This window comes from Cebidichthys violaceus, unplaced genomic scaffold (genome assembly GCF_023349555.1).
Source record: "Cebidichthys violaceus isolate CVI_PGR_0920_01 unplaced genomic scaffold, fCebVio1.0.p SCAF_24, whole genome shotgun sequence".
In the NCBI taxonomy this organism is placed as follows: Eukaryota; Metazoa; Chordata; class Actinopteri; order Perciformes; family Stichaeidae; genus Cebidichthys; species Cebidichthys violaceus.
Window position 1 is genome coordinate 3,282,800 of NW_027176417.1, and position 117,497 is coordinate 3,400,296.

Sequence of the window (117,497 nt, forward strand, 5' to 3'; positions counted from 1 at the left end):
TGTTATCTTCATTTCAAACAGAAGATAGCAGTCAGTAACATGCAGGAGCTGGGTCCCTATACGAATAATCCACTTTACTGAAGTGTCCCAGAGCAAGACAAGCCCTTCCTGGCTGCTGCTCTGTAGCTAACCCTCATGGTCTAGTAGAGATGAACGCCTCATTCCCCAGTAAATGGATTTTTTGTCCTGATGTGATTCAGTTCTGTTTGAGTTCAGTTCATTTGAGTTCATTTTAACTCAGTTTACTTTTCCTTTCCTCCGCAGCTCAACGCAATAAGGTAGAAAACTCTCAGTGTCGTTTATCAAACAGCGCAGCAGCGTCTGGAGCAGCAGCTGGCCCAAACCCCAACTGATCTCCTCTGTATAGAGGTCAAAAGTTGACAAGGAGCTCTGACTCCCCTTTCATCCCGCAAACCGAGAGCTTCTCGCTCCATTTTCCAGAGGCATGTCACCACTTCAAAGGTGTTAGCAAAATGATTTGCAGACGAAAGCGTCGCCGCTCCTCTCTCTTGGCTGGTTCACAGTTGTCGCTGTCGCACTTTGTTTTGCTTAAATGAAATGATTGAGTCCTGGCTCCGCGACGGCGTTTCAAGGGATGAAAAAAAAAAAAAAAACAGCCTCACATCATTACCGGTGACATTAGCAGGTGACAGCCGCAGCCGCAGAGCCACCGACGAGCTGAGGTTCAAAGCGCCTTTGCTACGTAAACAGACGAGACGAAACAGAAAGTCGGAGAGAGATGGAAAGCAAGCAAAGAGTAAAGTAGTAGTCGGCTCAATACAAGTCCGGATTTTTGCTCTGAAATGAAATATTAACCAATAAATGTGACAATTTCTCTCCCACAATAGTAGTGTTTTAGACCAGTTCATTGTTGTGCTTTCAATCAAAGCTCTTTAGCCTTTACGTTAGAACTTACAAAAGAGCATCATACATTTACCCGTTTTGTACACCAGTTTAAAGCCCTGGATGCTGAGATCAATACTGTATAAAAACCATGTAGGGTTGCATTTCCTCTGTACTTCTCCAATCCCCCAAGTGCAGAGGCCATGTAGTCAGATACTGTAAATTCCCTTAAGACTATCGATTCGGGTTGCAAGTCGCAGAGTCCAGAGCCTCGACAACAGAGCGAGCTGACCTCGGGTCAGGGAGTAAAGTAAAGCCGATGCTGCCAAGTTGGACCGCGACGTGCCTTTAAATAGTCTCATTCATCGATGAAATGTGTCGTGGTAATTTGATTTGCTGCAGAACAACAACATGAAGGGCTGTGGGTGAGGGTGAAGCCATGTGACGGTCATATGATAGCGAGGTTGCGTTCAAATTGTAACCCTTTTGGCTGTTTGCAGCGGTGGACACTGGGTCTTTTGTGTGATGTCGCAAAGAGAGGGTGAATGGCACATTTGGGTGTTTACCGCAATCTAAGTCTTTGCAGAGGAGCGAAGAAAAGGGAAGACTCACACACACAAAAAGCGGCACGTTTATTTTAGGAAATGTGTGCAGGTCAAAAGCCCATTCCTCCAGACGCCATTTCATTAAAAGCGACTTTCGTCCCACGAGAGGACTGTTGTGATGTCTCACTGGATGATGAGGAAGGCATGACTCTTACACAGACGCAATGGATTCGTCACGAGGTTTTCGGGTTGATCCAGCATCGGCGCACAAACAGTAAACAAACTCCTTGTTCAAAGAGCGGGGCGTCTATTTGTTTAGCAGAAAAGCGCTCTCCATTAGCGTTTCAATTGCTGTCGGAAATAGAGGCAGTCCACATTAACGACCTCGTCCTCTGTGCATAATGCTCCCGGCGTCAGCGTGCCTTGTCATTACAACCATTACTGCTCCATTATTTCAACACCAAACCGCCAAATCCCCCTCCTCGACTCCCCCCCCCTCCCGTTTGCCTCGGTACGCTGGGGCTTGCACTTCAAACTGCTCTAAAATGAGCTTGCTTTGCCAGGCCGGCAGCTAGCCAGACCAATCATCCATCTGCAATAATAGAAATCTTCTGGCTGATGATAGACTGAGGCAATCATTGGGCAGGCTGAGTGGGCTCTTCAGTCTGGCCTCTCCACCCCTGCTGCTGGTTGATAGCAAGGGAGGGCCGGGGGGAGGCTGGCACGGGTTGTCTGGTCGCACCCGGGCTGGATGGCAGACTGGAGAGATACACATGGAGGTCAAAGGGTACGGAGAGAGAAAGAAAACAATAATTAAAAGCAAGAAAAATCTAGTCAAGGCTGGGGGGATGGAGCACGATACGTTTATCATTTAAAGGGACAGAAGCTTTTATTGTTCCCCACACCTAGGGTAGATAGGCAACTGGAATGCAATCAATGCAATAATAACTGTGTTCAAAGACTTCAGGAAGAAGACTTCTTCACAATGGATGAAGCCTATCAGAACACACCTCGTCTTTTCCATGCTCACACAACCAGGGCAGCTTTACCCGCAGGTTAGAACAGTAATCTAAGCCCTGGTGCGATCGAGCATTTCACTTTCATTAAATTGGAGGACTCATAAGAAAACTCTTTTAGCCTCTAGTATGTTCCAAAAACACTGCGTCCTACAATCCCTACATCGCAGCTCAATAGCATCTTTTGCTGTTCCCATGAGAAAAAAGGTTCTGTGCAGGTTTAAAGAAACGTTTCATCATTGCTACTCTGCCCCTGCGAGTGTTTTTTTTCATGACTGCTTGACTGGATGGCCGTACGGCTGGATGGTCATCCAACACCCATGGCTTCTTTAGATTCCACCACCCTTCTCCTCCTTCATCCCCTCATTATTTCTCCCTCAACCATCCCGCCTCCCACCACATCTCGGCTCTCTCCACGCCCCCGAGCACCCTCCAGCCCTCAATCATCCGGCGCGCCCCCGGCTCTCCACACCTCCACTTCGACCTCGCTCCGAATCCCTCCATCAATCCTTCCACCTCTCCGTCGCGTTCATCTGCATGGAGAGTCTCTTTCTGCCAGGGCTAATTGGCTCTAATTAGAGTCGTTCAGGAGGGGTTAATCAAGGATGACTTACGCAGATTATGACTGGTGGGGGGAGGGATCGGAGGCAACAGACAGCCTATGTGCCATGCCGGCAGGCACGTATCTCTCCTCCCAACGCGGCCTGGGGACTTGTCGTAGATAAATGTGTTTCAAACCTTCGCCGCAAAATCATGTTTTAGGACATGTGCTCCAGAAGAACATCCACCCACTACTGCGGTTTGAAGATTAGTCTGAATTTGACCTATCGTCTCTCCCTTCCTGAATGACACCTTAAAGTTAAAGTTAGAAAAATACTTATACTGCGTCTATAAGAGCTGATTGCTCAGCATCGATTAAACAGTGAGACTGAACCTCAATTCTATGCAGCACTGTAGTGCATTGTTGGATGTGCACACCCACACATGCTTCTAGTTATTCTGGCGTATTAGTACTCTGCAAAGGTTGAAGTTGGGCAGAGCTAGAGAGATGAGACATTTTGACAAAAAAAAGCAATTTAGTTTAATTCCATTTAGCTGCTAATCCACACAAATACCGATCTCTGCGCATGCGACCACCGTTTCAGGAATAATCTTCGTCCTTATTAACACGCCCCAAACAGGAAGCAGATCGGTTACTCTTTAACGCAGATCCTGTGGAGGAAGACGAGCAACAGCGGCTGTTGCAGTTACAAAAAAAAAAAGTGGTTTTATTTCCAGAAGCCACCAACAAAAGATATTCCAATCCTACAGGGTCAACACAAGTCTCACCCTCGGTTTCCTTGTTGTCTGATCTCACTCCCGTAGATGGAAGTCATACTGGAGATCAGCACTTGTGCCTTGTTCGTTTACACGATAGCTGTGCGGAGCAAAACAAGCAAAAGGAAGGTCCTCCGTGTTTATTTCCCCCATAACCGGCGCTCCAATACGGGGCAGACACCGACACTCGAATAACAGCGTGCCTCCTGCACATGTCGGAGCATTACAGCAGAATTTAACTGCGCAACAGCTGCTAGTATGGACGAGGTCAGCAACGCCTGTAAACTGTAAATTAACCACAAGGTTGATGTTGCATGTTGTCTTATCGTGATCGGGGCGTGACGGATCAGGAGAGGACGTGGGTGTCTGTGTCATCGCAACTAAAATGCAACCCCAACGCAGCAAAGGCTCGCCGTCACACTGGGACGCTGGAGAAGAACAGAGCCGTCGTTAATGTCATTAGTAACACCTGGGACTTTCCTTCTACGACAAAGTCAAAACGTCTGCTGTGAAAAAGGCCTATTATGTAAGGTCACCAAAGCCAATGTGCTCGAGCGAGCTGATTAATCAGCTGGTACGTGGACAGAAAATGAACCGGCAACGATTCAGCAAAATTGATTTTCTCCATTTCTTCATCATACATAGTGAGCTGATATATTTTTGGGCTGTGGGGAAACTTCAGCTGTAACACCTGGAGCAAAGAGCCTCACACATTCGCCCCCCCAAAAAGATAGACGGAGCATATGGTAATGCAGCAGCCGCTGCAAAAATGTTTTCACTGCAGATCTATGAAATTACCGCCTGACACATTTCCAAGCGGTCTTCCTCACACTGCTCATATCAGTGTAGTATGCACAATGCAATATCGCAGGTCTCTTTATTGCCTTCCCCTGTTCTTATATAAAGAGACCGGTGGTAATTATTTAGGGCGGGCCGTACTGTACTGAGACCCCTCTGGGACTGGAAACATTATGGCTCGGCCTCACACACACACACACACACACACACGCACACACACACACACACACAAACACACTCGCTGGCATACTGGACAGAGAGTAATGGCCCAACCCCTGGTGGTAATGGCTTCTCTTTCTGCGTGTGAGTGTGCGTGCGTGGTGGCATACATGAATTCATCTGAGCATGCTCCTACCGAGTCTATTTGATGTGACTAGTCCATTAGATTTTCAATGGGCTCCTACACCATAATCCTGAATACACTGAGTTTTTTTTTTTCCTTTCGATGGGCTCTTCATTGGAACTGCCCCACAGTACAGATTGCCCCTGTCACTGTTGAAGCAGACAAATTCCCCCTCATATCCTCTGCATATGGGATGGGATTGTCTCGTTATGGCCCTGTTACATCCCCCCACGGCAACATTAGCCAGCGGCTGTAAAAAGACTATTAGGATCCAAATCATTCTGAGGCCCGAAGACGGCGAGGCGAAGTTAGCGGGCGGGCGATGGGAGAGAGAAAAGAAGACGTAGTCGGAGATAAAGTATGAGAGCGGGGGATTTAGGAGGTGTGATTTTGAGAGGGCTCGTTGTCAGTTCAGGGACCTCCAGCGCGGCTCCACGTGCACACATGAACTCTCACATATATGCAGTGTATATAAATATACACTGCACACTCGCGCACTCTGCGGCAACGTAGCCGTCCTAATCCACCGCAGCCAATCAATAAGCACTTGACAGGTACTGAAATACAATATAGAGAACAGCACTAGCCTGCTGGTTCTTCTGCTCCATTTAAACTGCAGTTTGACAGCTGAGGAGGGAAGCAGGGGGAGCTGCATTTGGAGATGTCTGGACGGTCCCTGATACAGTGCTTCTATAGGGAGAGCAGAAGATTTGGTTGTTATTTTTGATGTTATTATTGATCCCTGAAAGTCTTATTTAATGAAAAAAAAAGGCTATTTCTAAACCATAGAAAGGAACTTGTTTGAAGGATTTTCTTGAATCAACTGTCATTTCGTTGCGTTGCAGTTGCTCCAAACGGGAGTTGTTAATGTTTATATAAAATGATAACTACTGTTTGAATCAAGAAAAATCTAATATTCAGTCTGAAAATGTATTGTATAAGCGCAACAGGCCGTGCCGTCCGACCTAAAGCGGTTTGAACGTGTCATATAGTAAGAAAAGCACAGGTGTTATGAATAATAATTAAAAGTTCAGCTCTGTTCTATTCAAGTGTCCCAGTAAGCCCTGGCAGTGTGATAACGAGTCAGCATGCACAGCACCAGGGCTCTGATGGAATTCAGTTTAATTAATTGCAGTATTTACACCTGTGTTTTTCCTACTGTGACAAAATGACATCCATGAAAAAAGGCCTATTTCATGCCCCGTTGCCCAATCAGTGAGCTCGCTCTCTTTGCTAACTAGCTGGCCATTCTGAACCAACAGGTCCGTTAGCTTGTCATGTAAGGGAGAGAGAGAGAGAGAGAGAGAGAGAGAGAGAGAATGGAACAACGTCAACATGTTTCACAGCAGACATTTTGACAGCACAGGTGAAACAAATGTTACTTAACGACGTAGGATATAGTCGTGACGAGCTATTACACAAAGTGTCAGGCTATTTGAATTCATGTCAACAAATTACATTTCAAATGAGTTTTTATGAAAACGTGACAGCACTATTTCACGATATTTACACATGTGTCGCTAGTTTGTTTGTAGTGGAATGGCTTTGGATTATTTTACTGCATCTTCATTGAACAAAAAGACATTAAGGAAAGAATAAGCGTTTTTGTTTTGTTCGTTTGTTTTACGCATAGCACGCACAGGCCGAAATATATCCACATATACCTGTGTGGACACACTTAGTTACCACCTATTTCGATTTTTTTTTTTCAAAGGAAAGAAAGAAAGACAGAAAGCTTCCTTAATTGTTTTTGCGCCCTTTCTTTCCCTCTGTCTTCTGTGGCAGATGAGGATCCGGTGCTAATGTCCCTCTTCCATCACGCTCTTCTCCAGCTGCAAAACACTGATTGCAGCTGGAACCGCCTCATGATTGCACTCTCTTATTGGGAGCAAAAAAAAAGAAGAGAAAAAAAACAGACAGACAGAAAGAAAAAAAAAAAAAATCCTCATTTAATTCTGCCTATCTCTTCCTCCCCATCTTCTAGTGTTTTGCGAAGTGGAAATTGGAAACGCCCCACAAATGCGTCCGGGAGGCATCCCAATCCGAATCGAGGTGCCATTACCCCGATGGGTGAAGCACAGTGGGGCTGACAAATCTCCGGCTTGCTCTCTCTCGCTCAATGATTGTCTCATCAGCGGGAGTAATTTGGGTTTCTGGTTATTGCGTCATTTCTGATGCCGACGAGGGGAGAAACGGGGAGAGACGTAATTACTTCTCTCGGCAGACGGAGAACAGATGAGGAATTGGGGAGTAATTAATAACTGGCTGGTACCCTTCTGGAGTAGATGCTTCCTCCAAGCGCCGCCGCCACCGCCGCCTCCTCCGAGACAGACTTTCCTCACTGTGAGAAACGAGTGGGAACATACTCCGCTAGCAGCCTGACGGATCAGCAACAGGCATTTCAAAGAGAGAGAAAGAAAAAGAAATGAGACGGCGAGTGAAGGAGGCGCGGCAGGGAGCAGAGGAAAGAAGATGATATGGGGGAGTGATAGGAGACGAGGAGAGAGGACGAGGGATGAAGTGGATGGATGGTGAGGGGACAGATTGGTCTCGGCTGTAGTACACCTGAGAGGCAGGAGAAAAGAAATGAGAGAGGATAGTGGCACACAGGTGAAGGGGGGAAAAGATGCTACGCTAGTCGAGTGCATGAACCAGAAGTGAAAAGTCTTCACTTCTGATAAGAGGCTGTCAAATGGGCCTTTTCTGAGTCACTTTCCAGCTCGTGTGGAATAAATCAAGAATATATTACAAAAGGATACACTTCCCCCTTTCTTACTGACCGTTTTCATTTCCTCACCTGTGTTTGAATAATGTTTGTCTCTTCCGCTCCCATCTCCGGCGTGCATAGATTGCTCCGTGAAGCTCCCTGGCAACCACATTTACACAATACCGCCATGGCTTCCTATCTTATCTTCTCCATCTGAGGCGAGCTGCTTCGGCCTTGACAACGCATTAGCCTACACTTTACTGTCGTGCACGTCTGTCTTCCTCCGTGTTCCTCTCTTCCTCGGCGAAAGTGCCTGTGAGCAACCCTGAGAAACCGACCTCCCTGCAAACAAGGGCAATACTTTTTAAGGACCTTTATTAAAATCCGCTCAACCCTGCCACCTCTCTCTCCCTTCGCCGCCCATGTGGGCGTTGGTTCGGCTTCCCATTTTGGTTCCGCGCCGCTTCCTCTTCTGCCTTCTCCCCTTCTGTTTAATAAAATCTTGGCGGAGGCGGCGACGTGTCTGCCGTCGGATGCCAGGAGCGGAGCGAGATGATCGGCGCTTGTCAAAATACAATCTGGAGGCTTTAAGTGAAGTCAACAAAATGAAAAACAGTATCTGAGTGTGGAGGGGGAAGAAGAAGAAGGCCCCGGCCATCATGTTTACCTGTCTGTCGCACAAAGACACACCCTTAAGTACACACATGGGGCGATGGTTATCTGCCGAACGGGAGCGCCGACACAAACAGATAGCTATCGCGCACAATCGCATGCAATAAAGTACAAACAGTGGACATGCATATCCATTAAGCACATATGTGAACACACACACACCGATGGTTATCTTCCAAACAGCAGCACAAGCAGAAGCTGATAGCAATCTCAGGTACACACACACACACACACACACTCATACCACGATTGACCATTTTCACAGTGTCTCTTCTTCATGAGATAGGGTGATGGATGTTGTGTATGGACTCCATAGCGGCACTCTAATATTCAAAGACAATACATAAAGGCTTATTAAGGATCGGCACAGATAAAGCCGCGGTCGGACAAAGGCAGAGCCGGGGAAAGGTAAATGAGTTGGAGTGCACCGAGAGGCTCACATTGTTGCAGGCCAGCACCAATCAATCCCACTCATCAGGCTTTATTAACAATTCAGGAAGCAGCCGGCCCCATTTTGACCATTAGCTGATTCCTCTATCGCTCCGAGTCTGTCTATTTTCCCTACTTCGCTCTTTCATTCTCTTGCACACGCTGCAGTCTTCAGCCTCCTTCTTTTCCGCCAATCAGACGGCTCTCTGTAGATGGCGGCTTTCCTAAATGGGAGTTGATGGAGCAAGTTTGATCCTCTACTTTCTTTCAGTCCCGCGCCGCGTTGCTGTCGGCCGTTTCTTTACCGCAATGTGTGTCGATCGCTCACATCTGATCTGCGAACACGAAACGATCTTTATTAGGTACGACTCTCTGTTCAGCCTGCTGGCTATATAGATATTCAGCCAGTGTTTGTGCTCAGCCAATTCTCCTATGGCTCACGGTGGTGACGCCAGGTGCGGTTGCTAGGCAATTTGTGACGCAGTCGACTGCAAAAAAGCCTGTAGAATTTTTTTTTAAATGAGCAGGTGGGTGTTCGGGAGCCTCGCAGAGAATACAATCCATCAGGTAAGAGGAGGTCGGCCCTGTTTTCTCTGCCTCCTCCTCCTCCTGTTCCCTCTATCTGTTCACGACACCTGTGGAAAGCAGCTGGCGGGGCGGCAGGGGGGCTTTGCTTACGAGCAAGGCAGTGGGGGCTGGTTAACCCCGCTGGGGTTACAGGGATGTTTCACACCATGACAACATACAGAGGCCCCCGTCGCTGATGCAACTGCCCACATGGGACACGGAAGGGAAAAAGGTGTTTGCATGTGTTAGTAGCTGTGTATTTGTTTGTTTTCTGTGTGTGTGTGTGTGTGTGTGTGTGTGTGTGTGTGTGTGCACTGGAGGAAGTGTATGTGCGAGATATTTGCATCTGTTTAAGGAGTCCTCGTGCAACATAACCATGTGGACGTACATATGTGTTGAAAAAAGGGCAAAAGGAGCATTCAAATAAAATAATTAACTACAATAGTCACAGTATGTGTTGGAGTAGAAAGTCTGTGTGCAAATTGTTTTCAACTGATCCGCTCCTTCAAAAATATATAGCTTTAACCTATGCTGTATAATTCCAATCACCCCGCTCGCTCTCGTGCATCAACGCGATAAGATTTCACCCTCCGCAACAAGCCTGCATTATCTGATGCAATACTGCTACCTCACCAACACCATTAGAGTGCAGACTTAGCAATTGATTTCGGTGGAGCCGGCTCTTACCGACAACATGAGCCCAAAGCCGGTCTCTCCGGCAGGTAAATCAAAGGCCCCGGCTTGTTATCAGGTTTCATATGCAGCTTGAGGATCAGCAGTACGTAATGTAATAAAACAGGTGCTCCGCGGGAGAGCTCTGATGGTATTACTGCTGGTGCGCTGGGTCAGGCATGAGACTCACGGGCTCAGACGCATAACTTACCCGCATGTATGCATGTAATGATATAGACGGTGAAACACACAGACCCGCGTTAATACACACACACTGCCAATCAATGCTACCGTGCACAAACACACACACGCGCCACAGATAGTAGTGAGAAATTGACACATGCTTGTGATTTTCCTGAATACAAATATTTAATTCATGAAGATTTTTTTTGGAAACAATCATGGCTACTCTTATCACATCTTGCTGAAGAATTGCTCAATCCCTCGCTCCCCCTGCCCGGCACGACAAATCCCCCCCGGCCGGAAATCCAATCCCGCCTCTGTGTGAACGGGGAGGCGCCGTGACGGATGGCTTGTAAGCATCCCACCATGTTTCATCAAGCCTTCTTCTCTCTTTGTCAGGGCCGGAGACTGAAGACTTCCATGCAGCGCTTCACCTCAGGGACGCCGCTGTGTTCAATAATTCAGTGGCTGTTGCTCCGGTCCTGTGGCGAGCGCTCATCAGTGACCGATGAACATCCCTCGTGGGCCGAAGCTCCATCCCGGAAAAGATTTTTTTTTTTTCTCCTATAGGCCACAGTGGATGGTTAATTCAACTGCTAATCACCATCATTTTACCATTTGTTTTAGTTTGTTCTACTTTATCACCTTAAAGCCTCATCACCGCCATGGTTCACTCACACAGGTGTTGACACTGTGTGTGGCTGATTGGACCTCTTTACAGGACTCTGTGGTCTCTTTCTGTCTCATTGGTTATGTTTCACCTGTTAGGATGGGACATAGACATTCATCACACTTCATACGTCTTCCTCTATTCACTGGCCAGGTTTCTGCTGAAGTAAAGAGGTCTTTCATCTTGTTTTTTTAATTGTTAAACTTTTATTTTATACTTTTATTTTCTTATTTTTGGCTTGTCAGTCAGTCCTCTGTGAAGCACTTTGAACTGCACTAACCTGTATGAAGGGTGGTGTGATTGGCTGATTGACGTTAAGCAGCCTTCTATTAAATCTCTGCATCGCTTTGACCAACCTCAGCTTAAGCGGAAGTCCAATCAGCCAACATGATGTGCAGATGTGCAGTCCTCAGCTTTCATATTGCTTAGTGAGCCTGTCACTTTAAGAGAATTCAGGCCTTTTTTTACTGTCACATTTTAACATAAAAGCACAACAGGTGTGCTTGAACAGAACAGCCGCCGTTATAACACCTGTGCTTTCCCTTCTATGACAAGTCAAACTGTCTGCCTTAATTACAAGTATGGCTTCAAATTGGTGGCACTGAAGAGACTTTATTTGTTTGCAAATGTGCAGTTTTGGTCCGGCAACAAAGAGGTAATGTCTCTCAGCCAGGGATCATTGATCCGCATGGCTGCCCTTGGAGGTTTCATGTTGAAGAGTTGCCGAGCCCGACCGTAAGCCAGAGCTCGTCCCCCATCTCTTCTTCTCTCCGAACCCCCTGGCGCCTGATTCTCAAAGCTGCAGGATTTGTTTTTTTTTGTGGGCATCAAAGCTGACGGACAGATGGAAGGAGACGAGTGGAGAAGCGGCTGGGCAGACGGGCAGAGGCAGCGCGACCGGGAGGTTGACCAATTAATCGTCACCGGTGAGGTTTGGGTCCTCTGGGCTTTTGGAGTGTTTCAAAGAGAGTTGGAGGTTAATGTGCAACTGTGGAGAACACAACAGATAACACCTCCTCCACTGGGTATATGCTGGAAATCGATGCTCTGCTTGGCTCAACTCAGTTTGATTCTTCTTCTTTTTTTCAAATTCCGCTTGGCTGGCAAGGTGGTCGACATTTTTTTTTAGTAAAGCTGCCAGAAAAAGTTGCTATACATAACACCTTACTCCCACAGCGGTGATATTGAACGTGCCTTACATTTGGGATGGGAATTGCCGGCCGCTTCGAGTTATATATATTTTATATATAAGTCTAGTGGGTCGTGTTTCGTTTCCCCAAGTCTTCAAAATGGCCACAGTGGGAATAATGTTAATTCTTAATGATCATGTATTTCTTTCTTTCTGCACATACGCTCATTTCATGGTCTTAGCAACAAGGATTCTTTCCCATTCCTCCGCGGTCCCGTAGGGAATTCACAGCAATAACTTCCTCCTCTGCCACATTTATGGGCCATCCCTTTAACAAGGCCACTGGCCAGGGAAACAGCCAGCGAGGGAAACCTTGCAGGAGTCCTGGGTGACATGTCGGCTGGTCGGTTTTCAGGCATCGTTACCAGAGTCCAGGTCGAGGAAGAAAGGAAGGGAGATGGAGAATAAGGAAGAAGGGAGGCCATAAGACATAAAGGAGCTATGGGAGAAAGTCGGAAACAAGGGAAGAAGTCTCTGGAATGACCGTAATTGCAAAGGTAGTAACAAACCGGGCGTGAGACCAGCATTAATCAGCCTAATGAACATCACATCATTAATATTTGGATTCAAATCATAGCTCAACGCAATAAATGTCCACCTTAACAAGAAAGAATAATTATAAGAAAGAACAAATTGTAATTTGAGATATTTCACTGCCCAGGCAGAATATTTAACCTGCTTCATAAAATAAGAAAATTGCAGACAATAATCACATTTTACACTTATATAATTTGCAGTTACGTAATTTATTTTGTTCCTATCCTGTAACTTAGAAAGTGAAAAAAGCTCCTTATTGCTATCCAATGAAAACCATGTATCTTCAAATGTTTCTTAAACCGTTTCCGTATGATAAGTATAGTAAATATATTATAATAAATCCAACAATCATACACCCTTTAGTATTTGGAGAAAATCATCCCACCTTTTTGGAATCATGTCAAAACACGTGTGATTATTTAAAGAAATGTTCGGAGAGACATTGAGGACCAGAGCCGAGTGATGTGGTCGCTGCAGCGCCTGAGCGGGCGCCCTCTTCCACCGGGAGTCAGAAACGGTCTTTGTTTTCACATTACTGGCCAGAAAAAAAGGGGGTTGCGACCCATGTCAGGCATTCGCGGCGAACAATGCGAGAACAACTGCACGCGCATGATAACCATTTTCACCGCTTTGTCCGTTCTCAGCTGCCAATCTCCCTCTGTAGATCTACAGGAGACACATAAATCACAGGAAGGGCACACATCCACACTCGCGCTGGGGCCCTTTTTCTCCCTAGTCCAGCCGTGTTTTCTCAGCAGAGAGCAGAGGAAACAGCATGATCTAAATAGCTCATTAACTTTTGATGACTGGGTCCTTTGGCTGTAGATCTTGAAAGCAAACGGGAGCCAGACTCCTTATGGCTATTGATTCGGCAACACCCCCCCCCCCCCCCCCCCCCATCTGCACGTCCCGAGGAGGGCTACTAGGGACTCCAAATTATTCATGCCAAGATCCGTGCATTTGTTAATGACAGTGTGTGTCCTGCTCTGTTTGAAAAGCACAAACCGCATAATTGTTACAGCACCTCTGACAACTCAAAACATATCATTGGTAAGATTACACTGACGGTGAAATGACCAACAGGAGCCCACTAAGAATATTGATCTTGTAGTAGCATTAAACACTGGCATTAGATTTGGTCCAGTGGTTCCCATGACCCCTTAAAATGAAGCAACATGTTATAATCGTGATTGTTACCTGAAATGGTAAAACTGTCAGGTAGATTAGGGCAAGCAGGAGACTGCAGTGTCAGTTAAGTCCCACGCTCGTTATTCACTGATTCACACCTGGGGGACGCTAGCTCAGTGGAGATGGTGTCGTGCGACCCAGAGCGGCTCCTGAAAGTCAGTTAGATTTGTTCTTTTGGACTGCGTAACAATTTGGAAACTTTGCCATCCACCCTTTTACCCAGACAAGAGCTGGCTGGCCTGAAGGCTACTATCACCAATCTCATACGAGGGCATCACGAGGGTCCAGTCATGCGGGTGCAGGTGAGTCAACAGAAGAACACTCGAGGCGGACAAAAACAAACTTCACATTTGTAATGTGCAGGGTCAGACTCTTAAGGTCTTTACACATATATACAACATGAAAATGCAAAATTGTCTCGTATATTTAAAGGGATTTTATTGTGAAAGGCATCTGGTCTAGTCTGCGTTGCCTTTGTCAAGGTTGAAAAGGAGTGATAAAGTTTGCCGTCGCCACATAATATTTGCGGCATTTTGGAGGAGTCCCAACCCCCATGTTGAGAACCAGTGAACCACTCTTGCAGCTGTAACTACGGTTTAATTTCCTGCGTCTACATTTGACTTTTTGCTGTTCCAGATCCTGGACCTTTAGTCCAAACTGGCTGGCAGGGAAAGCCCCAGCAGAGGCAGCCTGGACAATAAGCCCAATGTTGAGGTTATTTGCATCGGAGAGGGAGGGGGGGGGGCTAACGCTTTTGTTGGAATACCAAACGGAAGTGGTGTATGTAAATTTGGATTAAGCAGACAAGGCCCCTGTCAGCATCAATAAGTATTGTTGCCATTGTGTGTGTGTGTGTGTGTGTGTGTGTGTGTGTGTGTGTGTATCTGTTTGTCTGTGTCAGCCAACGGCAGTATGCTAAAGAAATGCATATAAATGAGCTCTTAACCTGCAACTACCACTTCAAACTGTGTGTTTTTCATACTGAAGTGTGTGTTTGTGCATGTGTGTGTGTGTGTGTGTGTGCGCCCGAGGGCAAGACCAATCCGCGCTTTCAAATTCGCACCTTGAACTGCTTGATGACTGCAAGCCGACGGGGCTCCGTGTCCGAGGACGATAGTGCCGCTCCATGACTCAACCTATATCTGGCGGTGCGTTCCCAGCATCACGTTCCGCGCCGCGCCGAGGGGAGAAAGGCCGAGGGACCGAGGAAGGCACTGATAAGGCGCGGAGCCAGTCGTGTAGAGGGTCAGTGCGGCGGAGAGATAGGGCCAGCTACATGGCAAAAGGAAGCCAAGCGTGACCACTTTCTTCACTCTTTCACTCATCCGCCTTCCCCCCCCCCCCTTTTCCCGCCTCTCCGCCCCTCCGGTCATCCTCAGTGTGGTCTTGTTATCTCTGCGCTGCGTCTGTGTGACTGCGCGTGTATCTCTGGCTGCATTCGCACTCCTATTTGTGTATGAATGCGCGCTACGCCGGCCTGCCATTTTGTCGTACCCGTGTTCAATTCCCCTCAACATAATTTCAGCCAGATTGAGGTCTGCAACAGTGAGCGCAGAGGCGTCTTTTCAGCAGGAACAAAAAGTATGGATGAGACGAGGTAAAGCCCCGGCATCGATTTTATACCCACTCCTTGGCTGCAGCTGTCCTTGAATATAAATGACGTGGTTTCAACCCACTCCTCTCTGCAGGGCTCCCAGAATTCTTCATGGCTATCATTGGGAGGATCTCCCTCATTTTCTGAGCTTACCCAAACCTGCTCCTCTCATATCCACACAGGAGGACAGGCCTCGACATCTGCCTCATCGCTGAAACTCAGTTCGACGCCCAAGAGGGAGGCAAACTAAGAGAGAATTTGATCTCTGTGAGTCTCCAGGAGCGAGTTCTCTAATCTTTCCCCCTGCCAATCCAGTGGGGCAGGGACACTTACAGTACGACTCACTCATCTCCAGTGGCGGCTTTGATTCTCCCTCTCCTCTCTGCCGATTTCGCATAATCACACGGTAATGAGGTTGGCTGCGGTGCGCTGGCGTGGCCCCGGTGCGCGGATAGCTTGCGTCTGCATGTCAAGGAGGGGGCGGGGGGGGGGGGGAGTTTAGTTAGGAGGAGGAGTCGGAAAGAGCGGAGGGAGAGAAAGGTCTGGATCCCCCTGCTTTGCGAGCGCATTTGTTAGAAACACAATTACACAGGCGCACAGAAGCATACCGGGCCCCGCAATGATTTCTCCATTCTCCAGCCGGTGGAGCGGCTAATTTCCTTAGCGGCTAAGTACTTATAGATTGCTCTGTAGCAGAAGCTTGCGACAGCGGAGCCGAGACCAACGGGCGAGGGCCGCGTATTGCATGATTGTTTCTGCCTCCTATCTGCCATATAGTGAAGCTTGTTCTCACACAGGAACCACATTACCGTGTCACACATTGAGTAGGTCAACATTCAGGCTGGGGGTCTGCTACCTGAACAGAAATAAAAACAGGAGACGGTACTGATTTCTTTTGTCTGTACATTTACTGAAAGTACAAGGGTGTGTTATTCAGTACCATTTCTCAATTTGTCTCCCACTTCCCTCTCCTGTCTACGGCTCTCACTTCCAAGCACATTCATTCCTACTACAGATGTAAATCTTCCAAAAAAAATACTCTTCACAAATATATAACTTTCTTACCAACCAAAATATGTCCTGCTCAGGCATTTCCTCAAACAGCTGGGCACTGCAGTTTTCAGCAAATGTGACTCAAACAGGAGGAAATTGTGGTTTTGTTCGGGGGACTATTTTCAGCTGGGGATTAATACACATTTTGTGCTCTTGTGAGTATTTACAGCAGCCTTCATTTAGAGGGCTTTATTCCAAAAAGCTGCGTATGCATTTTAGGAAACCACACTCATGTATTTAATGACTGATTGGAGTGACGCTCTACACATGATATTATACCCCTTATTGTATTATAGCAAGTCTCAAGGTAGCTTACGAAGAAATATTACCTTTATGTCAGCATCTATTTGGTTAGTGTCCTATTTTCCAGATGGAGTCTCTCTTATTTCATCAACTTTACTTCAGAAGCAGCCAGATCAGAGAGAGTAGGAGTCTGTGCAGGCCTGTGGGTTCTGTGTGCATATCCTATAACATCACAAGTGCCGGGGCGTCCCACTGAGAGTGGACACGAGGTGACGGAGCGCCGCGAGCCCCTGTCAAACTCCACGGGGGGGGGACTTCGTTTACCCATCATGCAGCGAGGCATCGCCAGTCGTGTCATTAACCCTTTACGTGTGGCTGCGTCTGAGCGAGCACACATCGAGCTGCGTATTATTTTGGCCTTTATAGAAGTCGCCGATGTAGCGGTACCAATTTATTGCAACGGTTTGCTGCATTTGTTTGATACTTATTTTGTGGAAACATGGATGAAACTATTCATTCAAAGTGCCAGAATTGGAGCTCAACCAATTTCAGAGCCAATTTTATGTTAGCAGCTGGTCTTTTAGAGTCTGCTCGATTCATCCAACGTGTGTTTTTTCCTTTTATTTAATTTGTCTTAGTTTGGGAAAGTTTGACACTCATAATAAAGGCCTATTAACACACACACACACACACACACACACACACACACACACACACACACACACACACACACACACACACACACACACATTTCATTTAATGTTTATCATGATTTCTCAAAGTTTTATAGGCTGCATTTTTAAGTATTATAGTCATATTTGTATCATTATTTCATCTGCCTCAAACATTTTGAATTCAGCATCAGTTAGGATCTGATCAGAATGACATCATAAATATGTCAATATAAAAGTATTTTAGGTAATTAGCTGAGATCAATTTTTGCTACTGATGTTTCCAGCCTTCATTATTGTCACAATCCACCAAATGTTTCTCAGCATCATTGCCTTCTCACAAATAAGCTGTAGCTGGCAGTTTTAATTGAAAACGCTAAACATCCATCTGGTTTATGCACTTCTCTGGCTCTATTGAGAAACATGCTGCGATGATTTCTGAATGAAATATGCTGTTTGCAATAAAACGGAAAAAAAGCTTGACTAACTTGACTGCCCTAAGAGGATTTATACACTCCTACCCAACTACACACACACACACACACACACACACACACACACACACACACACGCAGTTCAACCTACCCCACTGACCTGCTTTCTGAACACAGCAGATGTACACGATGTTCCCTCTTTCCACTTCCACACACACACACACACACACACACACACACACACACACACAGATGAGAGGATGAAGAGCAGAGAGGTCTTGTTGGTGCTCATCACACACACTCGACAGAAGCAGTGCTCTTGGCAAGGAGGAGCTTCATGATATATGAAGATGGCCACTTTGAGCACACACACACACACACACACACACACACACACACACACACACACACACACACACTGCTCATCAACCCCCTGCCCTCCAACCAGCTCTTGAGACACTGATGGTGACATATATGGAACACATGCAGACTGAAGCCTCTTAAATATTCATGTCTCGTCCATGTGGCTGTACATCGCGGTGTGCATCACAGACAGCGTGTTTGTGTGTGTGTGTGTGTGCAGTTATACATTTGCAGACAGATGTCAGTCTGGGCTTGCGTGTGTGTGTGTGTGTGTGTGTGTGTGTGTGTTTGCTGCACAGTGGCACATGATTGTATACTTAATGTGCAGCTGTGAATGAAAAAGCCGCACGTCCGGAGAGAAATTAAGCCTGATTTTGCAAAATCTGAATGTAATATTCCCACAGCGGCCATTTTGAACACACATCACATGTGCTGAAGATCCTCACAACAATCCTGACAGACTGTAACATCAATTGTGAAGTTTTCAGACTATGGCAAATATATAATACTGAGATATCTAGCGGTGAGGTTGAAAAACATAAAAAAGGAAAAGCATAAAGGCATTAAAACCACGCCATACATAAAAGAAATTGTACCTTTTCCGCCCTTAGAGTGCTCCTGACTACATATATTCACTCAATTTGCAGCGCTCTCATGGAAAACACGGGGTGTTGCCACAGTGACCCATCTCTGTTTTGAGAGCAGCCTACAGGCCTGTGGTGTTATCAACACATTGTTGTGTCTGTGGCTTTGGATTTGGACACCACCACCGCCAACTCTCAAAAAAACACCTCTGGGTCCATCCGGGTCTTGACAAGACGCCGTTTTAATGAAAGCCCTCGCCTGCAGGTCTATATCAACGCTGTAATGTATGGTCGAGTGTCTGGGCCTATTTGCCCGTTATAACACTTGAATCCAATCAAAGGATACGCCACTTTTAGAGTGTTTGGAGAAACCACTTGTGCCCACAGGCAATCAACACCTCATCAGAGGTCCCCCTCTCGTGTGGAGAGAAGGGGCCACGAGGCCCAGCGGTGAAGAGCACAATTTTACCTACTCGTCTTCCTCCCCCTTTCTTCTTTTTTGCTGCACCCTTTGTTGTGTTGCTCCTCTCTTCACCGTCGTCGGACTTATTTTTGCGAGATAGATGCAAGACAGAAACGCACGGAACAGGTGTGCGTACATCCGCGCGCACACCGACTGGACGTTTATTCATTTCCCTAATTGCATTTGTCATGAAGCCAAGATGAGATGTCTGCAGCCAACAGTGCTTATCAAGGAGCGAATGAAATGCTACTTTACTCCAAAAAAAAAAAAATCCTCGTTGTTGTTTGGTTTGCATTGAAATGGAATCACAGCACAAGAAATTGGGTTTGAAAAGAAAAATGATAATAACACAGCACTCGATAGCAGTCCAAAACAGGGTTACTTGTGTGAGTGTGCAGCCAGTAATTTGGGGCGTAAGGTGGCAATAAGAGGTCTGAAAGAAAGCGGCACACACCGTTGATGGAGGCGCAGCTTCACAGCTTGTGATATGAACACTTAGTGTGAGCTCTGCTGGGAGAAATACTGTACAACCCGGGCTCCAGACTCGGATTCACTTCACATCTGCGGAGGGAATTATCTACGCTTTCCCCATTGTCACCCAGCAGCAGTGCATATCTCCACCCGGGCGCATTGATCTGCCTCTGAGACACAACAGAGGAAACGTATGATGTCTGTTCCCTGCGAATACTCTTCCACCTGTTTCCCCCCACGATTCCCGTCAAGAGAGACAGACAGAGAGACAGCTGGGGGGGGGGAGAGGGTGAAAGAGGTAAGAGCGGGAAGAAAGGAGACGTAATACACACAGACAGAGACACACTAATGATGTTGTCAGACAGCCTTCTCGTCTTTGAACACACTCCCAGTTGTGTTTGCGGGCACGCCTCTGCATGCACACATGTGGACTAACACATCATTGTATTAGACAGGCACTCCATCACTGTCAAGTGGCAAATTTGGAGGGAGAGGCAGCTTCCTGCAGTTGCAACAAATCTCAAAAAGCCCTTTTGTGTCTGTCAGTCGAGGAGTCTTTCATTTTGACGGCAGAGAGAACCAACATCAGACTTAACAGCGCTCTTTTCATCTTGCCGGGTATAAAGGAAGACAAACAAACCGGTTATGTTCTCCTCCGTCACATGGTCCGACTTTTTTTTTTTACCGGAGCCACGTAGAAACGACAATATTAGACCTGCTTTTTGGATCAGGTTATGGGGCTGGTTTTAGCATCTAAAGTGATATTTAGTGGTCATGACACAAAATCACCCAGTGTCATATCACCATAGTTGCGCGTTTCAGTCACACACGCTATTCTAAGTGCGGGAGATTTTTCGCATTAGTATAATCAAAACACGTGCTGCATAAACCGCATTTTCTATGACACTGTGTCAGCAAGCAGCACAGCTAACTTTGCCCCTACACGCTCCCAGTAATGTTATTCATGGCCTCGCTGACTGACACATTAATCAAAAGCACAATCTACTGTGATCCCACATGATCAAGTGTATGGCTCTTTGTGTCAAAAGCCCCGGCCGCTTGATGTAGATTGTATAGTTTAATAGTTGCACTGAGGACGGGGACAAGTAAACACAATCCCTCATAATGATGACATGCAGCTCATGTGAGACGAGTACTACTGCAAACACTAATACTACTACTACTCCTGATATCACTTCTACTACTAGTAATACTGCTCTTACTAATACTACTACTACTCCTGATATGACTTCTACCACTAGCACTACTGCTATTACTATTACTACTGATGCTGCTACTCCTACTCCTCCTATTGCTGCTTACTACTGCTGATATTACTACTACTGCTAGCCCACTACTACTACGACTACTGCTATACTAACACTATGACAACTACTACTATTATTACTTCAGCTCCCATTGCTACTATACTATTACTACCGATGCTGCTATTATCACATCTATGGAAAATACTAACTTATCTGCAAGTAAAGATTTTACAGACTGTGCAAAACATAAGGTTTTATAACTTCATGAAAAAGTCTTTGTTTCTACAGAAAAACCTAAAAAATATATAAAGTAGATGCACGATATCATCCGGACCAGCTCCAACACTAAAACGCTGCTTAAACTTTGAGTCATGAACCAACTGGACACTAGATGTCATTCTTTATTAGTACTGTAGTTTAAGACTTTTAAGTAGATTCAGCCTCTAATACTGATGTATTCTGATAGTCTGACTATGAATATAGACCTATTATAATAGAGTATTTTCTTCTTTTACTTTAGTAGAGGATATAAATACTTTCTCCTTCACTGACGAATAATACTCCTGCTACTACTACATACTCATATAAGCAGCACCGCTGCTGCTGCTGCTGCCTCCACAGCTGTGATAATGATCACTGTGCGGTAAAAGGGGAATGAAACAGGCAGGAGGCAACACATTATGTAAAAACAGGCTTTGAGCCAACGATTGTGAAGACGAAGCCACGTTGTTAAATTAGCCTTCAGTAACGCAGCAGAGCCGTTAGCTAACCAAACGTGCCACCGACGTGTGTTAGTGCAACAGAACAAAGACAACAAAATGCCAAGATTGCGATAAGAATCTGTCGTGTTTGTGTCTTTGTGGATGAATTGTTTGACACCCCCCCCCTTCATCCTCCTCGTCCAACTTGAGAGACAATTCCTCTGTTCCTTAATGATGTCTGTGTGGGAGGGGCTTTTTCTTTTTTCTTTTTTTACAGCATCAAAGACAAAACACTCAAAGGCGAGTATTAGAAATGACTTAATCATTGCAGCACCACGCCGTCTCTCAGTCTCTCACCCTCTCTCTCTCTCTCCCTGTTACTGACACACACACACACACACACACACTTCCACACACTTCTCCCCTTCTGTGTAACTTTGCTAGAGGCAGCAGCTTCTTGCCACCTTCTCTCTTTCTTTAGAACATTCTCACACTAATAAGTGGAACCCTGTCCTCGTCCAACACACAAGCGGAGTGTGTGGGGCATGACTGTCAGCCATGTTCTCTTTTTCTATCTATCACACCCATCCCCACAAAAAAAATAAAACACGAAACCCCCCCCCCCCCCCCCCCCCCCCCCCCCCCCCCCCCCCCCCCCTTTTTTTTTTCTGGAGACAGCACCCTTTTTTGATGTTTGACAACTGAGGGAGAGGAGAGAGAGGAGGGGTTGGGGAGGTGGGGTGACTGCACCTTTCATCCAGAGGATGCCTTCCTAAAAGGGAAGAAGGGGAGTGAGGTTGCAACACGTTCTCACTCCTCAACTCGTCGAATAAGAACCAGCAAACGAGGCTCGGTCAGTGGCGCGACGATTGACGCTCTACGTTCCAAGTTTTGGTCGTGTCAGGGACGACGCCAGTAAAATAAACTTCCAACGTGGGTTTAGTTGCTCTGAGTGTAATAAAAACGAGGATGTTTGTACGTTGGAGTTGCAAAGGGGCCTCGGTATCAGTTGGGAGTGAAACCGTGTTGGCGTGTTTTGCTTTGTGCTTGCTCAGGACAATATTATCTAAAGAAATTACACAAATTTACACTTTGCGTCAATGAAAGATTTGGATTAATGCATGCAAACTACAAAAGAAACAAACTATCCAGCGGACACAGTAAGTAAGCAATTATCTTAAAGGTCGTTTCATCTAAATCACAAAATGAACTTTGGTGGCATCCATTCATGCAGAGGGGGCTTTGAGATTTCTAGCACCACAGAATGAAGGTGAGATATTTTGTAGATGAATCATGCAAACAATAGAGCGTTCTCGATCCTCGGATTTGATCCGGGCACACTGCAGCTTTTACCTCCATCTCACGGTTTTCAGTCAGCAAACGGAGCTGCCTCCGGCACCATCAGTGACCTTAAGGAGGCCTCTTTAGGTGGCCATTCACAGACCATCCTTGAACCAATATAAAGAGTAAAGCAAAGTACTTTCCACTATCCTCAAGCGTGCATTATGAGCACTCTTTATATTGCTGCTGACCTTTGTCCAAAGTAAACCTTTTTGATTACAGTATTCATTATCTCTTTAATAATAGAAATTGTTTCATTTCTGCTCTCAATAAGGTAGAACTTGATCTCAACGGCGTTGCCACGCGACAGTAACAATACTCCAACATAAATTTGACCGACATGACGCTTGAATACGTAGAAACCTGGAAAGTGATAAAAAAAAATCCTATAAAGTTTATTGAATTTGTCATAAATGAGCTAAACCTGGTCCTCTGAGACATCCTGCGCAGAGCTCATCTTATGAAACCAGGCCGATGTCTACATGTGTGTAGATGTGCATGTGCACCACACGCGCATGTGTCACGCTCCGAGATGAGGATGGACCTTTAAATCCGTGATTGCGGCCTGTTCTTTGCGCAGTAAGGGGTGAAGACGAAGCGGGGCCGCGTCCCCTCGCTGACACAAAGCGGGACGGAATTGAAGTCGCATGTGTCCTTGTCCCCCGCGTGGAGGCTCTTGTCATTGTGCAGCACCAGGCCTGTGATCTCCCTCGCTCGCGAACACAAAGCCCCCTCAGGCTCCTCGCTCGCCCACCTAAGGTTTCAAGGTTGCCGCTCCGCTGTCACATCCTGACAATTCGTTCCTCTTCTTTTTCTTTTCCCTTCCTGGGCTGTGAATGCAGTAATCACCTCCCCCTCACCGACTTCACTGTGCACTTATCATTATGCCAGATCACGCTTTGGTAGTGTCTTGAAGTCAGTTTATATATACAGTACCTCCTTTCTACTGTATATTTCCTGACAGTACATAGGCAGTCGACTATCCCCACAGCTGTAAGCAGCCTGTAACTCCAAAAGCATTTTGAAACACACGTTCAGATATCAATCCGTGCATAATCTTGAGTGAATTTATTCCTTTTCATAGCATTTGCAAACATTTGCATGAATGGGAATGCAATTTCGATTTTGCAACACTAGCACGGATCACGTGTCTTTTTCGTCATATAAAACGTTATTTTAACGTTAGTTTGTCCATTTTCAAGACTAATAAACAACCATTGTTTCTATAGCTATATAACATCTGTTGCTTCTACTGTTCATAGAATCAGTGATTTCAGTGGAAACATCTGTCCTAAAACGCTTCAATATTTGGCGTGTATTTGAACGACGTGGCATGATGGGTTATAAATGTAAAAAAAAAAAAAACGTGATGTCTGAAATATCATTTCAGTGAAAATGTCACGATTTTGTCATTGTCTTTTAAAGAGCAAGAGCTTCCTTGACACCGCTCATTTTACACCAACGCTCAACACTTACACAGCAAGAAATCCTTTGCAGAGGAATAAAATTGGGCGCATCAAAAGAATGAGGCTGTGACATTTAATCACAAAATAACTCCCGCGTGCCTCGAGATCGCAGATTCATGATTTATTGCTGTATGAGAGTGTCTGAGGGGCAGATCTGTCTTTTAAGACCCTCTTAAAATGCCCGTCTATTGCTCCTCACTTAATAAACCCAGTGGAAATGGCCAGTGTCATTGCATTGAATGAACTCAAACACTGTTTTTAGGAGTTTCACAAGGCCGGCGGTGGAGTTAGGACACTTGTAGTCTTTACACACACACACACACACACACACACACACACACACACACACACACACTCGCATCCATAAATCCAAGCACGTCGGCCTTGGTGCAGTAAAACCAGCAGTCTCTCTTTCTGTCTCTTTATCATTCCTTACAGAGTCGTCACACACCTCAACACATTCGTCCTCCATCTCTCTTGTTGCCCACTCCTTACCTTCAGCTTCATTCAGCCCATCCAGACCTTGGAGAAGTCGTAATTGAATGCAGTCAGAATACCTGGTGGGGGGGGGGGGGGGGGGGGGGGGGGGGGTCTCGAGTCTTCTTTTCATGAATCGTCCTGCATGCTTCCAAGTGTCGTGCCAGATAACCGAGTGCACTTTCTTAAACTTCAAATATGTCAGCCCACTTTTCGTGTGGTATGAAAACTTTTTTTTTTAGAGTGACTGCCGTGCATTTTTTGAAATATTAGAATACAATGAGCTTGGAGAGTGTTTTCAAAGCCTGGACGTCACATAAATTCGCTTGCTAAAAGCTACGCTGATGTCCTGATATTGCGATTTTAGCGAGTTTTTGCAGCAGGAGTATCTTTAGAAAGGATTCAAAGGATTCATTGGATGCAAATCGTGATTTACATCCAATGCCAAAGTGCATCATGCAGGAAGAAGTGTGCCCTTTTTTTTGGAAAGTAAAGGTGTGTGTAGCATGTCAGATGTTCATGCAGGACCTGCAATTAACATCTGCCTTTTTATTAACCATGACCATGACTTTTTTCCCTAACATTAACCTCAAGTGTTTCAGTTGCCTTACCCTAACAGTACCATAACCACAGTTTATTAGCCACAATCTTTCCTTAATGTTCCTTCAGTTTTTATGCAAAGATATGAAATATAATCCGGAGTTCTGCACGATTAAGACTCACCTCTTTTGTCGAGCTGGTGACGTTTAACCTGCCTTGAATAGGACTTCTGGTTCGTTAAAGAAAAAATGGTATCAATGTATCACAATGGAGTTACAACTATCAATGGGATTTTGAAGTATTCTCCTCTTTGGAAGAGACTCTGGAAGTTGTGGTTTCACTTCATCCCTCTCTTAAAACTACCAAATTAAAGTTATAAAAGATTTCCACCTGGGTCGTTTTCTCGCACAGTCCCTTCCCCCCAGTGTCCTCTTTATTTCCTGTCCTCATCATATATCTCACCCCATCCCTCTCGTCCACACTTCTGTGTACGGTTTTATTTTTACAAGGACATATACAGCCAGGATGACATACTGCCGGCCATTGCCCGTTGACTTGTATCACAGTATTCCCGCTGTTGTTGGCCAAAGTGGTAGTGCTCCAATATCTGTCCGATAAATATGGATTTAAGGCGCCGTTTGATCATGAAAACTGTGATTCTTTTTTGTTTCAATAACATTGAACGTGCAACCTTTCAGCTGGAAAATATCTCCTGCTCCTTCAACACCTGCCCTGTCAGTGAAAGTGAAAAAGATGTGGTGCAGCGGGAAAGAAAAGCCGAGCGTAGAAGGGCTTGAAGGAGGAGTTTATCTGTGTAGTACATGATATTTTCTTCACTTTAAGACTCTTGAGCTGTACGGCTGTCAGCATGATGGATAATGTTTTAAGGCTAGGTCTCCTGGGAGTGATCTGTTGTCTGTACCATCAACTGTGGAGAGCAGAGACAGAAAGAGAGAAGCTGACAGAGGGCAGCAGACAGAGAGAGAGGAAGCAGCCCTCATTACAGCCAAACCCTGCTGGGGGTTGACCAAACTGGGGCGATTTGAAGTTTAAAGTTGAAAGAATTTCCCTGTCTCTTTCTAGCGCTATCTCTTTGTACTTCTTTAACAAGGAAAGACAAGGAGACACACACACACACCTTCAGTCAACACACACACACACACACATTTCTCTGGCCTGTGGGAGCTCATTATCTTCCCAGACGAGCGGTGCCACGAGTTGCCGAGTCGGTCCCCCGCCACCGTGTCACTTTGTGACGTCGGGTTTCAGGGGCACGGTTGACACGCGGGACCCGGTTTTGGTCTTCGGGGCACCTGGCCTGTGGAGGTTTTGATGATTCATTTGTTTGGGGCACTTTTAAAATGAAACAACACAGAGTTTAACTTCTATCAGGTCTAATGTGGATCCAATCTATTCCCTGTGATCCTCTGGTGAGAAAACCCTCAGCAAAATGTGACACAAAGAGGACTAGCTCATCTTGTTCCAAACATCAACCTTCATGTCAGAAAGAGGCATTTTGAGCGCCCAGTGACGTCATCAGTTTTCCTTGCGTGAGGTGAAGCTGCTATCTCGGGAGCAGCAGCGAGCGTCAATGCGGCGACCCTGGATGGAGGTTAGCAGGTCATCCACTCACCGCCGCGCAGATGATCTACGTAGCGGCTCACAGAAATAGGTCGATGGCATAAACTAAATCCAATAGGAATATTGCTTTTCATTGATTTTTTTTTATCCACCTTGGGATAATGCACGTATTTCAAGGACTGAATGTGTGTGTGTGTGTGTGCGCATGCATAAACACATGATGGATAAAGCCGCCGATGATTGGTCGTTACAGTGTGTGTGTGTGGGTGTGTGTGTGTGTGTGTGGACTAATGCCTTCATCATGGGCGCGAATGGAAACGTAACTCTTCTCAGACGTACAGGAGACATAACACACTATAAGACTATAACTTAGAGCGAGTGTGTTATTATTAGTGTGCAGGGGCTCGCTCGCCCGGCCGCTGCTGCTGCTGAGAGAGACAGAGGGGAGTTATTTGTTAAATGCCACCGCGACTGTACCAGGGTCCTAATTGGATTTCCTCTCTCGCTCAAAATGTCCCCTCTACTTTTTATGGGAATGACCTCTGAGTCGGTCACACACACACACACACACACACACACACACACACACACACACACACACACACACACACACACACACACACACCTTCGCACAGGCACACACTCCAATTCAGGTACACATATTTGGCATATGTGCAATTACTTTGCTTACTTAGTCGTCACAAGGAGTGTGCAAATAATGCATTATCTTCAAAATTTCTAGGCTATAAACTTCATTATGCATAATCAAGGTTATTATTTTTTTAAATACTATGTGCATGTAGAAAAAAATGGATTTCTATCATGTGTTTAATGCTTATAAAGCAAGGAAAGGGAATTTCAATCAGGTTTAGCAGGAATACTTCAGCTTTTCTTATAATGTTCCTCCACTACATATTCTAGCATGACAGCGGAACGTCCTGAAAGTTAGTTAAAGTACTTTCTTTGGCTTTAATGGCAGCACTTGGACATAATGTTATGCAGCCAAATTGCTACTTAATTAGCCCAAACGCTTCTCTGGCCTGCTGAAGGCCCAGTCGTTGCAAAGCTTCGCAGCCAAACTTTGTTCAAACAGAGAGAGCTCCGCTTTAATTTATAGTGTTATAAATACAATGTGTATAAAGTGGAAATATTTCCATTTAATTGAATGATGCAGCCATAAAAATAAAAGAACAACAACAACATTTGTATATTTCAGTCTGGATAAAAACCACACCGCTTCAATGAAGAGCTGGGGGAAAAAAAAATGAAACAACATCTATATTAAACTGTCAGCTAGCATGGACTAAGATGAACAACCTTAAAGCTCTGCTTAGAGCTTTTATTGTGTGTGAAATGCTATTGTTAGGGCCTTATATTAAACACAACATGTGCTCGCGAGCCAGGAAGAAAACACGCTGTTTGTTCCCTTTGTTCTGATGCTTTTAATACCATACAGCGCTTGGAACCTGAACTGGCATAGCTGCATTATGCCGAGGTTTGTGTGCCAAGTTCACACAGGCCATACCTGCATAATGTATGTCTGCCGAAGCTCCGAGGTCAGAAACACGTAGAATGCAATCCTTCCCACTCTCCTTCACACACAAACGGGAAAGGTTTGAAATCGTTCCTCACATGCAAGCCCACAACAACAACACAAAAAAAAAATGTAGAAATACAATCATTATTCACATTTAAAGCATGCCTTCTGCTGACTTGAAGTGTTTATTTATGCTGTTTTACTGTCTCATCGTTCTGGAAGCAAACCTGTCCGCCTGTTTACAGATGGCAGAGCTCAGAATAATCCTCATCCACACCCACACACACACAAGGCTGCATGCATACCTTTTTTTTTTTTTTCTTCTTCTCTCATACATTTTCTACTCCTACTTTAATAACATGCGTCTGTATACAGGCGTCAATACACCCACACTTGTATATGAATGTATATGTTTGCTACATTTAATTATAGAGAGTGCATCATTTCATATAGATGGCATCGCGGCGCACCAGAACCTCAAGACGGTTGGGAAACTACAGGTGTGATAGATTGGTTCGTTTTCCAAATTAGAGCTAATTAATGCTAACGAGCCTATCAGCGAAGAATCATGTGTGTCGGCAGTGTTTAATTACACCATGAATAAATAAAGTGAAACGTTAACATGAAGTCAGCATATTGTTTACTGTTTGTATTTGGCCAACATGGATCCCGCAAATGTGTTCATCTACATACATGATAAGGGAATTGCCCTGCATGGCTATTAGCATGTAAATGACCTCATTCACCATCAAGCCTATTGAGGCAACCATCAAACCTCTCAGAGGGCGTAAGAAATAAGCCGTTTCCATGCAGTGAATGCAGGTCGGAAATGATTTGAATGCAGTTTCGTACTAAAAGTCAATAACAATTCAGGGAGGAGAAATTAAGAGAGATATCATAAACGGTGGCCTCAAATTATTATTCCCTCTATCTCTTTTCTTTTCTGTCTGTCAGGCAGAATGTCACATTTGATATTCACAACAAGCTTCTCGCCAATCCCCCAGAGTTCCCTGGCGCCAGATGACGAGCAGGCTGTCAGGGGTCACCCGGCAACCGGGTCGCTCTCTAAACACCCGTCGGTCCTCTGCGGAAGTGACCTAATAACTGTGCCAGGCCCCGCCATCTCGCATCCCCGCCCGCCCACTCATAAGCCACAGATCGTGGTCTCGCCCCCCCCCCCCCCCCCCCCGCTGCCATTGAGGCCTACGCACCCCGCCCACCCTACCACTCCCACCTCAAGGAATCCTCACTTCTTAGATCCGCTCAACAGTTTTACGAGTTGGAGTTTTATGAGCTTCATCTACTTATTTTTCCCCTCTTCTTCCTCTTGTGTTTTTTTTTTTTTTTTCCCTAACAGACATTTCTGCAGACAGCTTCCTCAGCTCATTTCCATCGGATGCCCTGCGGGGAATCGCCGAGCGTAAAGTCGTGTCTCTCCCTTGCCGCCGCTCAACGTCTGCGCCCATAAAGCAAAATAAAAATGTGCTTTAGTGATTTGTCAACTTCTGTCCTCGGGGAGATATAATGTGGAGATGGGCTATCCTTGAAATCTCTTGTTTGGGAGACGCCGCATGAGTCGTCTTTCAACAAGCATTGTGTTTGTGCGATTGCGCTGCGGCACATGTGCTTTCTGTTTGTTTGTCCCTCTAATATGATCTATTAAGTTGTTCCCATTCATGTGCGCACTGCAGCTCATTTATACGTTTTCAGCAGCCGCACCACTTTGTCCTTCTCCTCATTCTAAATCAACCCCCTCCGGCACACCACGTATCTTTTGTCATTCAAACATGACTCCACCTCTATCCTTTATTGTTCTTCTATTCCTCCTTAACTCGCTCTCGACACGCATCCGGATGAAAGGCAGCTTCTTGTGACCTCCTGTTATCTCCCATCCACTCCTGTTCCCCATGCCCCGCCCTCACATTCACACCCAGCCCATTACCGTACAGACGGACCGCCGCGTGCCGCTCCCCATCCCTCGCCACTCCGAGGGGGGGGGGGGCAACAATAGAGACAGGAGAGCCAAAATGGCAGCCGTCCGCCCCCGGTCTGGCCCCATCCCCGGGGGGCCAGTCGCATATCGGTCCAGCCAATCTTAATGCACGTCTTCCGCAACAAATTGGCCAGTTTACTTAAGAGTCTGCTGTGGCCCATGAATATTTGATGCGGTCAGGGCTGTGGAGCGGAGGGATACAATGACAGGGTCTTATCTTATTTAGCCAGACAGGGGGGGTCGGCTCCTGGCCCGACCCAGAACACTCCACCGCTCTCCTGAGATCTGGAAGAGCCCAATCCAGGAGAAGTCGACACGATGAAAACATTTTTTTCCTATTCGTCCACACCTTTGAAGTATAGAAAGCCCGGGTCTTGAAATGGTACCAATCATAGCTGTTGGATGAAAACCAAATTGAGAGCAGAATGCCTTTTTTCTTTCCTCTTGATTGGCATTTGGGAAATAACACAATGGGCTTTTAACAGGTTTAATAGACCCAAGAGTGATATAACACACCCCGGCAAGCTCACTCGACTCACTAAATAAAAATGTAAATTTCAATCCAAACAACAAAAAGAAAAGAAAACGATCACAATGCCGAGGGGACCGCAGCTCCGAGAGCAGCGCGGCGCTCATGTTACAGCTTCTGTGTCGTCCTAAAGATGTGGAGATTTGGGTCGCAAAGCGAGAAGGCATTGTTCGAGAGGAAATGTGAGTGGAAACGCGAAACACGTTATTTCTCCACACAGCGAGGTAAAGATGGCACGGAGAGGAAACAAAATAAGGATGGGTTTTCCAAATTATCCGTTCCCCCTCCACTCTCTGTCCCTCTGGGCTTCAGGGTGGCTGTGTGATTTAAAAAAAAAAGGCCTCTCATATTGCCTTGGCTGTGATGGCTAGTAATACTGTAGCCTCCAAATCAATGGAGCCTGTCCTAGATTTCGCTGCGGTCTCAACTCTCTCTCTATAAAGGGATCTGGAGGGCACTCTATATTTTTATTACCTGCAGAGAGAAATGGAGAGGCCGGGACCTGGATCTCATTTCACACACACACACACACACACACACACACACTCATGCAGGTACACGAACGCGCTCAAATGAGGACTTGCATGCATGCAAACATAAATACTGTCACGCATGCGTGAACACATGATCAAATGCGCACACATGCACACGCATAGGCATTCAAGCATGTACTAACACACACACACACACACACACACACACACACACCAACTGTCCACCTACTGCACCTGAGACCCCTGGTGGCTGGAAAAAAGGGGACCCCAGCAGAGACTGTCTCTCTTCATTAGGCGCTGAACACACACACACACACACACACACACACACACACACACACACACACACACACACAGAGAGGGGCACGATGCAAATGCCACAGTGGGTTACGCCGACTACTCTGCTGACTGCGCACATTGGGAGGTTGCAGCAGGAAAGGTTGCATCCAGTTACCAGGGTGAGGGGAGGATGAGAGGAGAGAAAAGCACAAATGAGATGGGTCGTGTGAACGCAACAAGAAGCGTCGCACAACTTCCAGTGATTCGTCTTCATTGGCAGCAATAATGTCTCAGCTTTAACTTGAAAAAGATTACGTTGCCAGCTAGTTAGCTGTTAGTTAGTTAGTCCTAATGAGGAGAGGCGAGCCTTTGTGCATGTAGTCTGAGGTGCATTTAGTTATGTTGCTATTCAGCGTCATCTTTCAAGCCTACAGCAGGCCATAAAAAAACATATTTACATGCCAATGTGTGCATTTCAATAAGAGTTATCGGTTCCTGTAATTGTTCCTCTTATCCATCCTGGTCATGAAGAGAGCCTAATGGGATTCCAATGGCCAGTATGGAGAGGATTGATGTGCCATTTTCTCTTATGAGCTGCGGGCAGAGTTGCCCTTTCACACATGCGGCACACGACAAAGGATTGTCGGTGTCTTACCGTTCCTTGAATTTATCAGATGGTTTTACCGTCCGACAGACGTTCCCGAATCTCTCTGTCCCTCCAGTAAGACCTTTTTTGTTGGCGTCTTCGTGTAAACGACCCTTCTTCTTCACCCTCGGAAACGCCGTGAACTCCCCCACTAGTATTAGTCTACATAAGTTCAGGGTTGCAGTGTGTGAAACGGGCTATGGTTTCTTTCCATGTACATATAGGCACGTGAGTTTTGAGGTGTACTTGAAAAAGGGTGAATCTATCCTTTAAAAGCTTATTTACTATAATCCTGCACACTTAACAGCCTGAACTTGTAAATTCCTTTTGACACACAGAAGCAGTGCATGCAAAACCCGAGCCAGCTCATCAGCTAACGCTCCTCACCCCCTCGACATCGGCGGGGTAAAGGCGAACGACGCTCATCTCCCCCGTGAGCCTCCGCGCCCCGTCCACGCACCCGACTGCCAGGCAGCCAGCCATCCAGCCAACCTTCGTCAGCGGCTAATTAAATCTGCTGCTATTCATTTGGCCCTAATGTGCTTTTAATTGGATTACAGGGCCGGTCATGGGGAGGGTTCAGGAAGGGGTGAGGAGGACGACAGAGAGCAGGGCGTGAGGTGAGGGGACGAGGGAGGAGAGGCTGTTTGACATGAGCGTGAGCGAGGTAACCTTATTATTCTGTCCGAGCTGGTGGGGGGGCAGAGCAGGGAAGGGAGAAGAGACGACGGATGAAGCTTTCATAATGATGCGATGAGTGTTTGTTTTTTTGCAGTCAGCAGGATTTGGGTTTTTAGAGAAACTCTGCACATCTGTAACCGGCAGGGGGGGGGGGGGGACAGGGAAGGGCAGAGACGGGGGGGGGGGTTTGGCGTAGAGACGAGGCTTTGATGTGGTGATAAGAAAGTTACAGTGTGTAACAGCACCCAGGAAGACAGCACCCAGTGATAGCCAGAGAGGGAAGAAAAGATCAGAAGAGCGGGAGGAGTGACGAGAATACGGATGGTGGAGAAAGGAGCGCCGGTTTCGGCGCGGCGGTGAGAAATGTATGAGTTGTTTATTGTCAGAAGTAGAAGTCCTAGGGGTTTGGGAGATACAGCAAAGCAGGAGCTGAAGTACGGAGCTTTTAATAGTCTTTGCTTTTTGAACTCTAAAGCGCGAGGAAGAAAGATGCTTTCTCCCCACGACTTGTTTAACTTTTTGGAATAAAGGGCCCCACATTTGACTGCTCGCTCGCTTGGTATTCCAGTCACTACGTCCAACAAGATTAAAAGAGGGGATGTTCAAAGAATCAGGTCAATGTTTAATTTTTAGTTGAATTGATAAATAAATTACAGTCGGATCGATGGAGTTTTAATCTGCGGCTGGTCTTGATAGGCAGCCCCCCCCCCCCCCCCCCTCGCCGCCCACTGTTTACAGCCAGAATGAAACCTGTGTCTGACCCTTCATCTCTGGTGCCCGCCCCACTTTTCTCATGACCTCGTCCACGTTACAGCTGGAGAGAGTGTTTTTGTTGATGCAAAAAAAATTTGAAGCTGCAATAATCTTTTTTTTTTATCTTCATTTTGCCAGAAAAAAAAGTGTTCGCATTGTGCGTGTCTGCAAGCGTGGTTTACAGCGTGGTCCCCCACTTGCTCAAATGCAAAAACGTCGTCATTCAACCTATCCGTGCTTTGCAGAACCGTACAGTGCCAACATTTTCTCCTGGCGACTGGGCTGCATTTTGTGCTGTAATCAGACTTTGACTCGGTGGCCCTCAATACAAATACTATGTAGAGGCTGGTAATTGGTCTTATTCGTCCACAGGAATTAAATGAATGTCTCAATTAATCAATGCAGCACTGATTTATAGATATTTAAAAGATAATACCAGTGTAATTTATTTTTCCCCGCCAGACAGCCCACCAAAGGTTTCGCTTGTCTGGAACTACTGTGTGTTCCTCTGCAGGTTTGTCTTACCTCCCAGAGCTCACAGCCCCCCATTGTTTTAAAAAATCCATTAATGGGCACCTTTTCATGCGTTCTATTACGGTGCACTGTTACATATTTCTTCTGGCTGCAATGAAGTGTCAAAACAAAAACTTAAGGCAGAGTGGCAGGCAAAAGTAGGTGGAGACGTGCATTGATTTCTTTCACTTTCAGTTCCAGTAGATTGGAGCTCCTTTCAATACATATGAAATGATTTTGACTTGGAGCTACAAGTTCCCGTTTGGTGAAATTAAGTCATCATCCATCAAGTGATGAATTACGTTTTCCGGTGCAGCAACAACTGCTTTAATGCACTTTTGAAAACAATGGGAGACTGTGACCTCTGGGGTGGAAGGAAAGCCTGCAGCAGGAAAAAAAACATTAGCAGGAGTGCACTTTACATAGGTATTACAGGGTGACAACAGTTTTGGTTTAGTCGCTTATCCCACTAGTTTGAAGTGGGCGGGGCTCAGTTTTGAAAAAGGTGATGTCACCTATGTCTTTGTCATCTCAAAACGCATCTCATTGTATTGAAACAGAAGTTGTCTTTTTTTCCGGGGAGTTACGTGCTGCATCTACAGACTCAGCACCTCTTCCAAAGAAATAGTCCCTACAAAACGTGTTCTGGGTGTGTCGTGTAGGTGGATTATGCAGAGCAGCAGGTATTGTGTTCGGGGTTAAATCAGAAATCACTTTGACAGCCTCAGCTTTCACAGTAATGTTCCGCTCATGGACGTCCAGTTGGGACCTTGGTGGCCCTGTAAGCCTGCTGACACAAACAAGGTGACACTTTGGTCGCCTCGGTTTAAGAGCCGGCCTCTAAAGCACACCCCAACCAGATGATGTCAAAATCAATATGGCAATGTCACCAGGCCCGCTTCCAGGAGTAATGATGGCCCCTCAACCTGCTCGGAAGTCATGCACATGCACGCACTTAAACACGGCCACATCACTCCCCCCACTTCTTCGTCATATCATCAAGCCCATCAGCAGGCTTAATGGGAGAGCGATCAATACGTTGCAGGGGTCGAGGTGAGGAGGCGAGTACACCGGCGCCCCGTGACACTCGTACTAATGGTGCCACAAGCCAACGCCGCTCCACCCGTCACTGTCAAACCAACTGTCCCACCCATTGTCCTTATCACCGCCGTCTTTTAAGCCACTTGCTATCGCTACGGGTGACCAACGCGTCAGCTGATAATGGGGCGAAGGTCAATCCCTCTTGATACTACCGTGTCTGTAGTTAAGTGTGACATCCAAATGAGATCTTGGTAGATTAGGCCCCGCAGTTTGTTGGATTGAGTGGCCGCGTCGGAACGAGCATGCCCAGTTCGCCTCTTGGCTCGAGTGCGGGTTTATGTTTAGTCTGTCCCCTCGTCCTAACCCCTCATTACGGTCCAGTTTATCATGCCAGGAAGAGAGTGGCAAAAACAAATTAGTCCACGGGAGGGGAAAATAGCCGGGGATATCGATTTCGCCTTTTCATGCCAGAGTGGAGCACAGAAAAATATTGGGCTATAAAAGGGAAACAAGGATATAAAGCCATTACAGTGCGCACTTAATTGATCCCACTTCCCATAACAAATTAATTGAGCGGAAAATGGCAGATGGCTTTGATGAATGTCATAAAAAAGGCTTGTCAGCAAGCCCGGTGTGTGCGACCCCCTCGCTCACACGCTGTATCGCATGAAGTAGCTGCTGAGGAAGGAGGCGCAGTGTGTGTTTCCTCCAGTATTTACATCCCAGTGATCCTGATGTTAATCATGTTGACTTATTGACACCATTGCTAATTGTCTACTGCTTCTCTGTGGATTTTTTTTTCTTTTTCTCTTTCCTCATTGTCTTGTTTCTTCCCTCGTCTGCGTTCCTTTACTGCAGTCGGTGTACAGGTGCATGTTTGTTTGCCCACGTGGGAGTGTGTGCGTGTGTGTGTGTGTGTGTGTGTGTGTTTCAGTGTGTGTTTATACTGACAGGCTGCTGCCCCAGTAGCAGAACAAATGCTAATTTAATCAATTGGCCATAAATCCTACTGGCCGCTGACTCATGCGTCTTCTGCCCTGGGGACTCCAACAAAAACCCTGCCAGTGCAGTTTGTTCAGCGCACACACACCCGCGTCCGCACACACACACTCCCCCCCCACACACACAGCATCCATTTTCCATTCTCATGCTTTCCCTCTTCCATCACTGCAACATTAGAATTACTTTCAAACAACTGGCAAGTATAAACACTCATGCAGATGTTGACACACTGAGATAATTGCTATTTTTATTCCCTTCAGCAATTCTTCAGCTGTGCAGACAGCTTATAGAAGATGCAATTGATCCATGTTAGCGCTCATGAACACACACACACACACACACACACACACACACACACACACACACACAGACACACACACACCGACAGGCATCCATCTCACAGTTAACTTTCCTGCTACCCATCTTAACCAGAGAATTATTTATTAAAAGCATGTTCCTCCTCACTTTTGTCCCTCTCCCACACACACACACACACATGATGCTGACACACCTGCAGTTTCATGACATCCAAATCTGCTAAAGCTGCTGAGACAGCGTCTTCTGGGGGGGGGGGGGGGGGGGGGGGGGACTAGTTGGGGGGCACAGTGGGGCGATAGAGTGACAGAGAGACAGAAAAACAGGGATGCAGAAAGCGGCAGAGTGACAGAGAGCGGAAAAAAATGCCAGAAAGAGCAACAGAGCGATAAAGAAAAGTCAGGAAAAAAGAAGATAGAAAAAAGGGTGACAAGAGAGAGAGAGAGAGAGAGAGAGCAGGAAGGAGAGAGGAGCTGCTGTCTGCAAGCAGCATGGCTGGTTGGAACCACAGGCTCTGTTCAGAATTCTGCGGGCCTCTGTGGCCCCTGTGTTCCCCATCAATCTCAGCCAGCTCTGGCAGCCGCCAGCGGCTGCATCTTAATCTGCTGGGGCTGGACGTGAGGACGGACAGGTCGCCTGGGCCGCGCAGTAAATAACCCTTCTCCTGACTGTCCCCCTCTATTCCCCAATGCATACACGGACATGGAAACACACGCACACACACACACTTTCTGGCCTCTCTTTCTCTGCACAAATATTTCTGCATCTTCTGCCTTCGAAGAGACAGCGAAGTGAGCTCCGTGTCAAGTTGTGAGCATTAAAAATGCACGCTGCATGATTAGAAAGTCAAATTTGCCGCAGTCAAGAGGGCAAAAAGTTTAAAGTAAAACATTTTATGTTATAAACACACTGCAGAAAAATGTAATGCTCTACAGAATCAAGTCTTGAGGTTATGGATTTATGTATATCTCTATATATTGAGAAATATAAAGCAGAAAAATACTTTTGGATTCTGTCAGATAAGAGGTGAAGCTGACCTGGAAACAGGTGACATGATGTGACTTGTTTGTAATTTTGCTGAAAAGTTCATATCAATGTGTAGGTCAAGCCAGCTCCAACCTTATAAGACTTGAATGAAAATGAGCTGAGTGGCATAAACTCATGTGTCCATGAGAAGAAGAAGAAAATCTTCTTATTGTCTATAGTCTTATTGTTTTGTAAATATTCTTAACACTAGGTTTACTCACTTAGCCGTCATACTCATCCCACAGTCATGATCAGTGGATCGAGTGTGCAGATTTGAAAAAAAATAATTAAAAAATGCGATGGAAAGCTCCAGAAAAAGCTGGTGAATGGACAAAAGAAATCCAGATTTGTATCAAAGGCCAGCTGCCAATCAAATGGATCCTTCTGTTAAATGAGCCATTTGTAGAATAACTGATATCATATCTTTGCTGGAGAATTTCAAATCTTTGTCTCGAATAAATATTTCAAATTGACATGATATTTGCAACATTCCCTGCCTATACCTTCCTCTCTTTCCTGGGGGGCGGGGGCGGTTTGTAAAGGCACCTCTCACATCTTTCATTGTTTTCTATGTACTTCGCTGCGCCTCTGTCTCACATTCTCACACACACACACACACACACACACACACAGACGCAAACTCACACAAAGCAAGGCATCATCCTTACAAGCGGCGGCGGTGACAGCTGCACAGATCTGACACAAAAGATGCGCTATCTGGGAAACACGGGGGAGGCAAGGTGAGAGAGACTCTGTGGATTAGAGGGCGGCTATCTCGCTCGCCCAGGGCCCTCTGAAATCCAGGAGGCAGCCGGGCACGAGTCGCCGGGCTCAGGAGCTATAAGGCCACCCCCGCCCCGCAACCCCATACGCCAATCCTCAGCGAGGATCAGTCGAATTTACAACCCCTGCACAGCCCTGTTTCTCTAACCCCCCCTCCACTTCACTTCTCCATTAGTAAGACCAGGTCAAAAGTCACCACATCCCCCCCTTTCCCCTCCTGCCAAGCACGCTTGCTCCGACGGCTCCGGGGCAGAGCACATTGCGTTCCCACTGGGACGCCGGTAGCCATGGAAACCTTTGAACTCAGCAAAGAGGAGGTGAGGGATGAGAGCTGGGTTTGGAAGGTAACCGTGTTCTGCTCTGTGTGAAGGACAGCTTCCCAGGATCTTCACATTCCGCGATGTCTCACAACCAGAAATATATTCAAGCTACATGTACAAACACACAGGAACACATGTGTTATCTCGGGATGGAGAAGATATACAGGCACACACACACGCACACACACACACACACACACACACACACACACACACACACTTGCCTTCTCTGTTTGACAGATGACCTTACGCTCTGTGTCAGTGAGCTGCAGTGTCTCTGTTGGGAGTAATAGTGTCCAGAATGACATGTTATGACGGGAAGGAGCAGTGCAGCAAGCCCACACACGCACACACACACACACACACACACACACACACACACACACACACACACACACACACACACACACACACACACACACACACACACACACTCTAGCATCTAGCACATCATGTGTGTGTTTTTGTCTTTACCACTGTCTTGCCCTCCTACTGCCTCACCGAGAGAGAGAAAAAAGGCAACAGGGGAGTGAATGTCGATTTTCGTTTAAGAAAAAAAGAAACTGGAACAAGTCATAGATCAAAAGCTAAAATATAAAAACTGCATTTTCTGTACTGAAGGTGTGAGGATGTTTTTTACCTCTTTGACATTGAATTTGTGTTGTTGATTCATGTTGAGGAGACCGAAAAAATACTTTTTGCTTTGCTAGATCATACAATATTTTGAAGAACTTCTTGCGGCGCTTGGACAACATGTTTTACCTCCGGCATGAATACCTGAAGGAGCAGATAGCTCTGTCCACAGAACCCTAATGCAAGGGGAGATTCTACTATCAGCCAGCACTTCTGGTTTCTTCACAGGACGAGGCGGCTTCAGTTGGAACTCACATTTCTTTGACAAACACGGCAGAGTGTGGGAAGAGCCCGTCTACCTGTGTGAAGCCAAACAAACGATAAAGAAGCACCTGAGACCGGCTTCAAACTCCTGGCAATCGAAGAAGGAAATTACAGTTGCTGCAGAAGCTGTAAAAAAAGTATTGAACAGAGAGTTACAAGATGGTGCTTAAAATGAACAACTGAAATTGGCAACCCTCGCTGCCATGTTTAAAGTGTCGGTTAGGGTTTTCTGAAAGAGCCGTTATTTGTGTTTGTGAGTTTTATCTGATTTTTTTGATGGAAACAAATCAGGGTACCTGCCAACACAACACATGAACCCCTTACCAGTCTCTTTTTTACATATTGATCTTGATGAAGTCGTTGCACCTCACTGTATGGAACTGAGAGGAAACATTTTTAAGTAAGGCAAGGTGTCGCTGCAGCTAAAAACTAGTGTTGGGCTTCAATGAATGTAAGAGACAGAGCCGGTATCAATCCGGTTGCTCTCTTGTAAAATAAAGTGTGCCTTCTTTTTTGTAGCTGCTTCATTGGTGGTGTTTTGTGTTGCCAACAAATCTATATTTGACCATCTGAACATTTCCCCCGGCTCAGCAAGGAAATTCAAACCAAAAAACAATGATTTTGTTGGAGGAGGATGGACTACCAACAACTCTTTCAACGTACATATGGGTATGGGAGTGTTGTATTAAGACAGACTTGAAAATCGAAAGCTAACCTTTAAGAAAGAAAGAAAGGATGGTCAGACGGAAGAAGCAGGGGGAGGGGAGTGGGCGAAAAATCCTTGCAGGAGGGAAAGATAGAGAGGGAGGGAGGAGCTGACACCTTGACGGATTGATTGAGATCGCCCTATACACGGTGTTGCCTACAGCCTGGATTAGCAAGAGGTCTGGGTCAGCACAATCTAGGTGTGTTAGATAACTCTCCTGCCTTGCAGCTGCAGCTTGATACCGCACCTCAGCGACACAATATTCTAACTGGATATCTCTGAAACTCACATCTTCAGATTTGAGAACCCCATGTGTGTGTGTGTGTGTGTGTGTGTGTGTGTGTGTGTGTGTGTGTGTGTGTGTGTGTGTGTGTGTGTGTGTGTGTGTGCGTGTGTGTGTGTGTGAGAGAGACAGACTGTGGGGCCCAGTATCCATGGCAACCTCTGCCAGGTGCACTGGTTCATATGCGATTCAGGTAATTCTACCCACAATGAAAAGCATGCATATAAGGTCAGTGGTATTCAAATGCACTGCATGTTTTCCCCTCCGTCTTCATATTCAGCCCCTCTCTGGCCACATGCCCCCCCACCCCCCACCCCCCTTGCAAAGCCCCAAAGAGCTGATATCTCCCATAATGCCCTGCTTGAGTGGCAGGTATGATATTTCCACTCGCTTTGATTGAGGACTGCATTTAAAATTCGACGGCAGTGTTGAAAGAATATATCAGGCATGTGATTAATGCACTCAATATTGCAGTGCAGGGGGCTGAGATCATGATTTGGAAAGGGTCGTGATTTTGAATGACACACACACACGGAAAGAGAACAGACACAGAAAAAATTGGGGGAAGAGGAAGTGTCATAGGGCTTGCTGTCGATGGGTTTTTGGAGGCTTGTGTTAAGCCAGGGGCTTTGACAGCTGGGTTTAAGGGGAAAGGAAAGGGCTATGGATTGGAGTCAGGTCTCTACTTCATATGCTGAAGATTAAACTCCTATCCTCCTCCTCCTACACCATTTTGGACGTCTGTGGCATCATTTCACTCGGCTGTTTTTGGGTGCTTTCGGCGGTGATTTACAGCCAGGGTCGTTGCAGCAGAGCGCTCTGGTAAACCTCGCGATCAGATATTCTGTGCCAGAACTCACCAGCATTAGCAGTCTGAATCAGAAATGTGCTTTAATCACCGGGCACGGCGACCATGTTGATGTGCACTCAGAAAAATGTGATGGCGGTGGTGATAAAGACGTGAATAATGCAAGCGCGGTCTGATTGTGTTTGTGCGTTCATGTGTTTTCAACAGCGGATGTGAAAGGCTTTGGGTTTCAGTGACAGGGAGAGGCCAAATTAGAATGTATTTATACAAGATTAAGAGCTGAGGAGATTAGTCGATCCACAGAAAATTAATTGGCAACATTTTAAATAATTGTATGGTAATAAAAAAGAAATCACAAAAACAAAAATCACTAGTTCTACCATCTGAATGGTGAATCTATGCTATTTTTCTCAGTCGTTTACATTAATAAACATAGTCAGTGTCACTTTATAAAATGGTGTAAAAAGCTGATCACACTGTTGTATTAATCAAAATCCTGGAAATAATTGTTATTGTTATTTCGTGCAAGCTTGGTGTAAATTTGTGAATGGGGATTTTATAACAACATGCTCACAGATTGTAGACTAATTTTCACAGAAACACTGCAAACAATCTGTATGTGCACAGCTTGCATAGCCAAGTCCACATTCAGTGATAACTAATGAAACCGCTCCCCTGCAGGCTAATTATGGTTTGCTGAGGCTATCCTCTGGCAGTCATTATTGAGGGAAATCAATGTCCAATCAGGTTATTGACTTAGACTTTGGAACAGATAAGACGGCTGGTTTGTGACATATATTTATGATATTTCAGATGAGTTTAAATGATGAATAGGTGGCTGCACGATTCATTACCAGCACTTCACTTTGAACAGAAAAGTACTCAATTTAAGAGTGTTGTTGCAAAATAGAGCCCGTTTTTATGGTAAAGGACACAAGATTGGTTAGGTCAGCAGTGAATATGTTGCACCACTAGTGTAGTCAATCACTCCATAGGTGAAGATGGGTATGTTTGACATATGTGTGTGTGTGTGTGTGTGTGTGTGTGTGTGTGTGTGTGTGTGTGTTTTAAGAGGCCTCCGAAATGACCTCGCACATGGAGATGATGGTCGTAAATTGGTCTGAAGTCTCATTTTCCCCGCAGGATTTTGACCAGCTGCCACAGCTTAGAACCCATTTCAGTCCTACAGCACCAGTCCTGACACACACCTAGTGACACAGTTAATGAGCAAGTTTTAAGGCTAAATTAGACGACCAAGGAGAAGTAAATGTAATGTGAATCACGAGGATAGTACATAATAAGTGATACAGGGCCTTAGCCCACTGGTTTCTTATTAAAATCACAATATGGTTTGGTGATACGAAGCCAGTATCACAGTTAAGACCAATCTAATTCACAGATAAGTGATCGTATCACGCTGGGAGAAAAGAAACATGTCATGGAGCAGTGCTCATAGTGGGGAAAATAAAGAAGGGTTTTGCTGCCACCATGTGGATCATAAGAGCAATGCAGTCTGTGCATTTCAAACCGTCTCAACAATGTGCCTGATGTTTGCTGAAAATTTAAATAAAAAAATCTAACATTTGATTTACAACACATTAAACCATCAGAGAACCATGACACGTTCTGCTGTAAGAACATGTTATCACAGTGATGATGGGAAACATTGCAAGAAAAATGTATAGAATAAAAATTCTAGGTTTGGTATTATTTTAGATGCACATAGCATGATTAGCAGCGTTTTTTTAAAGCATACGTGTGTTAGAATTGTAATTAATATTTTATATGAGGAAGTCAATTTGCACACAAAAAATAATTAAATTATTTTAAAATCATTGTCTATTTTAACATATTTAAAACTAACAGAACTTTTTATTAACTATATTATTCATTCATTCATTGTTATTCTTATCATTACTATTATTATTATTATTACTATTGTTATTATTATTACTATTGTAATTATTATTATTATTATTATTATTATTATTATTATTATTATTATTATTATTACTAAGTTACTATTTAGATAAATGGAGCTGTCCACTATTTGGATTTTAACAGATTTATGGTTTTACATTTTGGCGCATGCTCAGATGTGTTCGAGGATCTCGAGCCCTTTGTTCGGCTATCTCCGTGGTTTTCGACCGTTAACTCGGCAGCCTTCGTCATCTTCCGGCCTTCTCCGTGTCCACTCGGGTTCTGTCGATAGAGCTGATTTTTTCGCTGTCGTCGTCTCCCTCGTCCTCCTCTCCGTGTTGTTGTTCTCGGTGACGCGACGGAGGTGTAGCCTGACGCGGTCTCTTACGTGTCGGTCTGAATAAAAGTGGAGCTCCGTAGACCCGGGAGTGACGAAGCGAGTCTGTGTTGGTAAGAGGATACGCATCCGATGTTTGCTAAACAGATAGATGGCTGCCCAAGAGAAGTTATTCGAGCCTAATATCCGCACAAAGCCAACAAAGAGATCATGGCGGCGGTGTTGCAGAGGCTCTCAAAATGAGTCAGTCTCTGCAAGGCACTACTGAGACATAGGTATTAATATGGGAGTGGGCTTGAATGTTTGTTTTTCTTTTAATAAACTTGCCTAGAAATACGTCACAGAAGCAATTGCTTATGTAAAGTTAATTCATGTTAAATTAAGGTGAAATTGAGCCAACAAATCAGTGAAAGTGGGAGAACAATCCCTAGTTACAAACATAACTGGTATACAATGCATGCAGACATTTCCCTCCATGCAGGCTCACAGCTAACAACTTATACCGTTATTAGTTATGCAATGTTTTATTAGTTTGGACAGTTTTATTAGCGCCATGCTACTAGACGAGCTGTTTAAAAAGCAGAAAAAAAACGAGTTGAAATAGAGATTGAGAGATGTTAAATAAATGGCGGCTAAATGTGTTCAATGCATTCAATGCATTTCTCCCGAGCTAGCTTGTTAGCATGTTAACGGAATCAATGGAGCTCATACTGCTGAAGCTAGCTAGCTACGTGCTAACTGTAGCTCCTTGCTAGCCATGGAGTTAGCTTTAGCCTCCGGCGTTTATGAGCAGAGTTAAAATATTGCAGAACATTTTGAATCGGTACATTAACGTTATGTGTTTGACTTAAATATATCATGTGCTACAAATTAATTGTATGCTAGCATGTTAAGCTATGCCACACCCTCCTTCTGAACTGTGGATAATGCACAACCTCCAGAGAGTGTTTGCTGCACACCATACAAACCACTTGATCACAGTTCTATTTCAAGCATGATGGTGCATATCCAAATAAGGAGTCTCTTAACTTTTTGCAGATTTTTAAATGACAATGGAGGCTGGTGCAGACACACAGCAAAGTGGTGAAACAGTTGTCTCGGAGTCTGAGGCACAGCACATCACCCTGACCCAGGTAAAACCTTATCGTCACGAGTACTTGCTCCTGCTGAGAAACCGTTCACAACTTCATTAAGACATGTGTGTGATGGTTACAGGCCTCCATAGCAGCAGGCCAGCTGACCACCGGTGGTTCCACTGTCACACTAGTGCAGTTACCTAATGGTCAGACAGTCCAAGTGCATGGGGTGATCCAAGCTGCTCAGCCCTCTGTTATCCAGTCCCCACAAGTCCAGACAGTACAGGTGAGGGGACTATATCCTATACTATATCCCTTTTTTGGCTTTGTTGTCTAAATAATAATCAATAATAATATTATAATAATAACAATCTTCCAGAACGTTGTAATACTAGCTAAAACTTTTTCTATTTTCTCATTTTGGTAAATTATATCCTTCACTTATGGATCCACCTTCATTGCTACATATTATTGTCCATCATGTTAGTGTTTTATACACATGTCTTATTTCTGTCATGTCAAACATTTGGCCCGTCCCACATGGGATTAGAAGACACCACTTCATTTCATACGTCTTCTGTTCTTTCATATACAAAGCATGTGGGGTAAAGAAAACAGATCAGAGAACAACAACAAAATGGATTTTCTTTGTTGAGTCAGCTGTTGATATTTAGAGTATAATGACTTTTGTTCACTTGCAGATTTCAACTGTTGCTGAGAGTGAGGACTCTCAGGAGTCGGTAGACAGTGTGACAGATTGTCAGAAGAGGCGAGAGATCCTGTCCAGACGACCCTCTTATAGGTCTGTGTAACGTCTTATCACCGATTCATTTATTGCTTTGATGTGTTTTGACACTGTTGCATGTCGATGGCTCTTTAAGGAACTAAGCAGGTGCAGTGTAGCTTGCTAAACATCATGTGCTGCAGTCTAAACTTTTCTGAAATTTCTCCGCGATTTTGTTTTTTCATTTCCAGGAAGATCCTGAACGATTTATCGTCGGACGTTCCAGCGGTGCCTCGAATTGAGGAAGAAAAGTCAGAAGACGACGCCCCCGCCATCACCACAGTCACCATGCCCACTCCCATCTATCAGACCAGTAGTGGCCAGTACAGTGAGTACTTTTAAATACTGCGATACAGGAAGCTTGTGGTGTGTGTTGCAACACGCAGGATATCCTGAAGTCAAGCGATGCCCTTTTGCTCTTTGCAGTAGTGGTGTGTTGCTGCTTCATTTAGAGGCAGTTAAAAGCAAAGTCTCTGTATAATGCTAAGCCAATATTATTTCATTGGTTTATGTCACACCAAGGAATGAGTATCTGGTAACAATTGCAGTTAGTTCTGCTTGTCAGTGTGTGCATTGACCTGTTTGGATGAGATCATGTCTGCTAGGAAGCAGAGTTTGACTTGGACACATAGTAAAGGTACAGTGTGTGACTTATGCATTGGATTTAGAGAACACCACTTATGCTCATTCGAGACTAATTCAAACATACTGTCTCTCTGCAGTTGCCATTACCCAGGGTGGGGCCATCCAGCTCGCCAATAACGGCACAGATGGAGTGCAGGGCCTGCAGACGCTCACCATGGCCAACGCGGGCCAGGGTGGTGCCACCATCCTGCAGTACGCCCAGACCACCGACGGGCAGCAGATCCTCGTGCCAAGCAACCAAGTAGTTGTACAAGGTGGGGAAATAATTCAACATAATGTTCTGCTTAAGCATGCTGAATGTGAGGTTCTGTTTCTCTTTATTACAAACGCTGTGTGTTTGTCTGTCTTCGTCTGTCAGCCGCCTCTGGTGATGTCCAGGCCTATCAGATCCGTACAGCCCCCACCAGCGCCATCACTCCTGGGGTGGTCATGGCCACTTCGCCCGCACTGGGCTCCGGAGGAGGCACTGAGGAAGTCACACGCAAAAGGGAGGTCCGACTTATGAAAAACAGGTATGTGGCTGACCGTCTTCTTTTAGGGTTGTTAGCCATGTATGCACGTTTAGACCTTAACCACAGACTCACACGTGGTCTTAATGTCGCACAGGGAGGCAGCCCGCGAGTGTCGCAGGAAGAAGAAGGAGTACGTCAAGTGTCTGGAGAACCGCGTGGCCGTGCTGGAGAACCAGAACAAAACCCTCATCGAGGAACTCAAAGCCCTCAAAGACTTGTACTGCCACAAATCTGAGTAGAAAGGATACCAAACTCCTGCCGGGGGCTCCACAGGTGCCCGTCTGTCCCCATGTACAGAGACTCAGCACAGAGCCATACATCCGGATGCCACTCCCCCCTTTTTCTACTCTTTGGCTTTCTTTTTAAAAACTGTTGAAAAATCTGTAAAAGTGACTCACCAGGAATAGAAGAAAAAAAACTCCCACTTCAGCGGTTATGAAATGGTAATTCTGTTCCCCATGAAAGGGTGACGCAATGCTCAGAACGGATGTGGACGGCACCGCAACCATACAGGGTCCTTGTGGTGAAGTGAAAGAACAGACCGTGAGGCTGCTCTGTTTCCTTTTTCGACGCCACCAAAGGGAAGCGCTCTAGTCACTGGTGCCCGGACAAACTGGGCAACATCACCAGCAACGGGGAGCTGCTCGATCACCATCACCAATGAGGACGGACCTTTTTACAGTTTAATCTCCCCGAGACACTTGGATCATGTGGAGAGGTTTCCTTTGTGTGCATCGTTTGTAATTGTACTTCAGCTATTGCATTAACATCTGTTACTTACTAATGCTTTGAACTGTAGATGGGCTGTGTCATGGACATTTAATCTTTTAGCTGTGTTTTGTTTTATTACGTATTGGATTATCTGCTTGCATAATGCCATTGACCCTTTTTTTTTTTTTTTTTTTTTTTTTTTTTTTTTACACTTTATTTTACTTTGCCTTGATACGACCTGGACAAAAAAAAAAAAGCATACCGTGATGTTGAGTTGTAACTGTGTTTTCATGTTAATTGCAGCTTTAAAGATACATGACAACGACATAAGAAGTCATAATCTCTCAAGTGAAACATTTATGGTCTCAGAACTCCTCCAGTGTTCTGATGCATGTTCCAAGTAACGTTACTAAGGCTCATTGTTTTTGATTTCCACCAGTTTAAACACATTTAAACTGGGATTTTGTTTCCTGCTGATCACCTGAGCTGTTTACCGGTTTAACAGTAAACAGCAGGGCTGTACCGGATCCTTTGAATCTTCATTCAGAACGTCTGTTCATTCTGTTTGAACCTGGTCTGTCTGCACAGTTGCAGATAAAGATTGCTACACTACTAATATCAGTATTTTATTAAGTTCCAGTTTTGGACTGTTTCCAATCTGTGTGAATAGAAAGACAAAACATTCGGTCCCGCAAATCAAACATTTGATTAAAAGCAAACCAAATGTTGCTCAAGCATCAGACTATGGAATGGTTAAGCTACAGAGTTTGTTTAAAAAAAAAAAAGAAGAAAAAAAAAAGATTTTCACTCACATTTTTGTATTATGGATTTTTTTTATCCATTTTATAAATAAATCTGATTAATTCATTGATTCTTTTTGAATGAAGAACAAAAATAATGAGCCTTACTTGTTTTGCAATGAAAGAAATACTTTGTCTCCATATTTTTAGGGACATTTTGGAGACACACGGCCCGTCACTGGAATCATGGATTGCTTGGTATTTTGGTGAATGGAACGTTAAACAGTTTTGTTATTGGGCGGCGGGGGGGGGGGTTGGGTTGGAGTTTGTATTCTGAGATATCAGGATATGTAGTGGAGTCTCCAAATTCCGTTTATAGGATTACAAAGCACTTTCCTTGCACACACAATCCTACCACACCGCACATGGTTTAAAGATATCATGCACCACATACAGGCAACGCCTGCTGTTACAAGGTTACTAAGCAACGGTAATTATTCAGAAAATGTCTGTGGGTGTTTAGTTGCTTATTAATTCTCAAGGCATCATCATGCGTTTAATTAGACGGCGTGTTCAGCGTCAAATCTCACCAAGTACGACTCGAGTTGCACCATTCAAACCCTGCAACAGGATTGTAAAGTGCGACCAAATCTCAAAAGACTTCAGTGAACAAACATATTCGCATCATAGTGGAATGCCATGTTATTTTTAGGGATTCTATATATAGTCATGACAGTATGCTTTTTTTTTTTTTTTTAATGTTTTTCATTAATTTTGTATTCACACTTTCTAAATGTCAGCACCAACTTGTATGATACAGTGCATTGCGTTAGAGCTATTCAAATATTACATTTTTGGCAGCTGTTAATAAATGTGTTTCTGGTAATCTTTGATGTTTGTTAAAACATTTTTATTTGATTCGTATGCAAAAAAAACCCCCCAGTAAATTATTACAACTAAGAAGACAGTAAACTGAATGGTTGGGACACCCAGTCGTCACAAACCCTCTCTGGGGGGCAGTTTACAGGATTTATACACATGGATGTCCCTTTGTTTCTCATAGTAGACCTCTTCGACCCTGAACCGCTGCTTCAGCATGCTCAAGAAGTTTGTATCCCGCTTGTAGCGGATCTTGCAGGCCAGGAACACCACGGTGGTGTCCGAGCACAGGTGCTCCAGAGTCTGCAGCAGCGGCACAAAGGTGTCCTCCAGGTAAACGATGTCTGCCCCCAGCACCAGATCGAATCCCCCGGCCGGGTAACGTTCAAGGCCCTCACCCCAGCTCAGCTCAGACACGACCACGGACCCCTGGGAGTCCGCGGGCAGGTTGGCCTTCACGTTGGCAGAAAGGAAGTCCAGGGCAGGCTCTCTGTCAGTGATGGTCACTTTGGCACCTGGAAAGGTGAAGAATGAATTTGCATGTGGGTGCATGGGGTGACCGTGGCTAAGTGGAGAGCAGGGCCGCCTTTCAATCAGGGTCGGCGGTTCGATCCCCGGCTCCTGCTCTACTAGTCTCATGTCAATGTGTCCTTGAGCAAGACACTTAACCCCAAAATGTCTCCCGTAGCTGCGTCTACGGTGTGTAGATAGATACTGAATTGTAAGTCGCTTTGGATAAAAGCGTCTGCTAAATGACTGTAATGTAATGTAATGTAATGTTACGCGCATGTCTCACAATTGGACAGTGCACTCACCCATCAGCGCTGCAACAATGCCCACCAGTCCAGTGCCAGCTCCCAGTTCAATGACCCCTTTCCCCTTTAACTCCAACTTCCCCATCTCCAGGTACATGCACATGACAACTGCCTGCAAAACAGACACAACAACACACATCCAATCACGTGCGTAATAACGGCAGTCGTAAACGTCGCCACAGGTTTGTCTCGCTTACCTACCGCATCCCACACAACTGCTGCCACCCCGAGCTTCTTCCAGTCCTGGGCGAGGCGGAGGTCGTGGTCGGCGAACCGGAACTGTGCTGATGAATTGTGGAGTTTGGAAAGAGCGGGTAGCGGGTTCTCTACGTACGGAACTAGAGCCATGCTGCGTAATGAGTAGAGAAACTACACTCTGGCATAGCTATGCGCTTATTATTTGACCCGGGTGCTCATGCGCAGTGCGGTTCTTCTTCGTCGAGGATTTAAGGTATTTTACTTTTTTTTTTGTCCGACCCATTACTGCCATCTTCTGGCATGTTCCTCAATGTCCATTGGCAATTTCAGGTCGTTCCATGGTCTATTTTTGGTCTCCAAAATGTACGAATCTTGTTTGATTTTTCTTTACTTTGTACTTTGAGAATGAGTAATTATCTTGAATCAATAATAATATTATTATATTAAATATATATTATTTTTTATTATATAATATACATTTTTATTTTAATCCCAGTGCTAGAACCTTCAAGCAGGTTCTAGTCTGTAACATATACTCCAGTTATGATGCATTCAAGATCAATGGGAGTAACCCGAATACATAACACAATTAAAAAATAAACATTGAATGAATTCAATAATTAAATTTAAAAATAATACAGTTTACGACATCTTTTATACCTGAGCTCATCTTTATCACTGCCAAGTGCATATAAATGAATGCCACACTGATCGATCAACACTCAAAACATTTGAGTCCACACGTTACTTGAATGCAGCACAGGTGACGTCCAACGAAGATCTGCCTTTCGATTGGCCGGTCACTACAAGCCCCGCCTTCTACTTTTCGACTGGCCGGTCACTATAAGCCCCGCCTTCTTCAGAGGAGCTTTAATACCTCTCCGGGCTGTCACGTTAAACGAGAAAACGTCAACACTCCAGACTCCAAAAATGATCAACTGGAAGGTAAATAATCTCAACTGTATTTTTTTATAGATATATTATGTTTTGTTGTTCGCGTAATAGCTGTTGCGCAGTTGGGTCCTCAAGGTTGTCTCAACTAGCTTAATGCTAACATTGCGACAGCGTTATGTGTAACAAACTTCACATTTAGCTAACTACATAATACATAGAAGTTACGGCTAAACAATGTGTGTGACTGTCTTGTTGCCTCTGTTTCCTTCATCTGTGTCTGTTGTGTGAGTAACATGTTTTGAAACTTATCTTACGGTGTCTAAAATTGTCAATTATTTTGAATAAAGTTTTTGCAGCGAAAACTGTGTACATGACTTGTTCCAGGTTTACCCAGAATGCAACATGGTATGCAGCTGCTTCTCTCGTTCACACACCACCTCCTCTGTCACTTCCACCTCCCATTTTGACAGCTGATGAGAGAGAGAGAGAGACACACACACACACACACACACACACACACAGACAGACAGACAGACAGACAGACAGACAGACAGACAGACACAGAGAGAGGCATGCACACAGAGTGACAGAGATCTCCAGGATCCCTGAATGTTCCACAGCTCCCCCCCCCTCTTTTTTTCCATTTCCCATTGAGTTGTCACAAGAAAGTCAACTTCTCAAAAGTGACTCCTTTGCGCCCTGTAATTATTGGTAAAGTAGAAGAAAAACAACCAAGCAGCTGTTTCCTTGACAGAAATGTGCTTTGTGTTTGTGTTGTTTTCTGGAAGCAGAATAATGCAAAGCCCTCCTCAAACATGCAGTATTCTGTCCATCCTCAGGCTTTGGACAATGTCCCCCTCCTCCTGTACATCCTGGCCCTAAAGACGCTGCTGCTGTGTTTGGCATTCGCCGGAGTTAAGATCTACCAAAGTAGGAAAATAGAGGCGGCGCTGAAGAAGGAGCAAGCAGAGAAGAGGAGGCTAGCCCAGCAGACCCAGGAGCTCTTAGACAACAAGAAGGAGAACTGAGCAGAGGAGAGAAGCTGCTGTACAGAGGTACTGCACTGTACCGAGACATAACATATCTGTTCAATAGCAGGTATAGGTATATTAACGCTTAGCACTGCTAGCTGCATGAACACGGACATGTGATATGTAACGTGTATCAGTGGTATTGACAGGTTATTGATTTTCTCACTTACTCTTCTCCAGGGGAACATGTGACTGACCTGAAGAAGGGGCCACCTGCTCCACATATGAGCAAGATGTCGGGTTTACAACAAGAGGACCTTCCTGTGCTTCAGGAAATTGCTTGTAGTTCTGGTATCATTTTGCGGTCGCACTGAAAGCGAGACTGGGGTGAGGAATTTATTAGTCGATTTTAAACAGAAATGAACTCTGTAAATGCTCATACAGCATCCACTTGTCATTTCACAAACACCCACTCCTTTCTGGGGCTCATCTTCTGCCTTGTTTATACTCGTGTCTGTCTATCTCCACATTTGATTAAGCATCACTTTGTACACCGGAATAGTGGATGGTAGTCAGGACTGCTTATTTTTAAGAATACAGCATGGTATTTATTCTGTAATATTCCTTGTAAATTGTGAACCAACTTTGTGTCAAACTTTTGTAATAATATTAAATGATTTGTTCCACATGCTACAATGTTGTTCTGACTTAATTTCCCAGAATTCCTGGGGGTTTCTGTCCTAAATTGAAATGTTTTGTCCAGTAAATTGCTTCTTTGTTTTTAACAAACGCCGTGATAGCGGATTATACTGATACTTTATGTTAGTTACATCCCACCACTGATATCGACCTAAGTATTTAAAAAATTTAAATAAAAAAAATAGGAATGTGTACTTTACGAGCATTTCCATTTTATGCTACTGCATTGTATCTCCTACGGTATGGTAATACATCCATATAAAATACATTTAAGATGTATATTTATGCTGTTTTATTATCAACTTAATTTTTATTTTATTTTTTTTACATGCATGTCTATATTTATTCGTTCCTGGGGTTTTTATTATTTTGATTATTACTAGATTCAATTTATATGTTTATGTATTTATACTTAAGTCATTTTTCGTTCTACATAGTCAAGTTATTTTACAGATTAAGATTTTACACACAAAATAGAGCAATATATATAATACGATGCATTCTTACTTGTAAAACTGAATATTTATAGTTGTTTTGCTACTTTTACTTAAATATAAACCTGAATACGTTTCCTACTGCTCCTAAATGATAGATTTCTGATGATGGGAACCAAAATTCAGCAATGACACTTGACGGCGGAAGAAACTCAGTGACCCCCTTTCCGCCGAGAGCGAGCAGACCGGAAGACAACAAACACAACCCCATGGTCGCGTGCGTTGCTAGCTAGCTTACAGCTGAGTTACGTTAACGTCTGTACAGTTGGTAAGTTCTCTTTTTGGGACGAATAAATAAACGACACGTCGGTCAAATTTAGCCGAATAACTAGAGTCGAGTATTGTAGATTACTGTGAGAAGGAATATGGCGTGTTATATCCACTTTGTTCTAGTTTCTGCTAGTGTTATCGTCAGGTAATCAACGCCACCTGTGGATGAGCTCTTAGCTTACAGGCTCTCTAACGACAAGAGCAATTAATCAACACAATACTCACAATAAGTGTAACGTTTTAGAGTTAAAGAAATTTAAATTATCTTTTTTTTTTATAGTCTTGGATGCCACTATTTCTGTATTTTTTACTTGTTGCTCTACTTCTGTTTATCACAATTTTAATTCGAAGCTCAGATCTTTCATGTATTTAACTTATTCAGGTTCGTATAACATTAATAATACAAAATATAATTGATTTATTTACTTAAATTAAGTGAAAAACATACTTTTATTTTTCCTAAAGGGATCAAACAAACAGAAACGTGAGTTTTTTTTAAGTTTTTGTTTCATACACCAAGGTTGGTTTAAATTTGTGTAACATTGTTCAACTTTAAATTAATGCAACTAAACATTCTGATCGTGTGTTATCATTTTGTGTGTCCTCATGTAGGCGGTTGCAGGTGTTCTGGTGTTCAAACGATTCCTGAGAACTATGAAAGAGTCTTCAGGTTTGTCAAATCCTACGTATCTTTGTGAGTTTATCCGTGAACATTGAGCATGAAAACTGATAAACGGTGTGTTTTAACAATGGTGAAGCAGGCTCTGTTACTGGAGCAGAAAGCTGTGTACTGTTAGTAAATGTTGGTGTTTTCTCTTTGTTTTTGGTCCAGACTGCTGAATGAACAAAGAGACTTGAAGCTCCTGGAGGAGACGACAACTGCAGCGCTTGAAGCAAACATTTGGTAAATATCAAGTCAAATTTTACTAGTTGCTGCTGTTGTTGTAGTAGTGTTCATAGAAATGTCATAGTATAGTATTCCATAACAATAAAATAGCATATTATAATAAAAACATAAAAATGTCATAAAATAGTATGACTTCAAAAATGAATGCTATAGTATTATATTATAATATAAAACATAGTATTGTATGCCATAAAATGTCATAGTATAGAATTCCATAAAACAATAATAATTGAGTATGTTATTAAAATATTATTTTAAAAAACATAGTATAGTATGTATAAAATTCCATAATTTAGTTTTCATAGTATAGTATGACATAAAACAGAGATTATAATAATATCATACCTAAGTATGCAATAAAAAAACAATAATGTAGTTTCATTTTAAAAAAGTTAATAAAATGTCATAGAATAGTATGTCATAAAAAAACTAAATATAGTATCCCGTAAAAAACTCATAATAATATCATAGTATAGTTTGTCATAAAAAAGTCAAAACAATATCATAGTATAGTTTGACATAAAAATATAGTATTGTAAGCCATAAATGGTCATAGTATAGTATTTAAAAAAAGTCATAGTATGATGCAAAAATGTCATAAAAATATTATAGTATGCCATAAAATAAGTCATATTATAGTATAATGAAAAGTCATAGTATAGTATAATGAAAAGTCATAGTATAGTATGTCATGAAAAGTCAAAGAAAATTATCGTATAGTGTGTCATAACAAAGTCTAGTATATTATGTCATAAAATGTTATAATAATATCTAGATATGTAATGTGATTGTAAAAAATAATAATGTAGTTTTGTAATATATTTTTTTAAATCATAGTATATGTCAAAGGTTTTAGTTTAGTATTCTATAAAAGAGGCATAAAAATGTCACGTGTTACATTTCATAGTAATGTCATACAAATACCATAGTATAGTATGCAATACAAATATTAATATTAATATTAATTCAAAATATCCGAAAAAAGTATCTATAAAATGTCAGAGTTAATATATCATCAGAAATATTATTGTTTGTTATAAAAAATCATAGTATAGTATGTCATAAATAAGTCATAAAAATATCATAGTATAGTCTGTCATAAAAATCATAGTATAGTGTGTCATAAAATAAGTCATAGTATGTCATAAAATATCATAGTATAGTATGTCATAAAAAGTCATACAAATATCGTATCGTATGTCATAAAAAAGTCATAAAAAAATCATAGTATATTATGTCATAAAATAAGTCATACAAATGACTTATAGTATAGTATAGTATGTCGTAAAAAATCATAGTATAGTATGTTTTAATATATGATATGGTATGTAATGTAAGAGTAAAAAAATAATAATGTAGTTTTGCTAAACTTTTAGAAATATTTTCTGAAAAATATATATTTTTTTAATCATAGTATGTCAAAAGTTTTAGTTTAGTATTATTCTATAAAAGAGCCATACATATGTCACGTGTCAAATTTCATAGTAATGTCGTACAAATAGTATAGTACGCAATACAAATATTAATAAAATATCATTCAAAATATCCTAAAAAAGTATTTCATATCAAAGTATAATTTGTAAAAAAAATGTCATAGTTTAGTAAATCATTAAACATATTAGTGTTTGTTATAAAAATGTCATTTAGTAGTATAATACAGTTCAAAGTATTTTCAAAAGTCACAGTATAGTTTGTCATATAAATGTACTAATATAGTTTGCACTCAGTCATCAAAATGTTGATAACCTCTGTTGTATTTATTGTTATTGTTGCAGTAGTAGTAATAATTCCTGTATGTGATGCATGTTCTAACGTTGTCCTTCTCTTCTTCTCTCTCCAGATGAGTGCAGACTTTCCAGACCAGACCTGAGGACGACGGGGTTTCTTCTCTTCATCCACGTCTTCTTCTGCTGCTCTGCGGTTACTCTGAGATCTAACTTATGAGAGTGGGGGGTGGTTTGAAAGTTGAAAATTTGCTGTGCAGCTAATTTTTTTAATAAAAAAATTTCCATAACCATCTCCGTTCATTCTTCCAAAAACCCAGGAGGAGACGGACGTCTCGACCCCTGGGGCAGTGGACATTGATGTCCTCACATAGGTGAGGAGCGAACCCGGGTCGACGCCATCCTAACCGGGTACTACGTTTCCACGCCACCATGTCACTCACACTTTGACCTTTTCTCTTGGTATATTTGTCTTCGTCCTTTGGCTGTTGGACCTCAAAAGTTACTGCACCGCATAAGAATTGAACCCATAACCTCCTGTCTCCTAAGCAGTCATCTATCACCTCGAGCCATCTCATCTGATACTCATGTCTGTGTCATTGCATATTTGTGTCCTCTGTTTTGACTGGTTGACCTTAAAAGTCACTGCACCACACAGGGATCGAACCCATAACTTCTGGTCTCCGAACCAGTCGTCCATCATCCTGAGCTATCTGATTGGTCCTTCTGCTGAGACTTTTGGAACTTATTCACCTACTTTATGGTGTCACACTTCAAAATGTAAAGCATTACTGAAGGTACAAACTCATAACCTCCAGTCACTCATAACCCAGCCTCACTTATGTCAAGTCGTACATCTTCATAGAATGTTTGACTTCCTCATCTTGGGTGTTGGGCATTAAAATTAACCTCACCACAGGATTGAGCCCACAACCTCCAGACTCCTGATCAGGCCTCTATCACACTGAGCCATCAGATTTGACAGGCTGACCTGCTGCAGCGTCACACATTGTTCTGCAAAAATAAACTGTCACTCTTCTCTATAAAGCTTCTTCACTTTTGTTGTTAATGTTTCAAATGTGTGGAGGAAACAGACTGGACCTTCCTGAAACACAGTTAGGGTTTGATCCTTTCACCTCATGTTGTCACGCATCACTTTCACTCAAAAATCACTGCTCCTCACGAGGAGCGAGCTCATGAACTCAGGACTTCAGAGCAGTCTGCTAACTGACTGAGCTATTCAGTCACACTGTCTTCACTCAGCTCTTAAACACAGAAACCTCTGGAAAAAAAATAACATTTAAGCTACTTTACAAGAATGACAGATTGTTCTGCAGATTCACAAATAAAACATTAGATCACATTATGAATCACGTTCAGCTCTGGTGTCTCTAATCGGTCGTGGAAACAGACCGACTTTCCTGAACCAGAGTTTGGATTTGATCCCTTCTCGCCAGAATGTCACACGTCACTCAATGTCAGCTGCTTATCTCAGTGAGCTATCCCTGAAGCTCGGGGCCCGCTCATTTGTTCTGGGATTTGTTCTTCACACGGTGGGCCTTGACCAAATTCCATGCCGCAAGTCGAGAGCTTTTACTCATGAGAAAAACAGAAATTTCTACCGCTTGACCATCTATGACGTTTTAGTAACCCTAACCCTAACCCTAACTAAGTTTATATATAGTTTACTTAGTTAGGGTTAGGGTTAGGGTTAGGGTTACTAAAACGTCATAGATGGTCAAGCGGTAGAAATTTCTGGTTTTCTCATGAGTAAAAGCTCTCGACTCGCGGCATGGAATTTGCTCGAGGCCCACCGCGTGAAGAACAAATCCAATAAAAAAATTTACAGGCCTCAAGCTTCAGGGATAGCTCACTGAGATAAGCAGCTGACAGTGAGTGACACTTGGCATCCTGACGAGAAGGTATCAAATCCAAGCTGTGGTCTTTTTCCACGGTCAATTAGAGACACCAGAGCTGAACGTGATTCATAATGTGGTCTGGTGTTTTATTTGTGAATCTGCAGAACAATCTCTCATTCTTGTAAAGTAGCTTAAATGTTATTTTTTCCAGAGGTTTTCTTCATCTTGGGTGTTGGGCATTAAAAATAACCTCACCACAGAATGGAACCCACAACCTCCAGACTCCTGATCAGTCCTCTATCACACTGAGCTATCAGATCTGACAGGCTGACCTGCTGCAGCGTCACACATTGTTCTGTAAAAATAAACTGTCACCATTCTCTATAAAGCTCCTTCACTTTTGTTGTTAGTGTTTCAAATGTGTGGAGGAAACAGACTGGACCTTCCTGAAACACAGTTAGGGTTTGATCCTTTCACCTCATGTTGTCACGCATCACTTGTGTCAGCACTTTCACTCAAAAATCACTGCTCCTCACAAGGAGCGAGCTCATGAACTCAGGTCTTCAGAGCAGTCTGCTAACTGACTGAGCTATTCAGTCACACTGTCTTCACTCAGCTCTTAAACACAGAAAACCTCTGGAAAAAAAATAACATTTAAGCTACTTTACAAGAATGAGAGATTGTTCTGCACATTTCAGATTCACAAATAAAACACCAGATCACATTATGAATCACGTTTAGCTCTGGTGTCTCTAATCGGCCGTGGAAACAGACGGACCTTCCTGAACCAGAGTTTGGATTTGATCACTTCTCCTCTGGATGCCACGCGTCGCTCACTGTCAGCTGCTTATCTCAGTGAGCTATCCCTGAAGCTCGAGGCCCGATCATTTGTTCTGGGATTTGTTCTTCACACAGCGGGCCTCGAACAAATTCCATGCCGCGAGTCGAGAGCTTTTACTCATGAGAAAAACAGAAATTTCTACCGCTTGACCATCTATGACATTTATATAACCCTAACCCTAACCCTAACCCTAACCCTAACCCTAACTAAGTTTATATATAGTTTACTTAGTTAGGGTTAGGGTTAGGGTTACTAAAACGTCATAGATGGTCAAGCGGTAAGAATTTCAGTTTTTCTCATGAGTAAAAGCTCTCGACTCGCGGCATGGAATTTGCTCGAGGCCCGCCGTGTGAAGAACAAATCCCAGAACAAATGGACGGGCCCCGAGCTTCATGGATAGCTCACTGAGATAAGCAGCTGACAGTGAGCCATGCGCGTCATTCTAACGAGAAGGGATCAAATCCAAACTCTCGTTCAGGAAGGTCCGGTCCAATTAGAGATTCCAGAGCTGAACATGATTCATAATGTGATCTGGTGTTTTATTTGTGAATCTGAAATGTGCAGAACAATCTCTCATTCTTGTAAAGTAGCTTAAATGTTATTTTTTTCCAGAGGTTTTCTGTGTTTAAGAGCTGAGTGAAGACAGTGTGACTGAATAGCTCAGTCAGTTAGCAGACTGCTTTGAAGTCCTGAATTCGTGAGCTCGCTCCTCGTGAGGAGCAGTGATTTTTGAGTGAAAGTGATGCGTGACAACATGAGGTGAAAGGATCAAACCCTAACTGTGTTTCAGGAAGGTCCAGTCTGTTTCCTCCACACATTTGAAACACTAACAACAAAAGTGAAGGAGCTTTATAGAGAAGAGTGACAGTTTATTTTTGCAGAACAACGTGTGACGCTGCAGCCAGTTAGCCTGTCAGATCTGATGGCTCAGTGTGATAAAGGACTGATCAGGAGTCTGGAGGTTGAGGGTTCCATCCCGTGGTGAGATTAATTTTAATGCCCAACACCCAAGATGAAGAAAACCTCTGGAAAAAAATAACATTTAAGCTACTTTACAAGAATGAGAGATTGTTCTGCACATTTCAGATTGACAAAGAAAACACCAGAATCACATTATGAATCATGTTCAGCTCTGGTGTCTCTAATTGACTGTGGAAAAAGACCACAGCTTGGATTTGATACCTTCTCGTCAGGATGCCAAGTGTCACTCACTGTCAGCTGCTTATCTCAGTGAGCTATCCCTGAAGCTCAAGGCCTGCAAATTTTTTTATTGGATTTGTTCTTCACACGGTGGGTTTTGAGCAAATTCCATGCAGCGAGTCGAGAGCTTTCACTCATGAGAAAAACTGAAATTCTTACCGCTTGACCATCTATGACGTTTTAGTAACCCTAACCCTAACCCTAACCCTAACTAAGTAAACTATATATAAACTTAGTTAGGGTTAGGGTTAGGGTTACTAAAACGTCATAGATGGTCAAGCGGTAAAAAAATCAGTTTTTCTCATGAGTAAAAGCTCTCGACTCGCGGCATGGAATTTGCTCAAGGCCCACCGTGTGAAGAACAAAACCCAGAACAAATGGGCGGGCCTCGATCTTCAGGGATAGCTCACTGAGATAAGCAGCTGACAGTGAGCGACGCGTGGCATCTTGAGGAGAAGTGATCAAATCCAAACTCTGGTTCAGGAAAGTCTGGTCTGTTTCCACGGCCAATTAGAGACACCAGAGCTGATTCATGATGTGATCTAATGTTTTATTTGTGAATCTGAAATGTGTAACACAATCTGTCATTCTTGTAAAGTAGCTTAAATGTTATTTTTTTTCCAGAGGTTTTCTGTGTTTAAGAGCTGAGTGAAGGCAGTGTGACTGAATAGCTCAGTCAGTTGGCAGACTGCTCTGAAGTCCTGAGTTCGTGAGCTCGCTCCTCGTGAGGAGCAGTGATTTTTGAGTGAAAGTGATGCGTGACAACATGAGGTGAAAGGATCAAACCATAACTGTGTTTCAGGAAGGTCCAGTCTGTTTCCTCCACACATTTGAAACATTAACAACAAAAGTGAAGAAGCTTTATAGAGAAGAGTGACAGTTTATTTTTGCAGAACAATGTGTGACGCTGCAGTAGGTCAGCCTGTCAGATCTGATGGCTCAGTGTGATAGAGGCCTGATCAGGAGTCTGGAGGTTGTGGGCTCAATCCTGTGGTGAGGTTAATTTTAATGCCCAACACCCAAGATGAGGAAGTCAAACATTCTATGAAGATGTACGACTTGACATAAGTGAGGCTGGGTTATGAGTGACTGGAGGTTATGAGTTTGTACCTTCAGTAATGCTTTACATTTTGAAGTGTGACACCATAAAGTAGGTGAATAAGTTCCAAAAGTCTCAGCAGAAGGACCAATCAGATAGCTCAGGATGATGGACGACTGGTTCGGAGACCAGAAGTTATGGGTTCGATCCCTGTGTGGTGCAGTGACTTTTAAGGTCAACCAGTCAAAACAGAGGACACAAATATGCAATGACACAGACATGAGTATCAGATAACAGATAGCTTGAGGTGATAGATGACTGCTTGGGATACAGGAGGTTATGGGTTCAATTCTTATACGGTGCAGTAACTTTTGAGGTCCAACAGCCAAAGGACGAAGACAAAGATACCAAGAGAAAAAGTCAAAGTGTGAGTGACATGGTGGCGTGGAAACGTAGTACCCGGTTAGGATGGCGTCGACCCGGGTTCGCTCCTCACCTATGTGAGGACATCAATGTCCACTGCCCCAGGGGTCGAGACGTCCGTCTCCTCCTGGGTTTTCAGAAACATGAACGGAGATGGTTATGGAAATTTTTTTATTAAAAAAATTAGCTGCACAGCAAATTTTCAACTTTCGAACCACCCCCCACTCTCATAAGTTAGATCTCAGAGTAACCGCAGAGCAGCAGAAGAAGACGTGGATGAAGAGAAGAAACCCCGTCGTCCTCAGGTCTGGTCTGGAAAGTCTGCACTCATCTGGAGAGAGAAGAAGAGAAGGACAACGTTAGAACATGCATCACATACAGGAATTATTACTACTACTGCAACAATAACAATAAATACAACAAAGGTTATCAACGTTTTGATGACTGAGTGCAAACTATATGAGTACATTTATATGACAAACTATACTGTGACTTTGAAAATACTTTGAATGAACTATCTATATTATATAACTAAATGACATTTTATAACAAACTACACTAATATTTTTTTATTATTTTGATACATTAAACTGATATTTTAATATTTGTATTGCATACTATACTATGGTATTTTGTACGACATTACTATGAAACATGACACGTGACATTTATATAGAATACTAAACTAAAACGTTTGACATACTATGATTTCAAACATTTATTTTTAGAAAATATTTATGCAAAACCACATTATTGTCTACTATTACAGTTGTGGTCAAAAGTTTACATACACTTGTAAAGAACATAATGTCATGGCTCTCTTGAGTTTCCAGTTATTTCTACAACTCTGATTTTTCTCTGATAGAGTGATTGGAACAGATACTTCTTTGTCACAAAAAACATTCATGAAGTTTGGTTCTTTCATGACTTTATTATGGGTTAACAGAAAAAGTGACAAAATCTGCTGGGTCAAAAATATACATACAGCAACATGAATTAGCAATTTTGGTGACTTAGAAAGTTGTGTCAATGAAATGAGCTTCATAGCATGGCCTCTTAACTTCTTGTGAGTGATTATGAGTGACTACAGCTGGTGACTTCTCTGAGGCCATTTAAATAGGGCTCATTGGATACAAACGCCCACAAACGCTACAATGGGAAAGTCAAAGGAGCTCAGCATGGATCTGAAAAAGCAAATCATTGACTTGAACAAGTCAGGAAAGTCACTTGGAGCCATTTCAAAGCAGCTGCGGGTCCCAAGAGCAACAGTGCAAACAATTGTTTGTAAGTATAAATTGCATGGCACTGTTTTGTCACTGCCACGATCTGGAAGAAAACGCAAGCTATCACCTGCTGCTGAGAGAAAATTGGTCAGGAGGGTGAAGAGTCAACCGAGAACCACCAAAAAGCAGATCTGCCAAGAATTAGAAGCTGCTGGAACACAGGTGTCAGTGTCCACAGTCAAGCGTGTTTTGCATCTCCATGGACTGAGAGGCTGCCGTGCAAGAAGGAAGCCCTTGCTCCAAAAGCGGCACCTTAAGGCTCGACTGAAGTTTGCTGCTGATCACATGGACAAAGATAAGACCTTCTGGAGGAAAGTTCTGTGGTCAGACGAAACAAAAATCGAGCTGTTTGGCCACAATGCCCAGCAATATGTTTGGAGGAGAAAAGGTGAGGCCTTTAACCCCAAGAACACCATGCCTACCGTCAAGCACGGTGGTGGTAGTATTATGCTGTGGGGCTGTTTTGCTGCCAATGGAACTGGTGCTTTACAGAGAGTAAATGGGATAATGAAGAAGGAGGATTACCTTCAAATTCTTCAAGATAACCTAAAATCATCAGCCCGAAGGTTGGGTCTTGGGCGCAGTTGGGTGTTCCGACAGGACAATGACCCCAAACACACATCAAAAGTGATAATGGAATGGCTAAATCAGGCTAGAATTAGGGTTTTAGAATGGCCTTCCCAAAGTCCTGACTTAAATCCCATTGAGAACATGTGGACAATGCTGAAGAAACAAGTCCATGTCAGAAAGCCATCAAATTTAACTGAACTGCACCAATTCTGTCAAGAGGAGTGGTCAAAGATTCAACGAGAAGCTTGCCAGAAGCTTGTGGATGGCTACCAAAAGCGCCTAATTGAAGTGAAAATGGCCAAGGGACATGTAACCAAATATTAGCACTGCTGTATGTATATTTTTGACCCAGCAGATTTGATCACTTTTTCTGTTAACCCATAATAAAGTCATGAAAGAACCAAACTTCATGAATGTTTTTTGTGACAAAGAAGTATCTGTTCCAATCACTCTATCAGAGAAAAATCAGAGCTGTAGAAATAACTGGAAACTCAAGAGAGCCATGACATTATGTTCTTTACAAGTGTATGTAAACTTTTGACCACAACTGTACATTAGATACCATATCTAGATGATTTATAACATACTGTACTATGACTTTATGACACCACATCATGGTTTTTATTGCACACTATATTTGAGATTTTAATGACACTATATGTTTTATATTTCATGGCATAATACACTATGAGAAATTCTAGAACACCAAATTATTTGTTATTATATTTACTGATAGAATCCTATACTACGAGTTTTAATGACTTTATATTTGACATTTTTACAACATTCTTATTAAATTGTTATGATGCTATATTATTACTTCTCTAAATACTTTATGGCATAGTTTACTATAAGTCATTATGATACATTTTATGACACTAAATTATGAATTAATTTAGAGCATATAATACTTCTTACTTATTTTTTATGACCTACCATATCATTTTTTGGGAATATTATACTTTGACTGTTTAATTTATTTTGTTATGACAACACAACATAATTCTTATAGCGAACTATACTTCGACATTTTAAAGAACTTTCTATTTGACGTTTTGACATAATTTTCATGTCCTACTGTACTACGACTTTGTTACACCATGTTGTGATTTTATCAATGTCTTACTATAGTGTGACATTTCTTATGGAGTTATGACACTATTTAGATCTTTTGATGACATACTATACTAGGGCTTTTTTTATAAATATTTTTATAGCATACTATATACTATGACATATATTATTAACTTTTTATGGCACTACATTATTGTTTTTTATTACAGACTTTAGTATGACATTGTTTATAAATGTATTTTTAGGATACTAAACTTTTTTACGACACGATATAACATTTTATGACACTATAGTGTGTTTTTTATGGCATATTATATTTTTATGGCATATTGTATTTATTTATGACATATTATATTATATATATATTATATTTTTATGGCATATTTTATTATTTTATGACATATTATATTTTTATGGCATATTGTATTTATTTATGACATATATTATATATATTATAATTTTTATGGCATATTATATTATCTTATGACATATTATATATATTATATTTGTATGGCATATTGTATTTATTTATGACATACTAAACTATGTAATTTTTGTAGGACACAATATTCTGGATTTGTTTAATGGTGTACTATAACAACATCTATTTATGTTATTCATGGACCACTATGACCTTTTTAAGACTTTATTATGATTTATTTATATTATGTCATTTTAATGACAATATATTTATTACTTTATGGCATAGTTTATGAGAAATGTTATGACACTAAAATAGGAAATTATTTGTAGCATAATACTTTTAGGATATTTTTTTATGACATTTGTATGACTACTAAACCAACAACAGCTACTATTTGACTTGATATTTACCAAATGTTTGCTTCAAGCGCTGCAGTTGTCGTCTCCTCCAGGAGCTTCAAGTCTCTTTGTTCATTCAGCAGTCTGGACCAAAAACAGAGAAGAGAAAACACCAACATTTACTGACAGCACACGGCCTTCTGCTCCAGTAACAGACTCTCTGTATCAGTGTTAATGCAAGATGGATGAAAACCAACACAGCTGATAATAAGAACAGAGCTCCTACCTCAGAGCTTCAGCACAGAGACGTTCCTTCAGCTGGTCTGTATCAGGTCTTCTCCCCAGATGTCATCCATTGAGCCTCATCTACAAGCACCTGTCTTAACATGGAAGTGAAAGACACATTAATATTACACGTGCATAGCTTTTACAGTGATATGTATCGTGAGCGTTAACACTGGAAAGTGGAGAATGTTCATCAATAAAAAGACAAACACTAACCTGAAGAGAATAGGTTTACAGCCGTCTACATAAATAAATAAAGTCAGTTTTGAGTTGCAATCATTTCAAGTTGAACCATTTTGCACACATTCACATCAACCTTGGTGTCTGACATTCATTTTGCACTGATAAATTCACTTTCCATTTATTTAGCTTTTAATTCATTTCACTACAATTAAGAGAAGATATACTTTATTGTCCCGCAGGGGAATTTGTCTTGTATAAAAGCTTGTATCAAAGTGTGTTTCCAGGACACTAAATTACATATTTATGTGACATTGGGATACAGCATAAGCCTCCAATTATAAGAATAATAGTCAGACTTTGTAGCCAATTGACCCTTCACTGAGCAGTGAAGTTATTTATTATTTTATAAATCAAATATCACCCAAACTATGCCCAATTTAAAAATATATATGTGCTGCAGGTGACGTGCAGCTTGTCACACTACACTGCATGAAGAATGCACTGATTCAATATTATATTAAATATTTTTCTAATACCTCTTTTCGTCATTGCACTTTGTAGACTGCACTTTAGCAAATGTCTGTTTCAAACAAAGCTTCTCTTACTAGTTATTGATCCAGGAAGTTCGAATCTGAGAATAAGTTGGAAAGACACGCACAGGTGGCGTTGATTAGCTTCAACGGCTGCAGCGAGCATGTGTTTGTGTGTTTGTTTGTTTGTTTGTTTGTTTGTGTGTCCGTTCAGCCTCTGACAAACCTCACAACTCACCTAAAACTGCATGATGTTTTCCTCCACTCTCGCTCTCCTTTAGCGCTTTTACATTTCGTCCAAAATACGTCTTTTTGCAGCAGCTTCGTGAAGAACCGGTGGAAGCGCGACGCTTGAATTGTTGTCAGCCGTGGCGCATGCGTCATCGGGTCAGCTCGTCGAAGTGAGCAAAGTAGCGTCACGGCGGGATGACGCACGGATGGGGGGCGTGTCGGTTTTTGGGCGTCATCGCCACACCAGGGTCCCGTCATGAAAAATGTATTATTTATCATCCTATTTTAAAGTTTTCTTCAGTATTAATTTAATTCAGCGATGGTTTTGCGTACAGTTAAGGGTACATTGCAAACATAAACTGCTGATAATTAATTCGGCACCATTGATTGGTGTGAATTTGCCCAAATGTAAACCGATCGTAGCTCGAAGTACCTGCTTTTGAACACTAGGTGTCAGGCTTCACGCAGGTTTAGAGTTTGGTGTGAGTTTTATAGTGGTGGCCCCCAAATGTATGTCCATTTACTTGAGAAAGTATAAAAACATCAACAAAACAACATTAATACTGTAGACAACTTTAGAACGACTCTTTTATTTTGAAAAGAAATGTTTTAAGTCACTTGTAGCTTTGCCTTAAACACAATCAACTCCAATTTCATGTATTTTTCTTTCATTCCTTTTTATAAATTAGAATGGTATATTATGCATGCAATACCGCATTAGCCGCTTAGATGTGGTTATGATAATAAAACAATAGTGTGATTATGATAAAACAATAGTGTGGTTATGATAATAAAACAATAGTGTGATTATGATAATAAAACAATCGTGTGATTATGATAATAAAATAATAGTGTGATTATGATAAAACAACAGTGTGGTTATTATAATAAAACAATAGTGTGGTTATGATAATAAAACAATAGTGTGATTACGATAATAAAACAATAGTGTGATTATGATAATAAAACAATAGTGTGATTATGATAAAACAACAGTGTGGTTATTATAATAAAACAATAGTGTGGTTATGATAATAAAATAATAGTGTGATTATGATAAAACAACAGTGTGGTTATTATAATAAAACAATAGTGTGGTTATGATAATAAAACAATAGTGTGGTTATGATAATAAAACAATAGTGTGGTTATGATAATAAAACAATAGTGTGGTTATGATAAAACAATAGTGTGGTTATGATAAAACAATAGTGTGGTTATGATAAAACAATAGTGTGGTTATGATAATAAAACAATAGTGTGGTTATGATAATAAAACAATAGTGTGTAACCTTTGCCCTTCTATAGTATCAAGCACAGGCAATAAAATTTATTTATTATTATTTATTATTTATTTAAATGTATTATTATGGGTCTCCAACAACATAATGAAAAATAGTACAACATGCAACATGGTATTATAATAATAATATAATACTATTCTAATTCATTGTATATACAGTGCATTTTTTATATTTCATATTTTTTACTCTGTTATTTTGATTGCTTAAGTATATTTTTTGCTGCTATAGCGAATACATTTCCTCTTGCAGGATGAATAAAGTATTTATCTATCTATCTATTATGAATTGGTAGATTTAGATGTAACTATTACACTCAAAGCACTTCTTTTTTATGTCTTTACAGTTGTATTTTTTATTTTCTCTCTCTATATATATACAGTATATATTACTATAACTTTTTGTTAGGTGGCAAAATAGGACAACAATCTGCATTTCATTGTGTAACCGTGTTGTACAATGAAAATAAAATAACCTGTAACCTTGAAACAAGAATACATTTAAAGCACTGCTGTCTTAATACACGTTTCAAAGAGATATATAGATCTATTATTTATATTTTGTCATTTCAAACGGAATGTAACAACCACAGACAGGCGAGAAATCCAACTTTACACTTACATCTATGGATGAATAACACACACAAGTATTGCGTTCTATTTGACTTTTATTATTGCAATGGCAGTTTTTGCATGGCAGAGATTTACACATTAAACAGAACTACAGCATGGCAGAGATTTACACGTTAAACAGAACTACAGCATGACAGAGATTTAGATGTTAAACAGAACTACAGCATGGCAGAGATTTAGATGTTAAACAGAACTACAGCATGGCAGAGATTTAGATGTTAAACAGAACTACAGCATGGCAGAGATTTACACATTAAACAGAACTACAGCATGGCAGAGATTTAGATGTTAAACAGAACTCCAGCATGACAGAGATTTAGATGTTAAACAGAACTACAGCATGGCAGAGATTTAGACGTTAAACAGAACTACAGCATGACAGAGATTTACACGTTAAACAGAACTACAGCATGGCAGAGATTTACACATTAAACAGAACTACAGCATGACAGAGATTTACACATTAAACAGAACTACAGCATGACAGAGATTTACACGTTAAACAGAACTACAGCATGGCAGAGATTTAGATGTTAAACAGAACTACAGCATGGCAGGGATTTACACATTAAACAGAACTACAGCATGGCAGAGATTTAGATGTTAAACAGAACTCCAGCATGACAGAGATTTAGATGTTAAACAGAACTACAGCATGGCAGAGATTTAGACGTTAAACAGAACTACAGCATGACAGAGATTTACACGTTAAACAGAACTACAGCATGGCAGAGATTTACACATTAAACAGAACTACAGCATGACAGAGATTTACACATTAAACAGAACTACAGCATGACAGAGATTTAGATGTTAAACAGAACTACAGCATGGCAGAGATTTAGATGTTAAACAGAACTACAGCATGGCAGAGATTTAGATGTTAAACAGAACTACAGCATGGCAGAGATTTACACATTAAACAGAACTACAGCATGGCAGAGATTTAGATGTTAAACAGAACTACAGCATGGCAGAGATTTACACGTTAAACAGAACTACAGCATGACAGAGATTTACACATTAAACAGAACTACAGCATGACAGAGATTTAGATGTTAAACAGAACTACAGCATGGCAGAGATTTAGATGTTAAACAGAACTACAGCATGGCAGAGATTTAGACGTTAAACAGAACTACAGCATGGCAGAGATTTAGATGTTAAACAGAACTACAGCATGACAGAGATTTAGACGTTAAACAGAACTACAGCATGGCAGAGATTTAGATGTTAAACAGAACTACAGCATGGCAGAGATTTAGATATTAAACAGAACTACAGCATGACAGAGATTTAGATGTTAAACAGAACTACAGCATGGCAGAGATTTAGACGTTAAACAGAACTACAGCATGTCAGAGATTTAGACGTTAAACAGAACTACAGCATGACAGAGATTTAGATGTTAAACAGAACTACAGCATGGCAGAGATTTAGACGTTAAACAGAACTACAGCATGTCAGAGATTTAGACGTTAAACAGAACTACAGCATGGCAGAGATTTAGATGTTAAACAGAACTACAGCATGACAGAGATTTAGAAGTTAAACAGAACTACAGCATGGCAGAGATTTAGACGTTAAACAGAACTACAGCATGACAGAGATTTAGACGTTAAACAGAACTACAGCATGACAGAGATTTAGACGTTAAACAGAACTACAGCATGACAGAGATTTAGATGTTAAACAGAACTACAGCATGACAGAGATTTAGATGTTAAACAGAACTACAGCATGGCAGAGATTTAGATATTAAACAGAACTACAGCATGACAGAGATTTAGATGTTAAACAGAACTACAGCATGACAGAGATTTAGACGTTAAACAGAACTACAGCATGACAGAGATTTAGACGTTAAACAGAACTACAGCATGACAGAGATTTAGACGTTAAACAGAACTACAGCATGGCAGAGATTTAGACGTTAAACAGAACTACAGCATGACAGAGATTTAGAAGTTAAACAGAACTACAGCATGGCAGAGATTATGTTTTCAGCAGCCTGAGAGAAGCAGCCTGTAAAAGTGTTGTTAGATCACACCAGAATTAACATCTTTCAGTGGACATTAGTCCCAGTTTAAAAAATACAAAGGTAATGAGGAAGCAGAGGAACTTTTCTTACACTGCAAACTACAGAGATAAAATGCAATACAAGGGAAATATTGGCAACGTTTTTAAGTCCTATATGATACAAAACATGATATAATATTTCATTCATCTTATCTTATGTGTAATGATGTTTTTCAGCAGCGTGTGACAGAATAAGAAAGTCCGCAGCTGAAGCCTCTGTCTAGTGCATTGAGGACCACACAGTGAGTAATCAGATCACTCACACACACACACACACACACACACACACACACACACACACACACACACACACTCAGACGCACACACACAGACACACGCAGGTAATAGACAGACTGTCTCATTAAAACTGAAAAGTGACCAAACAGATCATTTAGTCTACAGGATCTTGTCCTGAGAGTGAGGCTGCAGTATTTTCAGTGTGATGATGAGTTTGATAGCTTTTCTAAACCAGGGGTAGAACAGAGCATAAATCAGAGGGTTCACAGTGGAGTTAAGTACCATGATACAAGACAACACTACAAAGTATGACGCGCTAGTGGAGGTGTCCTTGCCTGCTAGAGAGGGATAGTAATACGGGCAGAAGCACATCAGAAACACAGCTATCACAATCCCAAGAGTCCTGGCTGCCTTCCTCTCTGATCTTTTAGCGGTTGGAGCTAACGTAACAGTTGCAGCGGTCTGCAACCGAATGACACGCTGCTGAGAAATGGCAACAATAAACACCCTGATATAGAGAACAACCATGACAGTACAGGGCCCAAGAAAGGTGACAAAAAGGTCAACAGTCCCTGAGATGTGGCTGATGACCACCACACACTCCCCATGGCAGGAGCTGAACCTGTCCGGCTGCCTTAAGTGTCCCCTCAAAAGCCAGCCGTTGAAGAGAAGAGAACAGGCCCAACATACACAGATACATGTTCTAACTCTGTTCAGGGTGATCTTTGTGGCATAGAGCAGTGGGATACAGATAGCCACATAACGGTCTATGGATATGAGCACCATGATGCCCACAGAGGAAGAGACCAGACAGAAAAAAACTAAAGGAGTCAGAGCACATATCACCTCTCCCAGCATCCAGCACGTCTCCATTAAGTGCAGGCCTTCGATGGGCACCACCAGCATCCCCACCGTCAGGTCGGACACGGCCAGAGACAGGAGCAGGGTGTTGGTCGGGGTGTGGAGCTGCCGGAAGTGGGAGATGGAGATGACGACGAGCAGGTTGAGAGTCACGGTGAGCAGAGAGACGGAGGCCAGCAGGGTGTAGAGCAGAGCAGTCTCGGAGCGGGGTTTAGGCAGCCACCGGCAGGAGGAGTTGAGGTTGGGAAAGCAGAGCAGAGAGCCCTCGGTGCTGTCCATCAGGGAGGAGGGAAGCAGGGATGACAAATGATACTCTCTACTAGACAGCTGATTTAACCTCCTAATCTCCCTCCCACTTTGACAATCAAAGAGATGATGTAACTTCTGTCCCCCTCATCATCATCTTAAATGTCATTAACCCCTCTTTACTTTATCTTTTCACACTTATCTTCAGTTTTTTTACTTCCAAAATGAGTTACTAAGAATTTGACAGAACCCTTCATTAGCTATTAGGTCTTGGGTGTCCCTTATTGTAAAAAGTGAATTTATGTCTTTTTTTAGTTTTGTTTTATTATAAAGCAGCATCAAGTGCTGTATAAATACTGTGAAAGTCTGGAAACGCTACACAAGTTGTGCCTTTAAACGAGCTATTAGGTTTATACCCGGTGTGAATGACATCAGCTGACAGGAAGTAAACATGGACCCAAACTGCCTCGCAATTCTGTTGAAGACAGATGGTCAGATAAGAGAAGATAACACATACAGTATCTGCTGTTAAAAAACATAAAAAAATAACACAGTGCATACACAGACCGTCGCCAGTCCACATGCACGCACACACAGTACCTACAGTACATGCACAGCAAATAAATGGCACACTGCCCATCGTGCAGCACACCAGTAGTCATCGTATTAATGACCTTAATATGTACAGTAAGAGTAGAGCGGCCTCCTCAACATAGAATCATCATAGAAAGTACATGCGGTCAAGGTAAACGTCAGCGTTACAGGGGTTAGGCTCTGGCTAGCTTGACATTTAGGGCTCTGATGGACAGGGGGACAAAGGAGTCCTTAAAGCGGTTGAGCCTGCACTGGAGGACTCTGAAGCGTCTGCCCGAGGGAAGAAGCTGGTATTCAGGGTGGAGGACATGGGTGGGGTCTGAAATAATCTTCTGGGCCTGTCTGATGATGTTCATGGCTCTTTGTGTTAGCCGGGTGATCTGGGCTTTCAGCTGAATGCTGAGGTCGCCAAACCGCAGGAGGCTCTCAACGACGACGCGGTAGAAGAGGAGCAACACTTTCTGGTTGACACCAAAGACCCTCAGCCTACGGAGGAAGTGTAGCCGCTGTTGGACCCTAGTGCAGACACTTTCTACCTGAACGCTCCATGTCAGTTTGTTGTCAATGTGTATGCCCAGGTATCTGTAAGAGTCAACCTGTGCTATGTTCTGGTCATGGATAACCACTGGGGAGTGGTCTCCAATGTGTTTTCTTGACGTTGAGGATGAGGTTTGTCGCACCGCTGGACAAAGTTCTGAATCTCATGTTTGTATACGGCTGTACCTGATGTGTCAGATATGAGACCCAGCTGAATGCAGGTGTATTCAAACAGACAGTATGATTAAAAACAAAGAGTTTCATGAACATTGAAGCACGTAAACATGTTCTTGTAAAAACCCAAAATACGAGAATGAACCTGGAAATGAGCACGTCTCCTTTAAGCCATCTGAAAAGACAGCAAGAACTAGAGGAGAAATGAATACCACTCATGTGTGTATAGTAAATAAAGCTAAAGTATTGTTTCCGTAATAACAATGAAGTGTTGAGACGTATTATGAGTATCTGCTTGAACCTCGGTTACACACACCTGACACCATTTTCTGAAAATCTGTGTTTCAAGAGTGCAAAGACTTCCACATGCATTTGTCTTAACCATTCGTAAATCTTTTGGTCAAATTCATGTGCTCTGTTTTTTTAAAATAGTGTTGAATGACTTTGTTAAAAACCTTTCGACACCCTCACAGCTCCAGATGAGGAGCCACAGAAGGAGCCAGACTCCTCAGCCCGGAGCAGGTTCTGGCTTCATCGTTCATCACGGCGGCCCGAGCTCTACGTCTCTCTTTGAAGGCCGAGGACCCTCAAACCACCACGTTCTACTACACCTGGGATCACAAGGTCATGTCCATCATATTTAGAAAATCTGTCAACTATACAGGATCAAAAAACAACACATCTACTCAGTGTTTGATGGAACCTAACGGGCATACGCAGTCGTATAGTTTCATACACTTAGTAAGTATACTAAGTATTATACACAGATTTAGTTCTGTATGTAATTCTGTCTAGATTTCAGTCTGAAGCCAAGTGAACTGCCATAAAAGTGGTTTTATCCACATTTATGAATGGAGAATGGACGACTGCTCTGAGTTTCGATACCCTCTGAGACATGAACAGTGTCGACTTGACTTGTTTACCTGTTTTCATTCCTACAGTTTGTTTTTTTAACACCTCAGATCGGCCTGGTGCCTCGGTGGTTTCGACGTGTCACTTTGAAGAGTCGTTGTGAAGGAGGCGAGCTCTGCTAATGAGGCGTCTCTCTCGGACAGTAATCACTGCTTGTTTTTGCCGGTGGGTGAGAAGCTATAATTGGATCTCAGAGGTATTACACTCTGTTTGTTGACATAGTGTTTGTGTTCATGGTTGATGTTACATCACATTATCCAGTAATCAGGTAATCGAGGCGGCCAATTATGTGAAATAGACCCCAAAAAATGATTATTTATCAATTATAGATAACGCCACAAACAATTACTTAAATTTTGACCCTGTTTTATAGAATAGAGTGGTTTTCCTCTAATTTGATTAGAAAGACACATTTGTGGTACAAATACACAAACAGCTGAGGCACCAAATCCACGTTTGCGGAGTTGAAAACAAGATGATTGAGATACTGATGGAGTTTGTAATGTTCTGTTAGCACATGTACACATCTAAATGCTTTACATCACACCATATATTATTATATCTAATGTATTATTTACTGTACTCTACTTTTCTTTATGTTCTTACGTTTTAATTTGAAGCGCGATTCTTCCTGTTAAATCTTCCAAGACAAGCGGGTTCGTGATTGAGTTAGTGTTTTTGGTGTTCAGAACTTTGCAGTGAAGCTGAATGTTCTGTTAGTTCAAGTGTTGCATGACAATGTTAGGTTTAGAGTTTTAGAGTCGTTAGTAAGCTGTCAGAGAGGCTCCGTGCTGCAGTGGTGTTGTCAGATCTCCCTCTCAGCTGGGTTTTCAATTTTAGAGACAAAACAATGAAAATAAGTATTAGTTTCAGCTCTAATATTATAATCATGCATTTCATTTGCTGACGACCTTTTTGTTAACTGGGTTACAGTGCAGCTCCATGCGTGGACTCGAGGACCAGCAGCTACAGCCCCATCACCTGTATGCTCAGGAACAACAAGGGCCACTTGTGGTGAAACAGCAACAGAGAAATGTATGTTTTTGCAAATATTTCATTCTTTTCCTCCAAAACATATACTGACCCGCATGCACACTATTATAATGACTTAGAAAGTGGCTTCAGGCATATGGGGACATCTACCTAATCTAATTTATAACATTCATCTCAATCATTGGGCCGTCCAGTAACTGATTAAGTACCTTATGTGAATGAGGTGTGGACCTGGAAACACTCATATGCATTCAAAGTAAAAATCATACAATAATAAACATGCAGCATGTATAATTATATTAATAGTTAGCATTAAGAATGGCGAGTGGTGAATTGCATAATGTTCATGAATAAAATAACAGACAAACCTGACCTAGTTCACACGGACCATGTAGTCACCAGTCAACCTGCAACCATCTATCATTTTGGATGCAAAATATATGCAACTTCACACAGTATATAATATATGTATCTTATATAGAAATTATATTGTTTATTATGGTAAAATGAGTTGTGATGTTACAGCATGTATAAAGAGCCGGTGTATTTATTTTGACCACCCTGAATATTATTTAGATATATATATATATATATATATATATATATATATATATATATATATATATATATATATGTTTGTTTTTTTTCTTCAATACTATAATTCGATTTTGGGTGGTGGTATTTATTTTTGAGGGTTATTTATTTGTGTTGTTGTTTTATCAGGGCGTGATTAGGATTTTAAAAAATAATTTAAAATGTTTTAATTGAATTATATTTCGAATTACTGATATTTTTGATAATTAGGGTGGGGCCTGGTCAGTATTTGAATTGGGAGACAGCCTGAAAACATCAGGTTGTGTACTCTTTTTCACTTCTCTAACAAACAGCAGAGGACGCTGCTGCTGCTGCGGCTGCTGCTTCACTTCAGACAGAGCTTTGAACAACATTCTTAAACGATGGGCGAAAGAAAAGAGTAAAATAGTTTATTGTATCAGTAAAGATCAACAGAAGGCACACATACAGTATCTGAGGGTAGACGTTACACCAGTGTCAGTATCTTTCTCCAGCCTCCATCACACACCACCTCCTCCACTCAAAACCACCACGTGATCGTGAAGGAAAACACTTGCATCCAATTTCTACCTGCAGGACTGTAGGTCCTCCATCTCGGAGAGGCTGGAATTGATGCAATACATTAGCAGGCTAAACTGTGCAGCTCATAGTACAACGTCAAGCAAATGCAGCCTTTTGCAAAAATATATTCATATATAATTATACACCTTTTTCTACACATTGAAGCAAATTAACGATACAAAATGCAGAAAACTATCTCGGTACAATAACTGGTGAGCCGCTTGTAAGAAAGTCCATGCTTATTATTAGCATCTTAGTGGCAGTATTACAGAAAAATAGTAGCAGTACCTTTGTCATAAAACAGTTTAGGAAAAAATGACATGTCCATATAATGCCAAAAATATTAGCTTTGAACACAAAAGACATTTCAATATACATGTTTATAGGAGGACTATACCATCTGGAAAATACAAGTGTGTCCCTTTCAAGCAGTATAAGGTTTACCAAAGAGAAACAATTAGAACTAATTTCATTAGTAAAAGGAGTGCCCGTGGTTTTAAGATACTTTTTGGTTGAAATCCCAGAGTTCACGTACGCGAGGACTCCAGCGACGGCCGTGCTACAAAACTACAACCCAGCAGGTCGTCGGGTCACTGAGACAGGCGGGGACACATCTGGGATTCTGAGCATAAGATTTAAATACTGAGAAAGAAAAAAAAAAGTTGTCATGCTATGAAACCGTAAAAAGATAAAGAGAATTAAGTTGCAGTTTTTATGAGAATAAAGTGTCCCATTATTGAGACGAATTGTAAATTTACAAAAAGTATTGTTCATGTAAAAATACAACTTTATTCTTGAATTATAATATCTTTATCTCAAAATGTTACGACCGTTTCCAGTCATATTATGACCATTTTTTTCTCCTCAATATATTGACTTCTCCCTAAAATATGCCATTTTTCCATACAATTTTATTTTGAAATACCATTTTTTTTTTCTTCATAATATTACTACTTTATCTCAACTTTCTAAACTTTATTTATTTTGTAAACAGCGACCCTAACCCGTCATAACAATAGTTTTGGATTATAAAAAATTGCATTTTTGCTGAGGGAGTGAGTCCAAATCAACGGTCTTAGAGACTCATAATTTTGGCTTGGTTTACTTAAAATAATTATAAAATAATTCTCTGATAAATTCTTCTTGCCTGTGACATACATAACGAGGGAATACATGTTGAAAATGTCAAAACACTGCTCAGTAATTCAGGTTCCTCCTGTAAAATATCTCACGTTTTCCTGCAGCTGCCAGGCTGTGGAGTCTAGTACGGGTAGCTGTCAGGGAAAGCCAGTCCCTGGACGCACTGCTCCGCTCCCTCCAGGTACGGACCCTCCTCCTCGTAGCTGGGCGGGGGGAGGCCGTCCTCCTCGCTGGGAGGCAGGATGGCGTCCGGGTCGGCCTTCAGACTCGGCCTCTGGTTGTCTGGGAAAGCCAGGGAGAAAAGCGCCTCGGGGTTGCATACAAACTTGTAAACGTACCGTTCCCCAGCCACCTGCAGGACAAGCCAATCAGAGGTGATGGAATAAAAGATCATTTTAATGCAAATTTCAAATACTTCATGATTTTTCTTAAAATTCACTACAATACCCAGATTTACCCCTTAATATAAAAAGGTTCCAATAAGGAAAACCTTAAAAGATGACTTTTACCTCATAATAAACGTGTAAACAGTGAAACCTGCCTTTACCTTCTGCATGATGCCCTTCTCGTAGTAGTACCTCAGAGAGCGGCTCAGCTTGTCGTAGTTCATCGCCGGTCGGTTCTTCTGGAGGCCCCAGAGCCGAGCCACCTGCACACAAGAAAGTCAGTAAAACGTCCAGCTGGATTCATAATAAAGTGCGTCTCTTTATTAAACATTATACTGAACAGTCCATAAGGTTCGGCGAGGACTGACCTCCTCTGGATCGACTAGTTTAAACTCCATGTTGCGTCCCGTCCACACGATCAGGTGTGCGTTGGCCGGGTTGTCCAGCAGTGTGAGCAGGAACTGCCAGAGCTGCAGGGAGCCGCGGCGCTGGTACGGCAAACCCTCCTGCTTCACTTTACCTGCTCCCAGAGTCAGAGAAGACACGGTGAGTACGTCGCTCGCCGTTTCACGAGGAAAAAGAAATAGTCAGAATTGGATCTCACCGTCCAGTCTTTCTGGCACGACGCAGGCGTCGTCGTAGTACAGATGCTGCTCTCTGTCATGACTGAGACCTGTGTGAAGAAATATCATCAGAAACATTTGTTTGACTGAGAAACCATGCAGGCTCAGACACCAAGACAAAAATGTTTTATAAAAGACACACAAACTCACCGAAACCGTTATTCTGGTACAAGACTGAAGACTTCCCAAATGATGACTGGCAGGTTTGAACCTCTGGAAGATGTAAGCAAATTGTCTTTAGAGTCTTAACACCTAGTCCTAGGTTGCCATTATTGTTTTGTAAAAACAGCAATAGCATTCTTGACTCAAGTATTAATACATGGAGCAAAGGTGTGAGTAGACGTAGCAGGAGACACGCTCACCTGAGTCGAAGCCAAAGTCCCTTGGCTCTTGTTTGATCGTGACGTGGTTGAAGGCAGTCTGGGTCCGGCCCAGCCCTGGCTCTGGGTATCGTGGATCCACCAGCTCCTGTTTGAAACCCCGGGGGCCCTGGGGGACCGGGGGCTCCGAGAGGTGGCGCTGGTACGACGGTCGGCCGTCGCGGCTCGAGGGCCGGTACGGCGCGCTCACCGCTTTCTCCGGAGAGAGGAAAGACAAGCAGGGCTCTGACAGCTGCCGCTGAAACCTGAAGTGTTGAGGAACACAAGAGGAGGTTTGAGGGTTTCAAACTGAATGCGTTTGCAGCTTAAATCACATGGGAGAAGAACTCACCTTTGTTCCGTGGTGAAGGATGAACTGGGGCAGCCGACGGGGGGGCGCGGCAGAGCAAACTGCTGGCTTGGGTTGGCCGCCGGGAGGTTGTGGTGGTGGGAGGGGCTCAGGGTGGGAGCGTGGGTCGGGGGGCAGTTGTTGGTCAGCTGGGGGGAAGAAGGGTTTAACTGCCTCTGTACGGGTGGAGGTCCAGCAGGATGGGAGGAGCCACAGTGGACCGGTGTGGAGGCTGGAGGCAGAGCTTTGAGCCCAGCTGGCTTGTTGTCACAGGCACTGAGGAGAGAAAACAGGAAACAGCTGATCAAGAGTCATATCCTTAAATCAATTTATAAAGTACCTGAAGAGACTAATGCACCCCAAATTGAAAAAAATAAATAAATTGATCATAGTAAAACTGAACAAAACTAGAAAATATGTATAAATACTAAAACCATAGCACAACAACACATAAGCAATAGTGAAGGAAACACACTGATGGTATACCTGTAGCTGTAAAGGCACATGTCAGCGTGGGACGTCCTGCAGGGAGACGGGTCTTTAGACGGACTGGACTCTCTCTTCACTTTGCTGACAGGCGGTCCGTGAAACATCGCTGCGCAAACACACACACGAATAATAATCATCTGTTGTCCCACGTTTTTTTATTTATTTTTTTTTTTTATTTTAATGTGCTGAGCAGACTTCTTTCATCAATACATCAAACCAGTCCTGGCTATATTTAACAATTTTCTAATTGCTACAAACAGGAATTGTGAACATCTGGCCTTGCTTCTTACAGAATACCAAAGGAATATTAAGAGCTGACATATTAGTTTTGTGACCGACATGCAGAGATGTGATGGTAAAACAAGGGTTGAACGATGCTTTCACACTCTCTGCGGCTCACGTTTGAGCTTTGTGCTCGAGCAGAAGATATAAAGCCTCCTATCTGATCTCAGCCTTCCTGAAATGTGCGGCGACAGTTCCATCCAATCAGATTTATGGTCAGGTTGAGGCAGCTATCAAGCAGCAATAAATACATGCGGTACGTGTCGGGCAGCAGCACTGAATGTACCATCTACCCATACTCAGGTCTTATCTGTGACATCATCACATCCTGCACCACATGACTTCCATCATTTCATTGGCCCGTCGTAAACTGCGTTAACACAGTTGTATTTACTGCCTTCAGACATATTCAGCATGTGCGTTGCTCTCTTAAGCGGTCGCTCCCTGTTGCACAACACTTCGGAGCGCTTTCCAGAAATATTAGAGGAGAAGCAGCTACTCACACTTATTGGACTGGAAATCCGGGACAAACTGCTCGTCATCGGGAACCTGAGCTGTCAGAGGGGAAAACACAGGATATTAAAAAACGACTCCTCATCAGATTCTCACCCTTGAAACCACTTAAACAGTATTGTGATTTAGCGCTTCCTGTTTCTCTACTTGGGTTAGGTCTCACCTTCTCTGATCCATATTTCCTGGAGCTGGATCAGGTCTTGGAAGAGCTCTGCAAGAAAGATACAGGCAGAGCGATATTTATCAGGCTAAATATTGCCTTCTCGCAGACAAGGGCGCCCCTTTAGGAGATCACTTTCACACGTGGACATGATGAAGCTACCTTCTGTGTCCTGAGCCAGCTCCGTGTCCATGAACTTCCTCTTCCGGTCGCTGAGACACCTCTCTGCTCCCTCTACGTGACATTTCTGGAGGTTTTGATAAAACACGCATTCAGTGAACATGAATTGTAAAAACGTGACGAGTTGTTGATGGGCTCCGTCCACCGAACTCACACTCTCAGGCACCACAAAGGGGACCTGCTGGTCATAAAAGCCGTCCATGTCGGAGGAGTCTTCACCCTGGAATAAAGAGGGGTGGGAGGACAAATTAGGGAGTTTCCAGTGCATTTGGCTAATTAGCATTTAATCTCCACCAATGCTACAACTCCACCTTTGCGTTTTTTCGAACCTCCATGACCCAACAGCTGGTTTGCAGTGGCTATAAAAGCAATGTTATGCAACTTCCTGTCAGTTAAATCTGACATCTCAACTCAAAAGGCACACTTACTATATTTCTAATGAGCTTTCAACCACATCCTACAGTTTCCATGAGTGAATGGAACGTTTACTGTCAAATTATAGTTTCCAAATACTATTACAAATCAGGTATACTATCCGGTTTTTTGTGTGTTTTTACACCTTATGGTTACAGTAAAATGGGTTAGACTTTGGAAACACTGGTTTAATCTTTTGAATTCTGGTCTTTAAGACTTTAACTCAACTAATATAGTTATTATTGTTTAGATATTTGCTTTTAAAGTAACTCATTCAAACTAGATTATAAGATTAAAAGGTCTCACACCTTCATCTCAGAATAGTTAGATGGTGATCGCAACATCTGGAAGTCACAAATCAGACTCCTTTTCTCCCCTTTGATGACTGCAGAGGGCTTCCGTAGGTAAACAACACCTCTCACAACTGCTTTTGTCCGAAGACTGTCGCGTTAATAACACGCAAAAAAAAAAAAAAGTTGCAACATAAGTTTGGTTCATTCCCTGTAATGATGCCAACACCACATCAAACATGACTCCTATTAGAGCCATTTCTGACCCCTTAGAAATAGAACAAAAATCAAAGATTAGTGAATGGGATTTGATCGTGACGCACAGGAGAGACCAGCGCGTCCTTGTTTTTCTCAATGAACTGAAACTTGATCCTCGCGGAGAGGAGAGGAGGAGGGGGGGGGGGGGTGTCAGCTCCTCCATTGAGAAATTTACCACAGAGCACAGAGAAAAACTCACGATGCTAACAGGCCGTAAAGACAGCTGCTGCAGGCGGAAATCCCTCTCTGCAGAGCGGACAGATGCGGGGAAATGGACGCGAACGTTGCCTTTGATTTGTCAGAAAATGGCGTTCGCCTCTTAAGCCACTTCTGCTGCCCTCGCAGCTGGCAACAAACCGCGACGATGCGGTCGATGTGACCAAACAAGGCAAAATAAAAGCCCCTACGCACGTACGTAAGTGTTATAGTAACAAGTAAGCACTCACTTGATAAGGGAAGTTTCTTGTCTACATCCCCTGCAGCTCCTCGAATTAAACTCTCGGCTGTGGATTTTTCTCAATGAAGAGATCTGATATCTGGATCCGACCCAGAGCCCTGTGCTGCTCTCCCATTGGCTGGAGCACAAAGTCAGTCAAAGGGCGAGCCAATCGCGTTCAAGATTTCTCTGACGTGCGTCGGTTGTGTTTTTTATGAATGGCTGCGTTTCATTCATGTCGCCACAGCTCTCTTAAAGGGCCAGAGCGTTCATTCCATAAAATAAGTAAGTACATAAACAAATAAATAAATAAGAAATGAACACTCATTGATTAACTCATCAGTTCTAAATGTACACAAACAAATAAAATCATTGTAAAAATAGCAATAAATAAGTGGAATAGTTTAGCTGATTTATTATTATAACTAATAATTACTACTTGATACTATTATTACTATTATTTTCCTAAATAACAACTTATTGTACTACACGTTAAGTGGGACTTAAAAAACCCCATCTAATCATCTAATGATAAGCCAACGACTGCATTTCAGCTATTAACACTATGTTTTTGCTGTGTCTTTTTCCAAGACATCACAGCGGGACAAGCAGTGTGTAGCTGCTGCATGTTTGATATATTTAATCCAGCGTCACACATGACTGCTTCGTGCATTCATCTCGGTGGGTGGAAAAGCAGTTTCTCCACTTTTAATTCCACTTTGATCTCTTTCCGCTTCATTCGCTGCAGACAGATCACCGAGCATGCCACCTGATTGTGTATTAAGTCTGGTATTTAGTGTACTCACAGGCCAGCATGAGGTTTTCATCAGAGATACTTCATTTATCCTTGGGAGGATTGGTAAAGTTGCTCTTACATACAAGCATTAAGACATATAAGAAAAATAGAAATAAAGGACTGCGTAAAATGTAAATTATGTGCATAATGCTTCAATATATAACACAATATATGCAACAAAGAAACCCTTCATGCAAGTTAAAGAATGGGTTTTTTTCAGGTTGCAATGATTGTTTGTGTTCTTAGAAGCTGCTTGATCAGCATCAGGGGATGCCAGAAACGATCTGTGTGTGTGATAAAAGTTCCAGTTCACAAATCAGCTGAGCTCAGCAGCTCTGTTACTGATTTGCAGCGTCTCCTGTTTACTCGGCCCTCACACGTCTACTCCTGCGTGGACATCACACCGCAGACTTTTATTCATCCGCTCTGGCAGATAAACAAGCATGATAATGATCTAACATATCCTGTGTGTCAGGAAATTACAGTTTCTTATCAAAAGTGTCTGCAGGTTGTGTTTATGATGTTCTCTCTCCTGTTCCTTACTGGAGGTCTACTAGAGTTCTCTCTGCATCTTTTTTGTTTTACAATGCATTAATGCAAAGTTACCAAAGACATCGTGTAAACAAGTGGACGCTTCCAGTGTCCAGATGGTTCATTTGAGCAGTAAAGCTCTTGTCCTGTATTGACGTTCTATCACCACTAGGTGGCTAATAAGCTTACATCCTGATGGTTATTAAATGACTCCTGTACTCAGGAACTAATAACTAATAATTATTTTCAATGCAGGACTTTTATATTGCAGTATTACTTCTTTTACTGAAGTAAAGGATCTGAATAAGTCTTCCACCACGGTCACTTTCTACCAAGCCTTCAAGTCTGCAATTATGATTGTTATTAAGTAATTCATAATCACAGGTTTCTCACTTTCTGATAAGCCAAAAGAAAAAGTATGTTGGCCGTCTGTAATTCAAAATATGAATGTGCACCAGCTGGTGGATTTCATCTAAAGAACAATGGCTGCTCACGTAACGTGATGTTTATTTTCATGAGATGTCATGCTCCCCAGCAGATGAACCCTATAAGGTTAAACTGCAACGTCCATGTTCGAAAATGTCTATTTATTTGTTCCATCCTGATTTAAGTCGTAATCACACCAAATAAAATGTTTCCCCTTCTGCTTCAGTCAGTGCGCTTTTATTTGCAGGTGAGTCAGGTTCAGGGTAATAAGTGGAGGAAGGTGAGAAACAGGAAGTGAAATGGTTTAAGATGAGTCCACAACGCGCCTAATGGAGCCCACAGACGGATGAAGGGCCCCCCACTCTGCGTGGCGTCTGTACTCGCCCTTCTCCAGCAGGTACTGGCGTCCCCTGTAGTTTGGATGCTCGTAGAAAACCCAGACCCCGTCCTGGACGTGAGCCGAGTGAATGTCCCGGTCGCGCCAGCGGTCCACCAGGTTGGGCAGATCCTCGCTGATCTCGATCATCTGGCCACCAAAGTCTGGACGTTCGTAGATGCGGATCTTGTGCATGCTAGAAGGCTTTAACATCAAACAAGCAAAATATAACGTGTTTGTTAGTGAGCTTTAAAGGTGGCAGGCAAAAACTGATGATATAAACACCTACAATTAAAATCAAATTAAAAAGCTATCTGATCACTATATGTTTTCCAGGACTTACATGTCTGATGAGCCGACAGGAGCGGATGGTGTCGTTGAAGCCATTCCAGCTCTGGTAGTTGGGGTACTCCTCTCTCACGAGGACGTACTGGTAGCCCATGTATTGGGGTCGCTCGTAGATGACCCAGGCCCCGCCCTCCACCCGGATGGAGTTACAGCGCTGGAAGTGAGCGTTGAGCTCGGGACAGTCGCTGCTGCATTCATAGTGATGACCCTTGAAGTTCTTGTCCTCATAGAAAAAGATCTGCAAGCAGGACTCTGTCAGACCATCTAGTAGAGATAACACTCAAAGCAATTCACTCGGCGACACTGTCCTTTAATGTAGCTTTATTCTGTGTCTGCTGCTGCATGTGTCAATGGGAAACTTTAGCTGTTAAAATGTCATGATTTCAGCTGCAAAGCTCCAAAGGTTTACTTACAAGAGAGAATATTAAACCATTATTCTTTATCAAAGAGCACAATATCTTTCTCAGAGAAGCATCATGGTGTTAAACAGTTACAGTACTCACCTTCCCCCTGCGCTCCATAGTCACCTTATGTTCCTCCTCACCCTATCAAAATCAAAGCCCCTCGTTCACACTGCATTACTGATGCTCCACTTTCATATAAAGGCTGATGAAATGCACTGCCAGTAGATTTATTGTCATTCAAATGAGCTCCCCATTAACTTTGGCACATTAGCTGATGCTGCAATTGTTTTAAAGTGCATGGCCGCTGTCCGATTGCTCCCGTGGTGCTGCTGAAATTGCGACTGGATGCTGTCACTGTGTTTTAATTATTCATGCTGTAATGTCGTATTTTATGTGCTGAGTTGCTCTAACATTTACTTTTACTCACCACCTATCACCAGTCAAGATATTGCATTTTATAAATAGAATATTAAAACACATTCTGGGACCTGTTTGTCTTTGTCTACAGTATTTTATGGCCATGAAATGTTTGCTTGAATTTTAAATTTCTATTAATCCCCCCCAAAAATTGGAATAGTTTTTATAAAACGAGAGGTTTTGACCCTGGTGCTCGGAAACACTACCGCTTTTGTCCACAGGCACCGCCATAATCAAAACAGCATGAAAGTTCCTTGTAGTAGCTTTAAAATAAATAACGTGTGAGTTGAAACCCATTAAATATGTGACATCAAATATGGTTAATAATGCAGATTTTTAGGAAAAAAGAAACAAGTATAATGTTGTATCATGACTTTATTTTTCAAGATGTGCGCTCAGCCTTTTCCCCACTTTTTAAAGAATGACATGGCGAGTTTTCCTTAACCCGACGGATGGATCCCACAGTGGGCTGCACGCCCCCCCACTCAGAGTACCGCCTGTACTCGCCCCTCTCCAGCAGGTACTGGCGCCCCCTGTAGTTCGGATGCTCGTAGAAGATCCAGGCGCCTTCGAACACCTTGCAGGAGTGGACGTCGCGGCTGTGCCAGCGCTCGTGGAAGACAGGCATGTTGTCTGCCAGCTCCATCGTCTGGCCTTCAAAGTTAGCCTTCACCCAGACCTTCAGCCTCCACGAGTTCCCCACCTGGAAGAATAAAAAAATGAAGGACGCTGAACATTTGGAACAATTAAAGCTTGAGTAAGAAAAGATATATGCAGACTAAAACAAACCAAAACAAAAAAGCATGAAAGTAACTAACACCAAGACTTCCATATTTTGATGATGACACGTAATGACAACTGATGGTCTCTGGGATAATTAAATCATTATTTCTCTTAACTTACGTTCCTAATAATGCGACAGGACCGGATGGTGTCGTTGATGCCCAGCCAGCGTTGGTAGTCTGGATACTCTCCCGGGCTCAGCGCATACTGGTAGCCCATGTAGTTTGGTCTCTCGTAGGTTACCCAGAATCCTCCCTCCACTCTGATGGAGTTGCAGCGGCTGATGTACGTGTGCAGGTCGCTGGAGTCATTGTCGCACTCGTGGAATCGACCCTGGAAGTTTCTGTCCTCGTAAAAGATGATCTTGAAAAAGTATACAAACAAATTTTTTTTATTTTTAATATACATGCAGATAGTTTGCACACATGTACCTTTAAGAATACTGTGTGTGTTACATCAAATATGTGAAAATGCACCTTCTCCATAGTTAATAGCAATAGGTTTGGTTGTGTTGTATAAAACATTTAAGCAGCCACCTCCAATATTCTCTTTATACAGAACAAGAACAATAAAACTAAGCACATGGTTTTTTTCTGTGTGAACTGGAAATATTTATCCAGGCTTATCACATTGTTCTGAAGCGGCGAATCCTGTTTCCCCAAACAATGCAAACGCAGAGTGCAAAGCATCCCCAAAAGCCACTGGATGCAGCAACGCTTGCTGACAACAACAAGGCCACTGCAGGACATCTGGTGTGATATGAAGCGCTTTGAGCTGAGTCAGTGACACCGCAGGGAAGGCTCCAGAGACTTTACAGGAGACACCGAGTCGTGATTTAACACACCGCACAACTGATTCATATCAAACCAGGTGCACTCTTGACCTCAGTAGTTGTAGTTTAACTGTTTTAGTGTAATAATAGTTCAGGAGATGATGTTGAAAAATGCTGATAAATTGAAATATTGTTGTGCACAGTAACAGTATACTCATGTCAGTCTGTTTAACAGATTTATTCAGACAAATACTAAATATATTCATGATCCCCAGAAGATGACTCCTAATGCATTTGGTGACCCACCAAACCTTTCTTCTAGGACAATATTTTCACTTGAACACTAGAAATATTAAAATCTAAAAGGCTGATTGTTTACGGAGCACATTCATGCTCCTCAGAGGATGAACCTTTTCCAATTTGGACACTTCTTGTCCTTTCATCCGGCACCACCCTCAAGTAAAACGTTTTATTACTGGTTAGGGTGCAAGAATATTGTTGATCATCAATATGCAGTTTATTTTTTGTATTACTGCATTATCTCAAGATATTAAGTTGTACTTTCTCTCTCCTAATATTTGTTCTGTATAATATAAATGTATAACAGGAAACACGTGTTACGCCTGGGAACTTAAAGGTGTGGGAAAAGAGGCTGCTGAGTTGCATCATGGGAGGACTAAAAGTCAGGATATCTTTAATCAGTCTCTTGATCCCTGTAGTACCCCTTTAGTATGTGATTATGAGAAAACAATGTTTCAGTGTTACTTATCTCAAATTAGTATCAAATTATGAACCAGTGATCCAGCATGAGACATATTTACAGACAAGCCATGAGAACAGTCAGAGTTTGCTTCTCATTTATTGATGGTGTTGTGCGGGCCCTTAAATCACTTTCTGGTCTGGGGTTAAAGTTAAAACTCTGTGATCCTGCGGAAGGAGCCGACGCCAGGCGAGGCCGCCCCCCAGTCGCCGTGCTTCCGGTACTCGCCTCGCTCCAGGAGGTACTGGTGGCCCCTGTAGTTGGGGAGGTCGTAGAAGACCCAGGCTCCATCGGCCACCACGCAGGAGTACGCCTCGCGCAGCTTGTAGGTATCGTACACTGAGGGACAGTCATCGGAGCACTCCACCATCTGACCTCCGAAGTCTGGCCTCTCGTACAGCCTCATCTTCCACGCACTGCCATAAGCCTGAAAACACAAGACACGAATGAGATGAACACATTTGTTCTGGGGAACATCCAGTATGTTCAGGTCACAGGCTACATTAAGCACAAAACACTGATTGCCAAAGGTGGCACTGTGTCTAACTCTCCAAATAACAATATGTAAAAGCTCAAATCCTCTCCTATTTGACCTGAATGAGGACCCTTACATTCTTTACGGAGCGGCAGGATTTCACGTTTTCGCTGAAGGCCATCCACTGCTGGCTGTCCCCGTACTCCCCGGGGCTGAGGATGTACTGGAAACCCTTGTAGTTGGGTCTCTCATAGACCACCCACACACCGCTCTCCACCCGGATGGAGTTGCAGCGGTTGAAGTATGTTTGCAGGTCGGCACAGTCGCTGCTGCAGTTGTAGCAGCGGCCCTGCAACTTCTTCTCCTCGTAAAATGTGATCTGTGGCAGAAGAGGAAAAGTTTTAAAAACGCAATGTGAGTATCTTTAAAAAGCTGCAGTGGGTTTTATCTCACCTTCCCCATTTGGATGCACTGTAAACCTCATTCTTTGCTGCAGCCCCATCAAAGTATTTATCGATAAACAAAATGTGCAGAGCGTGGCAAGTCTTTGATACCCAAATGAGGGAGATTTACATATCAGCAAAACGGCTTGGTGCAGTTTGATTTGCCTTTGTTCCAGTCTGATGGCGACTCTGTATCAAACACATGCTGGAACAGTGAAGGCAGAGGGTCGGTGTCACACAGTGATGGAAAGAAATGATTCAGCAATGTTCCATTTTCTCCTATTTACAGCTGCAAATGATAACATTATGATGACTTTAAACCACTGTTACCCATTCTAAAAGTTGGTTCTGCTTTAGATACATTTTAACACCTAAATTCAAATGTGTGTACTGTATAACTGTCATCTTGAGCTTATGTTGCAAGTCATTTAACCACCCTCCTATTATTAGACTTTATCATCAAGTGTAGCGTACAAAAGTGCATTTATTAGATTATGGGCAACACAGAATTACACATGCAGGTCATTTTTGTTTTGCACCAAATGTGCTTTGGTGTTTTTGTAGAGTTCCCTTTAAAACGGCAGTGTGAAGGATTTAGTGGCATCTAGTGGTGAGGTTGTGAATTGCAAGCAGCTGAATAAACCTCCACTCGCTTCTCTCTTTCCTGCGGTAATGTGAGCGGTTAAGTGCATAACCGTGGTTAACGGCGCGGTATCTTTCAGGACTTTCGCCTTGCCTACTTTAGGAAGCAGCAGAATTAAGACGGCGGTGGTACTTTAACAAGCGTGTCGGAGAACTACGGTGGCCTTCAAGTCTCTCTCTAGAGCCCTTGTTTGGTTTGTCCATTCTGGGCTACTGTAGAAACATGGCAGACTCCATGAAGAGGAACCTGCTCCCTATAGTAGATATGAACGAAAACACGATTCTCATTTTCAGGTGATTATACACTAATAAAAACGTGAATATTATATATTTAATTTCACCTTAGAGAAACGCTTGAAATGTTTTTGGGTCATTAGGTGCTCCATGTAATCCAAACCATGTGGTCATGACAAATTCATTCAGCAGCAAAGATGCATGAGGAGAAATTAAACAGCACGTCAGTTGCTTATAGATCGTTGGTTTTTATTGTGTTTCACTGTTATATTATTATTTTTGGCTCGGCGAATGGCCAAAATACAGATCTACATCTGTTGACTACGTCACATCTTTTCCACTTTTCATCTTGATATGCTTCAGGTATCAAATTAAAGAGCATGAAGAACTTGGAAAGGATTGACTTCCCTTTCTTTTCCTAAATTATCCAAAAGCTGAGTGGTCAAAATGACATAAACATCAGTGATTCAAACTAAATAAATGTATCCAGGCCAGAAGTTTCAGTTCAGCTTGGAGCTGCAATTAGTTTTTGGGAAGCTAATCTTTTTAATGGAGGAAATATTTAATGATCCTTTTCACAACCTTCCTGATTGCTTATTGCTTCCCCTGTGGGCTTGATTTTTTAATACCTCACTCTCAAATTCTGAATGTCGGAGATTCCCATGCTGACATGAAGTGAAAGTAAACGGCTGCTCAGGGCCGAACAGTAGGAGTCACTATGTATTTTTGCACCAGATTGACATTCAAGAATCAGAAACATTAGATTTCAGCTTGCTTTATTTTCCCCACCCGGTACATTCAGAGTTAACAGGAGTCCGTGATGCGCCTGATGGAGCTGAACCTCATCATGTCGCTCATCCCCGTCTCTCTGAGGTTCCTGTACTCTCCTGGCCTCAGGTACAGCATCTTGCCTCTGTAGTTGGGCTGCTCGAACATCAGCCAGTGGCCGTCCATCACGTTGCACGACTGGCAGTCGGACATCCGGAAACGGTCCATCATATTGTCGCAGTCGTCCATCAGCTCGTGCATCTGGCCCCCGAAGTTCTCCTTTTCATAGATCCTCATTCTGAAGGGTCCTCTGTGCTGCAGACGAGGAAACATCAGGGAAATGACGGTGGGCGTCTGAACTGAACCCGACCTTTAGATCTACACGTTTTTATTTGTGTGATCAGACTGGTGTACGGAACGGTTGGTTACCCCAAGTTAATGATCTCATTATCTCAAGAAAACAACTGTAATGATAACATGAAAACTGACTTGGGATCTTATTATCAAATGATTGCAACCATGGCTGTTCTGGGCCTCCGTACTGGTAAACTAAAAAACTGTTCTGTTGACCAAAAGAAAAGCTGCTTTTATCGTAGTCGGAGTCCAACATGTCGGGTGTCCTTTCAGCTCAGTGAATTTACAGAATTAGATTATTTACCGCATGCTCTGCAAGTCTTTTTAGTTGCAACAATGTGGAGGAATCACCTCCTGTGACTCGTGGCGTGACTGTGCCCACACCAACGCAGCCGATGAACCTACCATGGGGATCATGCGACTGGACCTGATGCAGTCGCTCATAGTCATTCCCATCAGCCGCTGGTTGTCTGGATACTCGCCCCTCCTCACCAGCATCTGCTGGCCCATGAAGTTGGGCCTCTCGTAGACCATGAAGAGGCCGCTCTCCACCCTGCAGGAGTTGCACCTGCTCAGGTAGGAGGTGAGCTCGGGGCAGTCGTTGCTGGTCTCGTAGGACCGGCCCTGGAAGTTCCGGTCCTCGTAGAATATGATCTGCGAAGACCGATCTTGATCAACATCTTAAACTCTTTTCAATGTTATTGTGTCTCAGATGAAAGCTTCACTTACCCTCCCCATGGCCATGATATTTGTGAGCTAATCCCAGACGTACTGCATCAACATCGACCCTTTTCCCTTTTTATACATTGCACAGGCGTAGTATTTCCACATGGCTTGTGCTGAAACCTTTGACTCATCACTCTATATTGTGGCCCAGTGCAGCACTATAGGGTGGCAGACTTCACTGCATGTCAGAACCCGCAGTAGTTATTGGTTTTTTTTATACGTGCATTCCAGAAACTTCTACTATTGAATCTCTTCTGTCAAAAAATCGACGTGGTGTGAACATCAGATGTGAACTTCATGGTTACACTAAAGACATTTAAACAAACGCCACTCAGCAAAGCTTTGGCCTTGTAACATTTGAAGAGTAGAAATCAATAAAACGTCATTTGAGGAACGTTTTGCTTCTGTTATGACCTGACTTGACCCCCCCAAACATTCAACATACAATAATAACTATTGAGGTGCGCTGTGAAAAAAATGAATGCAGAAGCACGTGCACCTCGTGATGAGTCATGATGTTTCACACAAAGGTGTGCAAGGTGGTCTGCAGCTCATAGTCTATATAAAAGTGGCGCTGGGTTGGCAGCATTTGCAAAAAAAACAAAAAACTGAAAGCGTCACCATGGGCAGGGTAATATTTATCATGCGTTTGTATCAGGGAAATCTGGTGCTGTAGAAATACATTGATGAGTAGTTCACACATGTATGATGCAAACTGCTGGGTTCTTTTCTTTCCTGCGTGTTTTTCGCTGCAGATTATCTTCTACGAGGAGAGGAACTTCCAGGGTCGGTCCTACGACTGCAGCAGCGACTGCTCCGACATCCACATGCACCTGACCCGCTGCAACTCCTGCAGGGTGGAGAACGGGTGCTTCGTGGCTTACGACCACCCCAACTTCATGGGTAACCAGGTGTTCTTGAAGAGAGGGGAGTACTCCGACTTCCAGCGCATAGGGAGCATGATGGGCATGATGGGCATGGCCATGATGGATACTGTGCGCTCCTGTCGCATGATCCCCGTGGTAAGACATTTTGGTAGTTTGGCAGACATGCATGTTAGGTGATTGGGGAACTACGTTGCTTCTGATGAGACTCCAGAACAAGGCGGTGTAGAAACCGACGTGTCCTTGTCTTGCTCCAACAGCAAAGGGGGCAGTTCAGGATGAAGATCTACGAGAGGGAGAACTACGGCGGCCAGATGCACGAGCTGATGGACGACTGCGAGTCCATCCAGGATCGCTACCTGATGTCCGACTGCCAGTCGTGCAACGTGACGGACGGCCACTGGCTGATGTTCGAGCAGCCCAACTACAGAGGCCGGATGATGTACGTGAGGCCGGGAGAGTACAGGAACCTCAGAGAGACGGGGATGAGCAACGTGACGAGAATCAGCTCCATCAGGCGCATCTCGGACAACTGCTGATTGTCGTTGAAAATAAAGATCATATTTTGAAGTATCTCTCTGCTGTTTTGTAGTTTTCTTTACGCTGGGTGAGACTGCATGCTTTGCAATGTTGCAGTGGTGAAAGTCCCCCAAGAGGTCAGACGGAAACATTTTGATCCCTAAATAAAGATTTAAAGTCATTTATGTAGACATGTTTACATTTTGTGGGAGCTTCTTTGAGAACAGCTGTCAGGTATTTTTTTTAAATTGCGTTAATATTACTCTGTAGTACTATTTATGTGTATATATCAGGCCTCAAGCTCCTCAACAGTCAACTCATCACACCTCCACTCTGAACGTTTTAGTGATTCACTTTTACCGGAGTTGATACATTTTTCCCATCATTATTACAACCTCCCCTTAATCCAAACATGAAGGTTTTACTTAGACTGCCCATTGTAAGCATCAGTACTGTACAGCACAGCACTGCGGAGCAACTTCCTGGTTCAACTTTGCCCACAGCACCAGTTTTAAGATGGAAAAACATGTAATATATCATAAAAACATTACAATAGTAATGGATATTTGTATTTCTTCTTTGCCTAATCAAACACGGAGATGTATACGACGCAGTTTCTCATTTGGACGGCATTGAGTAAATATTCTGTCTGTCCTGACGGTGGCGCTAAAAGGAAAGGTCATGTGATTATTAAATTCTAAAAGTTGTATCCCTCTAGAGGACATTAATGTACTCAGTAAATTTCATGGCAATCAGCATGTTATATTTTGAGATATCTTGCGTGTAAAGCTGTCGCGCTACAGTAGGGGGACGCTAATGGAGTGTTTCAACCTCTGAGGAGCATGAATTTGTTTGGATGATATTACATTTTGCACAAGCGGACATTTTGTCCTCGTGGTGACACAGAAGGAAAGATAAGCAGGACACATAACACATTGGGATTCTACTTTCGGGCACCAATGAGATGTTGTTTTGCTCAGAGAGATTGTGTAAACCTGGTGGTAATTCTAGGACAATGAAACAAACATGCCTCCTAGTGAGGACCGCTGCGTTTACCTTTGTGTCAAAACCATTTAAATGTTTATTTGAGACACAATGAAATGTAATGTAGCAAAAGTGTGTCAGCGATAAAGTCAGATAAACTAATATCCATCAAAACATTTGATAACTTTGGCCACAATAAGCTGGTGATGCAAAAACCCTGAACCTACTGAACTGAGCCATGTTGTGTTTTATTTCTTATTCATTTAAAATGTGTGTTATTTCTGCTTTCAAAAGTGATGTTTTAGCTTTGAATCAAAGCATTTGATTCAATCTTGGGTCTGCTGTACGCTGTTCTCTCAACGTAAACGTGTCCGATAAATAAAATGAACTACAAAGGTAATGCAATAAGCAGAGTTTGCTTTGTCACTGTGAACGCCGCACCACTACTGTTTAATCTGTCCGCAGCTTCGATCGTATAATACAGTAGGGGACATCCACGCAGATGAGCTGACTCAGTCATTTTGTACAATTGAGGGGCAGATTCTTTTGATGTCACATGATGCATAAAAGGCAGCGCGCCAGTGGGAAGAACAACAGAAATCAAATAGCGTGACCATGAGCGGAAAGGTAATGAAGGGTGCAGACCGCTGCAGCAGCCAGATGCTGCCTCGAGCTCGGACTTTTATACTGTATATGTACCAAAACAAAACTCCCTTTTACTCACATGTAGCTTCTCCTTCATGTCTTTGTCTCTAGATCGTCTTCTTCGAGGGGAGAAACTTCCAGGGCCGCTCGTATGAGTGCATCAGCGACTGCTCTGAAATCGCCTCTCACCTGAGCCGGTGCAGCTCCTGCAGGGTGGAGAGCGGTGCGTTCATGGTCTACGACCAGCCCAACTACACGGGCCAGCAGTACCTCCTGACCCCGGGGGAGTACCCCGAGTACCAGAACACCATCGGCTTCAACGACTGCATCCAGTCCTGTCGCATCGTCCCTGTGGTAAATATGAGCACAACACCCGCCGAACGAGGAGAGACAGATGTGTCACGGAAAGGAACATGAGAGATGCGTTTGGTCGCTTCTTACCCAGAATCAGAGAACATCTGGATCAGTCGGGTGTCCAGCAGGGTTGTTTCCAGGACGTGATTAGAGGGAGAAACTGCTCGCTATTATTATTGTTTCTGCTATTGTTAGATCAATGCATATTTAATTGAACATGTTGTCCTCTAACAGCACAAGGGACCCTTTAAGATGAGGATCTACGAGAGAGCGAACTTCGAAGGGCAGATGCAGGAGCTGACGGAGGACTGCGACTCCATCCAGGACCACTACCACATGTCCGACATGCAGTCCTGCAACGTGATGGAAGGCTACTGGTTGATGTTCGAGCAGCCCAACTACGAGGGCCGGATGTTTTATCTGAAACCCGGGAAGTACAGGAACCTGAGGGAGATGAGCAGCGACGACATGACGTTCAATTCAATCAGACGCATCACAGAATCCTAACTTGATCACTTATCTTTAGCTACTAGGTTTTGCAGATGCTTTTGTTTTTATTAACATTAACGAGATGTCGAAAGTGAGAGGCAAAAAGAAGGAGCCTTGTTTTTATCCTGAAACTGTGATTTGTGCATTGTTTGCATGTAGTTTCCAGTTGTACTGTGCAATCCAGCCACGATGAATTTACCTCTATAACTGCGTGATGCGCACAATAAAATGATTTGACGCATATTTTCTTTGAATTCTTTTCTGAGCACATTTTAGATCAGTGACTGTTTGGCCCACTCAGCGGTCTTAAGAGTCATAGACAGATTAATATACAGTTGTCAGAATCGACTCGTATGAAATGCTAAAAAAATGATTTCTTTCCCCTGAAAGTTGGCTGAAATACAAATACAACCGTGTATAATAACATGTGTAGAAAATGTACAGTATAACGTCTAAAATATGAACATACAGGAGAGCAGCAGACTTTATATTTCAGGTAACGCTATAATCCCTGCTTCATATTTATATGAAAATGAAAGATGTGATAAGTAATAGTAGGGGATGATATTCGTGCTACAAACACAGCAACATGCATTTCCTGTATTTTTTGTTAAAGTTATTAAAAAGCTGCATTCATTTGCCCATATTTACATGCAAGCAATAATGCGACTGCTGCTTTTACCATTAAAAATGACTTACTTAGGCTTACTGCCTCTACTATATTCGATATCAGCATTAAAAATGTACATTTACCATAATAAAGTTTAGTCACGTGTCACACAGATTACGTCACATATTCAATTTGTCTTCCTCTTTGTCTGAAACAAGACGTTCAATGAGGACTCAAACACAAAGAGACTGAGTTATGTAAAGACTGTTAAACCATTAACGCAGTGAGTAATTAATGATGATTAAATATACAATATGTATGGGGACTTTTATGGCTTTATTAGAGAGGGGAGTGTCTATAGGTGTCTGTGCTTTATGCATCGGAGTCAACAAGGCCCCATAGATACACATTATTTATTTTAAGAGATATGAGTGTTCTCATAATCTAACATGTTTGACATATTAAAGGAGCGCTGGTAAGATCTGGCTAAAGAAATAGCATGAAGTATGTCTCATCTACTGGTACCATGAAATCTAAATCTACAGTCATCAGTTATACAATTTAAAAAGCCAACTAATAACTAACAGCAGAGCAAGACTTTGCGAGATTTGCTAAAACTCTGACAGCGGATCAAAATCTTGTTTCTTCCATTTATTAATCAAATGAATAAGCGATCAAAATGTACACAACCCACTGACGTACTTCAGAACAACAGCTCTACTGTAACAGTCACTCACGTGCCGACTGTGTTGAAGCGGCGTTCTAGAGCTTAGTCTATAGACGCTGTGACAATATGGGGGGGATTGCTGGCAAACAAAAAGCAAAACGGAGAGAACTGGCGACTACGTACAGACGCGCTATTATGCTGACGTGACGAGAATAAGGCTCTCTGAATTGTAAATCATATATAAGCTGCTGCTGTGTACAGAAAGAAGCGAGGCCGCGGTTGCGTTCACTCCACAGGATGTTGAATATTCACTCTACGACCTCGAATTCAAGTTAAAACTACAGCCTCCGTGCAGTTTGTACAGTCGCACAATCATCTGCATTTAAAGGGATAGATTGGATTTTATGTCACTATAATGTTTTCTAATGTACAAAGATAAACTTATATAAAAATTGTAGATGAAAAAATAAACTATGTACAAACAAACATGAGCTTTCCCACGAGTTTTTCATAATTTCATACATAATCTTTTGGTTTATTTGTAGATTCTATGAGCGTTTTCACACCAGAGCACATTCTAAAGGGCAGCCTCTGCTCAAAGCAGCCGATTGGCCTCCTGAAGCTAAATATTGTTCTGTGAGAAAGAGCTGACGAGCACGCTCATTGTTCGGGGTCACAAAGACGCGGGTCACCCCCGGGTTATAAAGGCAGCGTGGAGCCCACGGCCGCCGCTGCACAGCGTGACGACGGTTAGCCGACACAATGGGAAAGGTAAGGCTGCTTGTTTTGCTGTGTGCCTTTTGTGTCTCTGCGTACCTGCGCGGACTATTCAGCCGGAACCGGTGAACTGGAAGCGTTTTCTTACACGTGGTGCATTTGTACTTTTTTTTTTAATTTGACGCCACATCGCCTCCGTTTCCGACTCAAAACCATCGATTGATGTTTCCAGATCATCTTCTACGAGGACAAGAACTTCCTGGGTCGCTCGTACGAGTGCAGCAGCGAATGCTCCGACCTGCATTCCCACTTCAGCCGCTGCAACTCCATCAGAGTGGACAGCGGTGACTGGATGGTCTATGAGCGACCCAGCTACATGGGCTACCAGTACTACCTGAGGAAGGGAGACTTTCCAGACTACCAGCGCTGGATGGGATTCAACGACTGTGTGCGATCCTGCCGTATGATCCCTACGGTAGGCTTCAGCCGGGCCGGTTTCACCCTAAACCTGCCGTTTTTTTTTCATAACCCTCGCACTGTGTTTTTCTGCAGCACCAAAGCCCTCACAGAATGATGATCTACGAGCGCCCCGAGTTCGGAGGCCGGACGATGGAGCTGACGGACGACTGCCCCTCCCTCAACGAGCGCTTCCATTTCAGCGACATCTACTCCTGCAACGTGATGGACGGCAACTGGATCTTCTACGAGCATCCCAACTACAGGGGACGCCAGTACCTGATGCGCTCCGGTGAATACAGGAGGTTCAATGAGTGGGGGAGCACCAGTTCTCGGGTGGGGTCCATCAGACGCATCGCTGTGTGAGGAAGCCTGATGTCCAGACACTGTTTATCTGAAGTACTGTCAATAAATCGATCCAATTACTTCAGTTCTGTCAAATGCTGCTTTGGTTTTCTTTGGGATCTTTGGAGTTCAGGGGTTCGGTGGGTTTGCTTGGGTGACATTAGATCTCATCGTTTGTGTTTTGAACATTTTAAACGACAACAACAAATAAGTGATGGAAACATCTCGGAGTCTTTTAGATACGGACACACGCACACAGTTTAAGCCCAGCATGTTTATTGAGAACGGAGAGAGGAGGAAGGTTTTTCTGAAAGACTTCTAGTTGAAGTCGGTGATTCGCCGGAGCGAGCCGATCCTTGGACTGGCGCCGCCCCAGTCGCTGTACCTGCGGTACTCGCCGGGCCTCACGTAGTAGGGTCTTCCCCTGTAGTTGGGCTGGTCGTACATCAGCCAGTGGCCGTCGACCACGTTGCACGAGTTAATGTCAGACATACGCAGGCGGTCCTGGACGTTGGGGCAGTCGTCGCTCACCTCCTGCATTTGGCCGCCCATGTCTGGACGCTCATACAGTCTTATTTTGTAGGAACCACGGTGCTGCAGGAAAGACAACGTTTATGAGTCAGACTGGTTTGGTTTCTCTCTCCTTGACTTATTATCATCAGCATCAATAATCATCCTAATTGACGCGCTCTTTGGCTTACCATGGGAATCATGCGGCAGGAGCGGATGCAGTCGTTGATGCCAATCATGCGCTGGTTGTCGGAGTACTCCCCCCGGCGGAGGAAGTACTGGTGGCCCAGGTACTGGGGTCTCTCGTACACCATGAAGCAGCCGCTCTCCACCCGGATGGAGTTGCAGCGGTTGAAGTACGTGTGCAGGTCAGCACAGTCGCTCACGCACTCATGGTGCCGACCCTGGAAATTCCTGTCCTCGTAGAATACGATCTGCAAAAATGTATTTATTTATTAATCATCAACTCCCACTGTGAAAGCTAAATGTTCTCAATCTGTATTTTCAGAAGCAACACATAACGAGCTTACCTTTCCCATTGTTACATTAGTTGGGGGGGCCAGACTGGCGCTCAATGGACGCTCTCCGTGCCGCGGTCCTTTTATATAAAGTAGCTGTGTGATGGCACAGCATAAAGTATTGTCATCCAAATAGGTTTTATAACACAAATCTGGTTATGTATAGCGACGCAGCACGGTGCGATGATGAGTTATTGTTGTCCGGTTTTCACAGGTTCATCAAAACACCGCAGTGTGCTAGTGACCCCGGGGGTCAGCGCTCACAGCTCCAGCAAAACAACAAGCGTCATTTGTGTCCTTTTCATCCATTCCTTATGCGATGTGCCACAACAACCTGATAATGAAATCTGTCATCAGGTAAAAGTCTAAATTTGTTCAGTACTTCTAAGATATACAAAACTAGTGATATTCCTCGGCTTTACCTTGCGGCTAGTGCTAAATGTTAGCATGCTAACACGCTAAACTACGACGTCTAACGCGCTTATTAACATATCTGCATTACTTCACATTAACATGTTAGCATGTAGCTCAAAACCCAGTGCAGCCTCACAGGGCTGCTAGCATAAACTCTTAGTGACTACACTAAACCTTTACTTGCTGAGTTGGACCTTTGCAAATGGACATGATTTGATGTTTCTGGGCCCCAAGCGAGGTGTTTTAGGGGCCCCAGAAACCACTGACGAAGAGACAAGAGAGTGAGGAGTTTTGTACAAAATGAGCGTCTTAAATAGTATTTACTTTGTGAGGCTTTGGGAATAATGCTGTGCTTTACAGTCCAATGTTAGTCTCTGTTATCTTAGAATGTGAGAAGTCCCTGTAAACGGTATGAAGCTCGTCACGCACAGACAGCTGACGCAGAGACACAGCTGTTTTATCAAGCCTTTTGTTATTCTAGTGAGCATGCGTTCCGGTGCTTTTGCCACCCTGCCAAGGTCTTGATCCCATTCATACAATATAAAAACCCTGATTCATCAATGTTCCTGGTCTAGACTGGCACATTATTGACCCCCCCCTCACACAGGAGCCCTGTATAAACACACCTGATGTCGTCCCGTTTAGTTTATCAAATGACTTCAACTTCAGCCAATTAACAATTTGCATCACAAGATGGTAAAACATTGGCAGAACACGGTGACGTAATAATCCTGCGGTCAGTATTTGGCTCGAGGTGTTCGCTCGAGAGATGCCATCAAGTTGCATTATGGGAAATGTAGTATTCCGCTTTTCTGCCACATGACCCATAAAATGCATCATTTCTCAGCCTCTGCTGGTTTGATTTTGATCTTTTTTTTTATTGCATAAGAATGCAAAACACAGCCACTACACAGGAAACATTTATTATAACACACTGAACTAAAGCTAATGTCGCTAAAGCAAAACAAGCGGGTGTCATGTGATGTTTAGTAGTACAGACCGCACATGTAAGCATATGTAAACAAAATCGCACAAGTATTTTAGATTGGCTTATTCTTTGGTTATACATTTCACTTTCAATAGTTTGATCCCAAGACTAAATATATGGAGTTGGTAATACAATAAAACAAAAAGCAATGTAATGAAAAGCACACTGAAAAATGAACATTTCACCTGAATTATGAGCACAACTATGTCACACTGAACAAATATGACATAAAACATTACGGCATAAGGATTAAGTAGATTTGCAATAAAATATCCAGGGAAATATATTATTTAAAAAATGGATATCTATCTTTCAAATTCAATATAATCCAAATTGAATTTCAGGGCAGGTGTGTTAGATATTTGGAAACAGCCCATTTAAACTATATGAACTTTTAGAACACTAGAAAAGTAACTAATTCATACTGAAAAATGACAACACACAACCTTTGAGAGATTACACATCTGTAATCTAATCTATTTTATATTTCCAAATATAAAATTATGATTCCTGATATATAAAATTGCTAAGTAACCGGTACACATTCATGGAAGGATTGTGCTGTCAAAAACGGCTAAATATGCTCACAATCAGCCTGTTTTATAGAGAATATATTACATGTTCATGTAGTTGTTTCTGCGGTTCGGTTTCAATAATAAAGCTGCTTTCTCCTGGTTCTAAATTATTATTGATAAATCAATTAGAGCTGGTTTTAAAACTGATAAAGGCTTTAGTCCAGTAACTTCCTCACATCATCTTACTGAAAAATGGTTGAAAATAATGTTTGTGTGGATCAATATTGAACATTTTCAAAGGTTTCAATTTAAATTGTGTTTATAAAAAGAATTCCGGCTTAAATGTTGGTGGTAAAAAGCATTTAAATCCCCCGACTACGTCACAGGTCATTAACTCTGAAGAGCTGAAGACATTAGTTGAGCTCCAATAATAAGAAACCTCCAAATCTGAGTAATCACATTTCAACACGTCGTTCAGTCACGGCAGTTTTTGTTATCAAAGCGACGACAGTGACAAAACTACTATAAATACTGTTATGTACAGTATGCAATGTGAGCCACTGTAACGTAGCGCAAACCTCAATCATCCGCCTGTATCACAGCATCAACACAGAAACAGATCTGAGGGCTGAGAGTCTACGAGGTGAGAGCTCAACTGGAGGAGCAATCACACACTGCATTATGTTGTAAGGCACAGGGTAGACAGTTGATAGATCATATCAATAGAGAGTATAATGGAGTAAGCGGACATGAGAGGTTGTGGTCGTGTGTTTAGCCTACATGAGAGGTTGGTGAGTGTGAAGCATGGAGGCGCCCGGTGGCTCTGCTGCTTCCTGCAGGTAGTGATAGTCCTCGTGGCGGATGAACCGGTGGTACTTTGGCTTCAGGTGGACCTGCGCGTGTGGAAACATCAGATTCTGTAGAGAAGAAGGTGGAACAAAGGACTCGGTGACGGTTTGCAGAAATAGAGAGCGATACGCGAACATGACGGAAACGTTTTTTTTACCTTTCTAGGGTCGTGTTGCAGAACGATGGGCGTCATTCCGTCAGTTCTCGGAGGATACGACGGGTAAACCTGCAGCAACGTGGGCTCTACAAACTGCAAGAGAATGACAACACGCCGAAGTTTTCTAATACTCATAAAGTCAATACTTTTCTCCCCACCAAACAAACGTGTACAATAACTTGCGGGGGTGATCTGTACCTCTGGTGTGGTGTCCTCCATGACGGGCAGAGGAGGCTGGACGGGGCCTCCATCAGCGGGCTGATACAGATATTCTGACGGCTGGGGGTACACGACTGGACTGGGGGGCATCGGCGACTGGACGACAAAAAAACATTCCCAACAGGTGAACAACTGGCCTAATTCTCCTGAACTAAGAAAGGAGGAACGCCTTCATTCCGCCTACCTGGACGACGTTCCACTGATACTGGTTTGGGGCACACTGGGAAAGGGTGAAAAGGAAAGACAGCAGACCGTTAAATAAAGCTCAAACCCCCGCTGCTCTTAGTAAATGGTGACAGAGAATCACTGAAGAGCTGAGCTGACCTGGTGGTGGTGATAGGCTGGTTGCTGGTAGACAGGCTGATGGCTGACAGGCCAGTGGTGAGCAAAAGGTTGGGGCATGTTGGGGCAGTGGAAGTAGGCCACTCCGTTGTGGTAGATGTAAGGAAAGCCTGCGGGCGTGGTCCCACAGGAGATGGGCTGAGGCGTGGCAGAGTCAGGGATGGGCACAAGGGCACTCTTAGCTGCGAAAAGAAAAGAAGGACGCCACAAAACAGTCAAACTACTGGGCATTTCAAAACAATCACAAACTATTTAGTCTAAATAGGCACCTTTTTTTCGACTTACTTTGTCCTGTAGCTTGCTGCCTGCGGACAGCCTGACCAATGTTGAGCTTCTTGTCTTTAAAACAGATTCCCTTAGCCTTTAATGTGGTCATCGAGGGAAAAAGACGCTGCATTAGACAATAGATTTTGGCGGATAAGCTACATTATTATATGTGCCTTAGTTGCAAGACACCTTAACAGCCTGCTCTACTTACATCATTAAGGATTTTCAGAGCGTCATCTTGGCTCTCAAATGTAACAAAGCCATATCTGTTCAAAGAAACAGAATCAAAATAGTTTTAAACAGCTGACAGTATCTATGTATCCATGACTAACGCTCAAAGGATAGAAAGCCACCAACTGTATATGACGCTAACTCACCCCTTTGATAGTCCTGAGCGATCTATCACAATCTTCACCTCTTTTACTGCACCATGTTGAGAGAAGACGTGTCGCAGGTCGCTCTCATTAACCTTAATCACACACACACACACACACACACACACACACACACTTTTACTGTTATATCACTCCATCTTTAGGGACACTTCACTCCAGATTTCAGGCTAAATGTACATTGAATGTTCACCTTGTAGTCAATTCCCCCAACAAAGATCCGATTGGGGATAACGGTGCCGGGACGAGGGATAAAGGTGCCGGGGCAGCGGGTGTGGTGGGTCGGGCTGTCATCGTGGTTTTCTGGAGGTAACACTTCTGGGCTGAAGGAGCAGCTGCTGTTCTGGGATGGACAGCTGGATGTGAACTTAAAATGCAATTAAAACAAGCAATGACTGAATCTGGTGTGATGAAGTTCTTTCCTGCCAGAAAGGAGCCGAGTACTAGGACTTAAGGAGTACTAAAATCCATAAGTACATAAGAAGAGTCTTAAACTTGCTTTGTTATGGAGAGAAGGACACTCTGTTATTACTTCACACCAGATCAAAAGCATCCTCCATTGCTACCAGACAACACGTACGGCCAACTTCTCATTGAAGTCCAACAAATGTAACAATAAACAGCAGGTACTTGAGTCTTTTAAGTCAGACAAGGTGGATGCACCTGCAGCCTGTAACGTTAGATATTCACAAAAATGAATCTTACAAGAACAGTTTAATGAAGTTAATAGCTACAGTAATAGCCACTTTGGCGACATTACTGTGTACACTGTTTCACTTGAGATACTTGATTATAAATGTATGTTTTACCCATTGGCAAACTCTTTCTTGTAGCTTATTAGCAAGCTAGCTCAGACATAAAAATGAATTATTTTACACCAAAAAAAGGCTACACTGTTTACCCACAAAGTTTAATTCCACAGTTACCTACTTAGTTGACTTATTTTGATATAATTTCCACTTTTCTAATGTCAGCAATCTAACGTTAACGAGATGAACCGTTTAAAATGGCACAACTTATGCTAGCTACCGTTAAAGGCCAGCAACGGCGGTTAATGGCAGACTGCGCTCACCTCGTGCCGGTTCTCCGCTTCCACGGCAACTTTCATCTCCTCTTCCATGGCAACATTCATGTTGATAACTTCAAAGCGTGAGTGACCTCCACCCAACCGACCTGACTCTGCCGTTGACCGATACGTCACCTCGCGCCGCTAGCCTCGTGTATGACGTCACTCCGTACGTTAATGAAAAATTAAGCGTTACTTTACGGAAGCCCATTTCAGGCAGCAAAAACAAACAAAAAAATCACTAAAAATGAAATAAAATAAAATAAAATCACTACAAAAATAAAAAATAAAATAAGCATTTTTTTTTTATTTACAAAAAAAGACAGAAATATGAGATAGAAAGTCGGTTTTATTCTTCCTACGCCAGAGCTGCTTCTTGCTTAGTACAATCCCATGTGAAACAAGCAATTGAAGTATTTAATCTGTTGTAAAGCCACGTTTAAAGTAATCTTCAATGTACTTCTATGTCAAATGTAGGGTAACCTGCCAAAGAGCTGCTTCTATGACTGTTGTGTTAAAGTATCTTATAATTTCGACTTTATATCTAATTTCTCTTATTTGTTTTATTTTTGCTGCCGGAAATGGGCTTCCATACTACTTCCAGTGAAAATGTAAAAAAAACCGTTTTATTTTTTACCTGTTATCTAGCAGCATGCTGTATCTTCAAATGTATTTCGTTGTCATACAGGTGTCTTCTTTCTACCCGGACCAATTACATGTTCAACCGGAGTGAAACCAATGTTTAAATCCAATATTTCCACAGGACTGCAGGTCAGTGCGCAGACCGCGGCACGCGGACAGTGACGTGTTAGAATTAGTCACATAATTAGTGACATTGATCACCTGTGAGTAGTTAGTCAGACAATAAACAATCTTTCAAGGAGGTGAATAGTTTTATACACTCTACAAAAGAAGAAATAAACCAATGGTTTGAATTATAGTAAATATTTGCACACATTTCTAATAAATATGAAATGAATCGAAAATACAATAAAGAGCAAATAACTTAAATCTGAAAGTGTCTCATAAACGCTCATTCTAGTGTTGCAGTACAACATACTGTCCACACAGGGGCGACATTTCTCTGTGAATAAAAATGTCTTCATGCAATCTTAAAAAAAAGGAAAAGGAAAGCAATTGTTTTTAAGTTGTTGTTGGGGGGGAGTACAACGTAAGGCAGTTTCCTTTGACCAAACTCAGCATATATTGTAATTTTCTCACCATTTAATTCGAGAATATGACCGTATTTGACCCGTTTTTAAAGGAATAATTGACCTATAAACTACATGTCAAAAATGTTTTAACTTGATTCCTTTGGGTACATTTAGAAGACTATTTACAATGTCTTAAAATGTGTGTTTTTAGTATACTTCCCTTAAGATTATGAGCCCTTCATTTCCAACTTTAGGAAAGCTCATGAGTGACTGGTCGCTGTGGGTTGATGATTAATGAAAAGGGATTTGAATAAATAAATGGATGGCATGAGAGATTTCATAGGTGGGAAAATTCCTCAGAAAAATCACGTATATCCACGGAATCTCAGAGCTACAGCTCATCTTCATTCTCGAGAAGCCACTTTATATGTTGCGTACAAGCCTCATGGAGCTATAATTTCTCTATGATTGGCGACAAAGTGCTGTGAAACACTGTCATTTGCATCTTATGCCCTCCGCCTCTTCCTCCTCCTCCCTCAGACCACAACAAAGCCACAGTACAAAGCCTATAAAGTGTCTCCGACTGAGAGAAAATCCACCAGTAATGAATAAATAACACAAAACAGTGCAGACAGGATTTAGAATTTTCTCAGGTTTTCTATACTATTGCGGATTTGCAGCCATCGTTTCAAAAGCTAATGAAGCTTTCCTTGTTTTGCACATTTCCCATCACTACAACCTCCTTTCTCCAGATTGTTTGTCCTCATCTGAGTAATGTGGGCCACGCCATTACGTGTCATTCATTTCCAGCTTTTCTTAATTGTCGGATGAATTTGCCAACGAGGTCTTACTGTGCAAAATGAGAAGGGCATGTTTGATAATTACAGCAATTTACCAGCTAAAAGTCCTTTTATGCTCCACAAAGATCATTTGAGACACACAGTGCTGTCAGGGCAACTTGACTGGCTGTTTTGGCTGTTTGAGTTTACACAGAAAAAACAAAAAAGCTGAGTTTTATTTATTGTCTGTTTTAGATCTGCTCTTTTTGTATTGAATGAGTTTCTAGCATGATTTCCTGTAATATTGCATTCTCGTTCTCATTAAAAGTCTTTCTTGTGTGATCACACATGCAAGGTTCTGCTGTGCCAGGCTCACATTATTTCAGCGTGTATGTGTTAAAAGCCTTTTATTACTGTGCTTCACAATGTAATTTACTTGACCACAGATGGAGCATGGCATGGGACGTGTACTTCCCGTCTATTTTCCTCCCATTGGACACAAACCCCCGAGCTTTACTTCGTGTTTCGATACAACATTTTGTTTCCTGTCACTCACCGTTAACCTGAAACGTCAGGATAATATGACTCCCCAAACTGACACGTGTTTTCTGATCTGATGCCCCCATCTGCAGGCCATCAAAACCATTACAAACGACACGTCAAATGTGTGGTTTCTCCTGTGAGGACAGAAAAGGGTATTTCCCAAAAACCCTTCCTTTAAATCTTGAGCCTCTTTGAACAGATACATCGAAGAAATGGAGGTCAAATATCGGGTCAGACATGCATTTCCCATCAAGAAAACGGCCATCTTGCCTCAGTCGGTCAGTCAGTCAGACAGTCGTGGAGACAGAGGTTGATGAAAAATGAGCCATAACAGAAGGGTTCGGCTCTGGCTCTGTAATTACTCTACAAATCTCTGATTTCCCCTCCTTCATCTCCAGACTATTTATAGCTGCCGCATTCCTCTCGGAGAATAAAATGATCTCTTTGAGACAGTACAATGCCAGAAATAACAGGTTAGGACAAACATTTGCTGAGGCGTGGTGGGCCTGGCTGACCATTACTGAGTTCCACTGTGGTTTCAGTCTACTGTTTCTGTTTTTTTCTTCTTTCTTTCCCCCCTCGTCCATTTATTCATCTGTTATTCTAAATGGCAGTGGGTTTGCTGGGTAAGATGTGATGGTTCAACAAAAGAGCTCGTATGAACTGCGATGAAATCACTTTGTAGTCGGGCAGAGCACGACGAGGTCGGCCGTTGTCTCTCATTAGAGGGAACACACACACACACACACACACACACACACACACACACACACGCACACACACACACACACCTTCACGTCTGCGAATGCTCAGGTGAATACAGGGCTCAGACCTCCCTCTTTGTGCTCCATTTTGTTTACGTTGCAATCATAGGACTTCACTGGCAAATATGATCAACTTAGACATGTGGCTTTGAGTGTGAATATGTGTATATGCAATTACGTGTGTGTGTGTGTGTGTGTGTGTGTGTGTGTGTGTCTCTGCATGTGAGTGTGTTTAGGTTATCAGAGGAGGAAGGCTTTTCTGTCGACTGTGTTTCTTGTCAACTTTTGTTTATCATGACAAAACAAAGATCATGTGTCGCCTGCGTAGCATCCAGGCTTCATATCCAATGTGTTCCCACCAGCATTCATAACCATGCTGCACTGGGAAATACATTTAAGGGACAAGTTGTGTTTTTAAGAAAAGTTTTCTCTGTCCAGATCTTATTTCAGGAATTTGTTTTCGTCAGTAAATTTCTTGTTCAGCAGTTGAATTAAATCCTTTTTTTTTTTACCTCACATATAAACACGTGTGCATGCTAAAATGGCCATTATGCTAAATGAGGCTAATTGTAGATAACACAACATCTACCGACTCCTCTTACTTTTATACTCCTGTGGACTCTGTGTACAGCCCTTCACAATAAGAGTCGATTCGGTGCATTTCTGTCCAGTCCCCTAATGTTTTCTCTTCCTTTAAGGCCACATTCTCTGTTTCTTTATTATTTTCAGCAGGCCTATGCGTGGCAGTCGGCTATGTTCTCCGCGCCTGATAGATGGCAGTGTAGCATGGCTGAGATATGAAGCCTTTGGAGGTTTTATGTCTCTATGGAATAAGATAAAAACCCTTCACTACGAGCCAGAATGTGGTTTCACTTCACAGGTGTAAAAGAGTTGATATAATAAGCCTTTTTCACAGCAGACATTTTGACTTGTCATAGAAGGAAAAGCACAAGTGGTACTAATACAATGATATAGCTTCTAAAACAACATTTAGTCAAACAGCTGATCCTAAAACTACTCTCTCTGGCTTTCTCCAGTGGTTGTTTGCTCTTTTGTGAAAATGCTTCACCACAATGGCGTTGCATTCCACAGCGACACCCGATGATTTCTCTAAATGTAGACCTATTATTTAGGGTTTTATATGCTGGGGCCCTGGCTATAGTTAGTGGGTGTGTGCTCACACTGACCTACAATAAAGTAAACACACTCAGCTGGGCTCTGGCCAGTGAACTAAAAGTGAAGCCAAGTCTCCTTTGCTGTTTCTTTTATACCTCCCTTAATTCCTCTTTGTAGCAGGTACAAAATTGTGATTACCACCCATGGAGCCAGGTTCTGTGACATGGAGTCACAGCTGGAGCTGATTTCATTGTATCTGTGACTCTTAATGCTCTTTGGAAAATGTCATCTGGGAGGCTGATAGCAATGGTTATTTTTTTAAGGGTGTGGCACTACATGAAGTATTGTGTTCTGTAAAATTGTAGAAAAAGGTTATATAGAAGGGCCGCTTCTTTCCTTTTATCTACTGTTAAATCAGGCCTAAAAGTCCTTTGGGATCAAAGCAGAGAATTGCCAATTGTAGCTGTACTTATTTACTAGTTTATGCTCCATGTGCCATTTTGAATAAAACATGGTTCACGGGGGAGAGTGACATAGACTGAGGGGATGACAAGTCGAGTCCTTCTGCTATCATTTCGGATGCGGGATCATGAATTATTTGGCAGCAAGATAACACTAATTTTGCATTAGATTCACGGCCCAGTGCACCTGCAGATTTTCACCCCCCAACACACACTCATTTGTTGCCCTGCCCCTCCTGACACCCTGTTGTTTGTGCATCGTGAATGTAGGTCAGAAATTTGTGTACGTGTGTCTATATATGTGTGTGTGTGTGTGTGTGTGTGTGTGTGTGTGTGTCTCCTTGTGCGTGTGTGTTACTGTATGTGGCAGAAAACGGACGCACAGTGTGCTGCGGAGGTCTCCTGACACAACTACAAATATGAATCCACACACACACACGCACACACACACACACACGTAATCCAGCGGTAGGTCAGTTTAATATTTCATTTGGCTGATGGACGGCGTCTGCTGCTCTGTGAGCCAAACATCATTACAACACACTAAGTGACTTAACTCTAATTAGAGCTGAAAATCACATTAAAGCTGCTCTGTGATACAGGAAGTAGCTCACCTTTTCCCATCGCTGGTTTGGGTTGCTTTTTGAAACGCCTGTGGCGCTTTCAGATACAGTATTAAAAGAGCCGTCAGTGACTTTTAATACTAGTGTCAGTGAGGCTTTGGTCATGTCCGACATTTTTATTTTAACTTAAATTCCACTATTGCTGCTTAATGTTAACTCTCAGCAACAACTACACTAATATTCATGAATCGGTTTTTTTTTTTGTCATAGTGTTGCAACTTAGAAATAAAATAAAACCGTAGATCTTTCGTCAGTGATCCTGTGTGTTTATGTGTATAATTTATGAATGATGAGGGAGTAAACAGCTTCCACTTAAGTGACATGCTTTTGCACTTTGATTGCATACGTGTGTGTTTGTGTGCAGTTCTGGTGTGGATGAATTAACAGCCTGTTTATATGTATTCTTTGTTTAATTCTTGCTGGTCTGTGGGTGGTATTAGATAAAAAGGTCAGGGGTCACGAACATATGTTGGGTTTGGACATATGTTGCCATAAGGAGTATGGAGCCCCAAAGAATATATAGATGTGTCGTCACATTGCCATGATAAACACAAAACAATAACTGCCTTTTTACTACTCATCTGCCATGTCAACAGCGGCTATTTTAACAAAGGAAAACAATGGAGAGTGCCTGTGGCGTCCCACAGGAATACAGTGAGTCCTGATAAGCATTTAGGGGGACGATTTTGTTCAGAAGGAGGTGGAATGAGCAGTGAAAAACACGAAGGTGTAGCAGGGGATGTTGCAGCGCTTTAGAGAATTGGAGATGCACTACAAGGTGAAACAATAAATCAAGCACCACAAGTCCTGCAGCAGAGCCACAAAACAACAGATTTGGTCCGAGGCCCTGGATGTAATTTTGGGTCAATGAGGGGCTAGTTTTTCTGAAGACAATGGAAATCCTAAGAAAAACTTTGTGAAAAGTCTCCGGTCACGGGTTGTTAACTTCCAGAAATGGAAATCTATCATTTGACTTAATGTGTCTAAGATCTCAACCCAGTCGCCAGAAATAAACGGTTGGCATTTTTGCAAACCACACGATGCGCTGAATGTCGACGTTCCTGATACGAAAATACATTTCACGAATACCTTTCATATCAGCTTTGTATCACACAAGCAGAGACGCACAATGCCACCCGGTTAATGCTGGTTTAGAAGTAACTTTCAATGACGGTCGCACGATATATTAAATATTACGTCTCTTCTCAAACTTGCTATAGCAGCTACCACACGATCCTACTCTCTCCATCAGCATCCTTGTTGGAGACATGAAATTTAAAAACCCCACCGACCGCCTCGTGCTTCCACCCATCCGTTCCCCTGCACAGCACCATGCTTCACCCATGGCGGGAGTCAGAGATGTCCTTGTTTTCTCCTCCCTCCATCCCTTCATCCCTCGCTGTGTTTGCTCTGAACAGATGCCAGCGCTGGGTAAAGTCCTCTCCAGAGGGGCTGCCAGCAGCATATTGGTTTATAATTAATGAAATTAGGGCCGCTGTCTGCCGAGGAGGCTTCGGTCCCAGCGTAGGATAGACTGCTGCCTGCCAGGAAGACAGACGACTGTAGAGATCGAAGAGGACAGACAGAGAGAGACGGATTTAGTCGGATCGTCGTCGATCCACTGCAACGCCACGGCGGTTTACGCGACACCTTCAGGATCTTCATCTTCTTTATCGGCTCGTCTTCTTTTAAAAGAAGGATCTGCTCCAGTATTTTTCCTCTTATCTGTGATTTCAACATACACAAAGTGAATTGGTACCAGTGGATTCTGTTCAGACCTTTGAGGAAAGAGAGAGCAAGAGGGTCCAAAATGGAGGACGCTTTCTGTCACCTCCCAGACAAACACACACACAAAAACAGTGGAGACAATCGAGATGAGCACTTGTAACCAGCAAACCACTTCAATGCTTAAAATGCTATTAAGGAGACACCCTTACACATGGCCGACATGGAGGAATGACGACGGGGCACGGGAGAGGGCCTCCCTCCCAAACTTCAAGACGTCGCTTCACCACAAAAATCTGTTTAATGATGAAAAACACCTCTTTTAATGCAGTCACATGTAATCCTACAGCTCTTAATAGACTAAAGAAGGAAGTTATGGAACGCATTAGTCCCCCATGGAGTGCTAAATAAAATAAAATTGCCATTCTATGCAAATTTAAATGCATATTAAATATTGATACTTGAATTAATAATTTGGTACGTTTTGAATAAAATATTTGACATTGTTTTGTGCAGATTACTTGACATTTATCAGCCGAAGACCGGGCCAGACCCTGCTGTAAAAATAACGGCCGCAGTCTAACAATGAACAGAGAAGACGTGAGAATAAGACGTCTCATCAAAAAGCCTTTTTTATTTTCACAGCAGACATTTTGACTTGTCGCAGGAGGCAAAAAAAAAAGCACGGGTGTCGCTAATAACATTAACGCCGGTTTTGTTCTATTCAAGTGTCCCAGTAAGACATGACAGTGTGACAGTGAGCCAGCATGCACAATACCTCAACCCCGAAACTGAAGCAGCTTAATGGAACTCTTTCATTGTATTATTTACACCTGTGCTTTTCCTGCTGTGACATGTCAAAATGTCTTCTGTGAAAAGGCCCCATTGTGTTTGCTCTTCAGAAATGAAGTTACACAGGTGTGCGCGTGTGTGTGTGTGTGTGTGTGTGTGTGTGTGTGTGTGTGTGTGTGTGTGTGTGTGTGTGTGTGACAGAAGAATGCCCGAGCAAGGCCGGTTTTGAGCCGTGGATGATGGTGCGTTAATGACGGTGGTCGTGACGCGTACACACACACACACACACACACACACACACACACACACACATATTCATGCACACTAACCTTATTTTAGCCACTTGTGTGTTCTCCTCCCGGAGCAAATCCAGTTAGAGCTGCTCAATCCAGCAGCAGCCGTTAATGCTCTCCTGCTGCGCCCCGATGCAGCCGAACCTTCACTCCACCTGAACGGGACGTGATACTGCGGCCACACCAGATAGCATTACGCACTCATTTCACCTTTTATCAAAGTCTCCATGAAACTTGCTGTGCTTATTCTTCGTGGGGGAATCTGAATCTTGACCTCTGGACATTCGCTGCACCAAAGAAGTTCTGATTGTACATTATTATTTTACACATATATGCTTTTCCTCCTCAAAATGTCTTCTAAAGGCCTATGGTGCAGCATATCAGATGCTACATAGATGCAGGGACAACTCTCCACAGATCATTGTTCTCTGTTTTGGAGGTTTTGCCGACTCTTCAGATTCCACCTCTGCGTCTCAAACGGGTAAACCAATCTGTGCAGCCACGATAAACATGAATATTTCAAAAGTGAGCAGTTGTAACAAAGCAGACAAAGGGATTCGGGCCTCGCTGACTCGCAGAAGATTATGTGCCGACTTCCTCCGTTGCATATCTGCTGCACCAACTCTCTCTCTCTCTCTCTCTCTCTCTTTGCTGTAGTTAAGCGCAGACCTGACTCTCGGGCATCATGTTGATAATGCAGCATGTTTGTCTCAAAGCTTCACTGTTATGACATTTGTGTTCGATCACATCATAAACAGGCAGTGTGGCTGGCTGGCAAAGCCGAACCACTAATTGTTGTAATTGTTAGCAGGCTGCAAGTTTGTGCTGCCTGTCTGAAGGTTTGTGTGTGTGTGTGTGTGTGTGTGTGTGTGTGCGCATGTGCATTGATTTGTGCGCATATGTGATTACTACTCCGAAGACCTCCTCTCTCTGTTTACATCCCGGTTAAGCTTCAAACACTCATCGTTAGATATCGGATAGACAGAGGGGAGAGGAAGGAAGGAGGAAATACTGAAAAAAGGAGGGAGGGAAGGAGAGAGAAAGAAAAAAGAAGGTATTTTGGGAGAGGGCAGAAGAGAACACTCATATCGTAAAATACACAAACACAACTACTCAAAGGTTTGAGATTTTGGTAAATGTGCTTATTGGAGGTCCCGGTTCTTGGTTTGTTTGTCTGTTTGTCAGCAGGATTATAGGAAAACCACTGACTCAGTTTTCATGAAACTTGGTGGAAGGGTGTAGCATGAATCAAGGAATCACAGGTCAACACACCGATTTGTCACTTTTGGAAACTCACTTTGTTACGCCTGATTAAATGGGAAGAAGAAGAATTTGACATAACTTGACAACAGTGCTTGGAGAGTGGAAACAGCCGCGGTCCACCGGTCAGCAAACAGCTCGAAGTAAACTTGAAAACAAATCCAAACATACTTTTTGTTCCGTCTTGTGCGAGGGAGCCGGGGAGCCAGTCGACAAGCAGCGAGGAGCGCCGGCGTGCAGCGGGGCCCAATGGCGGCACCGTGGAGGAACAGCCGGTGTTAATCCAACCCGGTAACGGTTCAGCAGGCTGCAGTGGGAACCAGCGGAGGAGGGAAGGAGCGTGAAATCCCCGACACCTGGTGGCTCTTTCTGCACAAGAGTCTGCAGCTGGTGCCGAGAGCCCACAGCCACCCGGCCAGCTGTGCTTCCTCGACGGCTCCGCTGGCCTCCACTGAGGTTACACAGACCTGCTTAAGGAGTTAAAGAGTTCACCTGTGGTCACTTAACCACCTTGTATGTCACGGATACGATGCATTTGGCTTGATTGCACGCTGTAGAAGTGAACTCAGACTCTGTTTCAAAAGCTTTTTCATTCATTATTCATTGTTAATTTCTCACTCTTCTTTATCAACTAATAATATTTTATTTTCAGGGAAAGTTTTTGCGTCCCAAAGCCTAAACTTTGTTTAAACATAGGTCTAAGACTGCATCAGTTTATGACTTATTCTATGTCTTATACAGCACACTGCATAAGATTTCAAAGCAATGAAATTAAAGAAAGTTACCGATACTTTCCATTGCTTTTAAATGGTAAAGTTGTTACCTAACTGGACTTTTTCTATAAGACGATTGTGTTGGATTTCACCAGTGGTGGATATGCTGTGAAATCCAGGGTGGTGAAGCGAGCTCACTGTGCAATGACACAATTATTTACAGAGCGTGAATTAAGCCACGGCTGCCTTATGTAATCACAGAGCTAATAGCTCATTGACTCTCATGTTAGGCTCGTCAGCAGGCCGGAGCCGTGTTCAAAGCTCAGGGAGACGCTGCTGTTCATACAGTCCCTTTAGTTTCTATATATATTAACAACAAATAGAACTTTTTACTGCTTTGAATAAATGGAACACTAAATCATCAGATTCCAGACTTCTTTTTTTTTAGAAGCCTTATTAGTCTTTAATTGTTTTTCATTTTTCTCTTGAAGGGTTTTGCTTTGAAATGTCTTTTTGGGTGGCGTAAAAATGTTACTGGCTCAATGTAACGCGATTTAGAGGCGCACATCAAAACCTGCTGGTCGGCCGCTAACGCACCAGAGCCGCCGTAATGAAATGTTTGTTTTTTAAGGAGATGTGATGTGGTCGTTTTCTGACTCGTTTCATCTTTGGGTGTTTTAGGGGTGTTTTCACCATCTGTGTGCGTGTGTGTGTGTGTGTGTGTGCGCGTATGGACCAAAAGTTGTGTGTTGAGTGTTTTTTCATTAATATTTTTAATTACAACTAAATGTCTTGTATTTCATAGGTTTTGCATTTTCAAACTGGTTACTTTCTACTCAGTCAGTACTTTTATTTGTGAAGGATTATGTTGCGTTGCTGGACACAGTTTTTTTAAAAAAAAGGAGCAACTTTGAGTTTTACAACGGATAAGTCAAGCAATCAGAAAACCAGACGGGTTCTGTTTTTTGCCTAAACCACTTCACAGTATGTAGAAGTAAAAATAAAGGAGAACATCTTGCATTGCATTATAGAGCCAGTATGGTGGGCCAGTGTTGAACCAGGAAGTCCTGCTTATAATGCTTAAAGCAGACAGGGTGATAACTTTAACTTTAGATACTCATTTAAATTCCTCCTTTGTTGTCACTTCTAGATCAGTGGTTTGGAAAACATTAAAGTGTCATTAAAGTGTTAAAGACGTGTCCGATGGCTCCTGTGGTTGTGCTTTGCACTCGGTTGATGAAGTTGTGTAACAGAACAGTCACATCCTAAAATATTAGCAATGAAGCCGGGGACTAAAAAGTAAAACCAAGAATAAAAATACTAAAATGCTTAGGTTTGCCCTTTCTGTTACACACACACACACACACACACACACACACACACACACACACACACACACACACACACATTCCCTAATGGGGTTGCAATGCCTCGCTGTTCTCTGCATACATGGCATTGCAATGCACACACACACACACACACACACACACACACACACACACACACACACACACACACACAGAATTCTCCCAAACATCACACACAGTGCCACGCGATGGCTTCACTGATTACCGTGTGTTGTGTTCAATGGGGTGTAAAGCGCTGCCGCTGCGAGTATTAGCCTGTTTATCAGAGTGTGTATTAGCGTGCTGCAGCAAAGGGGCTGGGGGCACAGTGTGTGTGTGTGTGTGTGTGTGTGTGTGTGTGTGTGTGTGCGTGCTAACAGGGGATCACAGGTGTGTTTGCGAGCTCCACAGAGAGCCCCCCTCTCCCCATAACCCCTACGCCCCCCCACCCTGAGCATCCTGGGTAATATCAGTGCACTGAGCACCTGCGTCCCTATCCCACAACACACACACACACACACACACACACACACACACACACACCTCTAATGGCCATGTATCAGCCTACCATACGGCTCTAATAGCCAGCTGTGTTAGCAGAAATCCAGTGGACCGTACCAACACTCACTGATGCAGTTGTAATATTATGTGAGTTAACTACGATGAACACACTAAACGAGGACATGTTATGCTTTAGCTGTGATTTTCTTTCACTAAACTAGCTTCTGAAGACGCACCGCTCACGTCCATGTGTCTTCTGAACGTGAAACGCTTAAATTCAATCGCTTTTCCACGACTTTCCAGAACAAAGCCGACTGTTTCTCATCCTGGTTTCCACTCCAGCTGGTCTGAACGTCGTCTAATGTAATGTGAAACAGGGAACAAACAAGTTGTTTACTCTCCGCGTATGTTAATGGGGGCAAAATCCATGAAATTAGCTCTCAAACTCAAGTATGAAAAGTGTTACTACCTGCAGCATCTGATGCACGTCAGGTCAACACCTGCAGCCAGTGTTTCCAGCTCCTCTTCCGGCCCTATGGAGCTCTGCCAATCAGATGCCTGATAGATGGTTAATGTAAAGGTGAGAACCGTGGCTGAGAGGAGGCGATGGTCCAATCCCATGGGGAGGCTTTAACAAGCAGGACCACTGGGAGCCGTTACTTTGGTCTGTAAATTAGTATTCACTTTAAGCCAAACACTTAATCGACGAGAGGTTGACAGATGGACAGATTTGTTAGCAGCTGCTGAACTGTTTCAAATTGTTATCAGGTGTCCTGGCAAAGTGAAGTCGACAAGAAGCTGCACAGAGTTCGCCACGACTCGTAAATTAATCGCTCCGTAACGATCCCCAGAGCGAAGAGGAGAAATCTGCAGATCATATTTATGATGATAGACGAGGTAGCGTATTAAATAGATGCACACCAGCTATGTGTCTATTATACGTGTAGCAATGAACTTCATCAGGAATATATCAGCGAGACAATTCACCTCAATGAGGCCTGATAAGAAAAAGGCTGGGCTCCGATAGTGTGACCTCGAAACTAGAGCGCCAGCGGCGATAGCAGGAGGTCGCGCCCGTCCTCCGTCATGAGATGATGGGCCGACAGATTGTGGACTCCGGACGGGTCAGGGGACCACATCCATCCGGCTCCACCTTCATCCCACAGACAAGCTGAGAGCGAAGCCCGCGTTGATCCCTGAGGACCGTCAGCATCATCCATCACCTCCACACTCGTCTTCGTCTCAGGAGTTACAATATGTGTTGAACGGGAGATTTATAAAGACCAGTCTGAGCCCCC

The 117,497-nt window shown here is 43.0% G+C and overlaps 12 protein-coding genes, 3 long non-coding RNA genes and 1 pseudogene across 21 annotated transcripts; 6 read left to right on the top strand and 10 right to left on the bottom strand.

Annotated features, from left to right (window-relative positions):
- Nucleotides 1–43,765: 43,765 nt before the first annotated feature.
- LOC137878862 (cyclic AMP-responsive element-binding protein 1-like) lies at nt 43,766–49,148 on the top strand. Of its 2 annotated transcripts, none has more exons than XM_068719316.1 (8): nt 43,766–43,902; nt 44,828–44,922; nt 45,005–45,151; nt 45,567–45,667; nt 45,841–45,977; nt 46,372–46,548; nt 46,653–46,806; nt 46,901–49,148. In XM_068719316.1, the coding sequence occupies exons 2-8, from the start codon at nt 44,836–44,838 to the stop codon at nt 47,043–47,045; spliced, it is 948 nt and encodes a 315-aa protein (XP_068575417.1). In that variant the 5' UTR covers nt 43,766–43,902; nt 44,828–44,835; the 3' UTR covers nt 47,046–49,148. The 2 variants fall into 2 exon arrangements, with proteins under 2 accessions (XP_068575417.1, XP_068575418.1); XM_068719317.1 differs by lacking the exon at nt 43,766–43,902 and adding an exon at nt 43,916–44,064.
- On the bottom strand, nt 49,130–50,467 carry mettl21a (methyltransferase 21A, HSPA lysine). The gene is made up of 3 exons (XM_068719318.1): nt 50,153–50,467; nt 49,952–50,063; nt 49,130–49,651 (listed from the first exon to the last, which is right to left on the bottom strand). The coding sequence occupies exons 1-3, from the start codon at nt 50,297–50,299 to the stop codon at nt 49,254–49,256; spliced, it is 657 nt and encodes a 218-aa protein (XP_068575419.1). The 5' UTR covers nt 50,300–50,467; the 3' UTR covers nt 49,130–49,253.
- A 520-nt stretch (nt 50,468–50,987) lies between these two features.
- LOC137878864 (small integral membrane protein 11-like) lies at nt 50,988–52,704 on the top strand. Its single transcript, XM_068719320.1, has 3 exons — nt 50,988–51,094; nt 51,883–52,098; nt 52,255–52,704. The coding sequence occupies exons 1-2, from the start codon at nt 51,080–51,082 to the stop codon at nt 52,069–52,071; spliced, it is 204 nt and encodes a 67-aa protein (XP_068575421.1). The 5' UTR covers nt 50,988–51,079; the 3' UTR covers nt 52,072–52,098; nt 52,255–52,704.
- A 684-nt stretch (nt 52,705–53,388) lies between these two features.
- Nucleotides 53,389–57,149, top strand: LOC137879040 (uncharacterized). The gene is made up of 4 exons (XR_011103693.1): nt 53,389–53,475; nt 54,090–54,147; nt 54,310–54,381; nt 56,225–57,149. It is a non-coding gene; the product is annotated as an uncharacterized lncRNA (long non-coding RNA).
- Nucleotides 57,150–61,624: 4,475 nt separating this feature from the next.
- LOC137879014 (uncharacterized) lies at nt 61,625–66,523 on the bottom strand. 4 transcript variants are annotated; one of them, XR_011103684.1, is made up of 5 exons: nt 66,396–66,523; nt 65,661–65,685; nt 65,446–65,535; nt 65,232–65,303; nt 61,625–61,801 (listed from the first exon to the last, which is right to left on the bottom strand). It is a non-coding gene; the product is annotated as an uncharacterized lncRNA (long non-coding RNA). The 4 variants fall into 4 exon arrangements; XR_011103682.1 differs by having other exon boundaries at nt 65,446–65,539; XR_011103683.1 differs by lacking the exon at nt 65,661–65,685.
- Nucleotides 66,524–70,321: 3,798 nt separating this feature from the next.
- On the top strand, nt 70,322–74,035 carry LOC137879087 (uncharacterized). The gene is made up of 3 exons (XR_011103703.1): nt 70,322–70,642; nt 73,523–73,673; nt 74,012–74,035. It is a non-coding gene; the product is annotated as an uncharacterized lncRNA (long non-coding RNA).
- On the bottom strand, nt 70,797–71,868 carry LOC137879131 (trace amine-associated receptor 13c-like). The gene has a single exon (XM_068719718.1). The coding sequence runs from the start codon at nt 71,775–71,777 to the stop codon at nt 70,797–70,799; it is 981 nt and encodes a 326-aa protein (XP_068575819.1). The 5' UTR covers nt 71,778–71,868.
- A 1,886-nt stretch (nt 74,036–75,921) lies between the features above and the next one.
- Nucleotides 75,922–82,064, bottom strand: LOC137878952 (ETS translocation variant 5-like). 2 transcript variants are annotated; one of them, XM_068719490.1, is made up of 14 exons: nt 81,978–82,064; nt 80,724–80,789; nt 80,552–80,636; nt 80,393–80,440; nt 80,220–80,270; nt 79,432–79,540; nt 78,949–79,221; nt 78,600–78,862; nt 78,388–78,450; nt 78,219–78,287; nt 77,983–78,134; nt 77,776–77,877; nt 77,321–77,580; nt 75,922–76,730 (listed from the first exon to the last, which is right to left on the bottom strand). In XM_068719490.1, the coding sequence occupies exons 2-13, from the start codon at nt 80,769–80,771 to the stop codon at nt 77,350–77,352; spliced, it is 1,494 nt and encodes a 497-aa protein (XP_068575591.1). In that variant the 5' UTR covers nt 80,772–80,789; nt 81,978–82,064; the 3' UTR covers nt 75,922–76,730; nt 77,321–77,349. The 2 variants fall into 2 exon arrangements, with proteins under 2 accessions (XP_068575591.1, XP_068575590.1); XM_068719489.1 differs by having other exon boundaries at nt 75,922–77,580.
- Nucleotides 82,065–84,024: 1,960 nt separating this feature from the next.
- Nucleotides 84,025–85,071, bottom strand: LOC137878953 (gamma-crystallin M2-like). Its single transcript, XM_068719491.1, has 3 exons — nt 84,948–85,071; nt 84,440–84,682; nt 84,025–84,300 (listed from the first exon to the last, which is right to left on the bottom strand). Exons 1-3 carry the CDS (start codon nt 84,963–84,965, stop codon nt 84,025–84,027), a joined length of 537 nt encoding a protein of 178 aa, XP_068575592.1. The 5' UTR covers nt 84,966–85,071.
- A 576-nt stretch (nt 85,072–85,647) lies between these two features.
- LOC137879222 (gamma-crystallin S-1-like) lies at nt 85,648–86,456 on the bottom strand. The gene is made up of 2 exons (XM_068719900.1): nt 86,169–86,456; nt 85,648–85,968 (listed from the first exon to the last, which is right to left on the bottom strand). Exons 1-2 carry the CDS (start codon nt 86,454–86,456, stop codon nt 85,648–85,650), a joined length of 609 nt encoding a protein of 202 aa, XP_068576001.1.
- Nucleotides 86,457–87,731: 1,275 nt separating this feature from the next.
- LOC137879022 (gamma-crystallin M2-like) lies at nt 87,732–88,562 on the bottom strand. The gene is made up of 3 exons (XM_068719589.1): nt 88,509–88,562; nt 88,192–88,434; nt 87,732–88,007 (listed from the first exon to the last, which is right to left on the bottom strand). The coding sequence occupies exons 1-3, from the start codon at nt 88,515–88,517 to the stop codon at nt 87,732–87,734; spliced, it is 528 nt and encodes a 175-aa protein (XP_068575690.1). The 5' UTR covers nt 88,518–88,562.
- Nucleotides 88,563–90,176: 1,614 nt separating this feature from the next.
- Nucleotides 90,177–94,456, bottom strand: LOC137878836 (gamma-crystallin M3-like). The gene is made up of 3 exons (XM_068719259.1): nt 94,334–94,456; nt 90,902–91,150; nt 90,177–90,457 (listed from the first exon to the last, which is right to left on the bottom strand). The coding sequence occupies exons 1-3, from the start codon at nt 94,349–94,351 to the stop codon at nt 90,179–90,181; spliced, it is 546 nt and encodes a 181-aa protein (XP_068575360.1). The 5' UTR covers nt 94,352–94,456; the 3' UTR covers nt 90,177–90,178.
- Nucleotides 91,845–95,330, top strand: LOC137878835 (uncharacterized; annotated as a pseudogene).
- Nucleotides 95,331–97,136: 1,806 nt separating this feature from the next.
- LOC137878837 (gamma-crystallin S-1-like) lies at nt 97,137–97,913 on the top strand. The gene is made up of 3 exons (XM_068719260.1): nt 97,137–97,145; nt 97,324–97,566; nt 97,644–97,913. Exons 1-3 carry the CDS (start codon nt 97,137–97,139, stop codon nt 97,911–97,913), a joined length of 522 nt encoding a protein of 173 aa, XP_068575361.1.
- Nucleotides 97,914–98,210: 297 nt separating this feature from the next.
- Nucleotides 98,211–98,947, bottom strand: LOC137878838 (gamma-crystallin M2-like). Its single transcript, XM_068719261.1, has 3 exons — nt 98,933–98,947; nt 98,594–98,836; nt 98,211–98,486 (listed from the first exon to the last, which is right to left on the bottom strand). Exons 1-3 carry the CDS (start codon nt 98,939–98,941, stop codon nt 98,211–98,213), a joined length of 528 nt encoding a protein of 175 aa, XP_068575362.1. The 5' UTR covers nt 98,942–98,947.
- Nucleotides 98,948–98,978: 31 nt separating this feature from the next.
- Nucleotides 98,979–104,289, bottom strand: LOC137878834 (protein boule-like). Of its 2 annotated transcripts, none has more exons than XM_068719257.1 (11): nt 104,136–104,289; nt 103,257–103,406; nt 103,049–103,140; nt 102,883–102,937; nt 102,690–102,765; nt 102,387–102,586; nt 102,247–102,282; nt 102,042–102,158; nt 101,844–101,936; nt 101,618–101,754; nt 98,979–99,016 (listed from the first exon to the last, which is right to left on the bottom strand). In XM_068719257.1, exons 1-11 carry the CDS (start codon nt 104,193–104,195, stop codon nt 99,004–99,006), a joined length of 1,029 nt encoding a protein of 342 aa, XP_068575358.1. In that variant the 5' UTR covers nt 104,196–104,289; the 3' UTR covers nt 98,979–99,003. The 2 variants fall into 2 exon arrangements, with proteins under 2 accessions (XP_068575358.1, XP_068575357.1); XM_068719256.1 differs by having other exon boundaries at nt 103,257–103,430.
- Nucleotides 104,290–117,497: the final 13,208 nt, after the last annotated feature.

What these genes read in the sequence shown, in the direction of transcription:
- LOC137878862 (XM_068719316.1), top strand. Translation starts at nt 44,836, where the DNA reads ATGACAATGGAGGCTGGTGCAGACACACAGCAAAGTGGTGAAACAGTT. An exon ending in CACAAGTCCAGACAGTACAG is followed by an intron (nt 45,152 to 45,566) that starts GTGAGGGGACTA and finishes GTTCACTTGCAG; the next exon opens with ATTTCAACTGTTGCTGAGAG. An exon ending in TCCAGACGACCCTCTTATAG is followed by an intron (nt 45,668 to 45,840) that starts GTCTGTGTAACG and finishes TTTCATTTCCAG; the next exon opens with GAAGATCCTGAACGATTTAT.
- mettl21a (XM_068719318.1), bottom strand. Translation starts at nt 50,299, where the DNA reads ATGGCTCTAGTTCCGTACGTAGAGAACCCGCTACCCGCTCTTTCCAAA. An exon ending in CAGCAGTTGTGTGGGATGCG is followed by an intron (nt 50,064 to 50,152) that starts GTAGGTAAGCGA and finishes TCTGTTTTGCAG; the next exon opens with GCAGTTGTCATGTGCATGTA. An exon ending in CATTGTTGCAGCGCTGATGG is followed by an intron (nt 49,652 to 49,951) that starts GTGAGTGCACTG and finishes TCACCTTTCCAG; the next exon opens with GTGCCAAAGTGACCATCACT.
- LOC137879131 (XM_068719718.1), bottom strand. Translation starts at nt 71,777, where the DNA reads ATGGACAGCACCGAGGGCTCTCTGCTCTGCTTTCCCAACCTCAACTCC.
- LOC137878952 (XM_068719490.1), bottom strand. Translation starts at nt 80,771, where the DNA reads ATGGACGGCTTTTATGACCAGCAGGTCCCCTTTGTGGTGCCTGAGAGT. An exon ending in CGTGCCAGAAAGACTGGACG is followed by an intron (nt 78,135 to 78,218) that starts GTGAGATCCAAT and finishes CTCTGGGAGCAG; the next exon opens with GTAAAGTGAAGCAGGAGGGT. An exon ending in AGAAGGGCATCATGCAGAAG is followed by an intron (nt 77,581 to 77,775) that starts GTAAAGGCAGGT and finishes CTTGTCCTGCAG; the next exon opens with GTGGCTGGGGAACGGTACGT.
- LOC137878953 (XM_068719491.1), bottom strand. An exon ending in CCTGTCGGCTCATCAGACAT is followed by an intron (nt 84,301 to 84,439) that starts GTAAGTCCTGGA and finishes TTGATGTTAAAG; the next exon opens with CCTTCTAGCATGCACAAGAT.
- LOC137879222 (XM_068719900.1), bottom strand. Translation starts at nt 86,456, where the DNA reads ATGTATATTAAAAATAAAAAAAATTTGTTTGTATACTTTTTCAAGATC. An exon ending in CCTGTCGCATTATTAGGAAC is followed by an intron (nt 85,969 to 86,168) that starts GTAAGTTAAGAG and finishes TTATTCTTCCAG; the next exon opens with GTGGGGAACTCGTGGAGGCT.
- LOC137879022 (XM_068719589.1), bottom strand. An exon ending in CCTGCCGCTCCGTAAAGAAT is followed by an intron (nt 88,008 to 88,191) that starts GTAAGGGTCCTC and finishes TTGTGTTTTCAG; the next exon opens with GCTTATGGCAGTGCGTGGAA.
- LOC137878836 (XM_068719259.1), bottom strand. An exon ending in CCAGTCGCATGATCCCCATG is followed by an intron (nt 90,458 to 90,901) that starts GTAGGTTCATCG and finishes CCTCGTCTGCAG; the next exon opens with CACAGAGGACCCTTCAGAAT.
- LOC137878837 (XM_068719260.1), top strand. An exon ending in CCTGCCGTATGATCCCTACG is followed by an intron (nt 97,567 to 97,643) that starts GTAGGCTTCAGC and finishes GTTTTTCTGCAG; the next exon opens with CACCAAAGCCCTCACAGAAT.
- LOC137878838 (XM_068719261.1), bottom strand. An exon ending in CCTGCCGCATGATTCCCATG is followed by an intron (nt 98,487 to 98,593) that starts GTAAGCCAAAGA and finishes TCTTTCCTGCAG; the next exon opens with CACCGTGGTTCCTACAAAAT.
- LOC137878834 (XM_068719256.1), bottom strand. Translation starts at nt 104,195, where the DNA reads ATGAATGTTGCCATGGAAGAGGAGATGAAAGTTGCCGTGGAAGCGGAG. An exon ending in CTCTGAAAATCCTTAATGAT is followed by an intron (nt 102,766 to 102,882) that starts GTAAGTAGAGCA and finishes ACCACATTAAAG; the next exon opens with GCTAAGGGAATCTGTTTTAA. An exon ending in TGCAACACGACCCTAGAAAG is followed by an intron (nt 101,755 to 101,843) that starts GTAAAAAAAACG and finishes TCTTCTCTACAG; the next exon opens with AATCTGATGTTTCCACACGC.